The sequence below is a fragment of the Buteo buteo genome, chromosome 24 (assembly GCF_964188355.1).
Source record: "Buteo buteo chromosome 24, bButBut1.hap1.1, whole genome shotgun sequence".
In the NCBI taxonomy this organism is placed as follows: domain Eukaryota; kingdom Metazoa; phylum Chordata; class Aves; order Accipitriformes; family Accipitridae; genus Buteo; species Buteo buteo.
The window spans coordinates 6,819,254-6,939,889 of NC_134194.1; the positions used below are offsets into that span (position 1 = coordinate 6,819,254).

The 120,636-nt window shown below is 50.6% G+C and overlaps 4 protein-coding genes across 8 annotated transcripts; 2 read left to right on the forward strand and 2 right to left on the reverse strand.

Moving 5' to 3' along the window:
- Positions 1 to 4,700: 4,700 nt before the first annotated feature.
- On the forward strand, positions 4,701 to 12,557 carry LOC142044394 (neuropeptide Y receptor type 2-like). Its single transcript, XM_075056753.1, has 2 exons — positions 4,701 to 4,796; positions 11,237 to 12,557. Exon 2 carries the CDS (start codon positions 11,254 to 11,256, stop codon positions 12,436 to 12,438), a length of 1,185 nt encoding a protein of 394 aa, XP_074912854.1. The 5' UTR covers positions 4,701 to 4,796; positions 11,237 to 11,253; the 3' UTR covers positions 12,439 to 12,557.
- Positions 12,558 to 30,724: 18,167 nt separating this feature from the next.
- On the forward strand, positions 30,725 to 52,481 carry HMGXB3 (HMG-box containing 3). Of its 4 annotated transcripts, XM_075056404.1 has the most exons (20): positions 30,725 to 30,976; positions 31,710 to 31,857; positions 32,276 to 32,450; positions 32,898 to 33,461; positions 34,111 to 34,209; positions 36,906 to 37,037; positions 39,121 to 39,533; positions 39,891 to 40,066; positions 40,361 to 40,458; positions 41,015 to 41,113; positions 41,673 to 41,822; positions 43,516 to 43,817; positions 45,287 to 45,414; positions 46,044 to 46,175; positions 46,439 to 46,623; positions 47,220 to 47,439; positions 48,535 to 48,668; positions 49,074 to 49,190; positions 49,619 to 49,828; positions 50,408 to 52,481. In XM_075056404.1, exons 1-20 carry the CDS (start codon positions 30,868 to 30,870, stop codon positions 50,876 to 50,878), a joined length of 4,062 nt encoding a protein of 1,353 aa, XP_074912505.1. In that variant the 5' UTR covers positions 30,725 to 30,867; the 3' UTR covers positions 50,879 to 52,481. The 4 variants fall into 4 exon arrangements, with proteins under 4 accessions (XP_074912505.1, XP_074912507.1, XP_074912506.1 ...); XM_075056406.1 differs by lacking the exon at positions 41,015 to 41,113; XM_075056405.1 differs by lacking the exon at positions 34,111 to 34,209.
- A 526-nt stretch (positions 52,482 to 53,007) lies between these two features.
- On the reverse strand, positions 53,008 to 74,302 carry CSF1R (colony stimulating factor 1 receptor). The gene is made up of 21 exons (XM_075056544.1): positions 74,075 to 74,302; positions 68,869 to 69,114; positions 67,795 to 68,079; positions 67,115 to 67,251; positions 66,193 to 66,352; positions 65,132 to 65,321; positions 63,967 to 64,082; positions 63,584 to 63,704; positions 62,690 to 62,880; positions 62,020 to 62,132; positions 59,826 to 59,952; positions 59,229 to 59,333; positions 58,786 to 58,896; positions 58,355 to 58,517; positions 57,678 to 57,778; positions 57,413 to 57,531; positions 56,544 to 56,666; positions 56,311 to 56,422; positions 55,900 to 55,999; positions 55,163 to 55,268; positions 53,008 to 54,615 (listed from the first exon to the last, which is right to left on the reverse strand). The coding sequence occupies exons 1-21, from the start codon at positions 74,121 to 74,123 to the stop codon at positions 54,484 to 54,486; spliced, it is 2,907 nt and encodes a 968-aa protein (XP_074912645.1). The 5' UTR covers positions 74,124 to 74,302; the 3' UTR covers positions 53,008 to 54,483.
- Positions 74,303 to 78,308: 4,006 nt separating this feature from the next.
- Positions 78,309 to 112,808, reverse strand: PDGFRB (platelet derived growth factor receptor beta). 2 transcript variants are annotated; one of them, XM_075056240.1, is made up of 25 exons: positions 112,720 to 112,808; positions 112,394 to 112,547; positions 98,504 to 98,581; positions 96,692 to 96,988; positions 96,526 to 96,567; positions 95,996 to 96,265; positions 95,584 to 95,711; positions 95,064 to 95,238; positions 94,289 to 94,481; positions 93,961 to 94,076; positions 93,294 to 93,420; positions 92,927 to 93,138; positions 92,066 to 92,160; positions 91,641 to 91,773; positions 91,133 to 91,237; positions 90,913 to 91,023; positions 90,379 to 90,532; positions 88,826 to 88,992; positions 88,445 to 88,563; positions 87,102 to 87,224; positions 85,563 to 85,674; positions 85,176 to 85,275; positions 84,951 to 85,056; positions 84,216 to 84,454; positions 78,309 to 83,712 (listed from the first exon to the last, which is right to left on the reverse strand). In XM_075056240.1, the coding sequence occupies exons 3-25, from the start codon at positions 98,550 to 98,552 to the stop codon at positions 83,562 to 83,564; spliced, it is 3,324 nt and encodes a 1,107-aa protein (XP_074912341.1). In that variant the 5' UTR covers positions 98,553 to 98,581; positions 112,394 to 112,547; positions 112,720 to 112,808; the 3' UTR covers positions 78,309 to 83,561. The 2 variants fall into 2 exon arrangements, with proteins under 2 accessions (XP_074912341.1, XP_074912342.1); XM_075056241.1 differs by lacking the exon at positions 96,526 to 96,567 and having other exon boundaries at positions 112,394 to 112,803.
- Positions 112,809 to 120,636: the final 7,828 nt, after the last annotated feature.

Sequence of the window (120,636 nt, forward strand, 5' to 3'; positions counted from 1 at the left end):
GCCATCAGCGCATCCAGCTCTGCCTGCTCTCACTGCCGCAACCCAACTTTTATAGCACTGTTTGTCATCTTGAGAGTGACAGGCTGGCCACAGATTTATAACTTCACCATGGGACTATGAAGCAGGAGTATCCAGCCTGGAAGAGCAAGACCCTGATCGCAGAACATGCTGCCTAAATGAAATGGGCAACTTAGAAAGAAATCCCTTGGGGTAAAAGTGTCTTCCCTCAGCTGTCCTAGCAAGGCACATCCAAGCACCCAGTCTCCCGTAGTGCACGTAGCCCACTGCTCCGTGTGTGTCTGTGCCGGAGTGAAGCATTTTTATCACCTCTTTTACTTACAGGGAACTGAGAGACATCAAGGGATTTGCCCAAAGTCAGACAAGGAGTCTGTGACAGACTGGGAAACACGCTCTTACCCAAAAACTCATCCAGATTTCTAGTTTATCTGGACAACTGCTGGTGTACAATGTGTCGTATTTTTGCAATCCCGGCTCTGAAGAGCTTATCTGACTGCAATTATGCTCTTCTGCAGAAGCTGTTTTCTAGCTGGCTCGGTACACAAACAACAAGCAACCCTCTAATAAATTAGAAAAGCTTTGAGTGCGGTGACTTGCAGAAACGGCAACTGAATGCAGGGGCTGGTTCTGGGCTCAGAGGTGCTGGTGTCTGCCCGGAGGAACCCTGCCGAGCTGCCCAGAGTCCTTCTGCCCTGATGTGAGGATGATCAGGGGATTTTGTGTGTTGGAGGGAGATCCAGGGGTGGGAAGGGAGTGGAAGGGGTAAACCCTCATCGGCATTAATCAACTTAATCAAATGAACCCTGTGAGTTTGCCCTGTCCCTACCTGCTCCCAGCTCTGCCAGGAGCTGAAGCGTGGTGATGTGTGTCCTCTTTGGTAGGACACAAACCCCATTAATCTCTTTCCATCTGATCTCTTCTGTCCTGGCTCACTGACCCTCGTCCTGAAGACACACTCGGTGTCCCCATCTTCTGCCTGCCCTGAAGGAGAGCAGAGCTCCCGCAGTTCCAAGTCGACCCACACAGCTCGATTCTCCTCCTGCTTCTCCAGTGCCTCTCATTGCAGTATCAGATCGCTCAGGTATTTCAGCAAAACCCTGTCCCTGATGCTATCTCTGCTCCTCCACTAATTCCTGAAATGTTCATATGGGGACAAAAAACAGTTACGAAATGAGAACCTGCTTTTAAATTCAGAGAGGGTGCAGACAGCTTTTTATCCTCCCTCCCACCTCTGAGCAGCTTTGTGGCTAATTTAGTTCCCAAATGCATGACAGACTCCCAAATCCGCTGCATCCGTGAACTCCGGGGCTCAAATGGAAAAGGGGCTTTAGTGTTACCACAACATGCTGATGCTTCTGAGGCTGCTCAGCAAAACACAGGCTTGACACTGCAGGAAGGAGCAGTGGAAATGTTTTGGTTACATGCAGGTAGAATTAAACAGATGTTTGAGAAATGAAAAGCTGCTTTTTTTAAGTATGTCAGTGTTGCTGCTCCAGATGAAGCAGGATGAACTGGAGCATCTGGAAGCCTTGGTAACAGATTTCTTAGAGATTTCTCCCAGGGAGCGATCAGATAACATGCCTTCCTTATATGACAGAAGTTGAGCTACAGAGTATGGTTTACAGCTGCAGGGTGTTCAGACCGAGGACCTGCCTGCTCTCTGAGGCAGAGCAGATTATGGGCCGATGAAAAGGCCGCCCTCTCCTCTGCCCCATTTCTCAGCTTTTTGACATGATTTTTGTTCCCTGAAGCATAAAATTCATTGTTGTATTCTCAGAAGAGCCGGTGAGCAGGCTGGCTTTTGCCTAATCAAAGCCCAACTACTGGGAAAGGCTTTTGGGCTGCAAAGATCCTTTGAACAATCCCATCGTGTTTGAAAGGACACGAGGCTCTTGGGACACCTGTGCAGGCATTTATGTGTACCCAGCCTGAGCGTGCAAACACCCCAGGGTTTGAGGTTACAGCGGTGCACACAGTGGGTCCTGGCACCTCTGCTCAGGGCTGCGCAGCCTTCCACAACCCAGGAGAATGCAGGGGACCATCTTCATATTCCCCCATCCTCGTACTTCAGGGTGTAGTTACTGCTTGAGGGAAAGAAGACCCTCAGCTGTTTTGGGATCTGTTAGCTGTGTGGGGAGGTCTTTTTGCACCGTGGTGTTCAGGCTGCCACAGCCATGCCTGCTCCTCTCGACACACCAAGAGTGGGAGCTCTGCCACAGCAGCCCCGGGCATCCCTTAGCTGTCGGGAAGCCGACGGCCGGGCAGCATCAGGGCTATGCTGCATGCACTCGCCGCTGGCAGTAATGATGTTGTAGCTGGGTGAGATTAGGCAGGCTGGCAGGCAGCCCACGTCTGCAGTGCCGTGGGAAGAGCCTGGCTCCCGGGGAGAGGGCTGGGGAGCGTGGAGGGAGTGGGGACCAAACCCCAGCCCGGTGGCTGACGGTTGGAGTGACACCCCGGGTGCGCTGAGAGCTCGAACTTCTCTCACCGCGCTGCTCCATGTCGCAGGAGGATTGATTGCAGGGAGATGATTTGTGACCATGTGCATCACCATGGATCACGGGAGCTCTCCCTTCCCAGGCTTTCTCTGTTCTGCCAAGCACACACACAAGGGCTCTTCAGCTAAATTATCTGGTCGAAGAGGTGAGTTGATGTTTGGGAGCATTGCAGGTTTTGGTGCTGACCTCTCCGCTGGATCCCTGAGACCGTGGGAGAGGACAGTCTTGGGGACTTGCGCTGACTAATCCATGATTTAAGAGTTTGGATTTGCTGTCATCCAGCAAACAACATGTGCCAAAAATGACTGGAATTCACCCCATGGTCCTCTTGAAGGTTCACAGCTTCAGGCTGCAGCAAATTTCTCTCCTGTCAATCACTGCCTTTTCCCCAGGCATCGTATTCCTGCCTGGGGAAGAGAAGAGCTGTAGCAAAGGATTCTGGGGAAGGGGCAAGAAAAATCTTACGCTGGAACAGAAAGGAGGAAAAAAAATATCTCTCCGAGCCCAATTCAACCATCCACTGCTGAGGACTCTGGAGAGGAGGAGCATCCATCCGCCAGGAACACCAGGAATAGCATGCACCGCTTAATTCCCATTAGCTGCTCTTTGCCTCTCCCTGTGGACCACTGGGAGACAGCAACAGCCCCTTCCAGGTGGGTTTATCTTGTCCTGCTCCCCTCCACTCTCAGCTTTCCAAGGCAGCTAAATCAACAGCCTCAGGGAAAACAAAGGGGGAGAAGACACAAAACTCCCACAAAAATCCAGTTGGTGCAGCTGTTGGATTTGCCCGGCTGTCAGCGCTGATGCGCCGAGCCCTTTCCTTCCTGAAAGGGAGATGGGGAGAGAAGTGAGAAGGATGGGACTCATGAGGACCCTTGTTCAAGTCTTGGGTTCAAATGCCACTTTCTGTGTGACTGACTTCAGGAATACTCTCATTCTCCTTTTTCTGCTGAGCCATTGGAGCATTTTCTTTTTCCTGGTGTATCGTGACTTTTGTGGCACAGAAAGTTGGTTGAAAACCCTCCCCGTTTCCATTCTCACAAAGAAAAGGAAACCAAAATCCACCATGGGGGTGAAGAGCAAGACTCCTCTGATAAAATTCTAGCTGTAGATACTCGAAGCTGAGAAGTGTCCTCCTCCCTAACCTCTGGAACCATCTCCTAGCCCAGGTGAGCTGCAAACTCATATGTTGCCTGTGGTGGAAATGCAATGCTGGGAACACACCTAACTTCTCTTTGAAGGCAAAACCTTTGGCCAGGTAGGGAGCTGTGTTTCTCCTGCTTCCCTGTGCTGCCTGCACGGTGCTTTCCTGGGCTCTGTCGAGCTTGGATTTTACAGATTTGGACATGAGGATGCTGCTTTTGTGCCTCTCCCTTTCTCTTGCTCCAGGTGTTTGGGCAGTGCTGAGCACCCTAAAATAGAAACTCACTTGGGTTCCTAGCTCCACAGTGAATCTGGCTCTGGAACAGAACAAGCCATTGCCAAGTGGCTAAAACTTCTCGCCATTACTTGTATTTGCATTTCAAGAGCACCCCAAGGCCTGTCCCACAGCAGCAGCAGCCTGCTCTGTGCAGGGTGCTGTACAAGCACCGAGGCAGAGGAGGATGGGGTGAGGTCTGTGAAGGCTCTGCCGAGTTGCAGGACCTGCCGACCTCTTGCTGCAGGGGAGATGCACCCCTGGACAAGACCGTGCCAGTCCCAAATGAGTTTAAAGCCTGAGCAGATGGGAGAACTGCGGAGTGAGGGCAGATGGACGCTTGCCCAGGTCAGTGGCACAGACGAGGAGCCTGCAGACCTCCAGCTCCCACCACTTCTCCCTGGAGAGGGAACTGGATGGGGTGGAAAAGCTCCTCTCTCCTCGATGCAAGAAGCCCCTCAGTGGCTGAACACTGTATAAACAGCAGCAGCAGGCTCCCTCCCCCTTTCCATTTCTGTTTGTTAAACACACGCTCCCTGCCTTTCTCTCATTCAGGAGCTAACACAGCATCCAGCTTGGTGAGACGGGGGCTGTCAGTCACCCTGCAAGAGGGTGCTCTGCAGGTGCTCAGGGTGGGGTACCGAAGATACCCCCGGCGATGAAGCACCCTCCGGCAGCCCAGATCCTCGCCTGACTTCCTCGCTTTTCCGAGGACAGTTGCAGAAAAGTGCTTTTCACCCCTTTGCCACAGGTTGACTCCCAGAGTGGAGAGGACCAAGTGCTCCGTCCTGGCCAGCAATGAGACGATAACTGGAGGTGAGCGGCTCGGATCCTGAAGGAGGAGGATGCTCTGGGCTTTGCAGGTGGGTCGGGGAGGGTTTGTCTGAGCAGCAGGGCTGAGATGGGGCCAGGTTTTGGCCATGCCACATGGTTCAAGCGAAAAAGGTCCAAGCATCTTTGGGAAACTGAATTTGGGGACTGAGAGCCCTGAGAGCTGGAAAAGAGAAAGTGAACAAGAAATACTGGCAGGAGAGTTTCGAAAGGTCCCTGAGCAGAAGCAGGGAATCTGGGAAGCAGGATACTGAGTGAGAGCAGTCAGAAGAGCAGGTTGCTCCAGGGGGCTGCAGAAACCAGGCACGTACAGCTACAGACCAGCGTGCTGCAGGTGTGGGGCTGAGATGCGCGGCTGTCTGAGAAATCCTGATCTCTCCCACAATCTGCCTCCTCGTGGCTTGGTACAAACCTCCCGTCAGCTCCTCCGTGCTGGGACTGCACACGTTGCTGGCACTCGGCTGGCTGCCAGAGATCAGTGCCCTCAAAGAGAGAGATGCAGAGGGAGATTAGGGGACTGAGGGAGGAAAATTGGTCCTTGCTTTCTTCCTGCACTCATTGCATGTTAATTCTTGAACAGAGAGAGCCTCTTACAGTCCTGTTGTTGCCCACATTTCACCGACAGAGTTTCTGGTCTGTCCCAAAGCAGGATACTGGCTTTTCTCCCTAGTTGTTCTGTTAGTGGGTTGTTATTTCGCTTTCCTCCCTTATCTCATCTACCCCAGACTCCCTAAATTTCAGGAGGTAACAGACTCCCCAGGTTAACCAGGATCCTTCCACCAAGCTGTCTTTTCCCTTCTGCAGCCCTGACAACTGGTGTGTCTCCATCGCAGTGTCACCCGCTGAGCCCTGTCTCCCAGCCAGCCTCGCTCTGCTCCCACAGTGCATCCCGCGGGGTAGAGGGCCCTGCACTGTTCCCCCTGCTTTCTGTCGGAGAAATGTCCAGCAGGAAGTGTGTACCCCTGCCAAATGGATCTCTTCTCATCACCTTCTTTTTCACCCTATCCTGAGCTGAGTGACTAAGGCATCCTCCTTGCCTCGTCCCCTTCAGAGTCTTCCATGGCTCCAGCCTAGGCAGGGATGTGCAAATATTTAGAGTGAGGAACCACAAGAAATCCCTGGTGTATCCCCCCCTCCTTGCAGTTTGTCTCCCAGTGCCAGTACTATGCTGGGCTCCCCCGGGAGCAGCTCCGGGGCCCTGGAGCTTTGCAAGAGCAGGGGTAGCAATGTGCGTCTGATGCCATTAGGTTTCTGCACCAATGGGCCTAATCTGGGCATATAATTTACAGAGCTGCAGCAGATGGTGGGCAGGTCAGAGGGTCTTCCCTTCTGCCATAGTGTCACAGTAGGGCAATCACTCCTTTACTGGAGATGGAAGGACCTGGGACAATTTCTATCTGCTCTTTGGCTTCAGGAAATCATCCCAGAACTGCTGTTTGTCCCGAAACCAGCCCATTGCACAGAGAAGGCAAACCCCCCTCCCTTCCATCACTCACATTTTGCATTTTCATGCAGCTCCTGAAATCTATATTCAGGTTTTATCCTGAGAAATGCAGAGTCCTCTCTGGTGGTGAACGCAGGAGGCTGGAGTTCGCAAACTTGGGCTCTGTTCCCAGCCCTGCTGTGGATGTGCTGTGTGGCCTCTGGCAAGCTGGTTAATGTCCGTATCTCAGTTTATTGTGTTCTCCTCCCTTAAGTGCTGTGCTGTGGGGTGCAGGACTGAACACTGCTGCCTCTTGAGCGCGGTAGGGGAACATGAAGGTGGTAGAAGGTGGCTTGCCCCAAGTTCTGGTGATGATGGATGGTCTCAGACCTCCTTGCCACCGACACGCGACTGCCAGATATGGGACTGGGGATGAGATGAGTCAGTGCTCCAGACAGCACTGCTGGAGATGAAGGGTTTTCATGGAGTTGAGCTGCTTTGGAGGAAGGACACAGCATGGAATAAATCAGTGAGCCAAGGCATGAATGTATCCATCAGCCTCAGCCCTCACACCCCAGCGCTTCAGTAGAAAGATTGTGGCTGTCATTAGCCCGAGAGCACAGGCTGGCCCAAGTCCCTCCAATCCCTCCTTTCAAATCAATAACCGTGATAGAATTGTAATTTCTGGCCATGCTCTGAGCAGTCTTTCTCCTTACCTCCCTCTTTTCTGCACTCCTTGTCCCCACGCTGCATGCCTGCTGGCTGCAGTGACCCTGGTCTCACTTCTTGGGACAAAAAGAGGAATTTTAATCAACAATCTCTGTTTTCTCCAGCTCTCTGCCCACCCCTCCAGCCCTGCTTTCTGAACCCTGCCAGGCTTTGCAGATGGCTTTTCCAGGTCTGGATGTGCCCTGACAGATCTGGACCAGGCTGGCTGCGTGCCTGGGGCTGCAGCAGGGACATGGAGGGAGCCAGGGCATCCCCAGAAGCAGAGATGCGTGTGAGTCCCAGGGCACCTAGTCTAGGCCCTCTGTAAGAATGGATTTTTGGAGCTGTCATGGTGGTCACTGTCCCTCTCAGTCATCAATAGCAGTGTGCTCAGCAAAGTGCTGAGGTTTTGCAGATCCTCTGTGCTTCCTCCTCCTCTCCCCCTCTTCCCAAAGGCTGAAGCCTGCTGGCACAGGGAACAGCTCTCTGCCTCGTTGGGAGCCATCCCTGGGTCCCAGCCCTGCCTCAGGTTGAACCTCAGCTGGAGGAGAGTGTGAGGGCAGGATCCAGGCAATGCCCTGTTTCTGCATCCCTTCATGGCAGCCCAGCACAGGGGAGAGGGCTTAGGGTAGTATTTCTGCCTCCTCCTGGTCTGCCCTGCTCTTTTGCTCTCCCAAAAGCAGTTGGCTCTCAGCTCCAAGGATTTTTTCATCTAGCCTGGCAGGGCCGCTGGGCAGGGGAGCGTGTGCCTGACAGCAGCCTACACATATGCCAACGCTTCCATTACTTGCTGGAACGAACCTTGGTCCACTCCTAGCAGCAGCCCTGCGACCTCCAGGCAGCCCTTGGAGTGGGAGTATTTATTATGACCATTTTGTCTCTTAATTAAAATGCCTTAATTGATTTTTAATAGTTCCTCTTTGGAAAAAAACAAAGCAAACCAAATCAAATAATAACTCCATTAAGGCCATTTTGTTAGGAAGCGAAACAGCTCCAATAATCATGGTGTTCCTGGCTCCTCTCAGATGGTGGGTAGCTGCCAGTCTCCAGCAAAAGGAAATAGCCTGAGGTGTGAACACGGGAACTGGCAGCCAGTTGGTGGGTGAGACGGGGGAAAAAGGGAAGGGAGTGTCCACTGGTGTCATGCCAGGACTTGGGTACTGAAGATAAATGGGACAGGCAAGCCACAGAAACGGAGATAACAAGTGATAGTGATAAAGCGATGCTAGACAATCTGGAAGGTATACAAACCCAGACAGAGAGCAAGGCAAAGGGAAAGCACAACCACTGAAAGCGTGCCCAGCCCTTGCTCTGTTTCCTTCACGGACCTTGCTCTTCTGGCAGTAAGGTTTGCTTTGGGGCCAGCTGCAGCACGGTGTCGGAGGGATGCTGCCGCGTGTGGGTCAGGCTCTGTGGAAGAGGCTGTGGCTGTGTCCTGCCTGTTCCCCTGCTCCGTTTCCCACTGCGTCAGCTGCATGGGGCGGCTTTGAGCTCCTCTCCCCCGCTGTAGAAGTTGGGACCTCCCTTTGGTCTTTGGGGTTACCTTCCCAGGGCTGGGGGCAGCTGTGTCATGGAGATCTGAGATCACCCTTAAGTAAATCCTCGCCCCAGAAAATCCACCCACATTTCCCTCCTGCTGCTTAAAACTACCTTCCTACCCTCTTAGCGGTAGCTATATGGTCTCCATTATCACGGTATCTGAGCCTAACTACTTCATTTAGAAGAATCATTGGCATAAATTGACCAGCAGTTAGACAAGTTAGGGAAGCCAATGGACATGGAGAGGGGAAGAGAAAGCAAATGTGCAGGCAGGAGTGGTCTACCACAGGCAGCTCTTTTGCTGGGCTTCCGCGGGGGCCCGGGGTTTGCAGCCAGACGGGCAGATTCCTAGGAGCAGCTCCCAAGGGGGAATCACAACCCTTGCTCTGAGGAGCGATAAAGAACAAGCAGCCGTTTATTATTCATTGCAATGTAATTGCTGCCACCTTTACCATCTTGCCGCCATTATTTTATGGTATTTGTTTAAGGAACTAGCTGAAATGCAGGTGTTCTGCACAGGAAGCATTCTCCCTTCCCAAGGACAGGCTGTCCTTAAACATTTGGCTTGCAGGACATGGACCTGCAGAAGCTCACCAGCACCCCGTCAGCAGTGCTCCCATCTCACCTGGTACAAACCCAGAGCAACTCGCTCCTCAAAGAGTTTGAGAAGGTACCCAGCACTCTGCCTCTAATTCCCAGCTTCATTTGAGCCCTCTACCTCCCTCCCTCAGTGGCAGGGCATTATCCCCCCCTCTCTGCAGGTCAGAGAAAACATGATGCTCTGCAGACCACCCTTTTTGGGCAGAGTGATGACTTTTGCTCACTTTCGATCAAGTGTGTGGTGGGAACGAGGGCCATGCACACAGTGCTGGGGAGAGGGGATATGTGAGGGGCCACGTCCACCCCTCTCCGCATACCCCAGCAGCAATTCTGAGACACGGAGGCTGAGCAGGAGCCAGTAACAGAGCTGGCTTTTCTCCTGCTGTGTCTGGACCGAATGAAAACCCTGCCGTGACAATACTCTGCTGTTACAATGGCACCAAACGCCAGCCACGGTTCCTGACTGAGTCAGTTCTGGCTCATCAGCCAGGCTCCCTGCTCCCAAAGCCATATTCACGCAGACGTTTGAGCACCACGCGGCAGGAGGTTCACCGATGCCGGGGCTTTGGCTCTCGGACCTGTTTGTGCCTGGACGCTCAGCAACAGCTCTGCGGGAGGCTTGTTCACAACTTCAGCGGTTTGCCCCCTGCACGTGCATGTCCCTGCAGGAGCTCCCTCCTCTGCAAAGCCGGCGGATGCCTGGGGTCACCGACACTGAGGGGACAGACAGGTTCTTTTAGGGATCCCTGGCGACGGCACTAAATCTTGGTTACAATTAAAGCTTTATTTCCTTAACAGGATATTATGATTAGTACAGCACAGAGTTTATGATCGCAACGGCACAGGATTTCTACGAGCAGAATCAATGCAGCACAATCTACAAGTAGTGTAGTACAGAATTTATAATACAACTTAACTTACAATTTATAATCACCTGGACCCTCTGCAGATTGGGTCAAACCCTAATATATGGTTTGCTGTATCAATATAACAATCATAATCCAGACTCGAAAATCCTATAAAAGAATATGAGTCACTCACTGAATGCTCGGAGGAAGCAGAGGACGGTGGGGGTGTCCCTGGCCACGGTGGGTCACAGGTCTCGCTGCCCAGCAGTTCCCGACTTAGGACTTGTAATTGCTTCATTTTATGGACAGTGCTCTGGGTGCTGTTACGCTTCCCTGTTTTGTGGCGGGGTCATCAACAACACCTGGCTGGCTGGGTGCCTGGGACCTTCAAGGCTGGCAAGGAAGGGAGTAATTGGCCTGGCGACCAGGAACCTTGAGGCTGGCAGGGAGGGGAAGAAGAAAACTGTTTTGTTTGTCTAGTTGGTTCACAGGACCTTCAGGGCCTGATAATGAGGGAAAGGGAACAAATACGTGACCCGCTCGGTCACAGAGAGTGGCTGCTTGCCTCATAAAATGTATTAGTTATGCTAAACACATTACCAGGGCTTTGGAGCAGGGGTTTACCAGTCTTGGTGGTAGCATCACTAACAGGAGCAGTGGTGAGATGCCGGCAGAGACAGGGTGACAGATATTTTAACCTGGAGAGGTGAGAAATAAGAAACTGAAAAAACCCGGTGTGCAGTCTGGAAATAAATTGTTATGGGGAGGTGGAGAAAAGCACCTTGAATTCGAGAGTGTCCTGTTGGTTTTTTTCCTTTCGTAGTTTTAAGGAGTTAGGACTCACGGCATTTTTGTAGGCAAGTAAATCTCACCAAAGATGACTGACACCATCATCGATTTCTTCTGTCAGCCCCAAGAGGTTCCAAAATTTTGGCTTGTTTGAAGCAACTTCCCGGTTTTGCAAAGCCTAGCCTGAAGAAGCAGGAGAGGCAATGTGCAAAGGGGGTCCATGAGCAGGGGGTATTTCAGGACCTACCAGTCTGGTCCTGGCTGGTTGAGAGGTTTTTCCCTCTTCAGTTCAAATAAACAGAATCTCAGAAACTTGTGTGAAAAGTTGCATTTTCCCCTGACCCTTCCCTGGAGAATTGGCATTCAACTGGTCATAGGCTCTAACAGGAGGTGTAAGAGAGCTGAAAGTATGAGGAAGGATGGGGGGTAATGGAGAAGGAAGGAGAATGTCACTGCTGCTGCTGTTTAGCCTGAAATGCCATGTGGGACATGCCCTTTGAGTCTTAGCTCTTGCAGATCTTCTGCTGTCTCCCATGCTCTCACTTCTGCTGTGTCTGTGTTCCAGACCTCCTTCTCCTCCTGATGGAAAGTCTCAGGCCAGGCATGGGACTGTTGGAGGGAGCCAACAGCACCCTCACCATGGAGAAGACAGCATTAGATGAGAAGCTGCCCCAGGGCTGGCATGCCAAGGACTTTGTCACTCCTAGCCAGGATCTCTCTGGGTCCCGCAGTGTTATGATGGACAGCACCAAGATCCTGGGGGTCCAGGTTGTTCTGATTGCCGCCTACTCCCTCATCATTCTGCTGGGGTTCATCGGCAACTCCTTGGTCATCTACATCATAGTGAAGTACAAGACCATGAGGACCGTCACCAACTTCTTCATAGCTAACCTGGCCCTGGCAGATCTGATGGTGGACACACTCTGTCTGCCTTTCACCCTAGTGTACACGCTGCTGGACGAGTGGAAGTTTGGAGCTGTTCTTTGTCATCTGGTCCCTTACGCTCAAGCTCTGAGTGTCCATGTGTCCACTCTCACCCTTACTGTGATTGCCCTGGATAGGTATCGGTGTATTGTTTTCCATCTGGACAGCAGGATTTCCAAGAAGCTCAGCTTCACTATCATAGCCATCATGTGGCTAGCAGCAGCTGTCCTAGCAGGTCCTCTGGCCATCTTCAGAGAGTACCGATATGAGGAAATCCCATCCATCAACCTCAAAATGGCTGTCTGCTCAGAAAAATGGCCTTCTGGTAATAACAGAGATGCCACTATCTACAGTCTGTCCATGCTTCTCCTGCAGTATGTTTTTCCTCTTGCAATTATTTGTTATGCCTATACCAGGATCTGGTTCAAGCTCAAAAACCATGTCAGTCCCACTTCTAGGAATGAAAACCAGTGCCGGAGGAGGAAGACAACCAAAATGCTAGTGATGGTAGTTGTGGTATTTGCCGTCTGTTGGCTCCCCTTCCACATATTCCAGCTTGCCATTGATCTCGATCTGGTTCTTATCTTCCATGAGTACAAACTTCTGTACACTGTCTTCCATGTTGGGGCCATGTGCTCGACATTTGTCAACCCCCTGCTCTACGGATGGATGAACAAGAACTACCGGAACGGCTTCCTTATGTTCTTCCGTTGCCAGAACAAGCCAGAAAGCATCCACACTGAAGGCTCGGTTAGAGGGAGGTCGTACATCTTCAGGGCCAACACCCTCAATGGGAGCATCAAACAGACTCCTGGCAACGGACCACTGCCCACAGAGGTTTAGGGATGGGACATCTACCTCTGGGACTGAGGCTGACTGAGCCCAGAGACATTCTTGGGTGAATGCCTTTTTGGGTGGAACATTGTGTGGCAAAAACATTATAGCTGTCACAGCCACGTAGAAATACCCCCTGTATCTCTCAAATCAATAAATCTGGTGTATTTCTGTCTGACCAAGCAATTTAATTTTTCCTTTCTCTGCATTCAAGTTATGCATGCAAAAGCATGAAAAATTACACACAGAGGCTTTCATTTAGCCAGCAAAACACGCCCTTTTTGCTATTTTCATTTGCCAAAGTGGGTTGCTAAACCTTTTACCCTCTGACATGTTACACATTACAAATGGAGAACCTTTATTGTTCATCTGTACATCTCCTACCCAAAAGCCTTAATGATCCATCTTTAGCTAATGCTTCCCAGGGGAGGGATACCTACACTCTTCTGCAAACACGGGCTGGTTAGTGCCATCACTCTGCAGTCCTGGGAAGGGAGCAGGCTGGTGCAGGTTGAAGCTGGGCAATCCATGATCTCTTGCACAGCTTTTACATGAATCTGCATTTGCAACCCATGGGATGAGCTCTCATCCTCAGAAAGCCCAGGAGGTGGCAGTGGCACAATTTACCACAGTTTCCTTTACAAGTGCCAAAGCAAGGCTTTGGGGACACCTCATTAGCCAGGGAGCTTGTGAGCCAGCGCCCTGGATTTAGCAAGGAGAAGAGGAGGCAGAGAACCAGATAGGAAAGGAAAGAGCTGGGACAGCTGACCAAGAGGACTGAAACTGAACCTAGGGGATTAGCAAAGGTGATTTCCTCCAGACCCTAAGATGTGGCTCCTGCCATGCAATAACTCAACGAATGCCAGCATGACCAGAGAGGCAAAACTGCCGCCGACACCATTCTCCAAGGCACTCAGAGGGTTTTAAAGCTTTACTTTTTCTGGGGTTGGAGGTAGTATGGGTCTGTACATGGGTGCTTCAGTTCAGAAGACAGATGTAACCTGCTTGCATGGTTGTCACAGATGAGGCATTCTCTGACAGAAGAAGACATGGAGACAAAGGAAGATGTATTCTTTCAAACCAAACTATATGTTCTCCTCCCTAAGGCTGTGTCAGCTTGGGAGCGTATTTTTAGCTCTGCCATCAAAGGAGCCTTGATTGCTAGTGTGATCTCAGCAGCTCGTCATTGGTGTTGTCCCTAAAAGTCAGTGTTCATGAGATTGGAAAGTAACTCCCAGATGCAGGAAAGAGACTCAACGGACCTCCTTACTAAAGATAAAAAGAAAATAAAAGCTATGATTTGTAGGTCTTCACTGGAGCAAGGACAAGAGGTAAGAGGACTTGCAGTATTGAGTATGCCAGCCTGGATCAAGCTGCTGGGCTGTCACATCTGGGGTCCTCAGGAGATGAATTGTCAAAGGGTTCTCTGATCCTCTGCTCCATTTTCCTAAATAGGTACAAGAAAGTGGTCTCTGGTTCCTTCCCGAGGGACATCACTACCAGGCAGGGGCTGCAGACCACACTCCACACTTGGAGGCATGGGCATGCTGATGCCTAATAACTTCCCCAGTACCTGATCCTGCAGATCACAGCCCATTTTTCTTTTCAGGGAGCTTCAGGATCTATGAAGATCCTGTCAGGAAGTCACTGATGTTCCAGTAAAAGGGTCATCTGCTTCCTGACAGGACAAGACATGATGGGAGAACCAAGACACAAGTAAACCCTCCCCATGTGAAGGGCTGTGGCGGTGGGGGTTTGCTCTTTCATCTTGGTGGAAGGAGGAGGATATTCTCCTCCACAGCACTGGTAAATTCTGTCCCTACCTAATAAGCTGACCATTTGTACAATCCATCCTCCTGAGGAACTCTCCCCATGTTTCCATCAAACTCCAAGATACAAGGAAATGTTTGTGTTGCAAAAGCAGCTTAAATGAGTGGAAAGAATTCAACTATTACCAATAAACACTTCAGAAAGTGATTTAACACTCAATAATATATGTCAGAGTAAAATAAAACATTCAGCAATGCTAGCTTGGAAGCCAATCACGCTGCCAGCTGAGATGGATGAGGAGCTAAATTGCTCTTCTAGAGGCCTTGCCAAAGGTTTTGTCCTGTGACACCACACACAGTATCTGACTGTGGAGCAAGGCAGATAATGACATTATGAATGGCTGTTTAATTTTGAGCCCAGACTTTTAAACTAAATATGGATAAATAAATAAATAGACCCAAGCTCTTCACAAATAAATACTGGCAGTGGCATTTATAGGGCAGAGGGATTTTTATGCTGGAGCAAACTGAGAAGGAGAAACTATTTACTTGAAGTGTAATAGCAAATTTCTGTTTGCTTTATTTAATATACTTGTGCAGCTTTACTGATAGATTTCTGCCTGCAAGCCTGCTGCTTTTTCCTTGCTGTTGGAAAAAGTTACAACCTTCCACACCGACTGCTGGCAGGGAAATCAGCTCTCGGTTGTGTGTACATGTCCCTGTGGAAAACCACGATGCCTGTATTGATGGAAAGTGGCCCTAGTGTCCACTGCCAAACAGAACAAGAGCAGGTGGGGAGCAAGGAAGTGAAGCTTCTTGCCAAAGGTTGATTTGGGCAAATAAATAGTATGTTATAGACTTTCATGACTGCATAGAAGACAGGAATGAATTTGTTTCCATGAAACAGAAATCTGCTGGAGATGAAGGTTCCCCAAATATTAACACTCTGCTAAAGATGGCCTTACTGCCATGATCAGTTCCATGAAACCAAAGACCAGAAGCATTTTAAGTTTTTGAACTATTTAGAGCTCAGGACAGGGTATGACCCTGCTCTATTGGTGTCAAGGGCAGATCCTCTAGTAGTTACGGATATTCTTGGAGTCAAAGGCATCTTCCCACTGCCTGCTCCTTGCCAAAGGTGCATCAGTGAATGCCCGCCAAGCTGGGCTCCTCTCTGCAGAGCTGGCCCTGGTGTTACTGATGTGGGGCGGAATGACACATGCCAATGGCACAACAGCTGACAGGGATAAGGTATTTCATTGCAGAGTTAGAAACACAGGGACAAAAGTGAAAATGAACAAGTGTATCATCAAAGCTTGTCTAGAAGACAGTGTTGTTCCTGGTGACCAAACAAATTTCCTCTAGGGCTTTTCCTGATTCTTGCTGACATCTTTCTCAAAATGCTGCTTCACTGAACCAGCCCAAGGATATTTCACAGCTTTTAGGAGGAGGGTTCTGAATTTCCTGAGAAACACCCTATTTTTTATGCTAGGACACTCTTTCTGGTCACATCATACAAATCTTGTATTATAAAAGTACCACTGAACAGTTCTTAATTGCCAAGTGATCCCTAGCAGATGATTAACTTTGATTAGACACCACAGGTGGGGATGCCTCTAACTATCCCATGCAACCATTACTCACATGCCAGACAAATACAAGAACAGCTGAGACATGGCAACATCATCATTTAAAAACAGCAGCATCAATAATTATTGTTCCCTATTACAGGCTGCTCTAAGAGATCTCAAGAGTCCCAGAGTCTCCTACAAACTTCCAAGCTTGACAAAGCACATTGAGATTTGCAGAGCAAAGGTTGTGTGTGCTTTGGACACAGGAGGCTCTCCAAGCAGTAGAAATTTTGCCTCTAAAACACTTAGTTTGCTCTGAAAATTCCTTCACATTTGATTTCCAAAGCATGTATGTCTGTAACAAGCTAATGCGTGTAAAGAGAGCAAAGGTTTGGGCTTTTTACTTTTCCTTGTCTTAAGGCGATACATACAGCCAGCATTTAGATCAATGCCGGGTCCTTCGGTCAGGGCTCTGTTAGAATCAAAGACGTGACACACTCCTGTGTACGCCTGTGCTTCATCCTGCTCCTATAAAGGCCAGATCCATCCCCTCGCGGCCCTCTGCCCTGCAGTAACGTGTGCCCTCTCCCATTACCCACGGCAGCCCAAGTGAACAACATCAAATGGCACATGTTTTATTCAATACGCCCACAAATGTATCGGCAGAAACATTGCTCGGAGCTTTTCACAAAGGCTCTGTAGGGAAATACCTACTAGACCAGGAAAGAAGCGGTTCCTGTAACATATGCTAATACAAGAGGGGCTGGAGTGCTATTCTGCTGAAGGAGGTCACAGACAGCTCAGTGTTTCCCTTGATATCAGGTGTTAATTTTATCATTGTTACAGCTAACATGGTCTGAAACCACACTAGCCTTTGTTTGGGCAGGAGCTGTGGACTTGGCCGTTTTCTTTGTGTGTCTTTGTCTTTCGGCTCGTTTATTGGGTGATTTTACCAGTGTCTCTGAATGTGCTGGGTTTTAAATAAGGCCTCAGGATCAGCTAACCTGGTGAAAATCAGGAATTACTGCAATAATCCAGAAAAAAGAAAGGATTCTGGGTTCATATGGGTGAGCAGAATTTGGTCCCTTGCATTTGAAAAAACAGAGCTTTGTCTTCCTTTCAGTTTTCCCTTATCTAGCTTGAGATTCTTCAAGTGCCAAAAATAATATTGCATATTACTGCCAGAACATTTATCTTCTCTTTGAGCTCATTTCAGAGAACGGATTTGTTCAGGAGGGCCTGGGAGGGGAAGAAGCCTAGGTTTTTAAAGCTCATCGTTATCTCTAGTCTCAGTGTTTTGTAAGTTAAAAGACAAATCAGAAAAAGACAAAGTCACTCACACATGCCAAGGGAGGTACCAATTTATCTTCAGACAACAGATTCAATTTTCTATCCAGACACCCCAGCACCCTTTGCTAAAGTGTTGTATGTATATGGGGCTGAATGAGGTTGTGGGAGGAAAGCATTTTTCTGCTGCTAATAGCAATACCTTAGTGTCACTCATGATTTATAGCCAGCAAAGAATGCTTTTTCTGGTCTATGTTCTGCTCAGTGTAATGAGTACAGAAGGAATAGTGCGGATGCCTCATGGAGCTCACAGGAGGAGATCTTCATTAGTTCAGTCCTCTCCAGTGTGGCAGCAAAGACCGTGAACATTAGAGGAGAAACACTTTTGTTTATAACTAGCTTATTGAAGTGCACAAGCATGGAGTTGTCACCGTGTCACTCTGCTAATGTATCACAAACTTCCAGACACTGTTTGTCTTAAGGATGCGCGGGCAGCTCAGCTACAAGGTGCTTTTCCTTGCTGCTGTATGGAAGGAAGAATGAAAACAGGTCACAGAACGAGATTTCAAGATATTCGGGACAGGACGAGCCCCTGGATGAAATCTGGAGGTTAATACGGTTCTTTATGGAATGTGGGGTAGATTGTTGGCTCTATTGGGACCAGGATGAGTAACACCAAAAGGGGAATGAACTCTGCCATGGTGCGGGAAGAACAGAGCCTCTATCAGACTAGAGACAAGTAAGAAATAACAGCAAATCTGGAGCCATCATGGCCAGTATTCTGCCTTAGATAGAAGCAATAAAAGATAGTGTTTAGGGAAAGTATGCTAACTTGGCCACTTTAGTGGTCCATTCCCCTCATACCCCTAGCAGCAGCCACAACTGTTATACTAGAGATGTCTAGACCATTTAGTATCCATTTCTAGACTTTTTGTTTGTGATTTTGTATAATCCCTCCCTGATTCTGACAATTCTGTCTGCTTCCACAGCCTCCTGTGGCAGCCAGTTCGAGCAGTTCTCTCCCCATGGTGTAAAAAAGTACTTTTATCTGTTAAAACCAATCCCCTACTAGTTTCAGCAAATGCCCTCTGGTTCCGGTACTGTGGGACTTGCTGAATAGCAGCTGAACCAGTGCTTACCCAGTGCCTTCTTCATTTTGTAAATCTTAATGCCTGCTCCTTCTCCAGCTTTCTCCTCTCCTAGCTCAAGTCACATCTTCTAAGGCAGCTTCTTCATCCCTGATCATCTTATTTTCTCTTCTGTGGACCTCCTCTAGTTCCACATATATCACAATGGGCTGAATTTTGCTCATAATTCCTGTGAAGGAGTGGGATCTATCAGCTTTGTTCCAATCTTGCTTGAGATCAACCATATGAGTGCTTTTAAGTATGTGTGGGGGAAGGACACCTCTTGATAAAATGTCAGGCTGCCTCTCCCTGGCTGCAGCATCATTGTATTCTTAATGAAATCTCATTACACTGGTCACTGAGTCAGTTCAGTGAATCACAAAATGCATCCCCAGTTCTGTTTTTGAAGACAAGAGCCACAAGGGCAGTCAGATCCCTACCTCACCTTGAACTCTGTATCTGGCAGATTTATCCAGGGGCAAGACTGGAGTCCAAATGATCCTGATCCCGGACTAGCGTCCTAAATCACAGCTTCATCTGTCCATTCTACAAAACAGAAAAACAAAGAATTGTGCATTTCAGGAAAAGAGTGATGAGTTTTTGTTACTTGGCAACTGTCGCTCCCACATATTTTTGGAAGAATTTGAGAACACCCTGCGCCTCTCAGAAATTAACCAGCTTAGGTGAGGAGGAAGGGAACTGGCAGCAGGTCCCCAAAACTTTGAGCTGGGAAGATCTCTTGGGGCTTGTGAAGCAAAAAGTGCTTTATGTCTGCATGCTCCTCAGCTTGTCTCCTCAACGTGACTGTCTGCATCAGTTTCTGGGCTCTTCATGGTGAAATAATCCATTGTTCTGCCATTTCTGTCTCGCAGAAGCATTTCACAGCCATCTGAATGTGCTCTAATCCACCTGCCAGCTGCAATCAGCACACAGCACGGTTGCATTCCTGTCAGCCAAGATTTGAGCACCAGAAACAAAAACCTTCAAAAGAGGAATCAGCAAGAGATCTGTGTGTGAAAACTGTGGAGGGGGCAGTCAAACCTGAGGGCTTGGTGAAAGTACACACAGTGATAGCAAACCGAGGCAATGAGGCCAGAGTAAAATTTGACTTGCTTTCTGCAGTGGCAATTGACTTCAGACAGGAATTCAGACATGATTATTAAAACAATAATTTAGGGCTTCAGTTGCTGGGAGCTAATCTCCAAGGTTGAACTCAGCAGATGGCTGTGTAAGTGGACCCCAGCTAATGCATTTATGCAGTGGTTCAGCATTTTTGGTCCAGTTTTGTTACTGACAACTTTGCTATGTGAAATCCCATTTCTTCTTCCTACGTTCGATAAAAGAATCTAGTGGTTTCAAAGTGCAGATCTCAACTGTCTGAGACAACCCTGCAGTACCCAATTAAATAAAGCTAAGAGAGCAAAACTAGCATGGCAAGAACTGATTGAAATTGTTGCTTCAAGGAGTGCAATAACATGAGATTGCTATGGTGGCAAAGGTGTCTTACTAAAGCATAGGGTTCGTTGGTCTTTGTAAGGTCTGCCTGGCACGGCAGTCCTTTGTTATGTGAAATTCCAATTGGCTCCATGCAAAATCAGTGAGAGTTGGGTCATGAATGCCCAACAGTTTGTTTGGAATCCTGGTCTTTGTAATTATGTCATTAAAAGGACATGAGCTAATCTCACTGCAACCCAAGCAGCTAGAACAGCCTGGCAAGAACTCTCTTTGAAATGCAGCTACTAAAGTACTTCTCATAGATTTCCCAGACAGCAGGGAGATGTTCTGGGTATTTTAATCATATACATGCTGAATAGTATAAGAAAAGATCATAGGAAATAAATGCGAGTTTATTTATTTGGCTCTGGCTAAACCATTCCTGATTGCAGAGTGTCTCACCTCTTCCAAGGCTCCTGTGATGGAGATTTCATCCACTCCCTGCACAGTCTATTCTGAGCCCTTCCTAATGTTTAACCAATAAATCTCTCTTACTGCAATCTCTTACTTCTTGTCTCCTGGCAGACACAGATAATAGTTTATTACCTTCTATACCACACCTTTACATTTTTAAAGGATATTATTATGCATCTCTTCCCTCCCCTCCAGACTAAGACAAGTCATTTTTTTCTGTCCTTCCTCAAAGGGCTCATTTTCTATACCTCTGTTTGTTCTTGCCATTCTCCTCTGCACTTTCTGTATTCAACAGCCAGTAGTTCTGCAGGTAAACAAAAGGACTGAAGGAGGTAAAAAGGTTCTGCAGAAATGTTAGATTCTCTGAGCAATCACTCCATATACTAGAATACATAATGGGGAACTGCTCTTTTCCAAACACAGTCACTGCCTCTACACTATGGCAGGAGACCAGGGTCTTTGTTTCGCTGTCAGCAGAGCTATTTCCATGTTCTGACTCATTAACAGCTGTTTCTACACGGGTAAAAGCAGCAGCACTTTGCAGTGTTATTCAAGCCCTCACAGGTGAAAACTATGAGGGAAAAGTTTCCCTACAAGTTGCATCAGTCATGTGGAGTTTTGCACCTCGTGGGTGTTGCCTCGTGTTTGCAGCTCTGGCTGTGTCCATAGCATGACCATGCACGTGGCCCTGTTCTCTAGGACACAGGGACACAAGAGACAGGAGGTCACAGTCATCGTGTCCAAACTTGCCTTTCCCAAGGAATCTGGCGCCTCGCAAATGTGTCTCCCTCTGAGTCAACCTCAGGACTATTTCTTGTGCTACTTGGCAGCTGTCTGCACTCCCCATCCCTGCTGTGAGCGCAGCAGTCACTTCCTTACCCCTTTTAATTTACAAACAGGCCCAGGGAACCTTCAGGCTGTGGCTGGACCCCCAGTCTTGGATCCAGTGGCACTGGTGGAAGAGGTTGCAGTCCCCAGCCCCACCGAGGTGCCTGAGCAAACAGCTCAGCCAGCAGACCAGCAACACAGGGGCAGTGCCGACTTCTCACCGTCCCTGGTATCCCCCTTTCAGGGGACCTTTAATTGCTACTTCTTCCACTTTGCCTCGAAGAACACCACTTGTATTGTACCTCCTTGTATTGTGGAGAGAAAGTAATATTCTTTTCAGTTAGTTATCTCTTCCAGCTTTGTCAAATCCTAGATCTTAAACTGCTGAGCCTTGCTTTCCTCTTCTGTGAAACAGGACAAGTGCAGCACCCAGAGGCTTGTAAAACATGTCGTATGTGCCAGCTGAATAGCGCTACTGCAGTAAAAAACATTATAATTGAACACATCTTACAATAATTATGTTTCCATCAGTCGTGTATTAAGGAGGCAGACCTTACTTGGAAAGTGCTTTAAATACTCAGGGAAAAACAACTTTTGAATTCTCAGGGGTAAATATTTATTCCAGGCTCTCAAAAAAGTAATGATTTGTGAATCCAGGTGTGGGAGGGTTTTTAATGGTGACAGTGCCTGGAATTTTTAGTAGCAGGATCTACTACTTTCAATGTGGAGTATGAGTATTGACTGAAGGATGACCACAGGCTTTGCTCTGCTGCTCATAAGCATTTCTGAATTGTTTGGACAAGAATGTTTCTAAAGAAATACCAACACAGTTGTTTTCTGTTCCAAGGAAGCTAATTAAAAAAAGCAATTTTTAGCCAGTTCTTGTTGTCTTGTGCTGTCTCGTGCTTCCCTCCCTGACGATTGCTAAGATGTGCAATTAGAAGAAGGAGCTTCCTCTGCTGAAACCACTTTGGAAGATTAGAAGATCTGGGCTGCAGCATCAGTGAACAGCCTGAAGAGAAGCATGGGGCACCCCCGCTACAAAGCAAATTTACAACGTTGTGTGCATACCCCAGGAATCAGCAAGACAAAAAATTAAATTTAGGAGCCGCATAGAGGTGACCTCCTGAAGCAGAACATCTATCACAGCCAGATTGGGAAGGTAGAAAGCAACCTGCTGTCATGGCTTTTATGATCAGGTCATGTCTTCACTAATCTGTGATCCATGTTGCATCAATTATTAATGGAGACATTTATTTCTCCCTTTTTTTTAACATAATACTCCCCCCCCCCCAACTTGCAACCCTTTTATTCAAGGGTCTCAAAGTGGCTCACGATTACCAGAGATTGGAGTCTACCCCGGGAAGTGTTTGAACTGCTCCTTGTGGAAGTGTGAGTTGCACAAATATATTTGCAAGTAGTTCAGAGAGCCACAAAACAAGGACAGCCAGGTTTCCTAATGGCCTTATGCCTGCTGCCTGTCTTTCTGGTGTCTAATAATGTGTCAGCTCACACAAGTGGCACTCTCTACCTGCTGTGTTCTTGCACAAAACTTTTCAAATACAACATTGTGGAGACCTTGACTCCCCTGTCAAGTATTGTTGAAATTCATCAAGTGGTTTAAAAGTTCAATGGGGCTTTCTACCCCATTGGCACTTCATGAATTTTGAAGCCATGGGGCACGAGGGTAATTGGCTTTCTAGGGAACTGTATCTTAAAGTTACCCTTCATCACAGGACACCCCAAAAGATGTCAGTTCTTATGTGTTAGCAGCCCCTTCTTGTCTTTTTCCTTAGAGGCTCTTGTGTGTACCCCCCTGGAATTTTTAACCTACTTCTCCACTATTAAAGACAAATCACAAGTCTGAGCTCTGGCTGAGCCTTTTCATTATCAAGCACTAACAGGCATGGCACCAGCCGCACGAGAGTCCTGTCAAATGGAAGAGCTGGGGCAGAATCTCCTTGTTCCCTCCAGTGCACTTGTTACTGTTTTGTCTCTTCAAGATCTGTTTCAAGTCATGGGTTCCCTTCGGTTCCTTATAGGGCCATTCCATAGATGAATGCATCCTGCTCTGAGAAGGTGCTTGCTATTTCTCAGCATATATTTCCCCTTTGTTACAGTCTTTGTATCAGGTCTGGTCATGCCCCCATGTATTCTGGTATTTCTGGTACCCTGCACCGTCTTAGAAATAAACGAATAATCTCCTTCCTCACATGCACACCTTTCACTGTGCCCACCCAAAAACCAGAATGCCAGTTCTGTGGCAAGAATTCTTCACTTATGCATTCAGATGACCAGTGATCTATGAAAGCAAGTTAAAAATGAGGTTCCTAAACAGAATTTAATATATCCTTGTTGTTGCTGTGGTTGTAACTCAGTGCAGATTTGATGTTTTCAATCCAGAGTTGCAAGGATATGCACTCTTTTATCAGTCCATTTTGATTTAAAAATTCTTATCTCTGTTAGGCATTAGGTTAGCTCAACCTGCTGTATTAATAAACTGTCTCTTGGATGTTTGTAGCCCTTTTAGGACTTCTTGAGTTTCATGGTTAGCACAATGCTATACAGAGCTCATTCCTTCTATTCCCATGCGGCTGTGCTAATAAATGGGAGAAAGATGCCTTTTGGCATTAACAAACAGGTGCAGCCCCTACAGTGTGACAAAGAAATGATTTTGGCTGGGACTTTCCTGCAGTATATTATCAGAGGGGATCGTATAAACAAGCCAGCACTTGTTAGAAGGAAGCGTGGGGATGTGACTTCATTCCTGGATATCATCCTACTTTACAGTCCACAAAACCTCTGTAAGACACCGGAGCTCTGAAGGCTGGAGGCAGCTTGACTGTGTCTCTGCATGTGAACTGTGCTGCTAAGGGTCTGTTCAGGGACCCTCCAGAGTGATAAATATGCCAAGTCACTCTGAGGTATTATATGAAAAGAGACCCTGGCACTGGGTTCTGCTTGCCAGAGACTTGCATTTAGAAATGCTCTGTCGTGCAAGCTGAGCCACAGCTCAAAGTTCTTTTAATTCTTGTAAACAATAGACAACTGCTGAATGTGATAAGGCAAGGGTTTCAGCTCAAAATAGACTAGGGAACAGGGAGGGGAGGGGCAAGAGACAGTAGCCAGATACCAGGTAGGAGGTACAGGTGTTAAAGCTTTGATGTTCTCCCCGTCAGTGGAAAGAGTGGAGACAAGATTAACAGTATTGCACTCAGTAATGGTATTATCCTGTTCAAAACACCAGGAGATGCCGGTGTTCTGAATGTCACTGTGAAAACATGAACTATCAGTGTACTTAATTCTCCACTCAGTTGCTCTGTTTGAAACCAGATTAACATCACGGAGACCAGGACTGCACCTTTTGTATTTGACAGTTGGAGCTGTTTTTTATATTCAAGAAAACTGTCTCCTTGCTGGGGTGCGTGGCTCTTCAGTTCTTGTCACAGAGTGTGGTGTAAGCTCCCACTGAAGGGGAAGCTGGAGGATTTCTTTCCTAGTCATGCTGCTGAAGGTCCAGCAGTGGTACACACTGTCAGCACCCTAGACGTACCTCAAACACAACATGAGAGCAAAACAGATCCTTGTTGTTTTCACACACACTGCAGAGCAGGAGAATGAGCAAGACTCTGGAGGGATTCACATGTACTCTACATATCCCAGACTGGCTGTACCACTATCTGAGCTCTTTCCAATATAGCACTAAGTGATTCACATCTCTCCTGTTGTTCTTTCTCCCACTGTATCTCCAGTGGAAGATGTGAGTGCAAGGAGCGTGTTGTTCTGGTGGCTATCTTTTAGAAAAATGTATATTTAATTATCTTCCAGGAGGCAAGATTAAAAAAAAAGCCTCATTGCTTTGGGACCAGAAATTAGTGGAGTTTATTCCTGAGGGAGCTCATTTTGCAATCCCAGCTCTGCTGTCTCCCACCCAGTCAAGCTTTACTCTTTATTGCAGGCAACCAGCTGTGCCGTGCCAGGAGGGAAGCTGTTGGCTCTTGCTTTCACTCCCGGCACTGTGCTGCCTTTTACTGTACGTCCATGCTTCAGTGAAAAGTGTGGCCATAACTTCTGTCAACCTTTCTGAGTAAGCTTTAATCTAGCAGAGGTGAGGACTGTGACAGTGAGGCTCAGTCTTCCTGAGTAATCTTACCCAGCTCCTTCAGAGGAGCTTGCTGCTGCAGCTACACAGCTACTGAATCCTTACCCATGCCGGCTAATTTACAGCCGTGTGCATGATGCGGGTCTTTTGTCTGCATTGTAGACAAAGACTTTAGATAGTCTCAGCCAGAAAATATGGGCCAAGACCTTGACTGGAAGATTCCCTTTCCTCGCTGGCTGTGCATTTCTGAGAAAGAATTAAGTTACGGTGCGGGGCCACTCTGGAGTCCTGCTGGTTTGGTGACAGCTGTGGTTAGGGGCAGCGGTGGTGAAAGGTGCAGTTCACAGGGATAGGGCTCTGGATCCAGTTCACTGGTCTTGGGCTAGAAATATTTTAGGGCATCCTAAAAGTCACACATGGCTGTTCTGAACTCTCAGGGATGCAGGTGTGCAGAAAGACGTAGGATACAGGTGGAGAAAGACTACAAATTTCATTATTGTATGGTCATTCCCTGTTTGTTAACCTGGGACTGGTTTTTTTTTTTTCCCCCCAAACTGACTGAGGTGGGGTTAGAGTCAATGATCTGTGTCAACCAGTGAGTGACTTCAGTGGGTTTGTGAGATATCAATCTTCAGGTATTCTTTTTCATCTCTTTGTGCTTCAGTTATTTCATCATTAAAATGGTGAGCGAAAAGCAGTGTTTACCCACCTCACATCACATACCTAATTACTGCCATCAGGTAGGTTTCACTACTGTTGCTGGTAAAGTGTCATATTAAAGCTGCAACCCCAAATGCCAAGTCTTTGAGTAGCTTTTCCTTCATGAACCACATAGACCAAGTCAAACTTGTCATATTTAACAGGCTTGGCACAGAGGACACTAATTTCATAAGGTGATGCTTTCATAAGAGGCAGCTCCTTCCTAGTGAACATATTTACCACTCAGCAAAACACATTTCTGTACTTCACAAGCTGTGAAAGGGCCTGAGCAAACACACTGCTTTGGGAACAACAGAAATACCCAACATGGATCAAAATCATTAACATGCTCATTAAAGAAAGGAGGCAGTTATCTTGATTGATTTCAGAAAAATGTTACATGCTACTTAACAAAACTGTAACGAAATAGAGCAATACGTCCTGTTGGAGAGAGCAGCACAGCAGAAACGCTGGAAAATAATACTTCCGCAGCTGCAAACAGCAGGAAGGACAGCATTCACGTGCCTTCTGGGGATGAGCTGTCAGGCTCAGCACGCAGCCCTGTGCTGGCTCCATCTTGTACTCTCATTTACTACCACGAAGATAATGACTCCCTCCTCCCATGCAGGCGCTGCTCTTGTCAGAGCGCAGACCCACCATGCCGGCATGGCCTGCCCCTGCGCTAGCTGGCAGTCTTGCCTGCTCTGGAAGGGACTGCCGAGCCGCTGCACGTCAGGGACGCCTGCTTTCTGCCAGGCTGGTTCTTCTGCAGCTGCCTCAGGGCCTGGGCGCTGTCATGAGTGTGCCACCGAAGGACCATGCAGCATCTCAGGGCTCCAATGGTTTGTTCCTGCAAGCAAATAGCAAACGCAACTTACACATAGTGGGAGAAAACTCAGAATCTGTTTCTTGAGGCAAGACCATTTTTCTGCCTCTCTGGGGACAACTCCTGCAAAAACAGGGACAACGACACATTATTTCTGTTGTTCCTGGGAAAAGAAATGAGTAGGACAGAAATGTTTATTTAAAGAAAATGTATTCAGGACCCTATAAAGTGTCAGACCTAGTCAAGACTCTGCCTTTAATAGCCACCAGCACTGTATTCAACCCTCTCTAATAGACTCTTATGGTTATAAGGGGAGCTTTTCCTAGTCCTTTAGAGAGTGGTAAGTTTGCTCTTTAAACAGGAAGTTGTGTAGCTCCTATTTGTTTATCCTGATGCAGTTTTCTAGATGGGTGCATCATCCATGTGATGTTTTAGTGGGTTTTGGATACTTGCTGATGTACTGTGCTGGTCTGTGATCAACTGGCAGCAAAACTGGAGGTATTTCTTCCTGTGAGCTTTGAATGGTTATGCTTCAATTTCACTTTCCAAATCTGAATGAAATTAGAATTTTCCATTTCAAAAGCTATCCCCTTTACTTTATCGGCAATAAAGAAGGAATGGGAACGCTTGCCTAGCCTGTTCTGTACTGTTCATTATTTTACACAAATGTATAACTAGGTTTCTCCTCTCCTTCATAAACTCTCTACAGACAGTCTTTTTAACTGTGCCTCTTCTCAAAGCTTTCATTGTTTCCATCACATAACATAGAACACTTTTATACCTCATTTAGTAGAAAACCGTGTAGAGATCAAATTTTAGTTTAAAATATGAAGGTCACCTCTAAGCTTTGTTAACAATTTTACTGAAATAACTAGAATAGAGAAGTAATATGAATCATTGCTCCTATTTTATTGTTTAGGAAAAATGGAATAAATATCTTGAAAATGTTTTATGTAACCTTTTTGAAAGAAACGTATTTCACTTACTGTAAAATATGAGCTAGTTTGACTGCTGTTGAATAGATTGTTGGGATGGTTACTCAGAAACCACAGCAATTTCAAAGAAGAGAGGCGGGTTCTGGTTTATAAACACAGAAACCCCAGGTACTAGCTGTGGCTGTAGCAGCCTCGCAGAGAGATTGAAATTTTTATGATCCTGGAAGATTAAATGAGAGGTTGGTACAATAACTCTATTGGTTTAACAGCTGCTTTGTTTTGGATGAAACAAGACGATAGCTTTTGCTACCTAAATCAAGTGTATCACTTTTGGTCCCTTTTCTTGTGCGATAATTGCATGCTGTGAGTTACCTGTTCAATAAAGATAGCAACATTTAAGAGCCAAAGTATTGTTGTTTTGTACCCCCCTCACCCCCAGAAACCTGTGTATATAATTAGAAACACTGAAAATGTTAACATTTCAGAGATCCCTGATGTTTGTTCTTGCAAACAGCTCCCAAACATAACAGAATTCATGAGAAATATAACAAATCCCTTCTTGCTTTTCCACTGGTGCCATTTTAAAAATAGTAACATCTTTGTTGCAACATTTCTGAGGGAAAAGGGGCTCCTTTACCCTTTTACAGACAGACAGATGCTCCTTCTTTGTCTCCAGTACTCCGACTGCTGCTCTATCATGCTGTTACAGTTATTATCAGCACAAAGACCACGGATGGCAGGGTGAAATGGGAGCTATAGCAGATGTGTGCAGAGCCACAGAGGAACCAGTTCGGTGTGTTTTTACGCTCAAAGGAAAGCATGACCTCATGATCACCAGTGTAGTGTCCTAGCAAACCTCAGGGAGGTTTAAAATGACTTAGAAGGACTAATTAAAGCTGTCCCTGGTGGCTATAGCTGATAATGGGTCCACCTGACTGCTCCCATATCCCCTGCGCACCTCCTTCACCAAGGACAAGGCTCAGTAGGTCCCACTGAGGTTTCAACCCCTCCAGCTCCCCTGTGAAAATGAGCCCCCAAAGTTCTTGGCAGTGTTTTCCTCCTTGCTGTCGTGCTGTCTCAATCTCACATAGCTTTTGTTTCAGGGGCTGGTGTCATGAAAGCCTCTTGGAAACTGGTGCTGTTTGAGGGCTGACATGGGGATGATGTCAAATCGCACTCAGAAAAGACGCCTCAGCCCCATGTTACTTGCATGACAACATTGTGTTGATTGAACAGGAGAAGGGATTGAGCCTTGGAAAGCTTTGCAGATAAGGGAGCTGGAGCTGGATGAAACTAGTAATAATTTGCTACGATTTCTCATCTATTTAAGCAGGCTCTGAAGTCAACTCTTCAAAAGAAGACGCTGGTACCTGCTGTAGTTCCGTGTGCCTGGCTGTCTTTTGAACTCCTTCAAAGTTGCCCTTGTACTTTATCAGGGAAATGAAGAGGGAGATCCCTGTGTAATCTCCATCGTTACCTTTCATTCCTTGAGGTAATGATGCATAAAGTGTCCTGGGGGGAGAGTGCCTTTCCCCTCCTGACACAGCAGGTACTCCTTTGTGACTTTCCTCAGGCTTACAATAAGACACCACTACGTAGCAGCTTCCCTCATTTCTCAAAATACTATTACAGCATCGTTAAAATAATTTACATGCTGTTACTATCATTTTTCTGAGATAAAGCCATATGTCCGTGGAAGAGTCAAAATGCCCAATTTAGGAAAGAGTTTGAGTTTTTAACGCCATTGACAGCATGCACGCTGTGAGAAACTCCTCCATGACTGACAAGGGAAACACAGCTGCTTTCCTTCAAGTTTTTTTCTTTTGAATTATTTTTCAGTTGTTCATTAGTCCTGTAAAGCCAATCAGCCTTTTTCTTCCAAATATTTGGCTAGGTAATAAATCCAACAAAATTCTAGCGGTCGTATACTGATCCGAATAAAAGTATGGCGCTTCGGAAAAGTACACGGGTTGCGTGAAGCCACACAGCGTTTGACACAGAACAGACAGTTTGCCACCAATTATTGCGCATAAACACTAGCAGAGCACATAAACGGCTGCAGGACTTCAGGAGAATAAATAACGGGTTGCAGATTTAATACTGGCTGTCGTATCACTGCTTTGTGGGTTTTATTAATGACTTACTAGACAAGAGGAGCCCTTATTCTGCTCCTCTGAGATCTGAGAAGACACGAGATAGATGCGGTTTACATTTCTCTAAACTTAGAAGTCATGATGTAAAACACAGAAATAGACATGAATAGAAAAAAAAAAGCCAAAATGTGTAATTTGAAAAACGTGTTAAAGCAATGGTTGCACAATATACCCCTTTCCAAAAGGTTCAAAGGAAGAGGGTTATGGGTAGAGAGCCCTATGGGGCTATTTGTTCCCTCGGGAGCAAACCGCTAATTTTTAGAATTTGTGAAAACTGAGAAAACAATTACTTGTTGTGTATGGATGCTTTTATTCTTCAAAACTCTGAGAGGAATGTTGATCAAGAAATGCTGGGACCCAAAGATCCCGTGAATACTTGGTGTGGCTATTGCGCCCGGGGTGAAACCATGTTTCCTGACAGGTCTCCGGTGTCTCTCATGCCGAGGTGGTGGCACAGCGCTGGCCTTACAACCAGCTGGCTGTGGAACCACCACCACCACCTTAGTGGAGTCGCAGTAAGCTTTCTTGCATTTTGAGCTGGATCTGGATTTCAGGCTGCCACTTCATCTGCCTCATCACCGGGAATGGGAAGCAGGATGGACCGCATGAGTGGGCCGACGTTTATCAGAGCAAAGGAGTGAAGCTTTGCCCTGGTGCCTCCGCCCTTCATGAGGGGAAGGCCTGTACCTGCCGCTCCGAGGAGACCAGGAGGGAGAAAACCTGTGGAAAGGCAGACCAAAAGTCTGCCTAGCCCCCCCGAAGAACGCAAGAATACGGTGCTACTCCTGCGGAGAGCACTCCCCGCTTCCAGCGGCCTGAGCCCTTCGCTAATTGCGCTCTAATTGTGCTGCGCTCCCCCCTGACCAGCTCCCGCCTCCCCGCGCCCCCCTGAGGAGAATTGGCGGGAACCGCGGCCGCGCGCGCCTCCCCGCCCCAACGCGAGGGGACGCCGCGCACACGCAGGAAGCCTGACCCCTCCCGGCCACCGTCCCGCCCCGACCCCGCCCTTCCCACCGGCGGGGCCCCGCCCCCTCCAGCCGTGACGCCGCGACCCGGATGCTGTTGCCGCGACCACTTCCGGCGGCGGCGGCGGTGGTGGCGGCGGCGAGGGGTCCGCCGAGGCGGAGGGTCCGGTGCTGGCCCGTCCCGACCCGCGGCCCGGGCCCGGCCTGGCAGCCGGCCCAGCATGCCGGGGCGGCCCGCCCCGCCTAGCCCGTCCGCCCGCTCTTCTCTATGCGGCTGGCCCGTAGCTCCGGCGCTGCCTCCTCCGCGCCGCTGCCCCCCGGCTGGGACGTGACCACAGCTCGCTGCCTGTCCGGCCGCTCCTCCCCGGTGCTGCCCAGTGAGTGGCCGAGGCGCCAGGGCCTTTCCTCGGGGGGCACCTGGGAGGGGGCCGGGAGGGGGCAGGTTCACCAGGGCACGAAGGGGACCCCTCTCCTCTCCTCTCCTCCCCGCTTCGCCTCGGCCGCTGTGGAGGAGACGGGACCTCGGTTTATCGGGCTTTGGCGTGCCCGGGATTAGTGACGGCGTGGGGTCGAGGCGCGGGTCATGCGTGGGCTGCCCCTGAGCCCAGGTAGCGTTGCCCTTTATCTCCTGAGGCTTCTCATGTCCTCTCTGCCTCCCAGCGCCCCGGAGGCTGGAGCCATCATGGGTGTTAATCGAGGAGCCTCGGAGATCTTGTGGTGGGTAAGAGGATTATGAGGCTTCCGTGCTTATGCAGGCTCTGGCCTTGCTTTTTGTGAGCATGGCCGTGACATCTTGTAGCTGGACACCTGCTTGCTGGGCGTAAGGCTCGTTCTAGGTTACCAAATTAACCCGAGAGGTTCCTGGGGAATTGCAGCTTTTAAGTGCAGGTGCAGCATGTCTGCGCTGAACTGATGGTATTGAGGTCATAGTGATAGAGCTGTTTTCTTCTAAAAATAGATGAATAGCTGACATGTAGTTATCTTGCTTAATTAAAGTCAAACTTAGATGCCAGTGATGCCGTCAGCTTGCAGAGGTGATTAAGAGTGGTTTTTGTTGAGAGAAATGTTGTATACCTTGACAAGTGCGTAACATAAAACATGTATTTTTAGCAATGGAGGCTCCATATGATGGCACTGAAGTAACTGTGGTAATGGAGGAAATAGAGGGCACTTACACTTACGCATCACCAGTGCCGTCTAAGAAGAAAAAGAAATATAAAAGTACTGGTGATCATGGAGAAAAAGCCAAGAAGCCTAGGTAAGTTCTTTCGTCTTCATTTAGCTGCTGTCTAGGGTATGGGAGCAGTTTTCCTTGTTTCTGATGAGAGTGAACTTTGCAGTACAGTTGGAACGCTTGATAGTGTAAAACATCATGTGTAAAACACTAGCCTGGCATTTTGGGCCCACTCTGATGTCCTTGTCTTTACAGGTGCTACCATTGCTTGACCTAAAGTTTTTGTACCCCAGAATAATTTACCTTAGGCTCTTTTTCCTTACTGCAGAGATTCTCCTCAGAATCTTAGTTTTTATTTGGTTAAAAAATGCACTTACAAGTAGAATTGAATGCAACATGCTTGTCATTTGACATTGAGACAAACGTAAACCTTGTGGATTTCTTTTTCCAAAGGAATTTATGTAGAATGATGTTAATGTTTCAGTCTTTGGTTGTGTTTCAGATCTGCTTACCTTCTCTACTATTATGATATTTACTTGAAAGTACAGCAAGAGCTCCCCCACCTTCCTCAATCTGAAATCAACAAAAAGATCAGTGAGAGCTGGAGGTTGCTCAGCGTGGCTGAAAAAAGCTATTACTTGGAGAAGGCCAAGCTAGAGAAAGAGGGATTGGACCCGGTAAGTCAACTTTCTGGCAGTTCTTTGCCACGTGAAGAGAGAGGCACTTAACTGCTTACACAGCACTGTGTGTGGGAGAATCATTTAACTGCAGATTCCAGTTTGTATTTCTGCTTAGGACAGCCTATAAAGAAGCAGTGTGTGAGGCCACTGTCTCTTGCTTTTGCCTTCTGTTCAGTCAAGGGATAATTTCAAGACGGATATCTCTAGTACCCGCTGGCGGGGATGGTAGTTATTTTTTGTGTCATGTCATCAGGGTGATTGATGGTAAAGTGGATGATAAAACCAGGGCTGAGAGGGATTCTGCAGGCTCTGTCATGTGGAGAAATTCCCAGCAAACTACTTCAGGAAACCATTTAAACTTCAGGCATTAAAATAGCAGGACTTAGAATTTAATCTTTTCCTTTTCTCATATTAATTTATTCCATACTCTGTTTTTGCCAACAGAACTCCAAGGTGTCTACTCGAACTGCAGTAGTTCCAGACATTCCAGGTTTCCGTAAGATTCTTCCTCGCTCAGATTATATAATTATTCCGAAAACCACTCTTCAAGAAGACAGGAGCAGGCAGTCGCTGGAACTGTGTGTGACACAGGGTCAGGCACCGTCTGAAGGGTTAACAGCTTCCACTAATATCACAAATGTCTCCCGTGACGCTGTGCAAAACATCCTTTCTGTGGACTCGAGCCATGTTGGCATTGCTGAGCAGTGCATTGCCATTGAGGGACTAGCAGAAGAGACTGCTTCCTTTGGTCAGTCTGATGCTGTGGAAGAAGTGGTTGCATCAGAGGTCCTCTCTCACTATGTTGGGCCTGTGACAGAGAAAGTGGCTGGAGATATCCTCTTGGATGAGGCTTCTTTGGAAATAGAAGGGCAACCTTATCAGACAGCTCGGGTGGTTATTGAAGAGACTCTAGTTAGCAGCTCCACAGACATCTCCAACGGGAGCATCGCTGTGGCCCGTCCTCAGGTTTCAGATGGTGTGTCTGTGGTGACCGTGGTGACTGGGAGGGTAAGTTGTTCTAGTGACACTCGGACTCCTGCCAGAGTCTCACCTGAAATGTCCGAGTGCTGTTCAACACATTTTACTTAAGATCCTTGGTGGCTGCAGGAGAACCTGTATTGCCCAGTGTGCTTACACTCAGTGGTGAGGGAAACAGCAACTTTTGTAACTCAGTGATTACAGCGTCTCTGCTTGCAGATTGACTCTGCCATATGCTGATAGTGCTTGTGTCTTAAGATGACTGCTTGAGGTTTTTTAATTGTTTCTTATAACGATACTTGGGGTGGGTTCCGCAGTTGGAATACAAGATTTGGGGGAGAAGAAAATGTTACCTCTGTGCTCCTGGTAGCTGTTTTCTTGGTTGCAGAGAGGTAGAAGGGAGTCCTTTTAAGTTGAGGTGTTAGGGATTGGTTATAGAAGATCCAATTCTTCACAGAATAAGGTTTGCTGTTTTCAATTTCAAGCTATGAAGAGTTCGGTAATTTCCAGAGTAGAGCTGGTAAGGCCATTGCTTTTGAAATGATTGCTCTTCTTTCCTGCTTTCTGGTTTCATCAGTCCTTAAGACATATGTTCAATGGTAGTGTTCATGAGAGGGTGGGACACAGGTCACCATGTCTCTTGTTTTCTGCATCTATCTTCCCTTTGACTTCATTTTAGGATACTGAAGACAGTAGCTCCTCCACACCTGCTACACAGTTTATTATGTTACCTTTGCCAGCTCATTCTGTTGTGGAGAACCCAGCGTCAATTAAATTGGTAAGAAATTCAGAGTCTTGTATGATATTTTAAGGTATGGATATATTACCATAGGATTGTCTTAAAGGTGTTGGAGTCAGAAGGGTTTGATCATGGTTCGGTTCTTAAAGATAATCCAGTTTGGAGTCATCATGTCAGTTGATACATTTCTTGTCCCTGGTTTTATGCCTTATGCATATTAATGGGGGTCTCTGACTTCCTAGAGTGTCTTATAGGGGCCTGTTTCTGCGGCCTTCTTCCCTCAAGGAGTTCTTGGAAATGGATGGAGTAGATAACACTATCACAGCACATCTGGCCAATGGCAGTTTCTGTGTTGCCCTTTTCAGGGTCTGTGTAGCCATCTATGTCCGCTACTTCGATGCATATTTGTCTTCATAAAATGCCAGTGTCCATCCCTTTAAGGGCAAGAATCTGCCCTTGTGAGAGGAAAACATGAGCTCCTCAGTCTCATGGGTGGCTCTCTCTTTGGCCATGTGAGAGGAGAGGAGCAGTGACATAAGGTTTTGAGAACCCATGTAAAAGGTTGTGTGACCTGTTGCATAAGGAAGTATAGTGTTATTTCTCTAATCTAACTACTCCAGCCACCTGTATTTCTGTGATGGGTTGACCCTGGCTGGATGCCAGGTGCCCACCAAAGCCGCTCTGTCACTCACCTCCTCAGCTAGACAGGGAAGATACAATGAAGGACTCATGGGTTGCGATAAGGACAGGGAGCGATCACTCAACCAATTACTGTCATGGGCAAAACAGACTCCACTTAGGGAAAATTAACTTAATTTGTTGCCAGTCAAACCAGAGTAGGGTAATGAGAAATAAAACCAAATCTTAAAACACCTACCCACCCCCACCGCCCCTTCTTCCGGGTCACAGCTTCACTCCCGAATTCTCTACCTACCCCCTGCAGCAGCGCAGGGGGACGGGGAATGGGGGTTACTGTCAGTTCATCACGCGTTTTCTCTGCTGCTCCTTCCTCTTCAGGGGCAGGACTCCTCACACTCTTCCCCTGCTCCAGCGTGGGGTCCCTCCCATGGGAGACAGTCCTCTGTGAACTTCTCCGACGCGGGTCCTTTCCATGGGCTGCAGTTCTTCACGAACTTCTCCAGCATGGGTCCTTTCCACAGTGTGCAGTCCTTCAGGAGCACACTGCTCCAGCGTGGGTCCCCCGTGGGGTCACAAGTCCTGCCAGAAAACCTGCTCTGTGGGCTCCTCTCTCCACAGATCTGCAGGTCCTGCCAGGAGCCTGCTCCAGCACGGGCTTCCCACGGGGTCACAGCCTCCTTCGGGCATCCACCTGCTCCAGCGTGGGGTCCTCCATGGGCTGCAGGTGGAGATCTGCTCCACCATAGACCTACATGGGCTGCAGGGAGACAGCCTGCCTCACCATGGTCTTCCCCACGGGCTGCAGGGGAATCTCTGCTCTGGCACCTGGAGCATCTCCTCCCCCTCCTTCTGCACTGACCTGGGGATCTGCAGGGCTGTTTCTCTCACATGTTCTCACTCCTCTCTCCATCTGCAGTTTCTGTGCCACAGCAACCTTTTTTCCCTTCTTGAATCTGTTATCCCAGAGGCGCTACCACTATCGCTGGTGGGCTTGGCCTTGGCCAGCAGCAGGTCCATCTTGGAGCCGGCTGGCACTGGCTCTGTCGGACATAGGAGAAGCTTCTAGCAGCTTCTCACAGAAGCTACCCCTGTAACCACAGCTACCAAAACCTTGCCACAGAGACCCATTACACATTGTAGGACCTCATTGTACAGTCAGCACTGCAGCTTCTGTGTTGTATAAGCTAGCATCAAATCTTCTTTTCCAGGTTCTCTGTGCTTGCAGCTGGTGGAACACTGCAGATATTTGTAGTGGTGCATGGTGTGATATTCTTCCAGGTGTCTTGGGGGAATGGAAATACCTCAGGTTTTTGTTCCTGAGAAGTACCTAGCTTAAATTGTCTCATTTCTTTGACAGCAACATTTGCATTTCTAGAAAAAAATGTACATAGTTAGGGACTTATGGCACAACAGCTCTCTTGGGAGTGTTGAGTACAGAATATTGAGAAGTGCTGTGCTGATAAAAACTCAATGTGTTGATGCAGTTGTCCTGGCAAAGATGACAGGTTCTGCTTTAGTTGTCTTTATAAATAGTGCCTGGTGGTGCTGCTGGGGTTAGAGTAGTTTATAGCAAGTTACAGTAAAGCACCAGGGAGTACTTGACCACTGCATACAACAACAAATTACTGATGACAACTGCCTCTACATCATGAGTGCTTGTCTTCAAGTCTTGTCACCCTGTTGACATGAGTCTGTTAATCACATCTTGCGTCACTGTGGACTGCTGTTTGAATCATTCTTATACCATCTTATTATGACTTTTTCATATTCATAAGAGAACTGTTACATCACTGTCAATGCAAGGTTAGCTTTTCCAGTAGGTTATAGGCATTGTTCATCTCTGCTCTGCAGTTTGATCTAAATTCTGGTAATACTGAAGGCTCTTGTGTAGACGGAGCATTTAGACTCAGAGTAGTTACGGTGCTGACTCACTCTGATCCAGCTGTGTGGTGGTTGATCAGTAAAAGGAATAATAGTGGAGGGTGGGTGATTTGCTGAATAATGTTTGTAAAGTGCTTACGAGGAAAAAGGGACTGATGAGCACAGCTTTGTGTTTTTCAGCTCTGTAGAGAAATTCTTGACAACTCTCGTTTCAGACAACCACGTATACTCGCAGGGGACATGGAAATTGCACCAATCCTGGCTGTTCCTTCACTTATGTCACCAGGCATAAGCCACCAAAATGCCCGACATGTGGGAACTTCCTGGGAGGGAAATGGATCCCAAAGGTAAATTTGCCTTTCCTTCCCTGATTTTCAGACAAAAAGTGCTGTTTTAGTGATGTCTGTGATATTTCTAGACCTGTAGGTCTAGCACAAGAGGTCACATATGCCAGAATTGATCCCTGCACTTGTGTTCCAGTGCTTGTGCTGGTGCAAGTCACTATTGCAGAGGACACTTGGCCAAGGTGAGACAGACCTGAAATCACCACGCCTTGGGTAAAGATGCCACTTGTAATGGTGTCAGCTAGAATAGATGGGGCTGCATTTGGTAACTCTCTCTCACTGAGAGGATACACATTCTTCTGGCCCTCTGCCTGCATTATAGTTCCTGGAAGGCATTGCCTGTTCTTCCTGCTACAGCCCTAGCTAAGCTCAGGAATTTGATTGAACCATTCGTTTTGTGGTAACTTATCTGTGTTTGAAGTTCTTCTATGAATTGAGGTTTTCTGTGGTTTTTCAACATCGTTTTTTCAACAGAAAGGAGGAACAAGTCTCAACTATAGTAGGTATATGATCCTTTGGGAGCTAGCTAATAAAGTTGATCTAGTGGAAGCTGAAGTGCTGTTGGGTATTGTTGACTCATGGCCTTTTGTCTGATCATTCATGATGTTCTGACCTTTGGCTGGAAGGAAATTCATGAGTGTTGGTGGAGTTGTGAAGTTTGAGCGGAAAAGTCTTTCTCCAGGTGATACCTACTCTGCTTAAGTTATTGGCATCTCTACTAGCTATATACAGCAAAAAAACACTTGCTCCTTAAACCTTGGCAATGTCATGGTAATTAGTCAGATCTGAGCAGATGTGAGTTCATTAAATTTCTGTCTGAAACAAGGCTCCTCGGGCATAAGTTAAAGGATGTTCTCAGTGTGAAAATTTGCATTGACATTCAGTGGCTTTATGTGGATTTGTTCTGAACCTCCTTTGTTTTGTGTCTAGATCCATTAAACATTTAAGGGCAAGAACTTTTTTAGGCAGCTTACAAGCTCTGTAGTGTGTGAGCTGAAGGCTGGGCTTCCTACATGGTAGGATACAAATAGTGTTGATGGTTTCTTAGTTTTTGTTCTGTAAACCTGCTGAAGTAGATAGATGGCCAGCTGCAAAAATGTATTTCTGCCTGAATGTGGCGTGCCTGCTTCTGTTAAATCCTACATTGATTAAAACTGAAAGGTTTTAGAGGGAGTTTTCTTCCTGTCTTGCAGTTTTATTCTGCTCTTCTGGGAACATGTTTGCGTAAACAGTTCCACCTGTTTTTATGGTGTCATGCCTTGGGAGAAGCATACACCAGCAGTTTTTTTTTAACCGGTAATAACATCAGTAGAACTGAAACTATATATACATACGTTCCTGTTCCTTAGAAAGTAAAGGGACTAGGTTGTAAGATGTCTGTTTTTAAAAACCTAGATTATCCTTCTGAGTATGAACTCTGTAGAGAGCTTAGAATTAATGTGTTTATCGTGCCAGAAACTTGATTCCATTTCTGATATCTTTTTGCATATTACTAATTCAGTGTTCCATCATACCTTTGTTGACCCCAATACATGGCTCCTGTAGCCTTAGTCTTGAACGTAATGTTTTTCCTAAAGTCAAAAAACCTTCCTAATTAATTTTCTGTTTCCTGACTTGCTCAAATGCATGCTTTTCTGAATACACATATCCAAAAGATAACAAGTTCTCTATCTAGCTTCTTTTGGTGCCTCAATAGCATGGAAGAACAGACAGTGTCAGAGCACTGAAGCTAGGAAAGGGGAGCGTAGGAGATGGGTCCTTGTTACAGAGGGTGGTGGGTGAGTTTGTGTTGTTGATGCTAATAGTGATATTTGAGGGAGTTTAAGAAAGATTGATTCTTCAAAGTAAACAGTGTCTAAAAATAATACATGAAGGGCTAGGAGGCTAGATAAAATGTTAACAGGGACTTTGCTGTCGTAGGAGATGATGTCTTTCTGCTCTTGTACAATTCACTGCTTAAACACTTAGGATTTTGCTGTTTTGATCCAGCATTAAATAGGCCATGGAAAACCTGGCATATGTGAAAGGAACCTAGTTATCTGTGAAAGTCTAAAGCTCTGAAGTGTGACTATCTTTTTGTTTCCAGGAAAAGCAACCAAAAAGCAAATCTGAGCCAAATTCAGGCACCTCTGTTAAAACTCCGGCAGCTAAAAGAGGTCAACAGACAGTATTCACAGAACCGGCAGCTGTTAGTGAGAGTACCTCCAAGTCTGCTTTGGAAAGCTCTGAAGCTGTCAGCCAGCTGCTGAATGCTGTGCCTGTTGGAGGGCAAATGCAGGAGACGGAGTGGGAGGAAGTGATCATCTCTGAGGCTCACATTCTTGCAAACAATGTGCTTGCTGAAGACAGAGGGAGTGCTGTTGGAGTGATGTTGGGTCAAGAGAGCCAACGGAAAGGAGACTCTTCTTCAGAGCAGGCAGAAAAAGATAGTGTAGGGCTGGGGATGCTACCGTCATCTGAGGTGCCGAGTTCAAATGCCTCTGCAAAAAAGCCAATGGGGTGAGTCAGTTTTCCATATGTTATGGGAGTATATGATATCTGTTGTGTGCTGATAGGATGAATCCAAGACATTGAAGGCTGTTGGCAGTGCTTCCTGTAAGACCTATTGTGTTTGCTGTCTGTTTTGTGCCAGTTCAGGATTGTTCCTTTGAGATTTTGTCCATCAGAGCTAATTTTTTTTTAAAGTGACAATTAAATTGTAGTCACAGGGCAGATGTATCCTTAGCGCAATTTCTCCTTTCTACTGCAATAGCTGTGATTATTATGCTAATAAAGCACAGTTCAGGGAAGAGGAGAAAGTTGAGGCTGAGGGGGAATTGATGGAATTTTTTTCCAGTTTTAGCTCTTGTCTTTCAGAATTGATGCTCCAGCTGCTACACACAAAGGACAAGAAGTAAAGAGTAAGCCAAGACCCAAGCCCTCCTTGCTGGCTGCAGCAAGACCCATGCGAGCCATTCTGCCCGCACCAGCCAGCGTGGGGAGAGAAGCCAGCACCGAGCAGCCTAGCAACAGACAGGCCTTTGCAAATACCGGTAAAAGCAGTATTCTCTGGTATGCTTTGGGAGCGGTTGTCTTTCTTCACCACGTTGAAGTGGTCTCTGTCAAATAATAAGATATATCTGAAGGGAGATAGTGACCTACACTAGAAAAAAACATTTTCTGTATCTCTGAGAGTGCAGTAAATGGGCCATGAAACACCTGCTTGGGTCGTTTCAAGTTTAGAGGAAAAATCTCACATGACTATGGTGGCATTTACCAAAGATGTCAGAATTAAACAGGACCTGTTTTCTCATATCTAACCTGCTGCATCCCTTTCCTCCTTCAAGACAAACATTCCCCTGTGAGAACATCAGGCTTGAAGCCAAGTACACTGAAACAATTGGGCCAGTCAATTCTGCAGCCACCAAGTGCCGAGGAGCGAAAGGTACCTATGGTTTGTTCTTCAAATGCATATTATTTTCCTGTTTGTTTTTTTTTTTTTTTTCCCTCGGGTGAGGGATATGACCTGAGTGGTGAGAAATAGAACACAAAAATGTAGCAGCCTTATGATGATGAGATCTGTGACTGGCAGTTTTTATGGTTTGGCTTGGAAGCAGCATGAATGCTAGATGGCTGAGTGTAGGAACTGAACTGAGAGATGCTGTTGGACAATCCTTCTGTTGGCTGCTTGGAGAACCTCCCAATTACTTCCAGAAGATGTTTGGAGGATCTGCTAGTTGCTTTGATAATCTGATGTGCAATACTGACTACAGAGTCTTTCACCTGTGAAATATGACTGAGTATGCCAAGATGCTGGAATACTTCTGTTTGAATTGTAATGCCTTAGTATGCAAAACAGTATGTTGTAGTCCTCTGATATTAAATGAACATTAATTGATTTCTTAGGGGGGGAAAAATGCTAATAGGTATTGCTTACAGGATATATGTATTCAGTAGTAGGTGTCTCATGAGTGTGGTTTTTTTCTGCTTTCAATCTCTAGCTCCACAGTGCTTTGACCAGCAGGGCATCTCAGGTTAAGGTAGTGGAGGTTAAACCGGACATATTCCCTTCCTACAAGTACAGCTGCACCGTAACTTTGGTGAGGATTTTTCAGATGGTCTGACTTATACTGTGGGGAGTGTCACCTCTGGGATGAGACCATTCTGTGACTTTTGTTTTACTGACTTGCAGAAATGCCTCTCATGTTTAATGTGAGACAATCTGTACTTCTTATGTCATCTGTTGACCTAATCCAGGGTGACTGTACTCTGTTGCAGTCGTGTTTGGGATCTTGTTAAGAAATGGATTTTTCTTCATGTCCTAGCATAATCCCCATCCCCTCCTTGAGTTCAGCAGGGAGGATCAGTGGTTTCTGAATGAATTTAATGTGCAAGTGTTTGTGGTCTGGGGAACTGGCCCCAAAATGTTTGAGTGCCAGTTAAAGTATTCTGTGCAAGGTGACAGGGCCTGCTATTTGACCTTTAAACGAGGTGTTATGAAGTGGGGAAAAAATGTATGTATAAGCACACTTCTCTAGAATCTTGCTGGCATAGAATGATTTAGGTTGGAAAGGACCTTTAAGGTCATCGAGTCCAACTGCTAAAAGTCTAATGCATCTAGAAGTCAAGGTTAGCAAACATCTTTTTTGTGTCATTCAGGATTTGGGATTGGCAACATCACGTGGCAGAGGGAAATGCAAGAACCCCTCTTGTAATTACGTGTATACAAACAGGCACAAACCACGAATCTGTCCAAGCTGTGGATACAATCTTGCCAAAGACAGAGCGGAGAAAACAGCAAAATCCCTGGTACGGTTCAGAATAGTTTGTCTTATCAAAGGGCTATTGTGGGGTGGGCAGGGAAATACCTTAGTTTGCATGTGCCCATGGGAACATGTTAATTTTTTTTTCATTACGGTAAGCTTTTCTAACAGAATAATGTCCTATTGAAAATACTTGTGATGATGTTTGTACTGTCCAACTCTTGCAACAATGGTGCTTCAGGCTGAGAATGAGACTGAGTGAACTCAGTTCTACCACTGGATGTCTCTGTAGCTTAAAAATGCTTATGACGTGTTGGTACATGCTGGGGAAATCACCCCTGAAGTCACGTTTGTTGTGTCAGCTTTGTTGAACTTCAGACTTCATCAAGAAACTCCCAAGTATGCTCTGCTTTGTGACCAGTTTGTGGCTAATGTCAGTTAAGTTAGTACATCTTGTATTAGAGCTTCCTATTTTTAGGGGTTTGTAGTGCAACTTTACTTCCAGCCTGAATTTATTTCTGGATGTAGTATTTTTTTCTGTTATAGAAAGATGTTTTTCAATTGTCTGCTGTTCTACATGGATGTAAATAATGAATTCTGGGGTTTGGTTTTTTGTTTTTTTTTGGCATTTGAAATTTCAAAGATTAGCTTTTCTTGTACAGAATTGTTTTATTTAAAATAAAAAAAAGGAGCTGTTCTGTTCTTAGCTGAAATGCCTACTCAGCATATAGATAGACTACATTTTAGTCTGTGTGGTAATATGGCTCTTCCACTTGTTTGTTTTTTTTTTTTATTTTGAAGAACATAACTCTGTGTAGTGTTTATTAAAAAAACAAACAAACTGATATGGCCTGTGTGAAACTCACACATAAGCAGCTAGCTGTCTGAGGAACAGCAGTGTGCTTAGCTCAGCTTGCATTTTGAGAGGCATGTGGCTTGTCTCTTCCTCATTTAGTTTTTTTTCTTATTTTTTGGATCTCGATGTGTTTAACATTCCTGTCACACAGTTCATTGTTGTCTCTGGGCTTTGGACTGATCATTTATCTCATTGCTAGACTAGACAGAAAAACAGGTTGAAATGTTGGCAGAAGAGTTTAAGTGATTAAACAGATTAGCCTGTTTGCGTTCTCGCTGTTCTGAGCCACCTAGAGTTTAGTTCTCCTGTGCTTGTGCATTTTGTCTAGAGAGTGTATGTGTGTTGGGCGGGTGTGTGTGTCTAAGGACTAAAGTTGATCGATTGTAATTGATTAGTGTATTCTGTATATCACAGCCCCTAGCTCTCATTTAGGGCTTGTCTCCTCTAGCTTCTGGAGTGGTGTGCAGACTGCCATGGCTCTCTGAGCATGATATACAGGAGAATGTGCCTGATAACCTATGGAGAAAGGCAGTGATGATTGCTGGGATTATTGAAGTGTTTATATACATCTTGGTGCTTGTCCTTACCCTCTTGATCCTCAATCCCTGCACTAACACTTCAGTTTAATGGCAAATCTGTGATGGTCTAGCAGTATTATAGGAGTTCCTGAAAGGCTGGGCTGTAATAAAGTATTTTTGGTGAAGTAACTTAGGCTTGGAGCTACTGTCTGGAGTCAATGATTGAGCAGTGGAGTAGAAGTCAAGTCTACTGGGTACAAAGGTTACTGTGTTTCTGCTATCTTTTTATGACTTCTTTGGGCTTCTTAATATTTCATCCCCATGCTTGCCTAGTTGAATATGTGAGCGTTTGACTTGCTTTCTAGGAGGTCAGTCCAGGTCAGTCTGATGTGCTGAATACCAGTGAGCCCCTAACCCCATCCCAGAAAGAGATCCAGCGTCAATCCACCCTGCAGTTGCTGCGCAAGGTAATGCAGATCCCAGAGAATGAGTCGGAACTGGCTGAGGTCTTCGCGCTGATCCATGAACTCAACAGCTCGCGGCTCATCCTGTCCAACGTGAGTGAGGAGACAGTCACCATAGAGCAGACCTCCTGGTCAAACTACTATGAGTCTCCATCTGCGCAGTGCCTCCTCTGTAACAGCCCATTGTTCAAAGGGGGACAGAAGTAAGATTCTGTTTTAGACTTGTGACTCTTTCAACCTCATGCTGATATTCTATGTTGCAAGCGTGCCTGAAATATTTGCTTGAGCCCCTGGTACTGAAGCTGGTGTAAGTGACACTGAATAAGCTACAAGTGTGTGGAAAGGGGGTTAGGTGGTTAGCAATAAGCTATTTCTGTTTCTCCTGTGCAATGTAGTTTGTCATACTTACCGTTTCCATACAGCAGGAGAGCTTGATCAAAGAGTGACGGCTAAGTCTAGATGTAATTTTTTTTTTCTTGAAACAGAATCTTTTCATTAGTCATCCTTTCTTTGTTTCCCAGTCTGATGTTTTGAGGCTGACAGAGGCAAAATTGTGGGATTATAGATGTGCATTATGTGATTTCCCTTTTCTCTCTCTTCCTGATCTGAATATTTCCTGTGTGGATCTTTTTCCTTATGATGTTTTCATTCTTTTCACGGCTTAGTGTGGGCTTGAGTGAATCCTTTTTTGGAATAAATACCCAAATTGAATCCTGAAGGACTTTCAGAAATTACCAGTGTATAGGCTTACCTTAACTAGTTTTGTGTAAAAGCCTGTAAGATATCTCCTCACTGAGTCTGCCTAACATCCTCCTGATGCTGAAAGCATGAGCCAAAACATTTTGCACAGCAAAATGTTGGGTAGTTTACTGTTGTGTTTCTCCAACCAAAAAGATATTCTTGATACCAGTTAAGGATGTTTGCTTTGGTCAGGCTAGTACTAATTGAGATTCTTCCAGCAGAGGTACTTTTTATACTCATTAATTTTTGCAGAACAGCGCTATCTTGCACCCTGTCCCTCACCTTGTGACTTTACCAACCTGTGCTTTGTAAATACTTGCTTCAATGCTGGGCTGCTTTGCAATGCTCTGAAGGCAATGCTCTGAGTGTGGGACTCTCACATGTACCTGCATAGGCTTTAATTAAACCCCTGCCAGTGGGAGGGAGCCAGCTTTGACTTTGATTCCTATTTTCCTAGGTGGACAGCTGTATTTCTGTCACAGGGGCACAACTGGCATTCTCCTGTCTGAACTTCCTCCTCGGCAGCTGTACTGTAGAGGAGCGGGCCTTTCTGAATCTGTGTGTGCAGGGACAGGCTGTCCAGTAGAATGTGTTACTAGTCACCATCTGTTGCCCCACAGCAACAGGGCTGATGCTTCTCCCAGGGCAGCTGGGGCCGTAGATTTTCTCCACCTCTGAAATACTGTGCACCCAATGTACGGAGCTGGAGAGATGCTGTAGTGCTGTTAAAAGATTGTGAGCAGTGACCTGACTCTGCCAGGGGAATCCATTTTAAAATGTAACATTTTCTTTGCTGGTGTGAAATGATGTGAACTGGCTTAGACTGACATACTAATGAACTGATCTCAACAAGAATGTTTTAAGTTACTGCAGGACTGGACTGAAAAACCTGATGGCTTGACTCTGAGTCGTGTTTTGTTGTCTGTTACAGTTCCCTTGCTGGTCCTCAGGAGTGCTGGCTGCTGACAGCTAATAGATTACAGGTGGTTACAGCTCAGGTAAAAGTGTGCTTGAACCTGCAGTGTCTGGCCCTCCATAGCTTCACTGATATTTACACAGGTAGGAAAAATGTAAGCATACCAACTTACAGCATGACTACAGTCTAAACCCTTCAGAAGCCTTGGGAGTGTGTGAGGGCATTGTCTTTGCACAGAAAGGTCTATTCCCTGCCCCAATGTATTAAACTTGAATTATTTTTTACTTGCACTATTCTTCTGCTTCTTCTGCAAGTAAATCTATATTTGTGAGGAAAAACACGTATGAATACTTTGATCAGGAAGACCATGCCTTGCTTCACGGGTGTAGGTCTCCTCTGTGTAAGTGGTAAATGTTGAGTTCTGCAAGGCAACCCCTGAGATCTTAGGCAAAGATATCTCTGCAGAGTGTTGTTTCTCAGTGTTGACTAGTGAGACTCAGTGGCAGTCTCTGTGGGCCTCCTGGAAGACAGCATGGAGCTGAGGAGATGGATAGGCTGCTGTTCCTTATAGCCTTTTTAGTTTAAAGGCAAGTCTGTGAAAGGAGCTAGTCTCGCTAATGTGCAGAGGAAACAGTCCTAGAAGCACTATCCATGTTTCCATTATCCTCTGAACTGTACTTGTATGAGTATTTTGCGTATCAGTAAGGAATATATTTCTTTGTGAGGAAGATCTGGAACCCTACAGACAATAACTGTCTTGTTTTAACTGCAGGCCTTTTCAATGTGGGTAACAAGTTGCTAGTGAGCTTGGATCTTCTGTTTGCAATCCGAAACCACATTAAACTTGGAGAGGATCCCAGAGTGGCTGTTGGCAATATTCTGGACTCTGTTCAGGAGCAAACTGGTGGGTTTTCTTACTTGTTTTTTACTGTAACACTTAGACCAACTGTGATCTGCTGCTGATTGTTAGGTTATAAAAAGGCAAAGCTCACCTCTTCTGCTGTGGTGTGTTTCTATTAAATCACTTCCTAAACCCAATGGTACCTCTGTTCTTTATAACAATTCTCTGGAGGACAGCTTTGTTTTCATTCTGCATAGGAGAGTTCTACTATCTCTCCACTGACTTCAGGAAGTGAAAGCTGTTACAGTGGCATGTTCTCTTTTCAGAAAAAAGCCTGAGCCCTGATGAGCAGATTCAGCTCCAGGAACTGCTGTGCAATGGCTACTGGGCCTTTGAGTGCCTAACAGTCCGGGATTACAATGATATGATCTGTGGAATCTGTGGCATAACCCCCAAGGTGGAAATAGCCCAGAGGAATGCGGAAAATGTCCTGGCACTGAAAAATATAGAGGTAGGCTTTTCACAAACTTCACATCCTGTTCGTGTTCAAAGCAGATCATAATAACTTTTGCTGACTCTGGTCTTTGTAATGCACGATAATTACATGAGACCTTTGTGAGCAGTTTTCTGCTGATGCCTGGCAAGAGGATGTGGCTGGAGTGGTGATGCCTGCACTTCCTCTTAGAGGTGTTGATGTATTGTTTGGGGAAAACAAGATCCTCTGTCCCTGGACCACAGCTTTTGTCCAGCGGCCACTGACAGTAGGGACCTTGGATGAAAGTTGCTGAACTTGGCCTTCTTCCTTTGACACGAAGGCATTCTTTTTTTCTCCCTAACAGCAGTTTCCTTGAGGTGCTGTCTTCTCCAATGGGGAAAAAAGCCCTACTAGTAGTATGCAGCATGTTTGGCTTTTATGTCAAATAGATGGTTTTGACTCTCCCCCAATGAAAAGTGATTGTGGGGAGCTCTATAGCCTGAAGTCATCTTGTTATATTTGGGCTGAGCACTCTCCTGGGTAGTCCTCATGCAATGAATGAGGCTGACACAAAACGGTCAAATGAACTACGGTTATTTGTATTTGACCAGTGTGTTTCTTGCTCTTTCTAGTTTACTTGGCCAGAATTCTTGCCATCAAGTGAAGTGAATGTAGAAGACTTCTGGTCCACGATGGAGACAGAGGTGATTGAGCAGGTGGCTTTTCCTTCTAGCATCCCCATCACAAAGTTTGATGCCTCTATTGTTGCTCCTTTCTTCCCTCCACTGATGAGAGGAGCGATGGTGATCAATACTGAGAAGGACAAGAACCTGGATGCACAACCAGTGCCAGGTAACTGCTGAGGTTGTGCTTATTAATGGAGTGCTTTACGTGGCGGTGACTTCAGTCTTTTGGTGACATTTAGAGTTGAGAATCGATGATTGCATGACTCTAAAAGTTACATCTGCTGAGAGAAGGCAAGAATGCTGGGGTGAGTTCAGCTGTTCTCAGGATACTTAGCAGCTTGAGCTTTGGCCTGTCCAGTGAAGCTTGAATGCACTGGTGTGCTCTGATGCATTTGAGACATAGGGGACATGAGAGCACTGCACCGCAAATGAGGTACAGTCTGATTGCAGAGGGATGCATGCACAACTTGAATGCCAGTCAGTATTTGTTTCATGTTAGACTGATGCTTGGATTGTGAAAGCTGCAGGCAGTGCTTGGTATCTCATTATCATGATGTCAATAAAGGGTGAGTAAGTTTTTACAGAACTTGAAAAAAGACTAGGAGATGGATATGCTAGTCCTGATCAGTGTTGCCAGCATTCAGTATATCGAGGGCATTGACTGCATGTAACAAGAAACCATGAGATGAATAAGCTCAGATGTATGAGAGCTAAATTTAGTTAGCACCTGGTTCCCATAACAGTTTAGGTGTTAGGTATAAGAAGGAAGACTGGCTTTGCAAGCTTAACAAGTATATGAGTTGGCTTTGCAGACAGGGCTGCAGCTGTTTTAGAGAGCTGAGCTGCAGAAGGGCTACCTGGGCTTTTGTAGAAGTGGAGCTCCAGAGAAAGAACCAGGGAGGAGATGTGAAGGGTGAGCCTGGAGCTGCTCAGTCCAAAGGCTGCAATCACATTTCTCTGTGCTCTTCTGTCACTTGTTTATCCTCATGTCAGTCCAACCAGGCATTTAAAGGTTGCAAGCGACAGGATAGACAAGTGCTTATGGAGTCTGCAACTCTGCTGGGCTCAGTCTGGTGACCTCACTCGCGAAGGGTTCAAGAGAAGTGTGGGCTGTGACATGCTTTGGAAATAGGACTATTCGTGGGTTTTGCTTGCTGGCAGATGGTTGTGCAGTCTCCACTTCTGTAGCCTTCAGAAGAAATTTTTTTGGTGACTTCCCTTCCTGAGAATGAGTGCTGAGACTTGTTTCCTGCCTTTGCAGGTAATGGGAGTGCCTTGGTGAGGCTCCTTCAGGAAGAAGTCTTCAGGCTTGAGCTGATAAGCTCTTACAGTGAGGAAGAGCTGCAGAGCTTTTTGACACAGTGTGGCATCCCCTGGGAGGCTTCCGATACAAAGGTAATGGCTTGTTTGCCGACATACAAGCTTCCAGGAGTGGAGCTGTTCTTCACTGTCTTTGCCTCATTCACACTTGCCATCCTAGATAATTAACTTCTCATCTGACTGCATTAAGGGCAGGGGTGGTTTAGAAGTGAGTGCCTGCAGATTATAGGATAACTTACACATGGTGAAATAAATTGAACCTTTGTGGGCTAGAAGAAAGGAAGCCTGTAATTACCTTGCCACAGGCTCAGCGTCGTGTAATTGCTTGTCTTCCTCCTAGTGCTGAGTGTGGGATTAGGAAGTTACTGGATGAAGTGCAAATTAAGATTTGGGAGACCTTGCCTGCAGCCTTCTCCCTCTCTGGAGGAGTCCATTAATTTTAGCCACATACAGACTTTCTCTGGGGCCTGTCTTTTCTAGGACCAGCTCTGCTACTCCCTCCTGGCTCTCTATGAGTTTGTGCAGAATGGGACAAGCGTCACACAAGCCTCTGCTCATCACACAGGAGGGAAAATCTACAAAGTGTGTCCACATCAGGTAAGGAAGGCTGGAGTCAGCAATGTTTTTTCTTACCTTGCTATTCACTATTATGTGACTTACCAGTGTGGAACTCCCTCATTAAACAGAAGCAATGGAGTGGGCCTCTTTGAGCCTTGGGAATGAAATACAGTGCCTCAGGGGCTTGGAGTATGAGCAGTCTTGCAGGAGATTTCAAGATTGACTAGTGATCTGAAGACTGGTTTTGATCTTGCTGCTGAGGTGGAGTTGAAAATCACCTCTTCCTGAACAAGATGAAGTGAATGTGTACGAGGAGGAAACAGAGTATCTTTAGAGAAAGTAACTGTCTGGTTATTGTATTGTCTGGAACACCTGAAAGGAAGCTTAATTTTTTTAAGACTGTATCTTTTTTTCCCATAAGTTTTCAGGTTTTTTGTGCTGTTTGATGTTAATCCTTTTCTTTCCAGGTTGTATGTGGCTCAAAGTACATAGTAAGAGGAGAAAATGCCCGGGATCATGTGGACTTGTTGGTTTCCTCACGTCACTGGCCTCCAGTGTATGTCGTTGATACAGCCTCTTCAGTGGCGCTGTGTGCAGACGTCTGCTGTCCTGGCCTGACTTCCCAGATGTGGGGGAAAAAACAGGGCTGCTTCTCTGACCCCATGGATCCTCCAACGGTTAGTTATGTCCACCTTTGCACTCTGCTATGCCACTCCAATGTGGAAAAGTTTCAAGTGAGATTGTAAAAAAAAAAAAATTCAAAAAGTATATGTAGCCTGCATTGTGCCTCAAGATAATTTGACCTGATAAGTGTCTCCTGACTCACAGCTTTGCAAGTGCATAGCTTCTGAGCATAGCAGAAAGTATGCTTTGGGCATTGTCTTAGGTCCATGCTCCTTAAGAGGAAGAGCTGTGCTGAAAGTGCATTGTAACAGTTCAAATCATGAACTTTGGAGCATGTTGGTTATTTTGACGTAGCAACTCATTTTTTCCCAAACTACTGCGATTACTTGAGAAATGGGAGAGGAAGAGGGTTGCTAGTGCCTTGGGATTATCTCTGTGGCCATATGAGTGAGGAGGGAGCGTACAGAACCACCTTTGTGGCATTTAGGGGAAGCCTGAATCAGTTAGCCCTCCCTCTGTCCTGGGTCATAGTGCTGGCTGGAGTTCAGCCAAATGGTAGTTTTGTCTTGTTCCTCTTAGCTGTGGGGAAGTTACTTCTTGTTCTACCTGATGCATGTCTCTCTCTCTCCCAGTATGTGTCCTGCCCTGAACTGCTAGACCAGCACTACAGCGTAGACATGACTGTGGCTGAGCACTCTGTTCAGCACCCAATCACCAAGTCGTCGGCACGCCGAATTGTTCACACGGGTTCGGAGCAGAACAGCAACCAAGATCCAACGGCTCGGCATCACTGCATCTCCCTGTGCCGAGAGCTGGAGCCATACAGCGCCATCATCGCTGCTATCAATGACAGCAAAACTAGCAACATCCGCCAAAGGCCCATCACCTTCGAGAACGCCACGCACTATTACCTCTACAACCGCCTCATGGACTTCCTCACCAGCAGGGAAATTGTGAATCGGCAGATCCAGGAGATCGTACAGAGCTGCCAGCCTGGGGAGGTGGTAATTCGCGATGCTCTCTACCGGCTCGGAGTGGCCCAGATTAAAACAGAAACAGAAGAGGATGAAGAGGGGAAGCAGGAGGATGATAGAGGTTGCTGAGTAACAAAACAGCGTGTTGGTTTCTCTCTCTGGTTGTGTGGATGGGTGGGCTGGGCCAGCTTCTGTGAGGTTTGGGCAGCTGTCTGGCTTGAGAGTTTATTTTTGCAGGTTGGAGATGTGACGCCAGTGGCTTTGACTGCTGTTAATGACCAAAGAGCTGTGTGCTTCCATAGTGTCATGGTAGCTGCTGTGAGCATGGGTCTGTCAGCCCCCTTGCTGAAGGCTGCAACTGCCTCCCGAGGTGTGTGATGGACCTGCTGTTCAGTGCCGTGAAATGTTGCCCTCCCTGCAGCTGCCGAGTGGAGAAGGGAGAGGCAATTCTGGTAGTGGGGAGTATGCATGGTCAGGCACACAGGTTTTTTAATTCTGAATCTTGCTTGCTGACTTCTTTGTGCTTATTGGTGGCAGGGCTGGGGGTGTGGGAGCAGGCATGAAAGGCAGACGGCTAAGATGATTTCCCCCCAAATGTTCTGAATAGATTAGTTTAGGACACTGACTCCTGCTTGGAAATCCTGCGTAGCTCTCATGCATTGGCTGCAAGGAGTCTTTAGACAAGGAGGAGGAGGAGCCGAGTGGCTTTAACATTCTGTATCTGGGGAGCTTCCCTGGAGGCTGCACTCCTGGGTCCAGGACTGTGGGTGCTTTGGCTGCAGAAAGTTTCTAGAATTGTTTGTCCCCTCACATGAGCACTAATAATTTAAAAGCTGAAACATACAGTGAGTGAAAAGTGTTCTGTATGTTAAGAATTGACTGGGCGAGCCCCAGGGGAACCAAGCTTGTTGGAGGGCTGTATGAGCGCTCTGTAGGGTGGTGGCTGTGGAAAGGGGAAGGACACTCAAAATTTTTGTGCTGTCCCTCTGGACACTTTTTTTTTTTTAGCAGTTTCATTCTGTTCAACGACTTGCATTTCTGTTGTCCTGCGCTTAGAACAGAATCACAGAGACTGTCTGTGGGATCAAGGAGGAACGATGAGCGCAGTGTCACCAGTGGGAGCAGGGTTCAGTATTCCACCCTCAGAGGAAGTTCTGGGAGAGCTGCATCCACGTGTGCAATCTCAGCACTCTGTCAGGTGTCATATTTGCCCTGCCCGTGTCCAGACAGTGCTGTGTGGGTTAGAAAAGTCTCATGCTGCCCATGTTGCTTTATCAGCTCCTTGAGGGGAGTGGGGCTGAGACCTCTGCCCCTACAGCATGTCTGGAGAACACCTTGGGCTGCGGTTGTAAAGCTGAACGCACTGTCTGCTGCCAGCTCCCTCTGCTATTGCTGGCGGTGAAGGTGGATAGGCATTGCTGTGACCTGCAGAGGAGAGGAGCGGGATGCTAGGCTGCTAAGTTGCCATCCAGGAAGTTTATTTTGTCTGAGTGAGCAGTGGGGAAGATTCAGAGGCTTGCGGTGTGGTTGAAAACTCCCTTCTGTGAAGGGGAACCTTTTGAGTACCGTACTGTTAAAGTAAATGTATGAAGTCTGAGCAAATGCAGTAATTATGGCTTGGGGTTTTTCTGTTAAGAACATTAACTTATTATAATGAGACATTAGTGACTTTTTTCAGTCAGTGATAAAGTTTAATAAATTATCTCCAATTTTTGGGGTGAACCTGTGGGCACGTGACTTGTTTTTTGTGTATAAGACCTGGAGGACTGCAGTGGGAAAGGGCACAAACACTATGTGCACATATACCACCTGTCAAATAAAATTATCCTGCTAAATATAGCTAAGATATAGTTCTTACAAGTGGCAAGAAAGTAGCTTCTGCAGCTGGCTGACTTCTGTAGTCTACCTGCTCTTGTTCTGCATTCCCCTGCACAGGGCAGCAGCTCCTGAGGTGACTGACTTTCATAGGAGAGTCTGCAGCAGGTGACTCTCTTCTCTTCAGAGAGTGTTTAATAGCCTGGGCTGGAGCTATTGTTAGAGGAGGTTCTGCTGCAGTAAGCTCAGGTCTCTGGTCAGCAGGGTCCTTCTGCCTCTGCACTGCCTTTCACATGCAGACTGCTGGTGTGTGCCTGTCTCAAACACAGTGACTGTTGTCAGGCATCCCATCATCACAGTTGAAATTACTCATTCCCCCATTATATCCATGCATGGATACTACTTAATTTTTCCCAATTACAGACAGGCCAGTCAGAACAAAGTGCTTTAAAACCTTGCTTTTAATAAATTTTTGCCATTACACAAGATTGAATGGTATTGAAAACTGGTAGTGAGGAACTGGAGCACAGTTGCAGGGTGTGAGAGGATGAGCCAGTGCATCACCCATGTTCTGATCCATTCCCCTCTGAGAACAGTCCTTAAACCTCTGGAAGAGACTTGTTTTCTTAAACATCTTTATTCTTTATAATGCTGACAGATAGAAATACATTAGCTTTTTATTTAGTAAGGAAGAATTAATCACGTTTGGTGTTAGCATAAAACCAGGTTTAATATGATCAGAAGTGGCCCACAACATAATTGCTCACAGTATGACAAAGGCCACCTGCTATACAGTAGCTTGCCTGAGCCCTGTCAGTGCTTGTGCCTGGGGTACTGATCCTTTACCCACCGAGTCAGGTGAAGCCAAGAAGGTACTTTAGCTACTTCCAGCTACACAGGACTGGGTGGCTGTGGCATTAGTAATGCTGAACAAGAGCTAGATGAGAAATAAGTTTAAGGGCATTAGGCCCTAGCTTATGAAAAAAAATTCTCACCTGTACTATTAAAAATACACTCAGAAAAATATATACAAGAGCATATCTTTAATCATAACAAAGGCAGTGATTGCTACATGTTTAATTCAGAAGTTTTGTAGGATATGTTGTGATTATTTCCAGATGTGTTTAAGCTGCCATTCTTTCCTGGATTGGAGTTGTGTTCAGTGCTCACATGGAAGAGCACTGGTTACCTCTGTATTTTACCTGAGGAATAACTGCCCCTCTGTCCTGTTACTGGGCACAAGTTCACATAACCCTGGGGTTGTCTCCTTAGCTTGCTTCACCCAAACACTCCCTGCATAAGCATCAGCTGCAGAGAGGTAGATTACATAAGGAAATGTAGAGGTTAATGCATTAATTAATGCTAAGTACAGGCTTTACCTATATCTAAACACTCACTCTGCAACATCCAGGGTCAGACTGACAAAAGGAAGAGAGCAGAACCACCAAGAAGAGAGGGCTGTTTCTGGTGCGTGGAGCAGTTCTGGCTTTAGGACGTGGTTTGAGATGTGCTCATAAAACACAAGAGTTCAGTCATGTGAGTGACTTTTGGAAGTGTCTTACATGGCTGCAACTTGTATTTAAAAAAAACTACAAAAAAAACCCCTCACCCCACAGCCTTCTCCAGGGGGTGGGGAGTCAGGTAACAAGAACCTCTCTGTACCTCATAGAGATGGAGCGTGTTATCATCCTAACAACTCTATGCTATGATTGAGATAAGACCTTAGGGACACCATGGTGAATCTTGGTTTTGAGTCACTCCAGCACTATCCTTTCAGTGAGAGAGTCAGTAACACTCATACTTCAGAAAGCACAGAGAGGAGAGCCAAAGCAGAAGGCGCCTGTGTCCTAGGGCAGAGCAGAACCGTGTGCTCTGCAAAGCAGGGAGGACAGGGATCTACCCCGGGGCAATGGTACCAGCTAACAGAACTGATAGTTGTTGCTCTTGAGAAGGGGCTGGCCACTCTCCTCTTGCTCGCAGGACTCCTCACAGCAGCCAGAGGTATCACAGCCACTGTCTTCCTCAGCAGTGGAGGGGAGGTTGGTATAGTCCTGTAAAGCAAAAAAAACCCCCACAAACCCCAACCAACCCCACCCCAAGTGTATTTTCAGTCCCTTCAGTGGTGTACGACATCTGTTTCTGCACAGATGACCAGCTGGGGATGCTAACTCAACACTACCCTTTGCTGTGCCCACAAGGCAGGGCTATAGCTGGCAGGACAGCCATACCCATGCTTTTGTGGAGCTGCAGGACAGCAAATCATGAGGCAGCACGCCTTTTGGCCAGCTGCACACCAAATCCAGGTGAATGGGGCAGGGCTGCTGCTGCATTGGTAGTTGTATCACTACCTGTATTGCTGCCCATAGAGGTTGCTGCAAGGCAGCTGTATTTCTTTGTCCGACTTCCTTTGGTCATGGTGGGGAGTGACTTAACCCTTCAGCATGGGGAAATCTGGATGCCCCTCTGCACTTCACCAACACTAAACCGCTTCCATCAGTTAAAGGTAAGGGACATCATTGGGAAAGTTGTCCAGGAGCTAGGTTTCTGTAGGGGAAAAGCACATCTCCCTTCCCCCTTCTCCTCCCCAAAGGTCCTCACCTGTTCCTTATGCACCTCCAGCTCTTTCTGGATGAAGCAGACGATTTGGTCAAAGGTAGGTCTCTGTGTGGGCTCCAGGCTCCAGCATGCCTGCATGATGCTGTACCTGCAGAGCCAAACAAGGACAGGGTGGTTGCACTGTGCTGCTGCAAAGCTGCTGGAGGGTCTGCAACCCCAGGCTCTTCCCTGCAGCACTTTGTATTTCAGGTACAAGTACTGAGCAGTCCCTTGCCTTCCTGACTATAAAACCTGCGGTCAGTGCATGTGCAGTGCTCCAGGGAAAATGAGCACAAAAGTGGATAGAGCAAAGTTCTAGTCTATCAAAAAGGGGCTTTATGCCTCCAGTACTTTTTTCCTTAAGCTTAAACTCATCCCTCTCCTGTAACCTACTCAGGCTTGCCTTCTCACAATCCTAGGGTCAAAAGTAGCTGACTCAAAAAAGAAAAATCCACCAAGTTCAGGAATGTAGAACTATAACATGAACTGTCCCATCTTCCTGTCCATAAACAGGAAATACTGGATGGAACATCATAACTGACTGCCCCAGGTCTTGCTTTCCTACAGAGGCAAGGAGCAGCCTGGTAGGAATCCAACCTGAACCTCAAGGACAGACACACCTCGGAGCAGCAGGCAGACCTATGACCAAGGTTCCTGTGCCATCATCTCCAGCCCACTGCCCATGAAGCAGCTCCAGCCACCCTGTCACCCATTGTGTGCATCTCAGCACATCCACTCACATTTCCAAGGGAGCGAAGTCAGGCCTGGCCATCTGGTATCCCTGCTTCACCATGCTATAGAACTTGCTGTTCACCACCATACCGGGATATGGACTTTTACCTGTGACAGTAACAGGACCAGAGGTGACTCTTAGATCAGAGGCTTTAACACTCCAGCCTTGTGGCATGGGAAGAGGCAGCCTGGAGCATCGCCTGAGCCAGTGCTATGCGTTCTCAGGGAGTTCTCAGCTAGAGCAAATCATCCAGGATCCATTGTTTTTAATGGTCCCTCTGGAAGCATAACACAGTGTTTTATAGCCCTGATAAAACCTAGATTTTTGTCAACCTTCTTGGAAACTTTTCTGCAGAGACATTAGGGCAGTGGTAAGCCATGGAAAACAAAAGAAGTTTGCAAGCTCGCTTCTTTCTTACCAAGGGAGAAGATCTCCCAGAGAAGGATGCCGTAAGACCACACATCACTCTGCACTGTGTAAATGCAGTCAAAGATGCTCTCTGGGGCCATCCATTTCACGGGCAGGCGGGCCTGGAAGAGCAGAGAGTCCTGCAGACTGGGACAAGCTGGGAGCTTACACTACACCCTGTCCTTTGTGCTCCAGCTGCACCCTACCCTTGTACCTTCTCTTGTCCCCATTTTAATTACTTACATTGCCTTTTACAACATAGTTCGAGTCATTCATGATATCACGGGCCAGGCCGAAGTCACAGATCTTGGCTACCCGTCCATCTGATATGAGCACATTCCTGGCTGCTAAGTCACGGTGGATGCACTGGGGAGAAGAGAGCACAACTGAGACCCAGCCAACATCCCCAACTAATTCCCTACAGGCCAGGCCTGTCACTGAAACAGCACAGGGGCAAGGGGAACATGCACTGCTTGAAAAGCCCCTATAAGAGGCACTGTGTCACGTACAAGGACCCAACCACTTCATTTGCAGTGCTAAGACATTGTGACATTTCATGCCATGTCTTTTAATCACTCATGGAGCAGTCATCTTCCCATGGGAGGAGGCTCAGAGCCAGGGGCTGTTGCCACTATGTCCTCATGTCTGAAACAGTCACACAGTTACTTTCTAATACTCTAAATGAGCCAGCTCTGGCAAACAGCTCAACGGCCACTTTCAGTTCCTTGTCCCTGGGGCAGCAGTGAAGCTGCCAATGTGAGAAAGCTTCACATCAAATTTCCTGACCTCATGTAAAAGCTGGGGAGAAAATGTTGAGATTAGCACGATGCACAGCCCTGGGTTCCCACCCTCCCCATAACACTGCCCTGCTGCCACGGCCTGCCCAGAGCCCATGGGAGACAAAGGCTTTGAAGGAAACACCAGTCACCATGGCCCAGCATGTCTGGACCCAACAAACGGAGCAGAGGCCCATTTCCAGCAGCAACTTGCTGAGCTTGGCCACCCCGTCCAAAAACATCCCGAGCCTTGTGCACACAGGATGGCTGGTGCCTGTTGGCTGGACTGGCGTTTCACACTTGGGGTGTGGTGGCAGTTTTCTTCTTGGCACTCACATTCTTTGATGAAAGGAACGCCATGCCCTGGGCCACCTGGCTGGAGAACTGTAGCAGGTCAGAGAGATTGAGGGGACGGAGGTCCTCCCTGGTTTCATCTTCTTCCCCTGAGCTTTTCCCTGAAATTCAAAGCAAAGTTTTAGAGATGCTGCAAACCTGGTGAATAATGCAAGCTATGGTGCATCCTGGTTCCCCGGCTGATAAACCAGACAGGATCACCAAAATAAAGAAATCCTAAAACCACAGAAATGACCCTTTAACTCACCCCTGGCTTGCGCAGAATCTGATGACGCTGAAGATGATGATGACGACACAGGTCTCATTTCAACATACGTTTCCAAACCCTGGCTTGAAAAGCCACTGTCACTGAGTCAGAAGCAAGAGATGGAGGCAGGCTGTTAGCAACCCTCCAGCAGTACCTTCTGCCCTTCTCCACATCCACTGAGAGAAGAAACCACATCCCTGCCTGCAGGAAGTGGCTTAGCTAGAGGCTTAAGGGCAAAAGGAAAGTCAACATTGAGGCTGATTCGGAAAGGGGACCTAGGTGCTCTGTGGTATTGGGTTCCAAGTACTGCTCCTCTTTTGTCAAGGAACCGCCCTTGGCTGATGGGGAGCAGTCAGCCTCTTGTCCTACAAAACCCACATACCCAATAGTGCAAGAAGCAAAAAAGTTTTGATTCCAGATTGTGGGAGAGCAGACTGGATCGAAACCTGGATTTGTTGTGGGATATTCAATGACTGCTGTCAAATACTTTGGAAAACTTGGGACAGTAACCAAGTCTAAGCACACACAACCCCAGGGGGTTTTACATCCTGGTATTCTGCAAGTCCCCAAACCTTTGGCCTTAATCTCTCCCTAGCACAGCTCTCTGCACACTTCTTCCAGCAAGCATCCAGGACCTGCATTGCTCAGCCCCGCATCCACCTAAGCTCTGCTCTTACCTGCGGATGTATTTCTTCTCTAGATCAATGTTTTTGTAATCAGCAGCACTGTCTAAAGAGGTGTCCAGGGCAGAATCCTGGATAATTATGGTTTCAGCCTTCTTCCTCAGAAAATTCAGCAGATCTCCATAGCGACAGTACTCGGTGATGACAAGGATTGGGCCTGGGAGAGAGGCAGAAAGGGTTCATTAAGAAATGACATTACTGTGACCTGTCCTGAGGATTGCTTTCCCTGGGAGGGGCAGCAGAACCCATACTGCACATCAGCATGTCTGGAAACAGCCAGTCCACAGGCCCTTGCAAAGTTACAGGTCCAAAAAAGACCACCAAGCTCATCAGCTGTCTCTGTCGTGAGACTGAGGAGAATAAGAGCCTCAGAGAAGCAGGCCATGGGAGGGGTTCATGGGGGAAGCAGGGGTGTGGGGTCCTACCTCCATAGGTACATGCTCCCAGCAGGTTAACAATATTCTCGTGGTGTCCCAAGTGACTCATGATCTTCAGCTCAGACATGAGAGCCTCCTGCTCATCTGTGTCTGCCGATGCTGCAAGACGAGAGGAGAAAGGCTGTGTGAAGGAGCGAGGGAGCGACAAGGAAGATATTAAGGGGGAGGACAGAAAAAGGTGTAGACAGACACATGGAACAAAAGGAAGAGACACACTCAGAGAGGAAATTGTGTCCTCTGTCTGGGCCTCCAGCCATGCGTGTCCACAAAAACAATGGCAGTGTAATTCCAGCACCCAATACTTGTCACAGAAACAACTAAAAAAGTAGGTGTTGCAGCCTGGGAGCACCAACACACATGGTGAACACGCACTGCATCCTGCCCAAAGGAGCTTGGGGGATTTCAGCCTTTGCGAGTTGCTCTGGGCTTACACTTTAGCATCTTCACAGCCACTTTGAGGACCGAATCTTCTTTGCCCAGACCAAAAGCAGTGGCTTCTACCACTTTTCCAAAGGCTCCTGCTCCAAGAGTTTTTCCTGCAGAGGGGAAAAAAAAAGCGCTTATAAGATGTTTTCTAGAAAAAGATTGAGGAGTTGTCCTGCACGCAACCTTGAGGAGAATGTCTGGTGGGTGGGGATTCTTGCTGAGCCCAGACAATATGACACATCCCTTAGTCAGGAGCTGGTTAACTTCTGAGGGGAACTCTACTGTGAGCAAAGATGGCATGAAAGAGGCCACATCCAAACATGGACTCACCAGCTCTATGCATTAGGAATGACCCCAGATGCAAGAGGATGGACATGATCCTCTCAATCCTTCCTTGGAGCAATGGAGGGCTAGGGGGAGGTTGTACCCTAACATTTGCCACCCTATGTGGACAAGGGCAGCAAGGCCTGGTTAAGGATGTTGCTGTAATGTCTGGATGCAGCTTTGGATGTTGCCTAGTTGCTTTGGCTCAGTCCCTTGGAGCATTTCAGCTCTGTGGTGAGCTGCATGCCACCAGGCAAGCAGCAAGGAAGGTTTCTTACCAAACTGGAGGTTATTCCTAGGAAACTCCCATTTTTCATTGTATGGCAGCTGAGTGGGATCAATGAAAATGTAGTTATTCCCTTCACAGGCCTCAATGATCTTCCACCGCACCTGGTACTTGGGTTTCTGCAAGGAAGAGATTCCAGTTACTCAGTGTTCCTCAAGTCCTGAGGGTTCCCCAGTCCCAGCATGCACTCTAGCTCTCACCCTGTAGGCATAGAGGGAAGACTTAGGTTTCACCCCATCAAATATTTCTTGCTTTGAACCTGGACTGAGTGAAAGAGTCTTTGTCTGGACAGCCTGGTCCCTTTGCTGTGACAAGGTCCCTCCAAGTCATCACCCATGACTGAGGGAGGTTCTCTTGCCTCTTTCACTTAAAGTAGCCTGTTGCCCTCATGTGAGATGGCAGAGCTGGGAGAGCCAGCATGTCCCACCAGACCAGTGGCTGACAGTGCCCAGCTGGTGCTGGAGGGATGTGTCCCCACTGTGTCCCCTTCCATGGTACCCTGGGTTGCTGAGTACAGCCAAACAGCGGAGCTGGCCCAGCCCTGCTTCCCTTACAGGGGAATAAAAAAAGAAATGGAGAAAGAGAAGTAAGAATTTATTCTTTTTTCCACGAATCTCACGGCAGAAGTAAGCAGGCAAGGCAGAGAGCAGCAGTGCTGGAGCCCGTGGGCAAAGGCAGTTGCCAGCTTGTTCTGGGTGTTGTCACTCATGTTGAGAGGGCTAGGGAGCCAGGCTGGAGGCACAGATACAGAGAAAGGCAGTGAAATAGCTTGGCATGAGTACCATGTGCAGCCTTTTCTCCTTTACAAGGAGACAGGCAAGGACCTGCACCACAGTGTGGCAAAGGTAGTCTCAGGTCCATCAAGGCAGGCACAAGGAAGCATGGGTGGAGTGACCATGTCTGCAATGAATGAGATCTCATGTCCCAGCTAGTGGAAGGTGTGTGCTGAAATGCTTCCCGTCACCATTTCACCTGGGTAGTTGCAGAGAAGGATGGAGTATATGGGTAGATGCTCAAAGCTAGGTTGAGGCATGAGGGACAAAAACTGAGGCAAACAGGTCTGCAGTTTTGATGCAAAAGCATCTGTTTGTTTTCTCCCCCACACTGCTTCTATTTCCTTTGCCTAAGAGTTGAACATCCATGCCCATGCAGGCTGTTCAAAGAGGCCCAGACAGGATGCTCCAAGATGCACAGTTTCTCATGGAGGTCCCTCATAAAGAGGGCACTCGAACTTGGTGTATTTGCTGTTGCCTGCTTTCTGCTCCATGATTCACCTAGCACTGCAGCAATCAGCCATGACTCAAGAAGTACATGGCTGAAATAAATAAAATGATTTATAAATATGTCCTGCTTCTCTTGGGCTTGCAAGGCCTTCCTAAAAGCTATTTCTTCAGAGCTGTGCTTACACATCCATCCACCTCTCTTTCTGGACTACTAGCCAAAGACAGCTCTGCCTGCAAAGCTGCAGGTGCTTGTTTGGGAGAAGGCTCTGTTGGATCTTCTGACAAACAGCACCAGAACTCTGCTGCAAAATTTGCATTCTTGATGGGCTGTCAAAGGAAGAGTGCCAAAGGGAGAGCTGAAAACCAGGAGAATTTCACCCACTAATGAAGCAGAGGTGGCTATTGATTGGTACAGTTTATGGAAACAACTGTGAAGGAATCCAAATGCTGAAAATGAGTCTTGCAGAGAAAATGGGGCAAGTTCTTATATAAAAATAGTGACCAAGTCTTCCTGGAGACAAACGCCTTCTAATATCATCCTGTTTCCCCATAAAGACAGCTTTTTATAAAGCATGGAGGAGAATATAAAGTAGATGCAAGTTGTGAATCACTTACTTTCTCTCCTTAATTTGGTCTGTGGATTCATGGTGACCAGAGCAAAACCAGCTGCAACTGACAGCACAGAACGAGCACCTTTGGCACCAAGGAATATCCACATTGACCTCTAGGCTACAAGACTGAAGGACCAGGGTGGGAGAGGTGTTAACACACTGGATTTGGTGCATGAGCCTTGCCCTGCAGCAGGAAACTCCTGGGGGAAGTTGGGAGGCAGTGGAGATGAGGGAGGTATCTTGCCTGGTACCTCCCAGCAAATGCTCCCTGCCTGCGGCTGCCAGCAGAGGCCATGTGGTCTCTGAGGCTGGGCAGGCCCTGCAGCCCTTGCTATGCAACAGGGAATCTGACCTGGTTGTACTTGTAGAGGAGGAAGAGGAGTAGGAGGAACAGCAGGACCGATGTGCCTATGCAGGCGGAGAGAATGGGGCTGAAGAGCTTGTTTGGGGGGGCCATGACACTTCCTGCAGGAGCAAAAAAACCAGGGATGAGTAAACCACTCCTGTTTCAATCCCATCTCTGGGAACATTTTGCCCAGCTGTTCACTTAGGCTTCCCCCGTATGCAATGCAACCCAGAGCTGGTCTCGGAGACACCCAAAAGAGCTCCTGGGAACTGAGGGAAGTTCTTGATGCCAAACTCAAGGCTGCAATGGTTCCCCCTGTGCACCCCAATTTCCACACAAACAGCACCAGGTGCAGGTCAGACTGACTGGGGACCAAGATCTGTGCAGCAAGAAGCAGCCCATCAAAAGATGCAACTCCTGGACTCCAGTGGGCTGAGCAACAGCTGGCTGTACTGCACCCTGGAGCTGGGTCCTGCACTTATAAGGTGTTCATGCTATGGCTCAGCCTTTGGCACCAGGCTATACCTAGCCATCCTGTGAGGAGAGAGGGCTTGTAGAATCTATTCTACCTCTCTTGCAAGACAATAGGGACATACATATAGGAAGATGGGCCCCCAAAAGCCCCCAAATTCTCCCCCACTTGTTTTCACCGCCAAACTACCAGTTTGTATCTTACTGGTGATGGTGAGTGAGTGAAACACGTCAAAAGCATTCCCCTCTCTGTTAATGGCCACACAGCAGAAGGTGAAATTGGCACCCAGCTCCCGGAATGGGACAACGCTCTCCACCTCCACCTCTTGGAAGGGCAACATGTTCACCAACTGGGGACTGGAGTCATTCAGCAGCAACCTATAGTCCTTGTTGTATCTGCAGAGACACCAGGCAGGAGAGAATGAGTGTTCCTCTGCAGCATGGTTGCTCATAAGTGAATTGGTGCCTGTATCAGGCTAGAGAGGAGACACTGGGAATTAGGATAGTAGCTCTATGAGACATGTTATTCACTGTCCAGTTAAAAGACCTCTCCCTGAACATCAAAGCCCTGTATAGACAGAGCCTTAACTGCCTTTATGTGGCTACAGCTGTGGCAGCAGTTCCCTCCTTGAATGGGACTGGTACTGAGACACAACCACCCCTGTCCAGGCAGCTGCAGTTGCCTCCCATCACACTGCAGCTCAGTCAGCCTGTGCTCTGCGGAGGGTCAGTCCAGTGGAGGTCCCAGAAAGATAACTTGGATCAGCCAGGATGCAGCTCTACAGCAACCTATGTCAAGGCACTTCTCCAAAGGACCCACATGTTCCTCAGAAAAGCATTGGGAGAACATGAATCACAGATGGCTGAACTCTTCAAGCTCAGGACTTTGGGAATAGTACCTGCACCTTCTCCTCAGACACTCCCAAAGAACCTTTTTTTTTTTTTTTTTTAAAATCAGGGCAACTTCCCTGTTGCTGTTACTGAACAGGCTCTGCTGTATTGCCTGTAAGCAAGCCCACGTGGTGCTGCTCAGCAGATGCCAGCATAGCAAGGGCAAGTGCACACCTTGGAGGTGCTCTATCTCCTGGGCATTTCTTACCCGTCAGAGTGAATGGGGCACTGGTACCACTCAATGCGTGGGGCAGGGTAGCCGATGGCTGTGCACTGAAGGATGCTGGAGTCATTGGCTGGCACCTTAATTCTGCAGACCCTTGGAGGAGCTGTTGTGGGAGGCAGATAAACAATGAGTGCTATGATCAGAGGAAGAGCACATTCCTTGTGCTCTGATTTACTTTCCATGTGTGTAACAATAAAACGTGAGGAACCCCTGTGCTATGCATAGGTTTGGGCTGCGTCCCACGTGCAGTCTGACTGTGTGTCCTTTGGGCTGAAAGCACCCTGGTACCCCACCGTACTTGCTGCCAGCTGGGCAGCAGCCCCAGGGCAAGCAGGGTGAAAGAACAGGCAATACCAAGCACTTACATTTCACAGAAATACTGAAGGTAACCGATGCATTGGTCTCATTGTTGAAGGCATAAAAGGTATAGAGACCTCCCTCTCCTTCCTGCAGGCGGTTCAGGAAGAACGTGTTGTTATACCTGCTTGCACAGAGAGAGTAAACACCATGAAGAAAGCTGTGCTGAGGAAACTCAAGCACTCACACGGTCTTTGCTCAGCAAGATGCCGCTGCTTCCTGTGCCTGGGAATGGGTGAACACTTCCCAGCACTAAATCCAGCCCATGAGAGGAACCTGATAATTGCTTTTTCAGGGGAAGCAAGGAGGGTCTGATCTTGTTAAGAGGAAAGACCTTTTGCCACCAAGTGCACAGCACTTCTGAAAGCCTATGGGTGGGTGAAAGCTCAGAAAGAAGAGTTTAACATCTAAATCATTGCCTTTGAAGGGCCAGAGGATGCTGGTCCTCCTGCCTTTGACAGAATGAGTTATTCATCCCATTTATTAGCCTATCAAGTCACAGTCCCTATTGCCCAGTCCCCTCTGCCCCCAGCCCATTTCTCAGATCCTAATGCAAGAAAGTTTGCCCTAAAGCCATCATGCTTGCCGAGTGGCATAGTTCCTCTTGTGGATTATTTTGGGTTTCTAAGAAAATGAAAGGGGAATTGCCAAAACTCCCCAACAAATGGAATGATTCTTTCAGTCCCCTTTTGGTCTCAGTTGGCTGTAGGCTTTGGAAGAGCAGGCCTGTACCCTCCATTAGATCTTATCCGCATAACAATGTTTCTGGCTTCTTTTGACATTGGGCATACAGTGCTGCTCAGTACATACACTCTCCAGACCACAGAGCATGGGACAGGTCTGAGGAGCAGTGAGGGAATTCAGTTTTTTGTGCTGTTCATCCACCCCTGCAATTTCTTCCTGCAAGGAGAGTGTAAACTTCAACAACTAGACCACAAACGTGATACTGACTTCCACAAGGTTTTCTAAAAAGAAGGCTGCCAAGTTAGACACAGGTGGTGTCCTCCTTGACCTGATCAGACCTGCTCACTGTGGTTTGCTAATAATACTGGAAAGAGAAGACAGAAAGGCAGAGAGTTTTCCATCAGCCAGTAGCATGGGGTCTGCCTGTCTCACAAGGAAAGCATTGTTGGAAACATGCCATGGCCAGTGTAGAAGAGAACAAGCACATACCAGTTGTTTCCAGGGATCATTTGGCCCTTGAATGTGGTGGTCCCAGAGTTCTTCAAGGGGTTTGTGTGCTCCCAGCCCCAGTGGAGAAGTTTTGGGTAAGCCTCAATGAGGACCTGCAGCTTCAGACTCTCTCCCAAAGCAACCTCTTGGCTGGTGGCTTGCACCGGGGTCAGGAACACATAACCTCTCTCTGCAGGATGGAGGAGAGCATGGCCATCAGCAGGCATGTCCAGAGACCCCAAATAAGCTTATACCAGCTTCATAAATGGATCATTATTGGAAAGAGCAGCCTCAAGCTGGGAGACTGAAGGAGGGAATGAGGCATTACACAAGTTATGTTGCCAAAGGAGTACTTCTAAGTTGCTTCTTTGTCATGGCAGCTTGGATTACACTCTGCCTGAGGAGAGCTAGAAAATCTTAGTGAACTCACATGGGGAAGGGAGTTTCACATGCTGTATCCTAATAAGTAAGGAGGCTAAAACACTATCTCCTGATTGTCTACAGAAGGCAGGCCCCTTAGCTAAACTCCTGGCTTCTCACTTGGAAACAGCGCAGACCAAGCCCTCTTTCTGAGCCATGGTATGCAGCAGTTTGGGTCATCAGCAAATCCCAGCCTACGAGCTGGGAGGATGAATTTTCCATCTTGAGATACAAAAAAAGTGTATAATAGACCTGAATCCTTTTATGTTACTGGTAGAGACAAAGATCCATACTCTGCTCATGTGGCTTGCCCTTGCTTCCAGCCAGCCTTTCCTGGTCTTCAGCATAACCTTGCCCCATTCTTTTTTGTTTTAAAGTTGTTTATAAACACACAGAAACTGAGAAGAGTTTCCCAATTTTTCATCCAGAAGCCAAAAAATTTTTTCCTGCCCCTCAAGACATTAAGGGTACACCACTTCCTTTCCTAACAGCTCCACAGTTCTCGTGTGAGCCTTCAGGCACAAGCGAGAATGATGTTTCCAACAACCAAACTAGGAACAAGATGGAGGCAGAAGTGGCAAATACTCAAGGCTAGGTGTGATTCAGTCCACACCTTCCTGGTCTTTTGGGGAAGCACTCACCTACTACCTGAAGCATTGTCGAGGCATTCCTGAATCCTGCTGAATTATTAGCTATACAAGTGTATTTCCCACTATCCTCCATGGTCACTGCTGGAACAGACAGGATATCGCTGATGACATAGTTCTCATCTTCAAAGCTAGAGTTTTTAGTTCTCTTGACCTGTCAGGCAGGGAGGAAACATCAGGCACTTTCTTGGAAGAGCAAAATATGGAACTGAATGAAATTTGCAACAAACATACCCACTACCTCCTGTTCTGGGCTACTAAGCTTTGTTATAGAGCCCCTGTCACTGAAAGCCATCTGTGTGGAGAGGCATATTAAACCCAAGTGTTCAGGGCAGATATTCCACAACAGTTAGGGTTATAGCTATTGTCAACCTTCTGACTGCAAGTTGTCCTTACATTGTGTGATCCAAACATATCCTGTATGGTTTTTCAACTCCTTAATAAAGGTATCATATATAATAAGAACTTGTAGCAAATCTTATATAACCATCTAGCAGTTAAAAGTCAGCACAACAGAGATTTTGAAATGCATTCCCTTTCTTCACCCATATCTTTTCTCTGCAGAACTGTTGTGTCCTGAACATGTTTGCTGCTTTATAAGCCCTGGCAGGGCTGGGTGGAGGAATGTTGCCTTAGTAGGTACTGTGGCTCCTGCTCAATGAACTCGGCTGAAACAACGTACTTTTCTTCTCTCTTGCAGCAAGATCCTAACAATGGGCAGGTGTTTCTTAACCGTGTCACCCCAAGGAAAGGATGGCCACATTCAGATTTCTACAGCTTGTTTGAATAGCTGCTTTAGTCAGGCAGTTCAAGGCTTTGCTGCAAGTGACTTGGGTCTGGGCAGTTCTTACCACCCTTTGCCTCCCAGTTTCCAGGAAAGCCTGATACCCCCTTGAGGCTGTGCACTTCAACTTACATTCTTTGCTGCTGTCACCCATCTGATGTCATATTTGTGGGAAGGTGCAATTACTCTGCAAGTGACTTTGAAAGGTTCGCCCACGATGCGCACATGGTCTATGGGGTCCATCATCACTTCTACAGGCTTCTCCTGTGCTACATAAAGGCAAGCAGGGAAAGAGTCAACATCAGCTGTCCCAGTGACCCTGTGTGCTTTGGAGACTCCCCAGGGCCTGACTACCTTCTCCTTTCCATCCTCTTCAGTCTCTTTACCCTGGCATTCTTCCCTACGGATCATCACTCCTTTCTGTGCACAAGTCTATGGGAAGTAGTACTGGTGGGGGAGAGCAGAGCAGTCAGCACCGTGGGTTGAAAGGGAAGGGGAACCTTCTGCCATGGTTATGTCCTGAGCATCAGGGCCTCAGGACCTGCAGAACATCGAGGAGATGGGTGGACTTTTTTCTCTGTTCTGTGATAGTGCCTGCAAAGATTTGAACACTGCTGAGCCCATGGAGACCCACCTGAAGGGGTCAATTTGCCAGAAGATGATGGAATTTTGCCTCCGTTAAATACCCTTCAAAGATTACAGGTTCAGAAGGTCTTTCCTATCACTGGCAAGGAGCTTTTCCTTAACTATCTGCTGTGGTCAGCTTAGCTATTGCTGTTTCCCTGAGGACAGCAGCAACCCCAATCCTTTACCTTCTTCCACAAACAGTCTTATTCTTGATGATCTCTCTATTTTTCCATTTATCACTGCTTGGCATCGGTAAGAGCCCTTCTGCTTGCTTTGCACATTGTACAGTGTTATTCCTTTCTTAGCACTGAAAGAATAGTTGGTCCCGGGTGAGAGACGAAAGGTGTCATCCATTATCAGAGTCACACTGGATCCATACTCGGGGGCCGTGATGAGACAGGGGAGCTCAGCGTTACCACCTTTGGTCACAAAGATCCGGAAAGTTGGAACATACCACACATTATTGGGATCTGTGGAGGAGACAAGGTAGGCCAGAGAATGGGATCAGAAAATGCATCAAAGCTGAGAAACACATTCCAGCAACAGCAAGTCTCCAGCATTACTGCCCAGTGGGAGTTCGATGCTGGGGCAGCCCTGCTCAACGCCTGCCTGACTCAGCTTCCAAAAACTCACACGACGAGCCCAATTCCAGCTAAGGCATTTGAGGAGAGCACAGCAATCAACCACAAATGTACATAGGCAAGAGACTGAGAAGTATACTTACCTCTAATTAAACTTTTCACCATGGTGTTAGTTTTATTTATCAGACCTCCAGCTTCCCTGTCCAGGATAGTATCTCTGGTACAAGGGAAGGGGTTAACTCAAGTAGTGGAGCTACCACAGTGTAACTTCTTCTGGGGTAAAAGAATATTTGGGGTTCAGGTCATGTTGCGAGGATGCAATTCATGTGATTCTCTCCCTTATCTGGGGGACTCATAATACAGTTCTGATTTCCAGATCTCACTACTCATTACAACACCCAACAGACTTTCATCTCTGTTTTTTCAGGAAGGGAAGCCAAGGTAAATGGAGGGAGAGGTCCAGGCCATTCCCACATATGCATGAGATGCAGCTCTGTACTCTACCCCAGTGCTTCAGCCATGGGCCCCATTTTATGTGGGTGAGCCACTGCCCCACTAGGAGACTGCACTGCTTCCCACACACACAACCACAGCCATAGAGAGGACCTGTGTAATGGCTGTGCTCCCTGAAAGGAGGCCATTCTGCCAGTGTATGTGGGAAGAGAGAAGCACGGTTACCTCGCACGAACAGATGCACTGTTGCAATGCCCTTGTCACTGCTGTTGACATAAGCACAATTGTAGGTGCCTGTATCCCTGTAAGTGGCCTTGGGAATACTGAGCGTGCTGCTAGTGTGGTTGCTGAATGTATCCTTTCTGCCTTCCCATCCAACTTCAGACTCTCCTGAGCAGTGCAAGACGACTGGATCACCCGTGTTGACAACCAGAGCAGGGAGGTCAGGGCTGATCACTGGGGATGCCGAGCCTACAAAGGAAAGAGAAAGAGTGAGGATGCAAAAATGATCCTTAAAGATGCTCTGTTGGAGTTCACACTGCTGAGCATGGAGTAACTCAGCATCAGGAAGAGGCTGAGCTTGGGATTCAGACAGGCTTTTTGGCTCACATTACTCCAACCATTCTCCATCCCACCAGACCAATATGGCCTGATACTCCAAGGAATGAATTTCAGGGAAGAGAGAAAACCCCACATGTGAACATTTAGAGCACTGGGACAGGAAGAACAATCATCTGGAGCTGATCAGGTCAGATGCTAGCTTGGAAATTGCTCCTGACAGATTTTTCCCTCTTCTTGCAACAGTTTTCCTTTTGCGGCAGAGCTGGAGCTACTATATGAACTTGGTTAGCCCATAACAACATTTGGTGAAGTTTAAGTCAAATCTAGTGGATGGGGCTCTCTGTTACACTGGTGCTGCGATAAGCTAGAACAGACCTGGAAAGATCTGCAGAGCAGGAGGTCAGTGGATGCCCTTTGGGAAGACTGGCTTTTTGGTTGCCAGGTACTAGATTTTGAAGGACACCTACTTATGCCTTATCATAGAGCCACACAGTGCATTCTCCTTGCAGATACCATCAACACATTATGAAGTGAGTCAGCATTATTATTGCTATTTGGGGTTGGGAAACAAACACAGAAAAGCTAAATGGCTCATAAAAGCCCATAGCTGCAGTTGTACATACAGCACACCAGGCCATGCTGACACTGGCATTGCAACTCAGCTTTGAAAACGGCTTCTCTGCTGGCTAATAAAGGGGAACCAGGGTCCCACTCCAGCCCTTAGTGTCAGAGGGAAATATTTTTTCCCTGTGTTGCCACGTCAGCGAGTTCTTTGAGTCACCACCTATATTTAGGGTGGGGGGGGAAGTGAGAAATGAATCAGTGCCGCAGGGCTAAGGAAGCAGCAGTGCTGCCACCCCCACACCAGGCCTTCGGGGAGGACAGGAAACACATTGCAAATGGCTATCTGTGCTTGGGGGGCTCTGCACCCCCCTCCAGCCCCTATCCAGGGTTATTCTCCCACTTCTGCTTTCCTTCCCAGTTGCTAACCCATCCTCACATCTTAAAGGAACACACACAGAAGTTCAAATACTAAGTATAAAGGTAGCTGCCCAATTGATAAATTCATTGCTTTTTGTAGAGGAGGTCAGTGCAGGCAGGTAGCAGCAGAAACAAGGGCTGAGTTTGGTCTTGTGATGCCTTGAATGCTGCAGAAGACTGCTCTGGACTTGCAGGAGCTCTTTAGTTGAAAGATTTGTTGTCCAAATGAATATAAAACCCATAACTCATCAGGAAGTGGGAGAGGGCAAAGCACCCTATAATGGCACCATTAGTCCAGCTGCACTTACATATCCTTCAGGGGAAAGGGGAATAGCGGCCAGATGTTATGGCCCTTGTTGCAGGGAGGAGAGGAGAGAAGGCTGCTTATGGTCATGGGTAGCAAAGACAGTTTAAAGCAAATCTGTTTCCAGGCACTGCCTCAAACACTGTCCCTGAAACACAGCCAGCAAAAGAAGCACACACCCATCCTCATCCACCCATGCTCACAGCTCATTTGGTGAGGAAGACTATGTCCAAGGTACAAATGTGTGTCCTGTGCTACCAGCTGCGCTCAGGGCTGTAACACCAGAGTCCTTCCATCAGAGCGCAAAGAGAATCATTTAAGCAGTCTTGGGCTGATGCCTCCCTCTGTGCAGTGAAGGGTCAAGAATACAAGACTCAAGGCCCTGGAGAGCATTGCTGGTGCGTGACAATGATGCAGTTGCCCAGGGGAAACCCAAACAAGGCCTGGATCAAACTTGCTGGCACTGCAGGAAGAAGCAGAGGACAGGGAGCTTTGGAGCATGGAATATTTGACATTTTATCTCCCTGTTTTTTGGTTGTTTTTTTTTTTTTAGCAATGCTTTTATCTTTCTGTGGAAAGAAGAGAAGCCTCATTTATTCCCAAAGTGGAGGAAAAAACATACCCCAGAATCCCTTGCAAAGCCACATTTTCCACATGTGTGAGGTACAATGTTCCTCCCCTTGTGTCAAGCCCCACTAGAAAACATAGCTTAGCAAATCTCTGTTGCTTTTACTCTCTATCACTGGATGCTTTTCCCTCACCTACTCTCCTCTTTAGCTATTCCTCCACATCTAACACTTCAGCACCATTCAATGGGGGAGCCATGCTCTTTGACTCAGAGCTGCATTCAAACTGTCTCAGGGAAAAACCATGTTGTAATTGGTCCTTGGTTTGGCTATAGCAGGAGGACAAGAAAAACAAGAGTCATGTCACTCTGTGTCCTTGTCATCAACCTCCAGTTACTACTGAGATGCTATGGCCAGAAAAGGCTCAGGGTAGGTGCTCTCCATAACAGCGAGGAAGAAGCCAGCAGCCTTCAGCCTATCACTGGAGACTCCTGTCAATGGCACAACCACCACACAAGTGGAGTGAGGACAGATGGGGCAGAGACACTAAATGCAGGACAAGGCAGGTGAAGGCCACCTAAGCATCCACTCCATGTGTGCTGGGGGATGAGTTAGACCAGCAGGTCCTTTTCCAGAATGGGGAAGCAGGGCTGCTGGGGGAGGCTTTCTCCCTGCTGACCAGTGTGCAATCTTGCACGAAGCCCAAGGATGTCTCTCTGCTGCTCTCCAGCAGCTTCCGCAGCATTACCAGTAACTGCTGGCCAAAGGTTTTACCACACTTGGGTTGTGCAACCATGACCTCTAGTTACAACTGCAGGCTCTGTCCTTGCCTCTCCCATGCCAGCCAAAACATTACTTTCCTCTGCTGAGGCTTTGGAAATGGTGAGGAAGGAGAAGTAAAGACTGGTAAGACAGAGATGCTTAAGACTCTTACCACAGAAACCAGTCATCAGGACCTTGACTTGGTCCTGGGGGATAACCAGGCTAAGGTCTGGCCCTCGGAGGGACCCATACCAGGCTTGAGCTCCCCTGCCAATGATGGCAAGGAAAAGCTTGGTTTCTGAGGACACCTTCCCCAGAGTCACCTACAGTATCTGGGGAGCAGGGGGTAGGGAAAAGGCTGCTCATCACATCTCTGCTTAGGGCTTCTACCTCAGAGGTTTAGATTCATCCACAAGAAAACTCCAGGAAGACCTCTCAAGATGGCCAAGAACACAGACGTGAGCTGATCAGGTTTCAAATCTTTACTCTGCTTGATCTGAAGCTGGGATTTGAGCCCCTGACACTCCCCAACAAGAGCCCAGATCACAGTGGTCATACTACATCAGCCCTGGGTACTCTCAGAAGATGCACTTGCAATCCAAGAGGTAGGAGAAAGAAGTCAGGCTCTGGCTCCAGCTTGAGGCTATTGCTTTGGACAACCTTGGCATACTACAGCTTTGTGCTGCAGGTGGCCAACAGTGCTGGTACGCAGACAAATGAGTGTCTAACACCCTGACATAGCAGACATTGCCTGATGAAGATGTCACAGCTGGTGACCTGCATTGCCCAGTGCCTCAAAGAACCTTTGGAGAGATCCTGACAGATATTGTTATGATCTCTCACGAATCTATATCAGGTCTGCTTAGTCCCTATTATCTTAAAAAAAATTATGAAATTAAAACCCCTGCAGCCTTCACAGCCCAGTTCCCAGCACAGCAGACCTAGAAAAAGCCTGCTCAGCATGTCAAATACATGACTTGAAGTGAAACACCATGCAGTACAACAGCAAGGGGGTGCAAATTTCCTGGGCTGAAAATTGCCCAGGAAAATATTGAAAAAAATTGAAAATATGAACACAGTAGTGGCTCAAGAGGGATACGCTGCCTCCTCATTACATGCTGAATGCTTTCCCCCCTAGATTGCCCCCTTTCAGGGGGAACTTCACACCAGAGTCTCATTGTGTGGGAAGCAAGCTCAAGAGGAAAAAAGAAGGAAAGCACCACACAAGATCCGAGAGCCAGCACTTAAGACATAAGACTAGTAATACTGGTTTTTGTCTGTTTGGTTGCAAACCTCAGAACAGGCTTAGTGACTTTTTCTTGAGGTTGATGGGTTATTGCCTCCTGGCCATCTCCAAAACCTCAGAAACCAGGCATATTCACCTTTCCCTTCTTGGCTGCCCAAGTTCTGTTTCCATCACATCCTGGCTCTACAGCCCTGTTGTATATGCCAGCACCACCAGAAAACAGCAACCCTCAGGCATCTCCAGCCAGGCATGAGGTGCATTGGAAGGTTCCGATGCAGCCAACTTTCCTGACTCCTTCACCTGCAGGCCACGCATCTCCAGTTCTTGCCTCATTTGGGCAAAGGGTAATTCCAGAGACAGTTTCCCTCAGGACACTTTCTGCTGAACCTCTCCTTCCTCCTAACCCCTGCCCAGACCCAAACAGCAGGCAGTTTCCCTTTCCCATCTCCTCACTGCTGAGGCTCTTCCTACGGTACATGCACCTTTCCATACCCCTTGACCTTACCTCAGCAGTGCTGCGGGCAGCCAAGAGCAAACCCTCAGCACAGCCAGCTCCAGAGCCAACGCAGACTAGCGATGCACTGTCTTTCCACTGCTGTCCTCCCCCTATAATGACAGCCAGTTCTGGATGGTCTTCAGGAAGCTGCTACAGCCTAGTCTGCGCTAAATGTCAAGCGAGTGTCTCTTCCCTGCCGTGCCAGGGAGCAGACATGTTCTCTTGCCTGCTCCCTGCCCATGCTGAGGCTCCTTGAACCTGCCCGCAGCAGCAGCCTCACGCAGCAGTCTCCAGAAGCGGGGACTGTCCCAGCCCACAGCAGGCTTTTGGTAGACAGGACTGGGAGCCAAGCGTCCCTTAGTCCAACTTCGTCGTTGCCCCATCCAAGGCTGTCACCCCTCCTCGCCCCAGGAGCGATGGAGCACTTATACCAGACACCCAGGAAATCCTTACCGCATCCCAAAACCGCCCCAGAATGACACAGAGACACGGCTTTGGGGGGCTGGTGGACCTACCATGCCAGGTACCAGTTGCGGTGAGCAGCAGGAGGAGAGCAGGACCCATGTCCTCAGGGACCACCGTGCCTCCAGCGTGGAGCAGGGACACAGCTGAAGGATCCTCTCACGCAGCGGGCGCCTCTCCTCACAGGCACTGTCCCCAGCACTCCCTCGGCAGGAGCTTCTCCTTTCTGAGTTGACCACAAGTTAAGAAATTCCCTTTTTTTTTGTTTGTTTGTTTTTGAAACAGAAGGGGAGGGAAAAAAAAGCGATGCTTTGAGACGTCAGCGGTGACAAACCCCCTTGTCAGAGGTGGGGCCGCGCACGTACCCTGCTGCAGGGCCTCCCCTCGCTGTCGGGGCCACCCTCCCGCCGCTGCAGACCCCTTCCCAGGGCTCAGGACAACCTCAGTCCGCCCTGGCTACTGCCACCCAAACCCCCGGGGACCGCTGCACGCTTGCTTGGGGACAGAAAGAGCCAGGCTGGGACGCACCTTGGTGGCAGGGGACTCCATTTTACCTCAGGCCCAGTGGCTCTTGCTGGCTTCGGGTCTTGAGGGCCCACGCGTGGCCAACTCCCCCACAACAGGCCCACAAAGGTGATTCAGCCCAGGGCAACTCCCAGGTGGGAAAAAGCCCGTGAAGGTGATAAATTATTTTGTTTTGACCAAGAGCATGATCCCTGATGCAGAGAGGGGTCCTGTGGCTACACGGGATCACCCCCAAGTCCCACTCCAGCACTGCGCAGAGCCAGCTGCAGGCTTGCCTTCACCACCCTCCCCAGCAGGGACAACCGTTGGGGTCCAGCCTGCAGACCCTTCCCTGTCCCCAGCTGGGCTGGGGGACACACAGGGACCCCAACCCTCCTCCCCTCCCAGTACCTCCAAGCCTGGGGCTCACAGCAACCCCATCACCATCAGGCAGCCACAGGGCTCAAGCAAGAACCCCCCCTCTCCAGGAACCCATCTCACCCAGTCCTCCTGCCTTGCTGGTGGGGAGGCTTTTTGAAGCTGTTTTCTAATTGTCAACATGGCAGGCACCTGGGAGCAGTAATTAGGCACTTCATTAACCCTCCAGTGAACTGTGACTCTTCCAAAACAGGGAGCGAGGGTAGGCTAGAAGCAAAACAGCTGTCCTAGGGATGCTCAATTCAGCAAGATGTTAGGAGGTCAAGTCAGACACAGGGTGCCCCTTGCTCTCTGCTCTATCTCGGTGAGGATAACCTCACGCTGCAGCAGAAGTTCATGACAGTTCACGGCAGCTCTGGGGTGAGAAGTTAAGGCCACCACCTGACAGCGCTGGGAAGCACAGGGGAGGAAGGTCCTGCCCGGGGCAAGCTGGAGGGCTCTGCTTTAGCTGTACCCAGCTGCAGCCCCATCAGCGGGCAGGTGGTAGGGATACTGGCTGCAAAATGTGGGCAGAAGGAGATGAGCTTTTCCAAAATGTCTGCACAGAGGTGGCTGTTGAATCTGCACTTGCAATGCAAAGGTGCAAGGCAGAGGAGTGCCCGTCCTGTGTCCACAAACGGGAAGGGAATGGGCTTCTCCAAAGGGGGCAATTAGCAAAGTACCAGCAAGACAAGTTCTTGGGGCCAAGAGATGAGAGCACGGCTGACTGTGCTGAAGATGACTAAGAGTCATGGGAACGTGGAGAGATCTCTTGGTTTTGGCCAGAAGGGTGGCTGGAGAGCATGAGGGAGTCCAGAGAGAAAGAAAGGCAGCTTTTGGCTGGAGAAGATTTCCTCTCAGCAGTTTTTCCTGGCAGGATGTGGGGAAGAAGAACATGAACTAGAGGCAGTGTGGTGCACTGGGGGGCTCCTGCCCAGAGCTGGGGGGCTGTCAAGTGGCTGGGCCACAGGAGACATCTGCCTGATTATTCTTTCCTCCTTTTGAGCCAAAGGGGCTTTTTAAAGGATGTTTGTTTCCCTCCTTCTTCTTTTTAAGTTGTTTTTTTTTTTTTTTTTCCAGGAACAAATGCCAGCTCAGAGAGAACTGACTCACCAGTGTGAACAAGTATTAAACCAGACAGGTTCAATACAGAGAAGGGAAACAATATCTCAGCCTGCCTTCTCTTTGAGGCGGCCACTTGCAGAGCATCTCTGATGGCAGTGGTCCACAGGTGACAAGTCACAGCCTCTACACATGGGTCCCCAAGCTGGGCTGAGCACACCTGGGGATGCTCAGTGGGACAAGCTGTCTGTTGGGGTTCCTCCCTCGTTGGTGGCCATCTCTTCCTGTCGGCAGGCTGCACCCCAAATCCTGTGGTTGCAAGCAAGCAGCTCAGCCACAGGAGTGCTGTTGGGGCTCACATGCCCAAGCAGCTCTGAGCAGGGATGCTTTCAGAGGAGCTGCAGCCTTACTTTGAGTCACTTGAAGCCCAGAGATGTCTGTGGAGGCCCCGATGGCCAGGAAGGCGTGCTGAGAGACGGCACGAGACTTGCTGAGTGCCTGGCTGGCTGCAGGCTGGCTGTGGAGGGGAGAGTGGAGGCTGCTGTGAGTCCTGGTTGGGAGCACTGGGAGCTCAGACTTGTTTCCCAGGCTGGGAGTGGGGCTGGGCCATTCCAGCCCTACAGGACCCCTGCAATGAGTACAGCTGGCCATGGTGTCACGCCTGCCTGAACTGCCCTGCAGCAGTCTGGGGACAGATGTGAAACAGGCCAGGGTTTGTCTCTGCAGTCTGAGTTTCTTTACTTCCCTGAGCTCTTCCATGAGGTGCCTGTCTCATCACTGGAGATGAAACTTGTCTTCGGGTGGGGAAAATGTCCTGCCAGGAGTCCCCATATCTACCTACTTGTTCCCAGGCCCATGACCCCTCCTCAGGGCATCCCAACATGCAAAAGGTTTGCCAGGCAGGGATTGGGCAGTGGGACCCCGCTGGGTTCAGGGCTGAGGTCTACCAATTCCCTCTCCCTGCTTCCCCCCAAGCCTTTGCTGCAGCGTCTCTGGAGATGAAGTGATTTTTTTTTCCTTGCTGATTCAGCTTCTGGAGAAAAATGCCCTGTCTGCCTGTCATGCCTGAGCCATGCCAGATGACTCAGAGCATATCTAGGGAGAATCAGTCTGAGCTGGTCAGGGAGCCTGCAAACCTCCTCTCTGGCAAACTGAGCAAAGATAGCAGCACAGGACAGGTCGTGCTGAGAAGGGGAGCATTGCTGGGACTTGGACCTGTCTCCTGCTGCGGCCGGTGCCTTGGGCCTTTGGATACACACAGGGTTCCCAGGAGCTGAGGCGGGGCTGCATCATGCAGCCTGAAGATACGGTCAACACTGATATATTTGAATGTCATTTCAAAATCCCCTCTTTGCAGCAACCCCAGGCTTTCCAAGCATGTGGCTCAGAGCTGGCTGCTAGAGCCACTGTGGCTCAGAGCTCCACTCTAGCAGCCTGGGGTCATTTTCGGGAGGAGCCGTTCCACTGGAACCAGAGAGAGGAGAAAACTTTGGGCTGGACTCAGGAGGTGCCTGTGTCTCATGGGGCTGGGGGACACCAGCACTTCTGGAGAGTTGGCTGGGGAAAGATGAGGGGAGGAGGAAAGCAGGGGGACATGTGGACCTGAGGGAGTGGTAATGTGGGGAGCCAGTATTTTGGGGTTGCATCTTTAAGGGTATCAGTGAATTCCTCATCCCAGAGGGAGGGGAGGAGAACCCAGCTCAGAGCAGAGCCAGACATGGGGAGCCCTGTGCACTGCAGTGTGGCTCTTTCTGGTGCCCTGCCCCATTGCTACCTCCAGTCTCTCCTGCCACCCTGAGCTATTAAACTATGTGGAAAAATCAACAGCGCTGTGGTGTCTCCCACCTCCTTCAGCCCAGCACTGTTCAGTCTGGCATCTCCCGCATCCCTACTCTGATCTTAGCACAGACCCAGCAATGCTCCCAAGGAGCACATCAAGTCCTTGTTTGGGGCTGCTGGTCCAAACCTCAGGCACAGGGGATACATATGGGAACTGTTCCCAGTGTCCTTCTGTCTACCCACCTCCTCCCAGTGCAACATGACCCACAAGCTGGCCTGTTACCAGAGAGACAGGGCAGATCCTGCCCTGCTCACAGCCCCTTTTCCTTACCATATCTCTGGGCTCAGCTGTTGCCTTGCTGTGCTTCTCTCTGCCTGGCTCCCAGCTTGGCTCTCGCTAAGCGTTGGGGTCATGCACAGCGTATTAACATGCTTAACCTTTGCTCACGACATGGTTAAGCTGTATTCCCAGCCCCATCTGTGTGGGAGCAACCAAAACCAGGCAAACGAAGGAAGAGATGGAACTTTGCAAAAAGAAAAACACCTTTATTTTTAAACTCTTTCTTTAAAAACATATTTGTAAAAGTTTACAGCATAAAAATAATATCTCATGGCTATAGATGTGACATAGTACAAATCCTACAAATACATCTGTAAACCTAGGAAAATGTTAACTCTTTGGTACCTTAGTCTGAACTCTGTTTTTTCCTTTGCCCTCAGGATGGTTTCTGACAAACAGCGTGGAGGCAGGTGCTGCTTCTGTTCCAAGATGCTGCAGGGTAACAGCATGATGCCAGAAAGCCAGCACAGCAGGAGGGGGAGAGGACAGAGGGCATGCTTTGGGCAAGCTTTGCAGTTCTGGTGCAATCCATGAAGGAGGAAAGGACAGGAACAATGGGATGCTGTAGGCCTCCCAGCACAAGTTGGCTTCCCTGCCTCCTCCCACCTCTGCAAGGGTCATCTCTTCAAAGTGCCACTGGAGCTACACTGGAGCAGTTCCCCTGCCTTTGCCAAAGTCAACTGGATCCATCTTGGCATGTCCCAGAGACTTCAGCCCTCCAGGTGAAACAATGGGAATTATGCTGGGAGCCCAGCAACCCATGTGCTGGCCCATGAAATCTGATTTTTTAAGAATACCTGGCCTGCTCTGGGCAAGTCCTGCAGACAACATGGTGCCTCCACTGTTACAGTTAATGCTGGCTGCTCAGCATCTGGGCAGGGCTAGGGTCTGCTGCAGGAAGGACCTGTGCATGGCCCAGGAGCTGCCTGGTGTCCAGTGAGGACTGCAGCTGCCCTGGCTGCTCTCTGCTTGTGCAACCACCTGGGGCAAAGGCTGCCAAAAGGCTGCCGAGGGCTGCCAAAGGGCAACCTTCATGTCCTCTGTGTGGGAGCACAGCCAGGCTGCGTCCGGGCTCCCTGGGGCTGGCTTGGCAGCCCACTGCTCTCCTGTCTGTATGAGATATCCCACGGTTTGCATTGTGAACTGGCCACCACTGACCCTGGGACCTAAGCTAAGCACTGAGCCCGACCAGAGACCTTCCTCGTGCCTGTGCACTGGAGCACGGGGTTTGCCTCCTTAGCACATTAGCTGACATCTCATTTTAGAAAAAGCCCCCAAAAGGAGACATCTGTGAAATCCCCTTCTCCAGATCTGCACAGCTTTACACAGGCAGACCTTGGGCTTCCTCACAGCCAAAACCTAACCCACCGCCCAGTACCCTGTATTTGTGGTGCTGTCTCTACCCCAGCCCAGAGCCCTGACTGGGAAGAAGGGGAAGAGCTGTTTCTCACTTCTGTCTGACTGCCTCCTGGCTGCACATCTGCACTGCATTTCTGCCTCCCGTCCCCATGGGACTTCACCACAGTCCCCTTGGCAGGTGAACAGAGACAATTTAGTTAAGAGTAAAGTCCACTGTGCTCTAGATTTCTTAACACGACACAAACAAACACTAAACGTGACACTCTCGCTTAAAAAAATAACACGCTCAAACCGAGAAAGACAAAAGGATTAAAATCTGCGCACACATCAGTCTGAGAAGCATCTTAAATGTGGAAAGAGACACTGGAGTGTCACATTAGTTTCTGGGATACACTTAGGTATGCATGAAATAGTGACTGGCAGTAGGATTATGCATATACTGGTGCTGATAACGATGTAACAGCTGTAGAGTAAAATATAATCTACAAATAAAAGATATTGCACTAGAGATGGGCCCAAGCTGTGGCAGGTATCCCTTTTTGGGGGGCTCAGTTTGGGTCCACCTCTAAACACAAAACCACACCCAAACAAAAATACTGATCATCAAAACTAAAAACCCGGAGGAACCGGTTCCCTTCAGAGTCTCACCGGAGAAATTATGGCTACAAAATTGATGGGCCCAGAACAGCCGACCATTTCTCCTGGCCCTCACCTGCCAGGCCATGCAGGGACTGGAATGTTGGCAGCAGAGAGAGAGGGAGCGGGGGGCTGGAGCTGGCTCCCCGAGCGGAGAGAGCTTGCCTGGGGGACTGCTGGAAGCCTCAGCCCTGCCAAGCCCTCTCTTTGAGGAGAGTTGCAAGGATGCTTAGCAAAAAATGTTTGCTTTGCCCAGCTGCCAGCCTGTCCCTGGCTGAGAAGATCTGCTCGCTGCAGCAGGTGTGCATGCCCTCACTAAGTGGTGACGGGAATAGTTAAGGACAGGAAAGTACTACAAAGTGCAAGACTTGGCCCTTGCAATCACAGGGCCAAAGGCAAATATTTGGTCATATGTCTCTGGAATGGAGAATGGTACCATTTTGCAAAGAGTCTGGCGTACCTACTTTAAGAATGAAGAGGGAGGTGGGGTTAGCACCCCATCAGCAGCCAGAACAGGTTTTGTTGCAAAGAATAATTGCAATAAATCTACAAATGGGACAAAATGCAATAGACATCCAAGTGTAGTTAATGCCCAGCTAGAAGGACAGGATACCTGATTTGCCCCCACAGGGAGAAGAAATAGATCTCTTTCAGTACTGTCAAAACTATTTGATAGTGGGAAATTAGTAATTTCATTAGTAATTAGCCTGTACAAGATGGAGTTTAGTACAGGATTTGTAAAGTAAATAAGCAAATGGCCAAAGGGAGGGTGAGAATGGGTTAATTGATGGGGAAATCTTTGGGCTGGACAGAGGTAGTAAAAGTAGCTCTCTAGGGTTGCTCTTGATGCTAGAAGTATTTAGTATTTTTATTAGTCAGTCCAGCCCAAAAATAACAGTTTGTTAACAAAATGTGCTGATGACCCAATGTCTGGAACAGCAGGGAGTATCTTCTTTAGAAATGCTGGAAGAGTAGAAAGACGTAGGTGCTTAGATTGGTCAGAGGATGACTCCAAACTACCACTATGTTGTGGATGGGAAAAGGCCAACATTATCCAAAGCTACACCAGGCAAGTCAAATCCAGTACAGACCAGAACTATTAATGCCCTATGCGAGGTCGAGATTTGACCTCACCTGGAGTACTGGGTACTTCTGGTCACCTTTGATAGAGAAGGACAAATTAAAAATGAAGCTGGTACAGACAGCGGCTATTAGGATGATCTGATGTGCCATCCTATGGGCTCAAGCTGCAGTGACACAGATCCTACAAAGCACCTTACATGTTAGAAAAATAAAGTGGTCTGACCCCAAGGATCTCATGAGTTACTGCTTCTCTGCGGTTAGGATAATTTCATGAACTGTGGCCACAGAAGATGGCTCCTTCATTACAAACAGGAGGAACAGAGCATGGAAAAACAGTTGTCATTCACAGTGCGTTTCCTATGGATGGTGGGGAATCTGACCACATGGGCTGAAAATACACTCCACCGGCTGCCAATAAAAGTGCTATTTCTTATGTTCACATTTTACCAAGGACATCAGCCCAAAAAACACCTACTCCTCTTTTAGCTGCATTAATGGCAGCATTGCAACAGTAGACAACTTAAAACAGAAGCTGTTTTGCTGTGGATTTCTGGCAGATGTTTCATATTTTGAGAAAAAAAAAAAATTCTCAGTGGCTCTGAGGTGGCAAAAGCCCAGCAAGATGCTGATTGAATTTCTGAATTTGTAAACCTGCCTGTGCAGTTTTTGTAGGATGCACAGAGATATGTGCATGAGTAGGGCAACAAAGGGGTTAATGGGGAGTGGGGCGCATGCAGCGAACAGAGCTCAGTGCAATGGGAAACTTCTCCTTTTAGAAAAACACCCTGCTAGTTTCTATGGTGTCAGACCTGTAGTTTTGGGGGCCTAGCTTTCATCTCTGCAGAGGTGGGATTCACAACTGATTTAAAAGCCTGGTGTTCCTCCTGCTTTGAGTCTCCTCGTTCAAGTGCCAGCTGAGAGCACAAGAAGTCCCAGGCCTGCCTGCAAGAAGCGAGGAAGGCAGTGAGAAGCAGGAGGAAGACCTCTGCCCTTCAAAACACCCCAAGAGAGAGGAATCCTCCCTGATTCCTCTTGCTCTGCTTGGTTCCCCATGACACTTCATCCACAGCCCTGGCAGGCTGCGAGTGGCTATGCCTGGCCCCCAGAAAGTGGCAGGGTGTGAGATACAGTTTAACTGTGACCCAAACAGCTTCCCAGCCTCTTTCCCTCTCTCTCTTTTCAGATGTCCCTGGGTTGGTGTTCTGGCATCCTTATTGCTCCCCATAGTCTTGCTAAGACTCAGGAGGGACTGGTGAGATCTCCCGTCCTGAAAAAGGGTGTTCGAGTGAACAGTCTATCAAAAGGGAGCCCTTGGTTCCCAAAGATAAGGCACAAAGATTTTGCAGCTGGCAGGGTTATATGATTTCCCAGCAGATAAGCTGGGCTTAGTGGCAGTAGATTAATGAATAGCCATATTGCTTCCTTATACTGGCCCTGGCTAGTGGATTAATATATTTGTTCCCTTTAAATCTTCAATGGAAAATAATTAGCTTAGTGTCCACACAGACAACAGGAACAACACTGGACTGCCCTCTTTGCTACTACAACAGAGTCATTGTGAGAGCATTTTGAGTTCCTGGCATGCCCTTGGGGCTCCTGGTGCCATGCTGGGCACAAAAGGGTTCAGGGTGTAACAGCCCCTCTAGCTGGGTGCAGAGCTGTGCCCCAGAACCATGGGTACCTGTAGTGTTTGTGACTCTCTATCTATAGAAGAGCTGTCAAGAAAGGAAAATGGTGATTCAGTATCTCTGAGACGCTGGCTGGTCTCTCCAGGACTTCGCTGTGCTTGGAGGACAATCTACCCAATGTACTCTTGATCTCCAGCAGCTGAAGCTTGGTGTTGCAGGTTCTCTACACCCCCGCAACGGGATCCAAGCAAATCATCTGTCCTGGTGGCATTTCACAGAACCACGGTGTGGCTGGTGCTGAGACCATCAGAGAAGTGCTGGTGCAGAGGAGATGAAACTCATTGCCATGGAGGGGGAAGAGGCTGGAGTATCATCTTAGCCATGCAGAAAGTGGCGTCTCTTGTGGAGATCCAACCCACGTCTTCCACTTGAAAAGAAGATGTTGGTCTGTGAGATGTCTCCCTCCTGCAGTGGTTTGATCACTGAGGAGGATGTGGCAGTGATCTGGAAGGTTGCTGGCATGGAGCCACCTCTTTGTAAGGGGGAAGGGTATGGAAATGGGGAAAGGTCTTTAATTCCCCATCCAACACTGGGAGTCAGGAGGGGAGGAGGAATGCTGGGACAGGTGGGGATGTCCCGATATACAAGTGCAAAGCATGGAGCTCTCTGATGTCTGGATCAGCCCCTCAGCTGGCCTCTCCGTAGAGAGATGAAGAGTCAGCCCAGCTCTGACTACAGAAAACTTTCCTCCACCTCTTGGTGCCCTGTGGTCGGCTGCTGGCAGACTGGCTGTGGGTCGGATTCCTGCTCCTCATCCTGCCGGAGGCCCAGAGGGCTGTCACAGGATATCGTAGACGATGTGTTGGCCTCGTTCAGCATAGAGCTGAAGGAAGACAAGAGGGAGAGAGAAATGAGAGCATTGTCCCAAGTCTCCTGGTGGCAGAGGATTCCCAACAGCTGAGAAGTGTGGCAAGCTCCTAGCAGCCCCACTCTGAGTAGCTTTCCTCAGGGGAACAGACAATATCGGTTGGGTCTATTCAGCCCTCAAACACAACATACAGCAGGTTGGATTCTGCAGACCGTGGGCCCCCGTGTGCCCTCCTCCTTGTGAGTGGGGTCACTTGTCCCCAGCTGTGCTGGCTGATGTACAGGGATGTGACATGGCACCCTATCTTAGCTCATGTCCCAGCTCCTCTGGTTCATCTCCATCCTTGCAGGCTCATGCAAAGTCACAGCACCTCAGATGGGGGTGACACTGCCCTCCTCTCCCGGTAAACCCACCCCTGGTCTATCCCTCAGCAGAGCATCCCCATCTCCTCCTGAGGCCCTCGTTTTCAGATTTGCATAGTCAGGGGAAAAGACAACATTCAGAAGCAATGTTTTTACCTGGCCCGGCTGATGGAGGCTTCCTGAGGGAGATCGCAGATTGCGTCAGGTTTGGGGTCAGGAAGAGGGATGATATAATCATTCTCACCCCCATTTTGGTGCACGGCTGTGTAGAGAATGCTGCCGGTGGGGGAGCTGGCTGTGAGCCTGGAGTTGTTCAACCCAGGGATTGTGGGTCTTGTGCGGACAACAGCGGGGTGGTCACTCTTCATGAACTCTTCATCTACCTGCTGGTACCTCTGCTCTCGCAGGGCAGGTTACCAAAGAAACAAGGTCTTGTGAGTGGAGAAAATGCACTTGTGTTGTGTTCACTTTCCCTGTCTGCTAGGCTTTTTCTAGAGGGGCTCGCATCTTCTAGCTGGGTTCAGCTACCCTGACTCCACCAAAGATCATGAACGTTTCCTAAGGGAGAGATCAGGGCACAACTCCGCAGCTCCAAAATACCAAACAGTTGGAGGCAGGTTTTTGATCTCCTGCCAGTTCTGATTTCCGCAGTTGCTGAGATACCAGTTGCCCGTCTGGCGATGCCAGTTGTCTCAGCAATGTCCCCGGGATGCCCAAACCACCTTCATCGGCTGTTCAAACTAATGCAGCTTTAGTCACTGCAAAATCCTGTGGCACGGCAGCAGCAAACACTGGTCTCCAAACCCTGATTGAGGGCCCTAACCAAGGCAGCATCCTCCACAGAACACTGACCCTCTTCTGTCCATCCAGCACTGGGTCCTTTGAACATACCTTTCTGTAGCAATCCACCAAGAGGTTTCCCATAAGCACCACCAGCTGTGAGAAGGATGGTCTGATCTCGAACTTCTCCTCCCAGCACTTCTGCATGATATCGTAGCTAACCAGAGGAAACAGAAAGCACTCTGGTGAGTTAGCAGGTGGGGAAAACAGTGGCAGAAATGCTTCTGTAGTTTGTGTAGGGCAGGCCCAGGGCAAACACGTATGGGCAGCACTTACATTTCATCAGAGGCGTGGGTGGGTTTGGACATTCGATAGCCACGTTTGATGGCGTTGTAGAACTGTTCATTCATAGGCAGCTCAGGATATGGAGTCCCCCCTGGGTGTCAAGGGAGAGCAGGAATTCAGGCTGGTGGATTGCCTGCCACCCCCATGCCAACATGCATTTCACACCAAGGTTTCCTTTTTTTCTTTACCTTTCCTGCTTCATTTCACTTCCAAATGGCAACGTCAGCATGCAAAAGGAGGAGACAGGGAATGAAGTGCTACTCTGACTGGTAAGGTTGGGACTTGGGGATTAGAAATGGATTTCTATTGTCTCTGGGAAGGGACATGCTGACATGCTATCAGACCTACAGACACCACCATGATCTCCAGGGCACTTACCTAGAGTGAATATCTCCCAGAGAAGAATCCCAAAGGACCACACATCGCTCAGAGTGGTGTAGAGGTTGTTGAAGATGCTCTCTGGAGCCATCCACTTAAGGGGCAAGAAGGTCTAAGAGGAAAAAAATGGAACAAGAACAGAGTCAGCTGCATCTACAACACTTGTTTCAACAGGTGAGAGCCTGACACCCAATTTACAAGCAGAGAAGACCTTTCAGAGCTACACATCAGCCCAACACATCTGCTGTCATCTGCTGCCAGCCACTTCTTGGAGGGAACAGTTTCCTCTTTCCTTGTGCAGGATGAACTCATCAGGCAGGAGGAAAGAGTGGGCGTACTACATCCATTTCCATCACTGTCTGCCATGATGAGCTGTCATGTTGTGAATTCTCTGTGCCCTAGTTCTTGGGTAGTCCACTGACTTGCACAACATGACCACAGCACTCCTGAAGGGAGTCCGGGCCTATCTGGACTTTGGAAACCTAAGACCAGGCTGGAGAGGACTATGGGATGACAAGAAAAGAGCCGATGGACACATCCAGGTTTTTCCTGCTCTTACTCAGAGTGATACATGAAAAGGAGCCTCCCTTGATCAGCTTTTATGCAGCACTGGCTGTGCTGTTCCTGGGATTTGCTTGCACAATGAATACCAAAATAATCTCCAGGAAGGATTGCAAAGGGGGCCAGTTTCATTTCCTGTTTTGGAAGGAAAAGCAGCTATGCCAAGCCTGGACTAGAAAACCCCAGCCCCTCTGCAGGAGGGTCTCCCTGCCCAGGCACTGAGTGCCTGTCTGCCATCCCATGCAAATGGGAGAAAGCACGAGAGAAGGTAAATAGTTCATAGAGTAGATAAAGATTGGGGTTTGAGAGACCTGGCTCCACTCTCAGCTCCCCCAGCATCAGTTTCTCTGGGAATTACATGGCCTGCTTTGCTTAGGGTTGCACGTTCCCAAGTGCCCCAGGGCTGGAGAGGAGATGCTGTTGTTGAAGTCACAGAGGAGGTTCTGGGGAAGCTCAATTACAGCCTCATCCTATCCTGCCTCGAAAGATTGGAGATGTCTTTCTGGAAAGTAGCTGCTCGCAGGAAAACACTTCCTCTTACCCTGTGGTCTAGTGGTTAGAGCAGAAGTCTGTGAACCTCTTCCCAGAGTGGCCAGTGACTCACTGCGGCAATGTGAAGCTGCCTAACCTTGGAATCCTCCTGCCTGCAGCTCAGGACCGTACTCAGTGCCATGCAGGGAAGGGATGCAGCACTGCTGCCAGTGATGGGCTGTATAGGGCAAAATCCTTAGTTTTGCTGCTGCTACCCAGGTTCTTCCGTAAGAGCCTAGAGATATGGGCATGCAATTCTGCTACTCCATAGTGTGCAGAGCACATCAGGTGCGGGATGGTTGGCTGTTGACACCATCTCCTGGGAGTCCTGCCCTGTCACCACCCCTGGGCACAGTGATGGACAGGCAACTCACAGAGGGGAGCATATAGGGGGTGCCAGGCCCAGAGCCCTGGGAAGAAGGGGCTTGCATGGCTCCTGGTACTTACGCTGCCTTTGGAGATATAGTTGGAATCCCTCATGATGTCCCTTGCCAGGCCAAAGTCACAGATCTTCACCAGCTTCCCCTCACAGATGAGGACATTCCTGGCAGCCAGGTCACGATGCACACACTGTAGGGGGAAAGCAGGGCACTGTCACTGTGAGGGGCCACCAGACAGCCCAAGGAAGCAGCCCAGCTCCAGCACTAGTCCATTTCTGGGGCTGCAGGGACACATCATTTGAGGCATCTCCTCCTCCTGAAGGGACAACCATGGCTCAAAGCCACTAGCAGAGCTACCACATTTTTGCTGCTTGCCTGGACTGCTACCCCTCATGACAGCAACAGGCATCCAAATCTGGCAAGGGCAATTTCAACAACCCAGCAGAGAGGGAATTGCCAGGGCCTGACCAAGCAAGGGGGCTGGTGGGCTAGCAGGCCAGCAGGGAGGGGATGTCTCCATCTCTGTTTGGAAAATCCAACCCAGCAGTCTGAAGACATCAGAGTTACACCAGCCTAGCTTGTGCCTTCTGGTTTGCCAGCATGTTGGATGTTTTCCATATGAACAGCCCCAAGGTTTGCTCAAGACCCTGCCAGACGCTACTAGCGAGCATGGTGGTATTACGCCACTGTCAAGCGTGACTGTGGGAAGCTGTGGGAAGCTGGGAGCTCCTCTTCTGTGCTCCATGGGGGAGCATTGACCATGCACTTCTGGCGATCAGCCTGGCTGGCTGGAGGCAGAGCGCCAGGAATTTCTCTCCGCACGTCATTGATGCCATCCCCACCCCTTCTCTTAGCGCTGCCCTGTGTGATGTTTCACATGGTCCAACTATATTACTGCCTGTCCTGCGCTATGGCAGACCTTAGGAAATCCCAGAGCCTAGTCCTCTATGGTGGCTTAATTTCCACTAAACAAGGACTTCTGATGAGGCCTAGGGGGCTCAGAGCATGAGGTGCAATAGCGGTGTCTGTGGAGAGTAGTAGCTCTGCTGCGGAGTGCCTTGTGCTTTAGCACGGGGAGGTTATCACTGTTTGGTCATCCCGGTAAATAGGGATGATATAACACCACAGCTGTGCTGCACATGGCCTGGGAGGAGCTCAGAGTCAGGGAATTTGAAGTCTGAAGCTCGATCTAAGCCAGGGTTAGCTATCACGTGCAAATGTAGTCATGCTGATCCTCAGGGCTGTGTTTCCAAAGAGAAGTGGTCAGCAGCTCTTCAATTGCATGGTCACTTCTCCCACGAGGAGGTTGGCATGGACAGAGGGACAGTGAGCGGAAGCTGACCACAGGACACGGCAGAACGTTGTTGGCCTCCACTGCTGCAGGCAGCACGGACCAGCCAGCGTACGTACGTTTTTGGAAGCCAGGAACTCCATCCCATTGGCCACCTGGAAGCTGAAGCCCACCAAGTCCATGTAGCTGAGGAGTGGAGACTCATTTATCAGCGTCACCCGGTCTGTTCTTTCAGGAGCTGGAGGGCAAGCAGAGATGGGTGTTGGCGTTACTCAGCACACTCGTGGGCTGCCTGCCAGGGGAAGGACCCACTGGGGATTGCTCTCCCTCCAGCAACAAAGGGACAGAGCTGGGAGTTCCAACTGTGAGGGCATCTGCCACTATTGCTGGACTCATCCCAAAGGTGACCTTTGCAATATGGACCATCTGTCTCTGCAAGCAAAGGCACCCCGCACCCAAACTGCAAGCACCTCTCCCTCCCACTGTGGCTGAGCTGTTACCTGATGGGGAATAGCTGTCCAGCTCGTACGGGGTGCCATAGTTAGAGGATTCAATGTCAGCGTACTTGACTTCACCCTTCATGTCAGACATGGGCACATAATCCAGGGAGTCATCCTTGCTCATGTCCATGTAGCCCCCGTCGCTCTCGACAGACAAGGAGAGGTGACTATGGGGGGAAGCAAAGAGGCTGTTCAGATCCAGAGGAGAGGAGGAGACGCGAGGGATGAGGGCAATGATTTGTGTGACTGCAATTCCTGAACCCTCAGCCCCAGCACTGAAATGTCCCACACAGCAGGGAAAGAAGCCCTGCATCATGCGTGCAGAGAAGTGCAAATGGTACTGGAGACTTCCTTCCACCACCTAACAGCTCAGGTGTCCTCAGTGCTAGCTTTAAACAGCCCTGCCATATTCCCCTACGGGTCTCCAGGTGTCCTTTCCCACAGGCTGAAACTTCTCATGCTCACCTTGCCTGGCAGAGCACAGGTTTGGTCAGCACACGAGCTCAGCACTGGGGAGGGCAGGAAGGGGACCCAGGGCCACACAGCTCCACAGGCACCCACAGGGCAGGAATGTGCGAGACCCAAGCCAGAGTGGGTAGGGAAAACCCTCTACCCTGGCTGTGCATGTTCTCGGACTGGCCTGGAGAAGGCTGAACTGAGCAGGCAGGACACAACCCTCTGTCCACAGTTAAACCTTCCCAGTTTGGATCAACAAACGTCTGCACCCTTGAGCACCTCTCCCTTGAGTGAGCAACAACTGCATCTGGGAAGCAGCATCCTGAGGCCTTCCACATGCTGGTGCTGGGCAAGGGAATCCTACTGCATGGCCAGAGCTGTGGGGCATGTCCCCAGGGGCTTGGGAGACTGTGCTTAGTGCTTAGGAGGATCTCAGCTGCCTTCAAGCAGAAAGCGCAGGGGGCAGCTGTGCTGATGTCCTAACACTGCTCTATTTTACTATTGTTTTGGTGTGCTGGAGGGAAATGCTGCTTTCTAACTTCCCATGGGACTGTTTCTCTGTGCTCATGTGCCTGCATCCCTTACAGCTGACAACTGGACAAAGAACTGTTCCCCTTTCCTTATAGCACCTCTTGTGCAACCGCACTCCTTCTAGCACTTCTCCCTTGGGCTTGGTAGCAGTGCAACCTGCCCTGAAAATGCAGACCTGAGATCTCCAAGGGTTAAGACATGCTGGGAAACCTTCATCTCTGTACTCAATGCATAGCTATGGTTATGCCAATAAAGTTAACGATGCCAGGGAATACTCCCAACTGGCATGGAGCAGCCGGTGTGTGTGCTAGCTAACAGCCTCCAGGACACACAGATTCCCTCTGCTAACTCCCTGTCTGCCAGGAGCTGTTTGGAGGTGGCTGGTTGTCACATGGGCTGGTCTCACAAGGTAACAGACTGGCCAGCTGTGTCCCAGTGCTGGGCCAGCATTTATTGTACTGGTCTGGAGGAAATGTAGGTATCCTTCCTGGCAGTACCAGCCTCCCTCATCGATGGGGGCTAGGATGGGGTAGGCACCAGGGAGGAGAGTGCTGCTTTCCAGGTACCTCTCCACGTGGTCCTCCTTGGCAGTGTTCCCGTACAACTCTGCCTCTCGCCGTGCCTTCTCGCCGTAGGACTGCAGAAAGGTGTGCTTGTTGCGGTGCAGGTAGTCCACCAGGTCCCCATAGCGGCAGTACTCGGTGATGATGTAGATGGGCCCTGGTGGAAGAGAGCACCCGTGTCAGCCCTGCCTCGACTTCGCTTGCTCCCTGGGGCAGTGAATTTCATCCCACAGGGCCATTATCAGATTGCAGGATGTCTAGGCAGGGCCAGGGGCAAAAGCTATCTTTCTGGTACCGAGCATTTTTGGAATTTGAAATTTGTGTTTGGGGAGGGAGGTGGGGGTTAACAGAAACATGCCTTCTCAGTTTCAGTCAGGTTGGAAAGAAAGGATTTCAGAGCCCCAGGAGGCTTTCCTAGGGGAAGGGTGAATCATTCTGAACCAGAAAACAGGAGTTATTCTCTCTGAGGACAGTTCTCCTCCTCAGCACAGCTCAAAGCAGCAGGGAGAGGAGACAAGGCACCCGGGGCTCAGCTACCTCCTTTGGTGCAGGCCCCCAGCAAGTTGACGATGTTGAGGTGAGGTCCCAAGTGGCTCATGATCTTCAGCTCGGACATAAGGGCTTGCTTCTCGCTGCTCCGGGCAGTGGCTGTTGGGAAGAGCTGGTGTGAGAGGCAGAGAAAGGATGGGAGCGCATGTGCACCATTCGGCCTCACAGCTTTGGGACGGGGGAAAGGTATGATGGGAGGACAACTCACACTTGAGCATTTTGACTGCCACTTTCATGGTGGACTGCGAATGGCTCAGGCCATGAGCTGTTGCCTCCACCACACGTCCAAAGGCACCAGAGCCGAGAGTACGTCCTGCAAAGAAACAGTGAGGAGATAAAGCTGGTGATGGTCCTCAAGGAGAGGTGAGGAAAGGAGCTTGGAAAAGACAAGTCCCCTGTCTGAAACTACACCAGCCTTGCTGCAATCATCCTTGTGGGCATGGAGGTGATCATGAGCTATGACGTTTGGGGTTGGGGCTGGTTTTCATCTGGCTGGGAAAGGAAGGAGCTGCCAGCTGCAAGAAAGGATAGCCAGGAATAACCTAGTGCCTCATGCCAAAGGGGGCAACTGGCCTCCCACCATGGTCCCCCATCCCAGGACCACATCGTATCTCCAGGGATCTCTGTGCCTTTTCTGGGTTGGACTCTTTTGGAGATCCCAAACCTATCACCCCCAGACCCCAAGGGTCCATCAGTGGGATCTGCAGAGCCTTTACCTAACACCAGTTTGTCCCTGGGCACCTCCCAGCTGGAGTCATAAGGGAGCTGCATGGGATCCACGTAGATGTACTCGTGCCCATCGGAGCTGACTGACTCAATCACCTTCCAGCGGATTTCATAACGAGGTTTCTGGAAAGAGGAACAAAGGGAAAAGAGAGATCGAAGAGGCTGAGGGTCAGAAAGGGCATGGGGGATGTGGATAGGCTTTGTCAGGGAGTCTTTGGTCCCTGCAGCCGTTGCCTCATTCCCCATCTAGCCTACAGATGCCAGGGGCACGCAGAGACTGATGGAGGCCCATGGTTCCTGGCACAGGTGGGACGTCGTCAAGCCCATGCCAGCAAGAGCTCACAGCTTTGCTCTTCCCAGCCACCCTAACATGGGGGTACCACTGTGGTAGCCTGGGGACACTCTCCTCTTTTACCTTCTGCCACAGGATGATCAGGATGATCAGGGAGATGACGGTGAGGACCAGCAACGCCAGGATGACAGAGATGATGACCACCTTGAACGGCAAGGCTACAACGATAACAGGGACAGCAGTCAGACTCCCCCACCTCTGCATGGCCTGAGTACCCTGGGGAAAGGAGGGGACAGCAGCGCAGAGGGGTCCCTGCAGCCTTCCCTTTCCCTCCTCTAGCCACTGTTCCCCTCCTGCTACACGCCTCCCCCCAAGACATCGACCCTGAGCTCTCCTCTGGGTGGGGACAGTCCCTGACCTCTCCTCCTGGGCAGACCTGCCCAACACTTGCAGGGCCAGCACGCCAGTGCTAATGGGGTGATGGGTTGCTACAGCCTGTTGAAGGGCTTGCTGCCTTGGGAGAGGTTTGACCGTGGGAGGGTGTAAGGAGCTAGAGGGGCTGGTTTGCCTGGGGGAGAGCTGGCAGCTCCAGGCCTGGGCTTAGACCATCCTTCCTCATATTTGGGATGCTCAGCGCATGGATATTCGAGTCCGTGGCACCATCTAGTGACCCGCGGGCTAATAACAAGACACCAGGGACCTGCTCAGGCACTCTCATTTTGCCTCCCTGGAGGAATTAACCTGCCAGTGGTGAGAAGAGGATGTCCATGGCCAGTGGACATAAGGGCTTCAGACTCCTCCTTGAGCAGCCTTTCCTGCCAACCCAAAGGAGGCTTCGTTTTGGGCAGAAATACCCAGGTTTCCTGCCTCCGAGCACTGCAGTCATCAGAGGACAGTCCTGGCTTCCAGCACCTCCAGGCTGGAGACACAGAGAGAAAAGTCTAACTCCCCACCACTGGCTCAAACACTTCCCTCAGTTCTCACCATGTGGGACCAGAGTGATGTCCTGGGAGTTGGTGCCCAGGAAGTTTTGCACGGTGCATCTCAGGAGCAGGGGCTCATCCACCCTGTGCAGCTGCAGGGTACTGTTCACGCGGTACACCTGCAGCTCCGCGTGGTACGTGGCATTGGTCTGCAGACCGATCTCTGTGGACTCGTTCCCCAGCAGCCGGGTGGGTTGCCCCTTGGTGCTGCACCTGGTCCGGGGGAGGATAAAGGCACTTGAGAGGCAGCTGTGGCCACGCACCACCATGGGATGCCCAGGCATGTGGGCCAGCAGAATACAGTAAAATAATAGTCTATTATTCCAATAAATGTGAAAGTCCAGCCATTCCCATGGGGACCCACTTACCATTTGATGTCACTGCAAGTAGACCAGCTGATCTCTGGCTGGGGCATGCCTTCAGCAGAGCATGTTACTGTCTGCTCCCCACTGCTGGTACTGCTGTTCTCCTTGAGATCCACCACTTTGGCTGGCACTGAAACCAAGAGATAGTGATGGGAATTAATCCTCCTTTCTGACTGCATGATGGAAGGGGAACGTGATTCCACTGTACCCCTGACATGGCCTGAGGGTGAGGAGACAGTGAGGTAGTACTCATCACATCAGTCTTGTTTTATTTTTGAAAGCTAACAGCAAAAAGAGAAAGGTTTGAGGGGGTTATGAAGGAGACCTGCTCCCATTTAGCTTTCTTGGAGAGCACAGGCGAGCACGGGGGAAAGTCCTGGACATCAGAGCTGCGCGATCATCTCTGCATTTACTACCTTGGGCCAGGGCATGAAGGCCAGGCTGCTGGTGTCTGCACTCCCTCCCTGTCCCCCTTGCTCTCAGACCAAGTGTGTGATATTTCAAATGAGCATGTTTCTTGCTCGAATGCTCTTCCTTTAACCAAAACCACTTTGGAGGTGTAGTCGGAAGAGTAAGGGCTTCAACCTGAGGGTCCTGCAGCAAAGGATGGAGCCATCTCCTGAGACTGCCCCCACACTCCTCAGCCCCATGTCTGCATGCCCATCCTCACCATTTATCTGCAGATGGAAGGACAGCTCCTGCTCATCATCCTCATTGAAAGCCCGGATGGTGTAAAATCCTCCTTCTTCCTGCTTCACCCGCACCAGCACCAGAGCCGTCTGGTACCTGGAGGAGACACAGTCCCAGAGTGATGGGTGTGGGAAGGTACCTGGGAACTCACAATGCTCAGAGGCAACCAGCTCCCACCCATCCGAGGCATGCTCGAAATCCACTCACGGAAAGGCATTCAACCACCAACCATGTCCAACCAGCAATTTGGAGGGTGCTTTGTGAATTATCCCCTCCCAGCAACCCAGTGAAGAATGATGGGCCCTCACCTGGTTTCTGACAGGTTCCTGCTGGTGATGGTGAACTCACTGCTGCTTTCCATGGTCAGCGTCTTGTTGTTCTTCAGCCACACAATGCTGGGTTGTGGGTAGGCCTCCACCTCCACCTGGATGGTGCGGCTCTTGTGGACCTCGGCATACACCGTGCTGGGCAGGTGGGTGTGGAAGCGCACAAAGCCACGCTCTGAGAGGGGGCAGGAAGGATGGGGGGGGGGGTCAGAGAGAGAAACAACCCTCTCTCCAGCCCTCTGGACAAACACGGATCTGGAACAAAACTCTCTGAGCACCCAAAAGTGGTGGGGCAGCTCCAGATCCATCCCCCAAGGCTTCAGGCTTGTGCCCTGGGGGAGTGCGGGTGCAAAGCCACACTGGAGCAGAGGGGCTCGTGGGGCAGGCAGCATGTGGGGGAAAGGCTGCTATCTTGTGGAGATGGTGCAGGTTCCCTTGAATTACATGAAAGAAGGACAGATGCGGATGGGAGGTGACAATATGACTTCACATCACCTTGGCACTGCGCAGTGCAGAAGAGCTCTTACCCGTACCCTCAAGTGTCTTAAAGGGTCACAAGGCTTGGGATGTTTTGAAGCCAAGAAGTGGGCAGGGGTGACATGGGGTGAGGGGTGGCTTTTTGCCATGGTTACTTAGGGCAGAGGCGAGGAGGGGAGAGAGCTGGAGGCTGTGCAGAGAGAAGAGGGTGTCACTCTGGGGCTTCCTGCCTGGACACCCACATCATTTGCTGGCTTTGGGCGCATGGGAAGCAACGCACCGATCACGTGGACTGTGATGTCTTTTCGGTCTGTTTTCTCATGATAGCCCTCAGAGACGTTGCAGACGTAGGTCCCACTGTCCTCCAGCTCCGCATTCTGGATGATGAGGATGGAGCGGATCTCGTGGGTGGATCCGGGCAGGAAGTCGGTCACCGGCTCCACAATCTTCCCTGCCTGCACAACGGGGGCAGGAGATAAGGTCTCAGAAGTCAAGAGCATGTTCTGCCATGGGAGCTACAAAGCCACGCTCACAGGGAGGGAGGAGGAGAGGGTAGAGGACCCCGGTCAGGCTGCCACAGGGACGGGGAACATGCACCGATCAGAGGGCACTGAGACAGCCTTAATCCAAGGGTGTCCCCATCAAGCCTCCCTATGTGGCAGCAGCATCATCCCACAGCTTCTGCCATGGGTTGAAGCTTCCTATGAAGCTTCACGTAGGATATTGACAAGTGATTGCCATGGGACATCTGGGCAAAGGCTGGAGCTGCTGCCTGGAGCCTGTGGGGCTGGAGCACTCACTTGCTTGCGGGGATAATCCCAGTTGAAGTTGACTAGCTCATTGCCGCTCACGGTGCACATCAGGGTAACGTTTTCTCCCTGACGGACTATGGTCTGCACTGCGCTGATGGAGACGTTCACAGATGAGACTGGGAAAGGTGAAAGAAAGGAATGAAAAATGAAGGAAGGGATGAGTGGGTACCCGGTCCACTTATCCTGGGTGGACTGGTCTAGTGGAAAGTCTCTTCCGTGAGGAGTGGAGCTGACACTTTGGCAGAACCCATTATCTAATGGAAACAGGACTAAATCCAGCCTCCAAATTGATCAAAGGCATCACTAAGGAGACAGGGGGAGAGCTTTGCTGTCCCCTGCGATAGGGCTGAAGGAACAGCCACAGCAGGTGCACAGGTATGCTAAGACAATGGCACCTCACCCTGGATCCTGTAGACGTAGAAGGTGTCTGAATCCACCTCCTGGTCATCCACGATTGTCCGGCAGAAATAGGTTTTATCCTCAAAGAAGCCTTTGAATCCCTGTTGTGGGTCATAAGCAGCTGGGATGGGGTTCTCCACCTTTTTCTCGTAGAGGGTCACCTGCATCTGTGGGTTGGTCACGCGGCATGGGATGACGGCCTCTGTGTAGCCTGTGATGAAGATGAAGAGCTCTTCGGAGGTGATTGTGGGGAGGAAGACTAGGGAAGGATCTGTGGGAGAGAGGGAACACTGGTTGCAGAAAGCTGCTTGAAGCTGAAGCAGGGCTGCTCTGTGCTCCTCCAGGACTGCTCCAGCACAGGCCTCTGTCTCCAGACTGGTGGGATGTTTCTTCACTTACTCCCCATGGTGTAGGATCACCAAACCTCTCCCAGGAGGGCGAGAGACCCAGATGCTGCCACTTAGCACCATTGCCTCCCCCACCACTGGTCCCAAGACACCACACCTGGGTCTCTCCCATGACCTGGCGTACCAGAGACACGCCACAGCAAGATGACCTGCCATGAGGGCTCTCCTGCAGTGGGAGAAAGGATTTTAGGAGGCCAGGTTCTTGGAGACAGAATGATAATTCAAAGCCCATTTTCTCCTGGTTGCTAAACCCCATGGAAATGCAGAGACAAGGACGTGCTGTCCCCTACCTGGAACGTAGATGTACAGGGCTTTCCTCTCTGCTGGCTCTGGAGCCTGGTCAGGGCTGTAGGTGCACACATATTCCCCAGTGTGACGGCCTGTCACATTCCTGAGGGTGAGGTTGCTGACAAAGACACCATCCCTCTGCTCCAGCGAGGCGGCGAGGGGCTGACCCTCCCGTTCCCAGACCAGCGTGCTGTCCCCATAGCACAAGAGGGAGAAGGTGCTGTGGAGGCCGAGGACAAGCTCAGCGTCTCTGGGTTCAATATGCAGCCTGCTGCCCCCAGACGTTACCTCCAGCAGACCTGGGAGAGAAGGGAGATGAGACCTCTGAAATCCAAGGAGAAGCACGCTGGAGCACAACGTCATGCCAGTGTACTTGGTTTGTGGTGTCAGCCTTTACACTGAAAAATAACCTTCCTGGATTTGTCCTCCTTGGGGTAGCCACCCACCACTGACAAACACGTGCTCTCCTCAGAAGTGTCCTGTCAACCAAGGCCTTGGTGGGTCACCCTTCCTTCCCTGTACCTCCTGAAACCCTTACTGGAGAGGAAAGAAGACATCACGGGGTTTAGCAATGTTCAAAGTTGCCCGTGTTGTCTGTGGCAATGCTGGGTGGAGAACCCCCCATTTTGTGCTTTAACTACGTCTGCCCCCATCCAACCTTTCTGCAAGGTAACGGCACCCTCAGTGCCACCCAGTGCTGCCCAGCGTCACCAGGCAGTGAGGAGCAGAAGGCTGGCTCGGGAGGGATTTGGGGCAGCCTTTTAAACTGTGGGTGCGAACAGGGCTGTGCTGGGAGGCAGCCATGCTGTCATGCTGTTGCCCCAGCCCAAGGGGCACCCTTGGTGAGGACGGGGCTGGAAATGGGGGTGACCTGGGCCTCCCCCACATGTTTGCTCAGTTCCTTGGCTTTTATACATCCTGTGAGTGGTCTAGATAACCTGGGAGCTGACAGTATAGATAGTACTGCTGGTCCCAAAATGAGCCTGTCTCTGTAAAGGCAGAGATAGGTCTTGGATGCACCTTCAAAGGCTTGGAAAGGCCATGCATTTAGCAGGCAAGGGGGAGAGGAGGAGATGAGGCAATTCCCTGCTCTGCTGGCTGCTTCTCCACAGGGACAGTGTCAGACAGGACACAGACTAGGCTGAAACAATGTCGGTTTACAAGAAAGTGAAAAAGGAATGAAAGCAAAACCTTGCAGGAAATCCTTTGGAAGCAATAGAGCAGGCAAGGTCTTCCTGAATGGCTCCCCGTGTCTCTCCCAGCTTCCTTGCTTCACCCTTTGCCTAGATGTCCCATTGGGGTTGGGACACGTGCTCTTCTCTGGTGTCCCCACGGGTGGGCAGGGCAGCTGGGGACAGCCCCCAGGGACTCACAGCAATGCTGTAAATAGCCCAGATGCGGCCACGTGCCCCGTTGCCTTGCTGTGGGTGGTTATTGTATATATGGGGTCTGACCCAATCCTTCCTGCTGTGGGGGTGTCTGTAATGCCCAGCTAATGTGGGTTCTCAGGTGTCTGCTAAGGGCTGAGCGCGCGTGGCAGTGCTCCCTCTGCAAAGGTCTCCTCCTTCCACCCCGCTGTGCATCAGCATGAAGCAGGTGAGGACTTTACATCCACCCCGCCATAGGATTGGGTCAGCGTGAGCCACGGACCTGGGTCATTAGGACGGACAGATGTGCCTGGAGCGCGCTGTGCGCTCCTGTGCCTCCCCACGGCATTGCTCCTTTCCTCCCCCTTGCCCCGCAGTGAGCATCCCAGGGCAGCATCCCCAGGCAGGGCCCAATCCTGCACACACCTCCCCAGCCACAGCACTCACCGGTGAGGATGAGGAGCCAGAGAGATGTCTTCAGAGAGGGGCGCAGCATGGCGGGCTCCGTGGCTCAGTGACCGAATCCTGCCAAGAGCAAAGCGAGATGAGCGCAGCACTGCCGGCAGAGGAGGGGTCCCTCGGCCACCCCAGGCAGGGGGGGTCCCCGAGCCCTCACTCGAGCCCTGGGCTCCTTTCTCCACCTCAGAAACCTCCCGTCTCTTTCCAGTTTTCAGCCTTTCCCTGCTGGTGGGGTGGTTGGTTCTCCCTCACGCTGGATCTGCAGAAGGAGCTGTTTCTAAGGCACCTCCCGCTGGTAAACAGGGATTTTGCTGGAGGCTCCAGCAGTTGTGTCAACTCTTGCTCATCTCTGCTCGAAATGCCGCTCCCCCCGCTGCAGAGCCCTGCCTTTTTCCCTCCCTCTGCTTTACTGCTTGCCTTTTTTCCCCTTAGTTTTTGCTTCCCTCAGTCCCAGTGAGATAAAACTTGCTAGAAAACAGATCTCCCTCCAACCCTCCCACATTTTCTGCTCCTTCCAATGAAATAGAACAAGCCCAAAGAAACCCCACAAAACCCTGAGCTCTTTGTATTTAACTTTTAAATATATATATATTTAAAGGGAATATTTAAGAGGCTTTTTAGTTAAAAATCCCTTTTATTGACATTTCTCAAAAAACCTTTTCCCACAGAGCATTTTCAGCCCTCCCTGGTGCAAACCAACAGCCCAGAAGAGATGAGGCCAGAGGTCCCTAAGAGCAGTGGGGTCTGTCCCCCGTGTAATGGGGTGACAGGTAACCCTCCCCATCGCACCTGCAGGGAGGGGGATAAGTATTTTGGAAAAGCAAAATGAAGATGCTAGTGAGGGGAAGAGTAAGAAGAAAAGGTTTCCTCTGTGCCTGGACAAAACTGGGGGGAAATGAGCTCAGTAGTCCTGAACTTCGGGGATGCTCCCGCATGGAGCTGAACTTCATGGCTTAGCCATGCTGCAATCAGTGGCCCTGCCACTGGGCCACCTCCCCTCTCCCAGTGCCAGAGGCATTTTGAACCTGCTCCCAAGGCAGACCCTGAGGAGAAGCCCCTGTGATGCCGGCACAGTGCTCTGAGGAGCTGCTTGCCAGGCACGAGGATGGCTAGTGGCAATCTGGACTTGCTGACCTGGCCCCAGGCACTGTCTCTTACTGAGCGGCTCTGCTGCCTCTTGGCCCTGGAGTGGCCTCCTGGTCTGCTTGATGTTAAGGAGGAAATGGTTTGTAAATGACGTGCGCTTGTCAGATGTTTTTATTATTCTCTTGCTTTGGCTCAACAAAAGTCTGATCTACCAGCAAATCCTTCCAGGTCTCCAGCTTATTCAGCAGCTTCTCTCTCCCCCCTCCAGAAAACCCCTCTGTGACTCCTTCTCTCTTCTGCATTTGCCAGGGGGAATGAGAGCATTTACAGGGAAGACCTGGGGGTGGGTAGGATGAAAGGACCAAAGTGAAAGTCAGGCTGTAAATGAATGTGGCCTCACTGCACACACCCTCGGAGAGCACCAACCTGCAGGAGAGAGGAGGATGGACAACCTAATCTCGCTGCCCCCCAAGGCACTGCCATGAGAACAATTAGCTTTGTTTCCCAATTCTCCTTTACAAAGGTGTGTGATTCATCCATTATTCAATGTTCAAGGTTGTAAGCAACAACTGGGATCCTCTCCTTTCACCCCTCCCTGCCTGCATGCACAAGCCAGGCTGTATTCACCGCCCCCCACCCCAATATCTGCCTGCAGCAGCTAAGGTCTTCCCAAGCTCATGCTCAGCTTTTAGATGCCTGTTCAGCTTCACGGCTGTCACTGTTAGTCCTGTTGCAGGCGAGATCGCGGCTTCCTCTACCTACACAGATAGGTCCCTCACTCCACCAGTGATGTCTGCAGGATCCACCACTCCACCACGGCTCTGCTGGAGCCGGGGAGCCGGGTGCTGGTGCATGCTGGTGCTGGGCTAGCATGGGTGTTGCTTCAGTGAGCAGTGAGAGCCCTGCAGCCTCCGCCTGCTGCCTCTGGCCGCCTCCCCTGTGTTCATAGCTGGTTTTAATAAAGCTGCTGGTTTTGCAGAAAGGCATTTCTCTTGGAGATTCTTCCCAAGCAGAGTGGGAGGGTGGCAACGTCTCGTAAAGAGTGGTGACCTCTCCCTTGTTTGTCTGCTCTAGCCAGGGCGAGAGGCATGCTTGGAGATGCTGAGCTCTGCCTGTCTTGCAGGATGCACACTGAGCCTGGCTAGCAGGACAAACCTTTCTCACCCTGTCACAGGGACATGTGTGCTTGCACATGTGGGTGCACACAGTCATTTCATAAGGGATGCAAATGCACCCAGCTCACTGCCAGCCTTGAGAGCACTTGCTGTTTCCCTCCTCAATCTCAGCTTTTGTTCTCAGCGAGAGCAGTAAGACGCACCCTATGAGTGCCAGACAAGGAGAAGCTGAGGTGGGTGCAACCCCACTCAGTGATCCAAAAGCAGGTGCCCAGACATTATCCCACCCAGGGACCCAAACAAGGCACCTACATGATGCACAGCTGCCTTGGATTGTCTCCTCCCATCCCTATGGGTGAGCAGCGTGCCATGGATCCCTCGGACTGCTACATCCTTCCCAGAGGCTAAGACCTGAGTATTTGCAAGCCCTGGGACCATTTGCCTCCACCCATCCTGGCACATGGCTGGAGGCCAGGGAGGTCCTGCAGCAATGCCATGTCCAGCGCCCTTCACTCAGCCCTGCAGCTCCGCAGCAGCCTCCCACCTTGCAGCCACCGAGTTGAAGTCCCAGCTCTCCATCCCCACGTTATACCCCTCACCATACCCTCCTCCCCACCAGCACGGGCACAGACCTTCCCTCTGTCCCTCTCCAGCACCGTCATGCGAGGGCAAGACGTCCCTGGCTCAACAGGGCAGGGAGCTTTTCTCTTGAGCTGCACTGTTTATTATTCTAAAAGAGGAATTTGGCTGGAAGAGGAGACAGGAGGTCAGCTGGCTTGCAGGGAGGCCAGGCTGGCTGGGCGATGCAGCCCTGCGCCCACACTCAGCCCCACGAGCCTGTGGGGTGGCTGCACTCTCCCCAGAGCTCGGGTCCCTGGGGCCACGCTGGGGCTCCTCCGAGTGCCGTGGGGGAGGACGGCTCCCCGCCAGCCCGCAGGACGTGTCTCTGCTCGCCTCCGCGCTGCCGCCCAGCAAGGCTGGGAGCTGGGCACCACAGGACCGTGAATGTCTGGGAGGGTTTTGAGTCCAAACAAGACACAGATACAGGCGACCGTCCCTGCCTGGTGACACAACCGCATTGTCCTTATCTCTCCTCTGTAATCACATCAGCCTGGCCGGCATGCTGCACGCGTGGCTGCAGGAATGCACCCGGCGGTCGCTCCTCCTCCGGACATGGAGAGCGGCAAGCCGTGTTTGCAGGCGAGATGAGGGAGAGCTGAGCCAGCTCCAGGGCTGTTGGGTTTCCCAGCCCACTGCCGCGCTGGTGTAAGGAAAGTGTCCTATAGCTGGCTGGGGCCAGGCACTGCTGAAAGCCTCTTTGAGCATCTCTAGCCTCGTGTTTTTGCAGTGCGTTGCATGGGGCGATGGGATAAACGGAGGCACCTCGACATCCCTGAGCAGCAGCAGCACTGTGCAGAGGGCACCCCGGGCTCTGGCGGCCCACGGAGTCATGCTTTCGCAGGCAGAACACGGGCGAGAGGGCCAGAGCAGAGAGGTCAAACGGCACGGCCAAGGCCACGCGGTACAGCCACGGCTGCGCCAGGACTGGGATTCAAGTCTCGTGATTCCCTGTCTCATGACTTTGCAACTTCTCCAGAGCAGCCTGCTCCCGTTTCTCCTGCATCCCAAATCTGATGACAGCTGAGCTTTCTCCTCTGCCTCCTCTCCCACTCCCCCTCTCACTGCTGTGAGCGGCGGCCGGGGGCTGATGCCTCTGTGGCTGATGAACTTGGACAGGAATTTCTGCAGCGGGAGCAGGGCTACGCCCAGGGTTTTGGATACAAGCAAGAGACACATCCAGCCTCTGCTGGAGATGGTCCCACCTTTATTTAGGAAGGACCATCCTTCAGCCATCTCTGCCACTCCTCCCCACCTCGCAGTGCCTTGCCAAGGAGCTCAAGCATCACCAGAACTTATTGATTTATTACTGTTCCCCCACTCCAGACCTACCTCTAGTTTAAGGGTGCTAGTAAGCCAAAGATGCCTTTGCTAATGCCCAAAATATGTTGTGTGGGTTCAGTCTTGACTATTCTTGGGTAGCGAGGCAAGAATTTCCTTTGACTTCACTCAGCGTGCTCTGCCACACGTCTGAGCCCCCTTCCTTCTGTGCTTGCTCCCAGCGTGTGTACAGTGCAGTGCTCATGGCAGAGCATCTCAGCACATATGGCAGCCACTGCTGGCACGAGCATCACACGATGCTGCCCATCCCCAAGCACTGATCACATAGGCCAGGACCATTTCTAGCCCTGCAACTGCCTTAAACCATGAGAGATCTACACAGATGGGCATCCACACCAAGGAGACCCTCCTGATCCACTGCCCTCCTCCCGAGCATGCCTAGACCACGTTTCTCGCCTTTCCTCCACAACCAATAATGCCCTGCAGAGAACCAGTCTGGGTGTCCCGCAAGCACCCCCAGAGCTGTGGGAGGTGGGAACCAGCCTGCAAAGCTGGTGCACAGGGAAGGGCATGGCTCGGCATGCCAGTGAGGGGAAGAGCAGCCATGGCTGCCCTGACAGCCCCCTTGGAAGGAGCTCTGGTCCCTACAGACCATCGACCACCAGCCAGGGGATGTGCCGTCTTCTGGAAATCAGGGTGCACAGCCCCCTCTCAGCAAATCCCATTTGCATTTCCAGGGGCAATTCCTGCATCCATTGCCCCGCGTTGCTTTTCTCCCCTGGTTGTGTTCCCCTTGCCTGAGCCTCCCCACTCCGGCGATGCTGGGCAGAGGTGCTGGCCGCTGGCCCAGCCCGCAAGAGCATCTCGGCTGGCGGCAGCACGACCATGGCAAAGGAAGGAGCGGAGAAGCGAAGCCAGGCCTCTCACACAGCCGCCGGTCCTTTCTCTTCCTCTGTCTTTCTATTTCTAGCCCCTTTTCTTGCTGGGGCTGCGCTTCCAGGCGCTCCCACAATGCTTACTGGTCCCGCCGTCTTGCCAAGCAGGCCAGGGACATCTGGTGCAAATTAGCGGGAAGTAAAATATACTTTATTTCTTCTTTGTCTAAGCGCATCTGAGTCATTAAGTGAGATCATGGGTGCCCGTATGCAATAAAAAAAGCCCCGTATGGATCCCATGATCAATGCCCTTACAGCCAGAGAGTGAGGGCTTCTCCTGGCCGGGGGGGCACCGTCCCCCGCTTTTGAAGGCAAACAGCTCCCCGAGCAAAGGCTGGTGACCCCCGAAACCCAAGCCTTGCTTGTCCGGCAATGAAACTCTTTGGCTTGTCCTGTTTTCCTCTGCCACCCTCCCCTCGTCCTCCGCGACTGCTTCTTTCCCACCCTTTAATCTAAATAAAACTGAGCGGGTTTTTTTTTCTTCCTTTGGCTGGAACCGTCCGGAGTTGCAACATCTCTCCTCTGGGGTCCCTCGGCTCCCATGACACCATGTTTACTCACAGGCCAGATTATCATCACAGAGCCCTTTTTCTTTTTCCCAGCACATGGCTAGAATTAGGCAGGGCACACACACGGGGAGCCTGTCGTCCCAAGGCTCATAAACGGCTGCTGATAAAACACAGAGGTAGGAAATCTGAAACCAGGCTGAGGAGCAGAGGGGCTGGGGAGTCCCCGGGGTCCCACAGGCCATCCCTGCCCAAGGGATGAACATCTAGGGGCAAAACCCTTCTCGCCCAGCCATCTGCCAGCGCCAAGGGGGTCCTGAGGCTTTACCCAGGCGCTGGTGAGACCAAGGGGTGCTGAGAGCCGTGGGTGCCAGTTTGCAGCACGCCTGGGTTTGGGGTTTTCTTTTAGTCACGCAGAGGTGAGGTTTTACAAGCACTCACAGGCAGCGTTGCGAATGCCTGAACCCTCTGAGTGGTTTTGCCAGAGCTCCTTGTTCTGTGAAGACGTGATTAAAGCCACAACCCTGGTGTGGACCAAGCTCTATAGGAGATGGTCAAAGCAGGGGCAGATGCCACCTCTGGGGCAGTTGGAGCGCAGGGCCACCATGCCCATAGGCAGGGACGGCTCTCCTGCCTGCCTTTGCTGCAGAGAACGGGGCTGGCGCAACCGGGGCCCCGGCCCAGGACCCCAGATCCTGGTCCCCAGCTTTGGTGGCACCTGGAGGAGGTGGCTGTGTGGTCACGAGGGTGCTGGTCCTGCAGCAAGACGGCAGGACACGACCTAGCGCAGCCAGCCTCCTCCGGGCCAGCCTGCCACGGGCTATCACAGGTTTTGACAACATCTGTCAGAAAGCTGAAAATGAGGACTGTGGCTCCAGAGCTGGCGGGGGGGGCTGCCAGGGAGGATGACGAGTCCACGTTTGAGCCCCGACGGCGTGATTCAGCAGCCCTGGGGTCAGCCATGTGAGGAATGGGGTGGGGTGGCGAGCCCTACGCGGCCCCGCTTTGGCTGCGGCCATCCTCCCTCTCCGAGCGCGGGGCGACCGCGACGTCCATGCAAGCCATCCAGCAAACCTCCAGCCACGGGCTATCTATCTGCAACCCATCGCTTGTGAGGAGCTGGCACGGGGGGACGTGGGACCACGGCGAGCCCTGCTCTCTCACCCCTAAATCCCTCCCGCTTTCCCCCTCCGTTTTAAGCCCATGGGAGACGGAGGAAACGAGTGACCTGTTGAGTGCAAGTTCAAAATAAAACGAAACATCTGTTTGGAGAGGTGCCAGCGTTATAAATAATCCCCCAGCCCCCAAGTGTTGGTATTCGTGGCCCTTTCGGCTGCGCATGCTCCCCCCGCTTCCGCTTTCGGAGGAAAGGCCAGGCCCTGGGGGCCGGTGGGTCTGCTCCCCGGAGCCTGCGATCTTGGCCCGGGCTGTGGGAAAACCCTGGGCGAGGACCAGGACCCTCCTGGGACCGAGGAAGGAGGGATGGGGGTGTCGGGAGGAACGGCTGCCACGTGCCGGGCAAAGCTGATGTGATGCCTGGCTGTCCCTCGCCGCGTACCCCGCTCCTCGCCCCGGCTGGATCTTGCCCCCGCCTTGGTCTCCCTAGGGCAGCCGGTGGGTGCCAGGGTCATGGTGATGCTGGGGCTGGCCCGTGGTGGTGCTGGGACTGGTCCATGGTGGTGCTGGGGGCTCGCCAGCGTTTTGGAGCACAGCCCTGAAGTCTGGCGCGCACGACTGGGGACTGACCGCCGGGTGCGGGGAGGAGGGCTGTGTTCAGCCTCGGGGCTCACCCCTTGCAGGGTGATGACCCCCCCCCAGGGGAGGCACAAACGTGCCCCTTGGGACCGTTTCAGCCTTTCCCACTGCCCTTCGCCAGCGGGATGCTCTAAAGGACGCAACAGAGCCCAGCCGGGGCTGTCCGTGACCATCCCCCAGCTTGTCCATTGCCCCCGACAGCAAAGACGTTTTCAGGAGAACACACCACGCTGCTTCACAAGCATGTGAGCAATGCGAGTTATGAGCGTGGCTGCAGGGCACCTAAACCACGGGCCAGGACCCACGCAGCTCCCTGCGTCGCTTCACCGCTGGCCTCTCTAGCTGGCTAGCAAAGCCTCAAGGCTGGCTGGCAGCAGTGACTGAAAGAGCTCTCTGGCCCCTCCACCCCCAAACTGGCATATTCGGGGGTCCCAGCTCCCAAGCACGTGGGGCTGGATGGGGCTTGCCTCTGAGCAGAGCCCATCCGCTCGCCTGCTGCTTTTTCCCACCGTTGGCAGAGTGGAGAGGGGAAGCAGGGCATGTGGGATCAAGGGTCAGGCACCATCCTGGCTGCTCGTCCCACGTCCTGGCACCCCCAGAGCTTTCCTCACTCTTGTGCCATGGCTGCCAGAAAGCAGTGGCTGCCTTCCCGCAGCGATTCAAGGGAAGCACTCTGCTAAGGTATACATGAGGAGGAAAACAGTCCCCAGCACATCAGCATCTCCATCACCTGCTCACAGTCACTGTTTGAGGGTGGCTGCTATAATGGGGCCAGGGCTGGAGCCAAAGGTCCCGGCTGGCTCTAATTAACCACTAATCATCAGCTGATGGAGGCAGGAGGAGAAAAAGAGCCATCCTGAGCCCTAGTATGGGGTTTGAAAAGCCCTAGGAGCAGTCAGAGCGGTGTGATCTTACCAGCCCCACATTCCAGTGAAGGTTGAGCAATCTGATCCTCCTCTGAAAATTTCCCTGAGATGTGGATCTGCCAGGGAGGAGGAGAAAATCTGCGTGGATGTGTTGGCTTTTCTGTTCTCGGCTGCCTGCGAGGTACCCGAGCTTAATCGCTTTGTTCTGGGGTTTTAGGCTCTCGTGGCCAGGATTAGGCACTCACCAGTCCTGCGGTCAGGGCACACTTGGCCCATCTGCAGGACCCGGAGAGGAGCCTGGAACTGTGGCCAGGGTAGAAGAGGATGGGGCCAGGTAGTGCTGGGGTGCAAAGGGCAGAGGCTGCTTTTAGAGGGGGGCTGTGTTTGATTTGGCCCTGCTACTTCTGGGTTCCTGAGAGGGAGCAAAACGCAGCTGCTGGTGCAGCAATTGGTGCCAGGGCCTGATCCTGCCCCCTCCTCCTTAAGCTCACCTGTGGGGCAGGAAGACCAGGACTGCAGGACAGCTGAGCTGCAGTTCTGGGGTCAGCCACCCCCATCCCATGCCTCCCCCATCCCATGCCCCCCCCCCGACTGCTGGCAGGCTGTGGTCAGACCCCCAGCAGGCAATTCCACATGATGAAGGTCTGGCCCCCACCTCCGTATAGCAGCAGGACCTGGGGGCAACGATGGAGCTTTCTGGAGCAGGGGGTGCAGGAAGCTAACGCATTCCCTGTGCATCTGCGGGTTGCACGAGGGATGCCTCCCTTTCGGATAACCTCTTCCTATGTGCTTTGGCCACGCCGCACGAGCCGTGCTTGCCATTCTGCGTGCAGCGTCCTTTATAACCTCCAGCGGTTCCTCTTCCCTCACGGAGCAAAAATCAGCTCCCTTCTGCACCCATGTTCTGCAAATATCTCCTGCCCCCAAAACTCCACAGATCCTCCAGAAGAGAAGCCGAGGCAGGACTCCAGGCTGGGGCTGGCAGCTGCCAGCACCCGCTGCCCTCCCCTGAGTGCAGCTTTAAAATGGGCACCGAGTCCTGCTCCCTGCACCAGGAATTCCAGAATCGGACTATATTCTCCCAAACAGCTCCCAGGCTGGAGAGGGAAACTTGGCAGCTGCCTGCAGGGAGAGAGGAGGGGACCCCTCTCGCGATGCCGGCAGCGCTCAGCCCCGAGGAAAGCAGGGTTTCTGTTCTGCAACCATTTGCTTGGCAAAGGCTGAAACCGAGGTGACTTCTAGTTTGGGAGTGGAGAATGTGCTTGTAGAGAGCGGGGCTCGAAATGGTGTATTTTCTGCTGGCCCCGGTTCAGACAAACCCACAAGCAAACATATTTTTTTTGTATAAATAAGACAGTGTGTCTCGCCAGTTAAAGCAATTCAAACATGAATGTAGCAATTTAATTGGTGCCAATTACTGTGTCTCGGTAGCATTAAGATTTCAGTCACAGACTCTTTCGCATGGTGGATGGGCCAGAAGGGGGAAGGCAGAGGGACGGGCAGGATGGGGCCTCACGCTGAGGGGCAGGTTTGCCTGTCTCCTGCCTGCTTTGGGACCCTCGTCCCTGCCAGCAGCCCTGGTGCTGCCCGTGGGGATGTGCTGAGAAGTCCCCTTCCATAGCGGGAAGAAGGTACCTCCTCCTGCATCTGTCTCCTGCTTTGCAGCCCGGGGTTTGACAGCCAGCACAGCACCCTGGTTATATCCTTGCACTCTCCAACCCTTCCCTGTTCCTGCACCCCACAGCCTCCTGCAAGCCCCATCACGTGCTGGGTCTCGTTGAGCCCGGGGAATGGCATAAGATGGGTGTTAGCAAAGACCCAGAGAGATGAGCAGGTGCCCCTGCAGGCATGCCCGAGAGAAGACGAGTCCATCCGTGGGTGCGGGACACACACCGCTCGCACTACACCAAATTGTCTTTCCTGGCAGCAGCCTTTCTGTGGGAGCTTTTGTGAGCTCCCTGCACGGGCTCTCCACGCCACAGTCCTCTGGCTCTGCAGGTTGGTGGTTGCAGGAGAAGGGTACAAACACAGACCAGGGCATGCCACAGCCTGTGTCCCAGGTTTGCGCCCAGGGACGATGAAAAAGCAGGGTGTGAGGGGCAGCGCATCACTGTACGTCTCCTCCTACCAGGCTGGGGGGGGCAACGGACCTGTGGGACCCGCTTGCTCAGCGCATGACCCATCCCAGCACCCTTCTGTGCATCCCCGGCACGTGTCCCTGTCCCGGCGGGGTCCGCTCTGTGTCCCCCGTGGTGCCGGGAAAAGCGCTGCGCTTCCAGGAGGAGGTGTCCCAGTGGGAGCGGAGCAGGGCAGAGGTGCGCTTGGCTCGGGGAGCCTAATTAGGCAACCGGGGAGAGGAGGAGGGGAAACAGCCACCCCTAAAACAAGCCTCGTTATGTCCAATTTGCCTGGCGGAGCGGAAGGAGCCTCCTGGAGCCGCTCCAGCCTCTCAGGAAACAATACCCAGTCTATACCCTCCCCTTGCAGTTCCTCTCCAGGGGATTTCTTTCCCTTGGTTAAAGTACAAACAAACAAACTCCACGAAGTGTTCGGCCCGGATCCTCCCTCACAGGGATAGGATGCGTCCAGCCAGCGCCGAGCCTGCGTGGTCCCCAGCTCTCTTCAGCTCTGGGCCAAAGGCAGCCCCCACTGCCAGCGCCAGCAGCTGCGCTCCCATGGGATTTGGCCACCACACGGCTCCTCTGCTCCCTGCCCTTTGCTGCTGCATCCCGGGAAGACGCTTCGCCGAAGGCTGACCCTATGAACACCATTGCAATCCCATCCTGCTTCAGCATGGCATCAGACCCCAGGGCCAGAGGGACCTCGGGGACAGCGTGGTCCCAGAGTGGAGCCAGGCGGAGAAGCCCCTTGTCCGGACCCTCTGGCAGCAGCCGGTCGTACCTGTCCGTCATTTGGCCAATGCTGCGGCCAGCCAACATGGTCTCTTCTTGCACAGCATTGCTCTTGCAGCTAGAGAACATTTCTTAACCTCAGCTTTCCTCTGGTGCTCACTAAGACAATTTCGTCTTGCCCTAGTCCTGGAGAAGGGCCCAGTGCTCTCCTCTTCCTAACAGTGTTCTGAATGCTTTGGAAATCCTGTCGCAGACCCATCAAAAATGAGGCTGAAAGAGATCACAGGGTCATTGCCTGCTGCAGTGCCCGCATCTCCCCAGCCAGAGGTTTGCCCAACATGTCCTTTGAAACCTGTGGGGCTGAAGTCACCCAGCCCCATGTCTTTAAACCTACAGACATTTCCCCTAAAAGCTAACATTTTTCCTTGCAATGACCTTTCCCATGCACGAAGACTGCGTGCTACCAGCCCACAACACCCAGTGAGCAGTGAGCCCCATCAACCCCTCTTCCAGTCCTCTGCAGCCTCTCCTGGGCTTCTGATCACCCTCCCTGCTCTCCCTGAGCCTTTCCACTCCGTGTGCATCCCTGCTGAAGTGCTCGGCATCACTTGCTGGGAAGGACCTGCTCTCTCCACCCTGCCTGTTCATGCTGCCTCCAGCCGTGTGCCTTTCAGCACATCCCACGGCAAGAGCTGCGGGTTTCCCTGCACCATGCTGCAATCTGGTTTGTGTCTACTATAGCCCCCAGATCCTTTCCCACTGTACAAGCTGCCTGGGCTGTTAGCTCCCAAGATCATGCACAGCCATTTAATATTTCCTTCCTAATGGCAGCATGCTGTCGCAGCTTGCTGTTTTCTGGTTGATGCTGGACTCGTCCTGGAGACCGTGGGATCCTCCTGTGCTCCAATCTGCCCACGCAGCGGCTGCCCACCCAGCTTGGTGCCAGCCCAGAATTTAGTACGTGCGCTCATCCATCACCCAGGCAGTTAATGCAGAGGACCAAGCCCAGGCCACAGCCCTGCAGGACTCCGCTAGAAATGCCCAGGACTTTGGACAACAAGCCATGGCTAACTTCTCCCTGACTGCAGCATTACAGCTGGCTGTGCTTGTGTTCAGACCGTGCTCCCCATTCAGATCGCGGGCACCCTGAACCCCCAGCCCTGTGCAGGGATGCAGGGGATGAGCCGAGGGCAGGTAATGGGGTGGCTGCGGTCCCTCTGCCTGCTCCTTCAGCGAGGACCCTCCGTGCTGTTGAGCTGGAGGAAGGCACAGCTGGGTTTAGGGAGAGAGAAAAGCCCTTTGCATGCTGCAAATGGGTCGCTGTGACTTGATGCTTCTCCAACACGCTGACCCCCCTTGATGCACAGACTGACTTGGGGGTGTTTCCTGAACCCAGGGACACTGCCCGGGGTTGGCAGCTGCCACCAGGACCACAGCACACCCGAGCCTGAGTGATATCAATACCAAGGAGTGACTTCAAGCCTCATATCAGACTGCGATCAGGGCTGGCTGCCAACCGGGGTGGCTACCTGGTGGCTCCCGCTCTGAGCCCCCTCAGCACATGCCCTCTGCCAGGCAAAGTCACGTCTTTGCCACTGGCTCCGGCTGCCGGAATGAAACGTGCCCCTTTCCCGAGAGCATGGGGTGCACAGGCACCTTGTCCTGCCAGGTGTTGAGGGGGAAATGACCCTTCAACCAGCCCCTCAATGGCCCCTGGGGAGCACTGCGGCTCAACATTGCTGGTCCTTGTCATCGATGGGAGACCTTCCGAAAAGATTTGAGACTGTTGAGCCTGCAAACAGGGTTTGCACTCCAAACCGACTACTTTTAGCTATTTGCCCATTGCTTTAAGAAGCCCCAGGTGCTCTGGGGCAAGGATGGAGCAGCGCACCATCCCCTTCCACCACAAGTCCTGCTTTGAATGTCTCCCGGTTGGCAGGTGAGTGCAGGAGCTGGATGCTCTGAGTCCACAACCGTCCCAGCGTGAGCACCAAAACCCTGCGGATCATGCAATTCCCTGTCCCCAGCCTGTCAGGGCTGCCTGAGTCAGCACAGCTTCACTCCAGACCAGCTCCAGCCTGTTGGAGGCCCTCAGCTCCTGGGCTCTTGGGACAGCAGAGCGGTTGCCCACATCCATGCCCAGAGGGATTTTACCCCCCTCCAGTACCCGGCACGCCAGGGCGCAGGCTGAGAGCAGGGCTTGCAGATGTCCCTCTCCACCTTGGCCTGGCCCATGGGGACAAGAGTCCCACCAAGGGCACGGGCTGAAGTGTTGTGGTCCTAGGAGCACCCTGCATTTAGGGATGACCGTGGATGCGTTTGGATGGTCTAACGCTTCAGTGATGCTGCTCTGCAGCAGGGCACGCTCGCGCCTCTAAAATGTCTCACTGGGAACAGCGAGAAGCCCCTTCCCCAAGCACATCCCAGCCCTCCCACAGCCGCCGGGCTGGGAGAGCCAGGGTAACCCCCCAACCCAGGGAGGGACCGAGAGCTCCCCAGGGAGAAGCAGAGATCCCCTGGGCCCTGCTCCTGCTGCAGCGGGGTCTCCTCTCCTGCCCTACAGCCGCAGCATCCCCTTGGTTCCCCGCAGCCATCCCAACCCAGGACCTGGCGAGAGCTGATGGGATGGCTTTTCCCGTTGGATACCGCAGAACTCGGCTGCTCTCCACCAAACACCACCTCCGCAGGGCTTGGCGGGGCATTTTGGGGTGCCAGCCCCTTGCAGGGCAGCAAAACCCCTTCCAAAGCAACCAGCCTGGCTTGGGGAGAGGGTACCTGGGGTCCGTACCACCTCCAGCATGAGGTTTCCCGTCCGGAGAGCGGGAGGGCGAGCCGGCACCCGGGTGGGCGACGCGAGGGCTTACCTTGGGCAGGGTCCCACCGGGCGAGCGCCCGCGCCGCACGTCCCACGGGCGCTGGCCGCCCCGAAATTCTTTCCTCTCCTCCGCGCTCTTTATCTGCTGCCTGCCGAGGCTCTCCCTGCCCTCCCAGCCTTTCCCAGCTGGCAAGGCTTTTCCACTTAAAGGAGAAAGAGAGGGAAGGGAAGAAATGAAGTGGAGGGGAGGAGGGGAAAAAAAAATAAAATAAAATCAAAAGGAGAGGCAAGGCTGTGCCAGGGCTGGGCTGCAGCCAAGCCCTCGCTCTGCTCTCCAGTGCATCTCAGCAGCACCCTGAGCAGCCCCCAGCCCACCTGGGAGGGGGTCCGGCCGCCTCGGGCCTTAGCGTGGAGTAAAGCCCCGAGCCGAGGGATGTGCACGCGTGTGTGTGTGCGTGTATAAATAAAAGAGACCTCGGGAGGAGGAGAAGGGGGGAGGTTGCCTCGCCAATGAGGAGCGGAGTCCCTCCGACTTCCTCCCTCCACCCTCTGCGGGGACCCTTTGCAGAGCAAAACTCGCGATTAAAGCCCGGCAGACGAGCACGATGCGGGGACAAAAATTTTAAAAAAGGAGGAGAAGCCGAAGTGGCTGCAAGGAGAGGGGAGTTTTGCCGCAGGCTGCCGATGAGTTGGAGCGGCGAGGGCCCAGCTAACGGGAAACAAAAGGAGCCCGGACCAGCCCGGCTCTCGCCTCCTTAAACCGGAGGGAAGGAGCTGCTCTCTCCCTGTGTCTGCTTTCAATTCTGGCCTTTTTCCCTGTTTTCTTTTTCTTTTCTTTTCTTTTTTTTTTTCCCCTCAAGCCCCCCCCTCCCGTTTTCTTTTTTTTTTTTTTTTTCCCTTTCTCAGGATATGAGGGGATGTTTAGAAAATCCGCTGCCCACGCCAGCAGCTGACTCATGTTTTTATTAAAGAAGGCCTGTACTGAACCGACTCCGCGTATTCCCCCCGGACGCCTCCCCGGGCCGTGCCGAGCCGGCACTGTGCCTCTCGCCCCGCTGACCCCCGGCTGGCCACGGCCGCTCAGGGACCACCAACGCACCCTCCCAGTCCTTTTTTTTTTCCAAAGGGGATTAAAATGTCTTGTGCAACTGGGATGTTGCGGCAGAGGGTGGGTTGGTTTGGGGACTCGGGCCCATTTGAGCTGCCGAGAGGCACGGAGCTGGGAGAGGTGGCAGGAGTTTCCACCTCGGCCGTGCCATCATCTCCGACGTCCTGCACCCCTCCTGCTTTGAGGGGTGGAAGCCAGCTGATGAACCTGCTTTAAATCCTCTGCACACCTTGATGAGTTCAAATAAAGTTTCTGAGAATCTGTCAATAGGCAAAATATTATCTTTTTTCCGAAAGAGGATTTTTTTGTAATTTGTTTCAGCACTGTAACAAGGTGCAGAAGCTCTTTGGATCAAAACTGCCTTTTGACCCATAGTTCTTGTTATCGTTTCCATCTTGAGGATGTGCTTTTGTCTGATCCAAACAAGAAAAACTGCAAAAATGCACTGGCATCCTGAAAAAGGAGACTCCCCTGAAAAGACACCTTTCTATCTTTCTTTTTTTTCCTTTCCAAGAATGAGAAAGCCCTTCCCATAAAGACAACACTGCCGAAATCTGAGTTCCTGGTTTGTTTGCAAGGCAGACTCATCCCCTCCTGCCTCGCTAACGAACGTCTGCACAATGGGCACAGCTAATGATTCCCCGGCTGGACAAGCCCAAGAGATTGCTGCTTATCACCCATTATCTCAGCATTTTCTTTGCACCAACGAAAAACCAAAAGGGAAGGACTTTATTCTGTGCAGCCACGGAGGGTGAGGAGAGGTGGGCTGCAGCACCCATGGTTATCCGCATGCAATGAGCGGCACTTTGCATGGGGCTGGCGTGCTGGCTCTGCGCCTGGCAGGGTCTGGCAGCCGGGTGAGTACAGCTGCGGGCAGGACAGGGGAGATGCGGGTCTGGCAAAGCCCGGGCAGGAGAGGGAGCACGGGGAAAAGAAGGATGCTGGAGAGGTGGCCCCCCCCCAGGAGCTGGAGGGGCTTTTATGCTGGGCTGCGTGGAGGGGTGAAATGGTGATGGCTGGGTGAGACCCCGCTGCTCCCCTGCACTGGGCTGGCTGGATTCCCCAACTCCAGATGTGGTGGTGGCTGTGTATTGGGGGGGCCTTGGCAGCCCCCCCAGAGCCGAGACAGTCTGTCGTGCAGAAGAGGAGCCGGCGAGCGTGAGAGCAGCTCATATGGGGGGCAGGCGGCAGAGGGGACGTGCTGCGCACATGGCTCCTCCTGACACTTTTCCCAAGGGATAAAGACGTGTCTGACAGGTCCCTGCACAGGGACATGTGGGCTGCTGGGAATAGCTCAGCAGAGCTATTTCCCGGCAGCGTTCCCCCTCCGAGGACAGTATCACTGCTCACAACACAGCAAGAGAGGGAGAAACCCGCTGGTACAATCCTGCTGGGCCCCTTGCGCCGGGAATGGGCTACTTGGGGTGAGCACGGGGGTGGAAAAGCTAGCACGGACCATGCTTGAGGGCAGAGCATCCTGATCCTGAGGAAAAACATATTTCCCGTTCTTCCCCCTGCAAATGGAGGACCCCAATGCCCACTCCCAGACTGGGACCAGGGACAACCTGGGCAAACAAAAACCTCTCCCAGGAGAAATCTGTGAAGGCCAGGGTTCATTGTTTTGGGATGCTGGGAGAGCCCCGGAGAGCCCACAGCATCCCAGCAAACACATGGTGGCCCGTGCTGTACGTCCCCAGGGAGCATCCAGAGCCACGCACTTTGTTTAGGAACAGCACTTTGGGGTTACAGCAGCTCCTGGGAAAGGCCAGCTCGGAGGAAGCACCGAAGCCGGAGGGACTCGCTTGTGCAAGTGCGTGGGCGGAGGGGAGCAGCTCAGCTACCTCTGCCTCATCCCCCCTTCATTGCTCACCTCTATTTTTGGCACCTGCGCCCCTGTTTGTGGCGCTTGCAGGACTTAGTGATTCTCCTGGGGCTGGGACAGCTGCAGTGTGGGCTGCCAGAGCCGCTCTCGGCTGAGATTTCCAGCCTCGATAAGCATCGTTAAGTGCTGGCAGGGACTTGGGGTCATGTAGTGCAGCATCTTTGGTGGGGACAGCAGACACTGAGATAGGGACACTCCAGGGTATTTTGACTGCTCTGGCATCACCTGGATCAAAGCAGCTCTTCAACCTCCTCCCCCATCCCAGGCAGAGCTGGGACCATGGGGAAAAGCCTATATCCTACGCCTGACGTGGAGAAGAGACACCACAGCCGGGTGACCCAACGCAATGGTGGGAATGGCTGTGCTGGAGTCAGCGACAGATCCCATGTGCCAGTAGGTGAGAGACAGGTAGGAAAGAAGCAGATGTTGGCTTTTCCCACTTCTCCGAAGGTTTAACAAGGGCCAGATTCACCCCTGGCTTCGGTTCCTCCAAGCCTCTATCAACCTCAAGTCAGCCCAGGAATTTCAGCATCGCTCTGATGTGGTGTCGAGCCACAGACCACAAGAGAGGAGCGGCGGGTGCCGGGGAGCACGGCACCACATCTGGGCAACCCATCCAGCACGGCAGCTGCCAGCACTTGCTCCTGGCTGGATCCAGCTCTTGGACCCTAGGGAGAGTTGCACAGAGGCTTCATCCAGCCCTTTCCAGAGCTCTACCCCAGCCTCCGGAGGAACCGCTACCCTGTGCATGGTCCTGCTTTGCTTGTGTGGCAACGGGTGACAGAAGTGCCCAGGGAGGAAGGGGAGGCAGAAAGTGCTGGGGTCCTTCCAAAGTGACCATATGGCCGAGCACAATGCGCTGGGGAGCATCCCGCAGCACCGTGAGTGCCAGCCACGGGTACCGCAGGGTGACAGTGGTGTCAGGAGGTAGCACTGAGCCATACGCCATATGGTGCTGTGTCCCTACCAATGCTGGCCTATCCCCTACAATCCCTGGGTTTGGGCGCTTGGAGGAGGCACTAGCCAGCGGCGGAGGATGCTAGCCCGCTGCCTTTCCCGCCTCAGGGCCTTTTTGCCACCGTCCCACGCACTCTTCCTAACCCCCACTACGAGTCTTGGTATTAAATGTGCTCTGTGGAGCCCCGGGAGGCAGCGGCAGGCTCCTGGGTGAATACTAATAGCGATGCCGTCCGGTCGCCCCAGACTTTCCCACACATCTGCAGTCACTTAATGTGGGAATCGTTAACCCTCTGCTTACGCAGTGCCTGAAATGCAGTGAAGGAGCAAAGCGCGGCCAGGATGCTCCCTGCCAAGCCCCAGCCGCCTTCGGGACCCCATGTCTCCCATCACAAGCTGGGTGGGCAAGCTGTGCTCAGCACCCATGAGCTGCATGGTGAGCACCCGACTCTGTACCAATGCAGGGGGAAATCGTATCACCAACCCCATGAGAGCAGGGACCCCACACATGCTGGAAAGCAATGAGAGGTGCCAGCGTGTGTCCCTGTCCCCAGTGCCCTCTTGAGGATAGTCCCAAGATTTGTGGCATTTGCATTTTACCAGGAAAGCTGATCCAGATCCTGAAGAGCAACACCAAGCCCTGGGGAGGGCAGTGGGGGGCTGTACGGCAGTCCTGGCAGCACATTGATTTGGGCTATCCCAGTCCAGCACCCATCTCTCTGGGGACCAGCTCTGCAGAGCCCCCCTCAGCTCAGGGACACAGATGCCAGCAGAGACACAGTTCAGGCATCTGGGAAAAGCCAAAGGACACGCGGGAGTCTGCAGTGGGGCTGATGGAGCTGGGGCAGGGGGTTGTTGTCTGCAGAAGGGTTGCACTGATGTCTCCATTGCCAGAGAGGAGGGGATGCTCTCAGGGCATTTGGTGGGGCGGCTGTGCTTGCCCCATCTCTCCCCTGCTCTCTGGGATGCTGCTCCAAAGGTGTATGGCAGGAATGATGCACGAGAGACGTGCTCTGCTCTCCCTTTCCTCCTGCTGCAGGAATGGTAAGAAGGTGCTTGCTGGGCTGGAGCGTGTGTGGGGCCACGCAGCTCTGGGGTGTGCTGGTCTGAGGCCACAGGTTTGCCTTTGGGAGCAAGAGCGGCTGAGGGGAGTGGGGAGGCCACGGACCCCTGGGGCTGCCGGGGAGGTGGTGGGGCAGGAGGCTCTGGGGGGGAAAAGGGGAGCGAGGGGAGGCACCTACTCGACCCTCTGCGGGCATCTCCCTGTCCTGCTGAAGCCATGGTTCAGAGCAAGTCAGGGGACAAGGCAGGGTTTGGTTTCCCAGGGTGAGTGCTTCCTCCACGAGAGGCGGTGGGGTGGTCTCCCCTACAAACCTGCTTCATCTGTGATAGCTGCTTGCAGCCTGGCCCTGGGGACCTCCCAGCCCTCCCTTCCCCAGCCTTCCTCCTTCCAGGAGATGGCATCACTCGATCACGTATAGCAGCATCGAACCCCAGGGAGCATGGGGGGAACCCTGGCAGCTCTCCCTCTCCACTGCATCCACCTGGTTTCCCCCAGGAATCTCAGGTCTGGAGGACTGGCAGGAGCTCCCCAGGCTGGGTTTGGTGCTGGGGGTCTCTGGGGTGGATGGAGAGCGTACTACCACCTCCTCTCATTCAGCTGGAGACCCCCGGGGGCTCTGGCAGCCCCTGACCTGCTCACCCATGGGACCCTGGTGCGGGTGGCATCCTGGGGCACCGAGGGTCCCCAGCAGCACCCTTCAGCCCCAGCCTAGCAGCTGGGCTGCTCCTCGGGGAATCCATGGAGGGGACCCCACAGAGAGCTCCTCACCTGGCTCTTCCCCAGCATAAACTTTGCCAACCATAATCCCCACCAGCAATAAACAGGCCAAAGAAAAGGAAAAGAGGGAAGTTATCGTCGCTGGATTTTTTATGGCCCAATTGTCTTCCCCTGCCCCCTTCGCCCCGCGCCAAGGGAGCTCATGGCACGGCTGTTAGCAGGCACCTGGCGATGCTGCGCCCTGCCGAGCCCTTCACCTGCTGCAGGGAGGATGCAGGTGTGGGGTGCTGCCCCTGGACCCCTGAACCCCCCGGTCCCCAGCCTGAGCCCTTGGCCTCTGCTCCATGGGCTGGGAAAAGGGAAATCGGGGCCTGGGCCACCCGTCACTGCCTGCGGGAAACAGCCAGCGGCAGGAATAACCCCGGCATCCCCCGTCCCTGAAGTGCAGCCATCCCTGGGGTGGGACCCAGCAGCCACCTGCATTCCTCCGTACCTCCCACCATCTGCTCGGGGGGGGATTTTCTTCTTTTCTTCTTTTTTTCCCCACTCCCTGAGCCAGCGTCTCTTTGCTGGCGGGAGGAGGAGAAGGAAGAAGGCCTTCGCTCTCTTGTTTAAACAAAGCCATGGCTGTGCTGAGACCTTGGGAAAAATCCAGGCTAGATGGGGTTATATGGGGCATCAATCAATCTGCGCTGCGGCGTAAGTTGAGATTGTCACCGGGTGGGACGGTCATGACAGTCACCTTTGTCACGAGGGAGGGAGCCCGGGCAAGGCTGGGCGAAGGGCCGGGGATGCTGGGGGGCACAGGGAAGGGAGAGGAGGATGCTGCAAATCGCTCACCTCTTGCAGTACCTTTGGCCATGCCAGGTCTCAGGAGGGATAGCCTAGGCGATGCCAGCTCTGGGGGCGTGATTTCCCATCGCTGGGGTTTTACTCTGCTCCTGTCTTGCAAACCAGATCCCTTCCCTCTTACCCCAACTCCCTTCAATCTCGTCCTGGCTCCCACCTCCTTGCAGGGAGTAGAAGTGGCACAGGGGCATGTGTGTAATATTTTCACCCAGTTTCAGCCGGAATTGGGGCTGAAGCAATGGGGCAAGGTGCCCAGGACTGATGCAGAGCCACTGTGGGTCCACAGCTCTAGGATTGGGGGTGTTGTCCTGTTACGGCTCCAGCGCGGCGTGCTTGGTTGCAGGGTGGGAATGGCAGCAGCCTGGTCTGGCTGTGGCTGGAAGGGCTGCAAGGTGGGTACGGCGAGATCTCACAAAGTCCACCTTGAACAAACAGATGACAGCAGCGCTGCGGGGGCTCGGGGACGCGCCGATCCCTCCACGAACATGGGAGAGCTCAGGATGCGGTGGGGAGGAAGGGCTGGTGTGGGAGCGAGTGAGGCCCCGGGGAACACCGCTGGATGGGTGCTGTCCCCTACCCACCGGCTAACGCTGGGGACATCTGCCACCGGCTGCAGGAGGGAAAAGCAAGAAATGGCCGTGCATTAAATGCACTGAGGTCCTCAAGTCAGAGAGGCTTTGCCGGTTTTGTTACCATTTTCCTTTTAACCTCACAAATCCGGGAGGCAATCCCACACTGGAAACACTTCCCACAGTCATATGTGCGATCAGGAAAAGCTCTGAAAGTCTCTTGTTTTATGTCTTCCTCCCAATTTCATCCTAAATCTCTTTTTTTTCCCCTGTTTTGCTTTGGGTTTTTTTCTGTTCCTTACTGTCAAATTCTAGGCTGTTTCTGTCCCGGGAGGGTGAGGACTGACCAGTCCTTGCCCTGCTCACGTTTCCAGCAGGGGAAGGGGTTGGTGCAGAGAAAAGGGCAGAGGTGGTCTTGGGGAGGTGACAAAACGCCCTCCTGGAGCCTCTGCTGGGCTGTGCTTTGGTTTGAGGAGAAAAAGCCAGCCTGCAAATGACGACTGTGACTACGTGGTGGTGGCCAGTGCAGCTGGAGTGTGACGCTGGCGGGGAGGGGGACGTCAGCGGGGAGGAGGATCCCGGCTGCAGATGATGGGGGTTGCTGGCCTGGATGGCACAGAGCTGGTCCTTGGTCCCTCGTCCCCCTCCGGAGAGGAGGTGTGTCTGGCGTGATGGGTGACAAGCTGGTGATCTTCCACCTCCTGCCTTGCAGGCAGACATGGCTTCATGAGTGTCTCATTTCTTCTCTTTCCCTATCAGAAAACATGCAGGGATGTTTTTGCTTCTTTAAGAGAGAAAACAGACAAGAAACTTCTCTTCCTGCAGGGTCGCGAGCCCCTCGGAGCCATGTCTGAACCCAGGGACTCCCTGTTGGGTCCATGGTGGGGGCATTCCCCCTGCACAGAGCTGACTCTGCCTGTCCGTCTGTCCCGCTCTCCGGGGCCAAGCTGAGCTTTGCTATTGGGGTTGGAGGGCTGAGTTTGCCCCCGAATGGAGTAAAGGCGGGGGACCCAGAGCCTTCCCTTCCCTCCAGCCCCCCTTTTCCGAATCAGGTGGATGCTGGCGTCGGGCATGGGAAAGCATCGCCCCGGAGCAAGGGGTTGGTATCTCCCAACGTGGGGACAGGGCTGATGGCAGGCACAGCCCA

Coding starts and splice junctions, on each gene's coding strand:
- LOC142044394 (XM_075056753.1), top strand. CDS start 11,254: ATGGAAAGTCTCAGGCCAGGCATGGGACTGTTGGAGGGAGCCAACAGC.
- HMGXB3 (XM_075056404.1), top strand. CDS start 30,868: ATGCGGCTGGCCCGTAGCTCCGGCGCTGCCTCCTCCGCGCCGCTGCCC. Junction 31,858..32,275: donor GAAAAAGCCAAGAAGCCTAG/GTAAGTTCTTTC, acceptor GTTGTGTTTCAG/ATCTGCTTACCTTCTCTACT. Junction 49,191..49,618: donor ACAAAGTGTGTCCACATCAG/GTAAGGAAGGCT, acceptor TTTTCTTTCCAG/GTTGTATGTGGCTCAAAGTA.
- CSF1R (XM_075056544.1), bottom strand. CDS start 74,123: ATGGGTCCTGCTCTCCTCCTGCTGCTCACCGCAACTGGTACCTGGCAT. Junction 59,334..59,825: donor TAGGAATAACCTCCAGTTTG/GTAAGAAACCTT, acceptor TCCCCTCTGCAG/GAAAAACTCTTGGAGCAGGA. Junction 55,269..55,899: donor GACTTCGCTCCCTTGGAAAT/GTGAGTGGATGT, acceptor TTGGCTCTGCAG/GTACAGCATCATGCAGGCAT.
- PDGFRB (XM_075056240.1), bottom strand. CDS start 98,552: ATGCTGCGCCCCTCTCTGAAGACATCTCTCTGGCTCCTCATCCTCACC. Junction 96,266..96,525: donor CTTGCTGTGGCGTGTCTCTG/GTACGCCAGGTC, acceptor TCTCTCCCACAG/ATCCTTCCCTAGTCTTCCTC. Junction 85,276..85,562: donor CTGGGAGATATTCACTCTAG/GTAAGTGCCCTG, acceptor CTTGACACCCAG/GGGGGACTCCATATCCTGAG.